The following is a 114,943-nucleotide window of genomic DNA, read 5'->3' on the forward strand; positions in this document are numbered from 1 at the left end:
TATATATATATATATATATATATATATATATATATACAGTAAAGTCTCGTTATATCGATATCGGATATATCGATAGTCCCGGTTATATCGATACTATTTCTATGCGCGCACTGAGAAAATTACATGCAAACAGGGTCGGATATATCGATAGTCCCGGTTATATCGATATTTTTTCGGACTCCCTTGAATATCGATATAACGAGACTTTACTGTATATATATATATATATATATATATATATATATATATATATATATATATCCCTAATGTCCAGACATGGCGGCGCCAGACACAGCTATGATGGGTCCCTACTCTCAGATTGGGGGAGCAGAGGACCACTCCCTGCAGCCCCACTGATTGTTCCTACATTCCTGACTAATGACTGGCCTGTTTGCCCCACTCCCTCCGGTATCACCTCATCAGCATGACTAATGTTGCCTAACCTGTGTTGCCTAAGCAGGCTATTTTATGAACGATCCAAATTGAACCACACCCCACCAGACCGGTTTAATGAAGGATTTAGTTGTTTTATGAGAATCGCTTCTTTTACTCCCCTTTCAAACCATCTATGTTCTTTCGTTAAGATTTTAACCTCATTGTTGTCAAATGAGTGGTTGCTAGCTTTTAGGTGATTATGTACTGCCGATTGAGGCCCACTAGTATTATCCTGCGATGTTGATAAAGTCTTTTTTTGAGAAATTGTAAAGAGCAGTGCATTGGGGAGACTCAACAAATTCGATTATATGGAATGTATGTTTAAAGGACAACCGACGTCACGTTTTATAGCATCTTAAATACCCAAAACACGCAGTATGAGATTTTTATTCAAATGCAGATCTCTTTTCATCAATGTATTCTACAGCTTCGTGTTTGCTTTTAACATTTAGCTTGTAGCACTTTAGTTTTGTTGTTCTTTGACTTCAAGATGGAGTGACAATGACAAAAACCCTGGCACTGGAGTGGATATATATTTTTGCACATCATCTGCCATTCATCAAGTGCAATGCTATTTAATATTTGCTTTCAACATTTAGCTTGTAGTAGACGTGCACACTCCACCATGACGTCCCCGATCCACTGCTGAAAAGGATGCTTTGATCCTCTCCTCTTTCATCTAGAACTGCTTCATGTCACAGAGGGTACAGCAAGTGCTGAAGAATGAATGACTGTCTTTGTGTTGTCATGTTATTTGCTATGTATTTATTTATTTACGTTTCTTTTTGTCACATGATTAAGTTATGAGCTTTCACAATAAAAGCATATCCCAGAGGGCATGCTGACTTGACAAAGCGCACTAAACGTACTCAAACCTGGCTGGCTATCTATTTGCTATCCATTTGCTGTCTATTAGCTATTGGGCTAGCTAGCCAACTATGTCGCTAGCTATTTATTAGTTATATGGCTATCTAACTAGTTAGCTAGCTGTCTATCTATTAGCTATTTGTTAGCTAGCTAGCTAGCTTTCTATCTATTTGAGTAACTTCTGGGTTGAGTGAACGCGTGCGCATGTGTCTGCCACTGCTCACCTGCAGAAAAACTGATCATGTGACTGCTTCATGTCATCACAGAGGGTACAGCAAGTCCTAAAGAATTAATGACTCTGTGTCTATGTGTTGTCATATTTGTTATTTTTGTTTTTTCCCAAGATGGCGGCGCGTGAACATGCAGCGGCTCCCATCTCCCGGCAAATTGGCATTTTCATGTTTATTATGTTTGTTAAAGTCATTTTAAGTGCCTTGCATGCTGGGTCCGAGAGGACCGTCATTTCATCTGTGCTGTATGTCATGCATATTAGCATATTTGACAAGAAAGCTGACTTTGACTTTATAAAATGAACTTGAGAGTTTTGAAAGGCGCTTAGAGATGGAATGTATTATTATTATTTTGTTTGTTTTTTGGTAACTTCAAGATGGCGGCGCGAGCGTGGCTGCCTTTCCAGGAGCTCCTGTATTTTGTTTTTCTACTTCCTTTCCTCTTCCTTTCATAATTTTGCTGCGGTGAAATGTTAATTTCTCCACTGCGAGACGAATAAAGGTACATCCAATCCAATTCAACCCCAAACCTGTGCAGTGTGGACAAGTCCAGAATGTTCATGATAGTAAGACAGTAAGTACCTGCAGGACTCTGGTCCACGAGAAGTACTGTAGCTGCCAGGTAAAACATTCCCATTTTTCCGTAATCTCCAACAGACATGATTGCAACTCCTGACTGAAAGACGGAAACAACCGGTAATTTGCAAATGAAACAGAGTACAGTGATACCTTGTCTTAGGAAATTAATTGGTTCCCAGACGGAGTGTGTAAGGCCAAACGTGTGTATTCCAAAAAATAATTTCCCATAGGAAACCATTCAAAGGAGAATAATCCGTTCCCAGGTCCCCATAAAACATCATTTTCATCTTTCTAATTTTCTAAGCCTTAAAACGACACAAAATAGACCTTATTTTATGTAAAATAAATGTGCTATGGTATTATAATTAAAGAAATAAACTGTACTGGATAATAATGTTGTTTTATTGACCTTTGTGATGGTCGTTGATGGCTTGATAGAACGGAGTGGCCGCTTGCCTCAGCATTAAACACTTGATGAGGACCGTAACCTTCTTTCGCCATCTTGAGGAATGATCCCTTGTAGGTGCTTTCTCTGCCATCATTTAATCTAGTCCCTCATCAATTGCGTTCTGTTTAGCTGGGTTCATAGCTTTTTGCATCAAGTGTACAGATGGCTTGTGCGGGTTGTTTGTGGAGCCTGATTGATGGGATATTTTAACCCTGCTAGTTGAAACTCTCCCTGTCGTCTGCCTGTCTCTTTAATGTTTAAACCACCACCCCTCACTGCTGCGTTCTTGACCAATCACGTGGCTTTAACCGAAGACTGAGAATCTAGGACAAAACAAGTTGGCAGCCATTTTGTTGTTAAAAGGTTGGGCTCGTTCATGAACGACACATCACTCATTGAGGCAGCTCCGTGTGTGTCCCGAAAACAGTTCGTATGCCAAGGTAAAATGTTCATCAATTTAACATTCGTAAACCGAAAAGTAATCCGAGGTATCACTGTATCCAAAATAAAATAGAAAATGCTCACTTGTGAAACATACTCACCTCGTGAAATTTGGCAGGGATAGATGTAGACGTCATTATTCTGCGGTGAAGGGAAAGAAAAGCTACTCAACTGCTTGAAGAGCAAATCAAAGTTTCCCGACAATGGAAGAGTAGGGGCAGGAAAATAAAATCCATCAACACCTGAGGAACGTCATCATTGATTAGAACGTTGACCAACTTGGAAAATAATAGAGAATAGACAGAAAAGAAGTTATCATATTTCAAAGTTTCATGCTTAGATGGCCCACAATGGAAGCACAGAAAATCTGGGGTCAATCTGAGGTGAACAGCCACAGCCTGTTAAAGTGTCATCTTCATGTAGGAGACCTGGCCTTGGACTAATTTAGGACTTGGTAAACTCCTTCACAGGAAGAGCTTATTAGCCAGGTTACAAATCCATCAGTTCATGGAAATGACAACCAATTAAAATGTCCAAGGACTGTTGTTTTATTTTTTATATATATATATATATATATATATATATATATATATATATATATATATAGTTGGTGTTTGCCCCCCATGAGTCGTCACCTTACCGTGGTGGAGGGGTTTGTGTGTCCCAATGATCCTAGGAGCTAGGTTGTCTGGGGCTTCATGCCCCTGGTAGGGTCACCCATGGCAAACAGGTCCTGGGTGAGGGACCAGACAAAGTACGACTCAGAAGACCCCATATGATGAAAAAGAGAAATGGATTCAGTTTTCCCTTGCCCGGACGCGGGTCACCGGGGCCTCTCTCTGGAGCCAGGCCTGGAGATGGGGCTCGTTGGCGAGCGCCTGGTGGCCGGGCCTACACCCATGGGGCCCGGTCGGGCTCAGCCCGAAGATGAAACGTGGGTCCCCCTTCTCAAGGGCTCACCACCCATGGGAGGGGCCAGAGGGGTCGGGTGCAATGTGAGCTGGGCAGCAGCCAAAGGCGGGGACCCTGGCGGTCCGACCCTCGACTGCAGAAGCTAGCTCTGGGGACGTGGAATGTCACCTCTCTTACAGGGAAGGAGCCTGAGCTGGTGCACAAGGTTGAAAAGTTCCGACTAGACATAGTTGGGCTTGCCTCCACACACAGCCTGGGTTCCGGTACCAGCCCTCTCGAGAGGGGTTGGACTCTCTTCCACTCTGGAGTTGCCCACGGTGAGAGGCGTAGAGCAGGTGTCTGCATACTTATTGCCCCCCGACTCGCCGCCTGTACATTGGGATTCACCCCAGTAGACGAAAGGGTTGCTTCCCTCCGCCTTCAGGTGGGGGGTCGGGTTCTGACTGTTGTCTGTGCATATGCACCAAACAGCAGTTCAGTGTACCCATCCTTTTTGGAGACCTTAGGGGGTGTGCTGGAGAGCGCTCCCCCTGGGGACTCCCTTGTTCTGCTGGGCGATTTCAATGCTCATGTGGGCAATGACAGTGGGACCTGGAAGGGCGTGATTGGGAGGAATGCCCCCCCCCCCCCCCCCCCCCCGATCAGAACAGGAGTGGTGTCTTGTTATTAGACTTCTGTGCTCAACACGGATTGTCTATAACAAACACTTTATTCAAACATAAGGGTATCCGTATGTGCACGTGGCATCAGGACACCCTTGGTCGCAGTTCGATGATTGACTTTATAGTTGTATCATCGGATTTGCGGCCTCATGTTTTGGACACTCGAGTGAAGAGAGGGGCGGAGCTGTCAACTGATCACCACCTGGTGGTGAGTAGGCTCCGTTGGTGGGGGAAGATGCCAGTCCGACCTAGAAGACCCAAACGTGTTGTGAGGGTTTGTTGGGAACGTCTGGCAGAATCCCCTGTCAGAAGGAGTTTCAACTCCCACCTCCGGCAGAACTATACACATGTCCCGGGGGAGGTGGGGGACATTGAGTCCGAATGGACCATGTTCCGTACCTCCCTTGCTGAGGCGGCAAACCAGAGTTGCGGCCGTAAGGTGGTTGGTGCCTGTCGTGGAGGCAATCCCCGTACTCGCTGGTGGACACCAGTAGTAAGGGATGCCGTAAAGCTGAAGAAGGAGTCCTACCAGGCTTATATAGCCTGTGGGACTCCTGAGACAGCTGACACGTATCGACTAGCCAAGCGGAATGCAGCCTCGGTGGTCGCCGAGGCAAAAACACGGGCATGGGAAGAGTTTGGTGAGGCCATGGAAGCCGACTTCCGGACCGCTTCGAGGAAATTCTGGTCCACCATCCGGCGTCTCAGGAGGGGAAAGCAGTGCACCACTAACACTGTGTACAGTGAGAGTGGGGCGCTGCTGACTTCGACTCGAGACGTCGTGAACCAGTGGGCAGAGTACTTCGAAGACCTCCTCAACTCCACCAACACGCCTTCCTTGGAGGAAGCAATGTCTGGGGACTCCGAGGTGGGCCCTCAGATCCTTGTGACTGAAGTCACCGAGGTGGTTAAAAAGCTCCTCGGTGGCAAGGCCCCGGGGGTGGATGAGATCCGACCGGAGTTCCTAAAGGCTCTGGATGTTGTGGGGCTGTCCTGGCTGACACGCCTCTGCAACATTGCGTGGTCATCGGGGAGAGTGCCTCTGGATTGGCAGACCGGGGTGGTGGTCCCCCTTTTTAAAAAGGGGGACCGGAGGGTGTGTTCCAACTACAGAGGGATCACACTCCTCAGCCTCCCTGGAAAGGTCTATTCAGGGGTCCTAGAGGGGCGGGTCCGTCGGAAAGTCGAGCCTCAGATTGAGGAGGAACAGTGTGGTTTTCGTCCCAGCCGCGGAACAGTGGACCAGCTCTACACCCTTAGCAGGGTCCTCGAGGGCGCATGGGAATTCGCCCAACCACTCTACATGTGTTTTGTGGACTTGGAGAAAGCGTTTGACCGTGTCCCTCGTGGAGTTCTGTGGAGGGTACTTCGGGAGTATGGGGTACAGGAGCGGCTGATATGGGCCGTTCGGTCCCTATAGGACCGATGTCAGAGTCTGGTTCGCATTGCCGGCAGTAAGTCGGAATCGTTTCCAGTGAGGGTTGGGCTCCGCCAAGGCTGCCCTTTGTCACCGATTCTGTTCATAACCTTTATGGACAGAATTTCTAGGCGCAGCCGAAGCGTTGAAGGTTTCCGTTTTGGTAGCCTCAGTATAGCATCGCTGCTTTTTGCAGATGATGTTGTACTGTTGGGGCCTTCAAGTGGAGCTCTCCAACTCTCGCTGGAGCGTTTCGCAGCCGAATGTGAAGCGGCTGGGATGAGAATCAGCACCTCCAAATCTGAGACAATGGTTCTCAGTCGGAAAAGGGTGGAGTGCCCTCTCCGGGTCGGGGAGGAGATTTTGCCTCAAGTGGAGGAGTTTAAGTATCTGGGTGTCTTGTTCACGAGTGAGGGTGAAAGGGATCGAGAGGTCGACAGGCGGATCGGTGCGGCGTCTGCCGTGATGCGGACTTTGTACCGATCTGTCGTGGTGAAGAAGGAGCTGAGCCAAAAAGCAAAGCTCTCAATCTACCGGTCGATCTACGTCCCAACCCTCATCTATGGTCACGAGCTATGGGTTGTGTCCGAAAGAACGAGATCCCGGAAGCAAGCGGCCGAAATGAGCTTTCTCCGTCGGGTGTCCGGAAGCTCGGTCATCCGGGAGGGGCTCAAAAGTCGAGCCGCTTCTCCTCCACATCGAGAGGAGCCAGATGAGGTGGCTCGGGCATCTGATTAGGATGCCCCCGGGACGTCTCCCTCGTGAGGTGTTCCGGGCATGCCCCACTGGCAGGAGACCCCGGGGACGACCCAGAACATGCTGGAGAGACTATGTCTCCCAGCTGGCATGGGAACGCCTCGGGATCCGCCAGGACGAGCTGGAAGAAGTGGCTGGGGAGAGGGAAGTCTGGGCTTCCCTACTGAAGCTGCTGCCCCCGCGACCCGACCCCGGATAAGCGGCAGAAGATGGATGGATGCATGGATGTTGGTGTTTGGGATATCCAGGGGTGTGGTATTCAAATCTAGAAGACCATGTTTTACGAATGTATCTCATAAATTTGCATCTACTCTCAATAAATAGCTTGGCAAAGGGCTGCAGAGGTTGGGCGTCGGTCATGAATGTCTACGTCGCGTCGGCAGTAAAAGACAATCTTCCTGTATTCGAGCTTTTGTTCATAGTGTTCCAACAAACATCTCCAACAGAAATGAAGCAAATTCCATAAAGTACATACACCCCCTACCACACGTGCACACACACACACATTCCTGTTTCAATATCTTTGTGAGGTCTGGGTAAGTCCAGATAAGGAGTGAGAAGCCTTCAGAATGAAAAACTTGTGAGGACCAACCAAAAAGTCCTCACTTGTCAAAAATGTCCTCACTACGTACGGTATAAAATCATAGTGGTCCTCACAAAAATACCCATACAAACTCACTCACTAACACTCTCTCTCACACACACACACACACAAACACACACACACACGGTTTCAACAAAATGTCAGAATACATTATTTAAAATAACTTTGTGATAATATTCACCATTAATATGAATAGTTTTCCATTCTTCGTGATTGGTAAAAAAAAATCCAGCCAAACGATCGGAATGAAAGTCAACTTGCCGGGTCCATAGGCAAAGCTACTGCTAGCTAGCCTGCACACTTCTCATTAGCCTGCACACGTGCTTTCTGCTGTGTCTCACAGAAGTGATGCTAACGTTAGCATGGGGCTTGTCAAAGTGCCACTGATATTCAACCTTTTCATTCATGGTATTGTTTCATTGCAAATTAGAATCACGGCAGAACTTTTTCTCTCCACAAATATATACAGTAAAGTCTCGTTATATCGATATTCTCGGGAGTCGGAAAAAATATCGATATAACCGGACTATCGATATATACGATCCTGCGGGCATTTAATTTTCTCCTTGAGATCATAGAAATAGTATCGTAATAAGCAGTACTATCAATATAACCAATATCGATATAACGAGACTTTACTGTATATATATATATATATATATATATATATACAGTAAAGTCTCGTTATATCGATATATCGATAGTCCCGGTTATATCGATACTATTTCTATGCACGCACGGAGAAAATTACATGCAAACAGGGTCGGATATATCGATAGTCCCGGTTATATTGATATTTTTTCCGACTCCCGAGAATATCGATATAACGAGACTTTCCTGTGTGTATATATATATATATATATATATATATATATATATATATATATATATATATATATATATATATCTTCTTTCTTTTCCTTTCGGCTTTTCCCTTCAAGGGGTCGCCACAGCAAATCATATATCAGAATCAGAAAACCTTTATTCGTCCCACAATGGGGAAATTTGCAGTCCACAGCATATATATACACTGAGACCTCAATTTACGAACACCTTATCTTACGAACTTTTCGTCTTACAAACGTCAAATTTATGAAAATTAAGCCTTATATTAAGCACTACTTTCATAATGCACACTCACCACGGCTGGCGGAGTGATCTTCGGTGGAAGCACACGACCGAACGACGCTCCAGCCGGCGCTACTTTCCACACCCCCTCTCATTGAATGTACACGTCGATCGCCTACTTGGAGCTTTTTGCTGATATATTTACTACGATGGGAATGAAAAAAAACCACCACAGGCTCGTGTTCAGCCCAAGAAGACACAAAATAAAATCACAGTCGCTGAGAAGAAGGAGATAATTGAAAAACACGAACAAGGTGTGCGTTTGTGTGATTTAGTGGCCGAGCACGGCTATGCTAAGTCAACCATTGCTATCATTCTCCGGAACAGAGAAGCCATTAAAGGTGCGTCTGTTGCAAAAGGTGTTTCCGTGCTCTCAAAGCGATGGTCTCGGGCAATCGAAGAAGTTGAAAAACTTCTGTTAATCAAAATTAACGAAAAGCAGCTACCCGGCGACAGCGTGAGTAAAGCTATTTCATGCGAGAAAGCACGGCTAATTCACGCCAATATCGCCATGTGCCAACCTGGATTTTTGGCGCTTATTGAGGATTTTAAAGCCAGTAACGGATGGTTCGAGAAAATCTGAGGGCAAGGAGGAGATGGCTGCAGCATCAAGTGAGCTCATAAAGGCAATGTTAAAGGCAAAGTGGAATGATGTGGAGGTTTTTACCGAACAGTTCCATCCAGAAAAGACTGTGGCCATGACAATCATCAACATGACGAAAGACAATGTGATGCCTCAGCTTCGTAAGACCTTACAAGTCAGAAAGCAACAGGTGTCAATTAAGAGGTTTTTAATCAGCAAAAATGATGAGGAGTCTCCAAAGAAAAAAGAATCGATGAGAAGGTTTCTTCAGCCGTCATCTGTACAAATTTGAAGGTTTCGGACGTTTCGCCTCCTATCCCAGAGGCTTCGTCAGCGAACTAAAGTCTGACTGGTCGTGTCGGCCCTATTTATATATCCCTAATATCCAGACATGGTGGCGCCGGACACAGCTATGATAGGTCCCTACTCTCAGGTTGAGGGGGGCAGAGGACCCCTCCCTGTGGCCCCACTGATTGTTCCTACATGGAGGGTCCTCTGCCCCCCTCAACCTGAGAGTAGGGACCTATCATAGCTGTGTCCGGCGCCACCATGTCTGGACATTAGGGATATATAAGGAATTCTACCGGAAACAAATTTCTTGTGTGTTCTACATACTTGGCAATAAAGATGATTCTGATTCTGATAAATAGGGCCGACACGACCAGTCAGACTTTAGTTCGCTGACGAAGCCTCTTGGATAGGAGGCGAAACGTCCGAAACCTTCAAATTTGTACAGATGACGGCTGAAGAAACCTTCTCATCGATGGACCACTCCTGTACGACTGAGAGCTTACACAGACGTAAAGAAAAAAGAAGAAAAGGCCACACCAGGGGTTAAGTTACCAACAGTCCTTATGGAAGGTGACTCTCCTTCCATAAGCCATAACGACCATCAAAAAGGTAAATAAAACTTTATTTTACAGCACAGTTTATTTCTTTAATTACAGTCCCCTCATATCGCCGGAGAAGGTGGGTAGTCGCGCCCTTTCAAGGCTGATTTGAGGCTTGAAATCAAATGCTCCTTGCTGCACAGTTCTGGGGCTGATTTGTGGTGAGAAAGACTGGGTGGTTGTGTTGGAAATTCCCAGTCCAAAGTTGGAGGTCAGCACTTGCTTGCTGTTAGGTTCAGGCTTTGGTTCCACAGGCTCATTTGGGAAAGAAGGGGTGTTTGTGCTGGACATTCCCGCTCCGATGCTGGAGGCCAGTGTTGCACCACTTGGATCCTCCTTTTCCTCTTCTTCTAGCTTGTCTGACAAAGCCAGAAGCCTCTACTCAGTGTTGGGAAGCATATTCTTCGATCCACTACCTTAGAGGCAGGAATCAACTCCTTCCATTCCACCAGCATGTCACTGAGTTCGGCGAACTCTCTGTCTAGGCCTTTATTCCGCAGCTTGCAGTCCTTGATTGGTTGCTTTTGATTTTAGACTGGGCAGAGAACATGTCATTGCCATAGCCATTACAAAAGGCTTCTTGGGTGGCTCATTTCACCTCAAGGAACTTTGCCTCGCACTCAGCGGTCAGCCTGTCGACTTACACTGCAGACACTCTGACCGTTTCATCATCTGATTCTATTAGGGCGTTGGCATACTCAAGCACGGCATCAACAACTTTAGAGAAGTCCATCTTGAAGCTCTGCCATTCATTAGGAGCATCACTTGGATCCAGGAATCCAGCCGCCACATAAGTAGTCAGGGCATTTCCTTTTCTGGTGAATGAGGCCTGTGCTTTTGACCGTGCACTCTTGAGTTTTTTTCAAGTCATCCATCTCAATTCCGTTTCTGTTGACTGGAGAGCCGACTGTTTGACCAGTGGGGTCCTTGTTGAGGGGCTTTGTTCCACTTTATTGTTGCAATTGGCTCCTTTGCCCTTGATCAACGGGAATTTCAGAAGATGAACAATTGATTGGATTTGGCTTTGGGGTACATATATATATAGACACACACACACACACATATATATATATATATATATATATATATATATATATATACATATATATACACACACATATATATACATATACATACACACACACACACACACACACACACACACACATACATACATACATACATACATACATACATACATACATACATATATATATATATATATATATATATATATATATATATATATATATATATATATATATATATATATATACAGTAAAGTCTCGTTATATCGATATCGGATATATCGATGTGGAGTTTGCCTTATAACTTCATGTATTTGTAGTGTATACACTCATATCATGTTTCAGTCTAATGTTCCACGCCTTAAGTCACAGCCGATTGGCTCCCTTGGAAATGAGGTTGTTAGATTCTAATTCTTGGATCTCTTCCTGGTTCTGGTTTGACGAAGCTTTCCGATGAAATACCAGCGGGGACCATAAATGGTGAACAGAAAAACTACTTTATTCTCGTAAACAATAGATGAACATGTCTCGTCGGAGCGGGGAGCCAAGAGTGCAAAGCCCGCCCCTTTTACCTAGTTTTATCACACAGCAGCGATGAGATTGTCCTATCAACGGGAAAGGGGGTTGGGAGAACATTAGACGGGAAATTAATACTTGTTGCATCTTACTGAGTTATCTAATAAGCTACATACATCCATATAGACTAAACTAAACATGAAATATCATGGGATGTTTACGGATGTGTATAAAAACACTCTCTCATTCCCCCCTGTTGCACATTTAAACATCAGTACATACATTTCCAAAACGGTTTTCATGTATGAACGTCATAAATAACGGCACAGGGAACCATTCCATACCATGGAGAAGGCGAAAAACCTCTGTCATAACTTTACTGCTGTGATATGCAACCTCTCCATTTGCGAGAGTTTTAAAGGTAAATCCAATTCAATCAAATATTGACGAGGAAAATTCCTTCTCGGCCCTCTGTTTTGGCGGGAGCAACCACACTCTGGCCATGGTTTACAATTCCAAGCTACAACACAGGGTCCCCTTCACACATTTGTTGATACAAAACCTTTGCGTAATTCATCTGAGAATTAGTTATCATAGAATTTAACATTGCTCATAAGCATGGAATGATGCAACCAATGACAAAGAAAATAAGTACAATCATGATCGCGATAGGCACAAACAGTCTAAGCAAAGTCGTATACCAAGGGCCCCCGAAAAGCATGGCAAAGCTCCACGGGTGATCAGGCCTTCGATCTTTGGCCATAGCATCTCTGAGATCCCTGATAACAGACAAAGCATTAGTCATGTTTATGGAATTCACTTCTTCGGGTATGTACGTACAAGTGTCACCCACCATAGCACAGACACCCCCTTGTGGGGCTGTCAAAAGGTCCAAAACCATTCTATTTTGCAGCACCATTTGTCCAATTGCTGCAATTTCGGTGTTCATCCACTTTCAAACAGGCATTTACAAACACTTGAAATCTGTAATCAATTGTTTCAATTCGTAGCATGTTTTTTGCCACTCCAATTTCACCAGGTTAAATCATAATTCAATAAGTCTTCAGTTATTCTTGCCATCTGTCCCTTCCAGTTGTGGACCAGTCTTTTGTCCGAGGAACGTCGATGACATATGTGCTGAAAATGAAACAGATTGTAGCTACATGTATGTGCAACAATGATGGGAATGTCGCATTTTACCTCTTCGCTTGCAGATCTACCCTCTCTTGTTAGCACAGTTATCGTTAGTCCAGTAGCCGTTCTTAGTCGCGATGGAAAGACAGTTGTCTTGGTTGTAGCCATTGGGGTTCCTTGTCAGGAAAAAAAAGATCTTTAAGCACTGCATTTCGTAACATTGTCACCTAAAAATATGACAGCACGTTGAAATGCACCTGCACTCCAGTGTTCGTATCCGAAAGGGGAGCCGTCAGTCCACGCCCAGTCATCTTCACGGCGGCCAACCGTCCACAGGGAGATCCTGGTTGGGCTCGACTTAATCACATCTAACAGGGGAATGTCATTTAGGATTCCGCCGGGATACAAAAACATGCAAACTGGGCACCAGAAAGCAAGAGAATTGAGAATTGAACCCAGAACTTTCTAGCGGAGACACCACGCTTGTTGTACCTTGAATGAAAGCCTGAGCGTAGGGGTCGGTGATGCAAACGCACACAACGGATGTTTCTCTGCATGAAAGAACCAAACTTAAACCGGATCACATCTGCCAATTATTAGAAATCTGCCTTAATACTACGTATTTTCAATTTCGGGAAAAATTTTATAAACAAATTCATGGTTGTGCTATGGGCTCACCAGTTTCACCCATAGTGGCTAATCTTTACATGGAAGAGATGGAGAAACAGGCCCTCACATCCTTCCCAGGGATAAAACCTAGACACTGGTTTAGATATGTGGACGATACTTTTGTCATAATTAAGAAACAAGAAATTCAATCCTTCACAGATCACCTCAACTCTGTAGACTTCAACATTAAATTTACTCGTGAGGACATTCAAGAGAACCAACTCGCCTTCTTGGATTGTAAAGTAATTATAAAAGAGGAGAGAGCGCTAAAAACAGAAGTCTTTAGGAAGGCTACGCACACTGACCAATACTTACTTTTTGACTCTAACCACCCTTTACAACATAAACTAGGAGTTATCAGAACCCTCCAGCATAGGGCTAAACTAATACCAACTAGCACTGAAGGTAGAGAAAAGGAGTCAAAACATATCAGGAGAGCACTCACTAACTATGGGTACCCTCAGTGGTCATTCAACAAATGTCAGAAAGAAAGAATAGGGGATGAAACCAATAATTCTCAAGATACAAAAAGGAGAGGAGTAGCAGTACCGTACATTGCAGGAGTTTCTGAAAAATTACAAAGAGTCCTTTGGCAACATAAAATTCCTACTTATTTCAAACCGATAAACACGTTAAGGCAAAAATTAGTGCATCCAAAAGATAGGCTACCAAATGAAAAACAAAGTAATGTAGTTTATTCCATACATTGTAAGAATGAAAATTGTAAAGAGCAGTACATTGGGGAGACTCAACAAATTCTCAAAAAAAGACTTTATCAACATCGCAGGGATAATACTAGTGGGCCTCAATCGGCAGTACATTTGCACCTAAAAGCTAGCAACCACTCATTTGATGACAATGAGGTTAAAATCTTAGCGAAAGAACATAGATGGTTTGAAAGGGGGGTAAAAGAAGCGATTCTTATAAAACAACAAAATCCTTCATTAAACCGGTCTGGTGGGGTGAGGGGCAATTTGGATCGTTCATACAATAGCCTGCTTAGGCAAAACAGGTTAGGCAACTTTCGTAATGCTGATGAGGGTCGTTATGCTGATGAGGTGATACCGGTGGGAGTGGGGGTAATAGGCCAGTCGTTAGTCAGGAATGTAGGAACAATCAGTGGGGCCACAGGGAGGGGTCCTCTGCCCCCCCAACCTGAGAGTAGGGACCTATCATAGCGGTGTCCGGCGCCACCATGTCTGGACATTAGGGATATATAAATGGGGCCGATACGACCAGTCAGACTTTAGTTCGCTGACGAAGCCTCTTGGATAGGAGGCGAAACGTCCGAAACCTTTACTTTTGTACAGATGACGGCTGCCGCACCCTGATGGCCGACATCGTCCAATTCGCCTGGCGACTCTGCAACTAGCTGCATCGTATATGTCCACGATCGGACATCGTTGGACATCGCTTATGTCCACGATCGGACTTCGGGAAGACGCTTCATGGCCAACTCGGCCGCCGACGTCAGCGTGCTTCCTCAGCGTCCTGCAGAGCGCCAGGGCAGCGCGATCAACGTCACCGTCGCTGATGAACGGCCTGTCCGTGCCCGGCAGCATGACAAACCCCACGCTCCTTCATCCTCACAATCCCTCATCGATTCTCCGACTTGACCGATCTCAGCCGAACAACTCACGGTGAGAAGACCTTCCGGCATCGACTCGATGGCCGCGAGGAAAGTTTCCATCGATCGACTCAAACTGGCAGTCATAGAGCACTCTTTGCCGTGCTCCCGTACAACGACTTCAGGCACCACGAAACTTCCTCGGCAACCACCCCACCGAAGCCTGCCATGCCCGGTGACCGTCATCTTGCCTGGCCTCACCATGTCGCAGAATGACTTTTGTTTTTATTTCTTTTTCCTTCATCGCTTTCACCGACTTCGGTTCCAGGAGGCGAGCCCTGTGGCGTCACACGTGTGTATGATTTTGAAGTGCGCCTTTCAACCCTTTCATGTCTTTCAATTCCTTGATCTCCTTGATGTGCTTCTCACCGTGACGCATGGCACACGCTTGAAAATGGTATAAAAGGAGCTGTCGCGGGACAGGGAGATTGGGCGAACCACGGGGCAGAATCATCTCAGACTCATCTCGGACTCACAGACTCAAAGAGACACAGCTCACAGAGACCTGCTCAGCATCGCACGGAGTCTCACAGCACGACTTGCTCGACTCCACGCCGCAATCAAGCTCTGCGCATCACCTGCCTGGGAGATCTGACAACGAACCTACTTACAAATAAAGAGAACCATCAAACTCTTTAGATACACACTTTTTGCCTTACACACTCTGTCTGGGAACCAATTAAGTTCGTAAGCCAAGAAAAAAACAAGCTTATGAAGAAACACAAGTATTTTTTAGTTCCTGTTTTCCAAATAGGAGGCACAGTAATAATAATAAAACATTTCATTTCAAAGCCCCTTTGAAAATTCTCAAGGACGGGATGTTGCTTGTTTGAAGCTGTTTGTCACTCCCAATTGAGGTTTAGCGTAATTAGCTGCAAAAATGAAGAAAAAAAAAAACAACCTTAAAACTAAATAGTCAATCAAATTTCGGTCAATTTGTGATTCGTCAATGTTACACTGCCCTGATTTGAAGGCCACGCAATCAATATGTATTGTATTGATGAGAAGGTTTCTTCAGCCGTCATCTGTACAAATGTGAAGGTTTCGGACGTTTCGCAACCTATCCAAGAGGCTTCGTCAGCGACCAGCGACCACTCCCACCGGTATCACCTCATCAGCATTACGAATGTTGCCTAACCTGTTTTGCCTAAGCAGGCTATTGTATGAACGAGTGGGGCAAATAGGCCAGTTGTTAGTCGGGAATGTAGGAAATACTAGTGGGGCCACAGGGAGTGGTCCTCTGCTCCCCCCCAACCTGAGAGCAGGGACCTATCATAGCTGTGTCCGGCGCCGCCATGTCTGGACATTAGGGATATATAAATAGGGCCGATACGACCAGTCAGACTTTAGTTCGCTGACGAAGCCTCTTGGATAGGAGGCGAAACGTCCGAAACCTTCAAATTTGTAGATGACGGCTGAAGAAACCTTCTCATCGATGGACCACTCCTGTACGACTGAGAGCTTACACAGACGTATGTATTGTATTGTATTGTATTGTATTGTATTGTATTGTATGATTGGTCCAAATTTGAACAGCCACACCAGTGCAAAAGCCCCATTTACAGCCACTTCTTACCCGTGTAAATTGGAGAAAAATAGCAAATAAATCAGGTTCACCAAAGAACACAAACTCAGTTTTGCAACCAACATCCAACCCTTTCATCACTTTGCTGCTGTGAAATGTAAATTTCTCCACTGCGAGACTAATAAAGGTAAATCCATCCATCCATCCATCACCAATGGGGCCTGAAATCTGCCATCTGGTTGCAAAAGAATACATTGCAATTTGACATTGTGCCACTATATTGAGTATTAAAATACAATACAATACATCTTGATTCATATAGCGCTTTCACAACAGCTGCAACAATAAATAAGTCAATAAAATATAAATAAATAAATACATATGTAACTAAATAATATGGGAATGAATAAATACATAAACAAATGTAGACTGTATGTAAATATGTGAATAAATAAATAGGCGAATAAATAATATGGGAATAAACAAATATTAAATAAATATTACATGAATACTACATAAATATAAGACAAATATTCAATAAATATAAAATAAATTATAAATAAATAAATACAATATAAATACACAATAAATCCATCTGTAAATATCTGAATACATAAATAGGCAAATAAATAAATATGTAAATATGTGGATAAATAGAATAATATGTGAATAAATAAATACATAATAAACAAATATGGACTGTATGCAAATATGTGAATAAATAAATAGGCGAATAAATAATATGGGAATAAATGAATGTTAAATAAATCTTACATGAATATTACATAAATATAAGATAAATATTCAATAAATATAAAATAAATTATAAATAAAATAAAATATAAATACATAATAAATCCATCTGTAAATATCTGAATACATAAATAGGCAAATAAATGAATATGTAAATATGGGGATAAATAGAATAATGCGAATAAATAAATACACAATAAACAAATATGGACTGTATATAAATGTGTGAATAAATAAATAGGCGAATAAATAATATGTGAATAAATAAATAGGACATAAATAAATAATAGATGCCGCAGGAGGTACAGACTAACAAGAGCTTACACAATCAAGAGCTTCTCCTCTCATTCGTCCGACACAACAAGACCTCCTCCTTCAAACTAACTAAGTGCAAAGCGCCGACAAAAGTCAAGAACGAACGTGGAATATTCATTTGTAAAAACAACAAGACAAAATGCACCATTGTAGACGAAAACGCGACTTGGGAGCGCGAAACATGCCAAACAAATCAAAGTAGTCACCGTCACGGCACGCAACGTTCCTTCGAACGGGAGTAAAAGTGCAAAAGTGTCATTCTCCGAAAGCGAGATCAAAGCGTCCGTCGGTGGGCGGAACAATTGCAAGTTGACCTACTTGAAAGCTCAGGGCGCTTGTTGCAAGTTTGCCCTCATTTTGGGCGTCGTTTGATTGTCTTTACCGGTCTTGCAGATTTCGCTTCGGAGAGCCAACTCGTTTAAATTGGCGCTCTTTCAAAATAAGGACGCGTCATTTCCGCTTCCGCAGAATCGCCTTGTGGGCGGTGTTTCTAGTCCTGCGCTAGCGCCACCTCTCCCTGATAAATATATTGACCGTATTCCATTAAAGGTACTTGACAAATAATCTCTTCATCCGGCCGCCGCCCACCAGGGTTGACGCCACATTTTGTCCTGCGTGTTTGACTTGTTTTATTGTGAAACGAATAAAATAGGAAATACATTTCAACTTCCTCTCTGAGGAAAATGAACCATAACAAATAATTTAACGGCTTATAGTACGTAACTTGGCAATATTTGCAGGACAGCAAAAAACATTTTTGAACTTTCCGATGGTATATAATTTAAATGGTCGTAAATGATCTGAAAACGAGTACTTGTGTCGCGAAAGTTCTCCTCGGACACCACAGGATGACGCCATAGCGTCTCAAATAAAAGTCGTCGTGCGCGCAATGACGTCACAGTTTACTTTGTTTTCAGTGACATCAAAGCCTTTTGTTGGGAGCGGTTTCTATTTGTTGGGGTCAAAAGTAGTCCAAAAACAAGCAATCTCGAGCTGTATACCGAGACGTTGTGTTCTGGGTTTCTGTACACTTGATATACTCGAACACCTGCAATAATACCTGCAATACTTCAGTTCACAAAAATAAAGAAAACTGGAGTCAGACATTGTAAATAGCACAGTCACCTTATTATTATCGTAATAATAGTGATACATTGAATTTATAAGCGCCTTTCAAAACTGTCAAGGTCACTTTACAGTCACAGGATATTTTTTTTTTTTTTTGTGGGTGAGCAGCGGCCCCCACACGCACCAGCGTTACTGTCGCGGCATGCCCACAACATGGCCGCTCGAAGACAATGGCGTGTGTGGGGTGCTGGCACAAAATGGCACCCCGACGTAATAATAACAATCATCATCATCATAATAATTGTTGGATTATTTTAATCGTTCGTCCCTGAGTCATTGCTTCGACGGGTGTTGATGGAAGAGGATGGTTAAATCATCAGGAAGCCAGATGTAGAACAGAAAGTTGGTTTAATCTTGAAGAGAGGAAGGCATCGTGGTGTCGGCTTAAGGAGGAAGCATGGCAAGAGAGCGAGACTGCGGGAGTATTTATGTGGCGCACAGTGTGTGACGCGATATGATGTGACGTAATGTAAATGCGACATCATGTAAAGGAAGGCATGATATGACGCATAAGGAAGTCCAAAATGTAAACAAAGATTACAGAGCGATGTTTAGAGATGTTTGTATGGCGAATTACCCCAACAATAATAAAAGCAAACACTTAAAAATTTGGTCTGGCCCTCGACAATGTTTTTATTTTTTTTTAATTTGGGCCCTCTGTGATTTTGAGGTTGATACCCCTGATGTATAGTAAAGCGTTTTTAGCCTGAGAAAAAATAACCATACATAGCAGGGGTCGGGAACCTTTTTGACTAAGAGAGCCATAAGAGTTTTCCGTTCCTCATGATTGGTAAAAATCCAGCCAAATGATCGGAATGAAACCATCGATGAGAAGGTTTCTTCAGCCGTCATCTGTACTTTTTGAAATTGTCGGATGTTTCGCCTCCTATCCAAGAGCGAACTAAAGTCTGACTGGTCGTATCGGCCCTATTTATATATGTGATCCGGTTTAAGTTTGGTTCTTTCATGCAGAGAAACGTCCGCCAGCAGTCTCGTCCTCACCACTGAGACTGCTGCTGGGGTTGGGACAGATGTAAAGAGAGAAGTCACATCGTAAGATGCCAAAGTTTCCTCAGGTTCCAATATGAGGTCTTTGATCCTCTCTACAAACCCTGTGGTGTTCTCTATGTGATATTCTGCGTTACCAACCAACAGAGCTAAGATAGTTTTTAAATATTTGGCTACATTGTATGTAGAGGAGTCAATGCTACAAACAATGGGTCTGAGGGCGAACCTTTCTTTATGTTTTTTTGGCAGGCCATAGATACATGGCGTGGCCTCTCCCTGGTATAATCTAAAATATATCTATTTGTCTATATGTTTTCCTTTCTCTAACTTTTAGAGACAGTCTATCATTTCATTCTTGTATCTTTTGGAAGGGTCCCTTTTTAGCTGCTCATAAGTGGAAGAATCACTGATTAACTGTACACCTAGCCTTGTCTGCTGGCAAAATAGTAATATTTTTATCTTTTTGTAGAGTAGTTAACGCCTTTCTCTCTTCTAATGTTATGTTGGACGGAGGTGGTTTGGCACTTCTAAGAAGGGCCGATATTTTAATGCGCAGATCATCTGCCTCTGCATAGGAAAGTTTGTTATTTTTAATAGCCGATTCAGTAGCTGTGATGTAGTCTATTGTAGGTATTGTTTTAGGAGTTACTGAGAAATTTAAACATACCGCCTTCTCTGTCTCTGAAAGATCTCTGTCTGACAAATTTTTGATCCATATCTCCCTTTAAATCTGCTCATACCGAACTTTTCCCGTGTTTACCAGTAGCTGTGATTGTTTCTGTCAAAATAATTTTTGAAATTTACCCTGTTGTCTCTCTTTGGTTTTGCTGTGGTGCCTCATGTATCCGGATTTGGTAAATTTGCACACTTCCTGATAGATTTTGTGGGTAAGTTCACTTTGTAATCGTTGATAATAAGTTTCTATTTCTGACTGTTTGTTTTTTATCTCTATGTTAAGTCTCCTAATTCGCAAATTGAGTATTTTCCCAGTATAATTTTGTTGCATTTTATCGGCTAAATATCCGGGTTCCAGGGGTGCTTGCTTCAAGCATTTACGAATTAACTGGCTCTGTCTACATCTAAGATTGAATCTGAGGTGGATCTTTATGTCAGCGAATTTAAAAGTGACCTTTTGTAAGTTATGTACTAGCAGAAGGATGTCTCTCCTAAAGTTGGCAGCAATACGTCTGTGTAAGCTCTCAGTCGTACAGGAGTGGTCTATCGATGAAAAGGTTTCTTCAGCCATCATTTGTACTTCTTTGAAGCTTCTTTCGCTTTCGCTTCTTATCCAAGAAACTTCGTCAGGAAACTAAAGTCTTACTGGTAGTTTAGGCCCTATATACACACACACACATATATATATATATATATATATATATATTCCTTTCAACAACCTCTGCACTGTGAAGCCGACAACTACAGACAACTATATATATATATATACAGTAAAGTCTCGTTATATCGATATTCAAGGGAGTCCGAAAAAATATCGATATAACCGGGACTATCGATATATCCGACCCTGTTTGCATGTAATTTTCTCCGTGCGTGCATAGAAAAAGTATCGATATAACCGGGACTATCGATATATCCGATATCGATATAACGAGACTTTACTGTATATATATATATGATTGATTTTTCCAAGATGGCGGCGCGTGCACACGCAGCGGCTCCTCTCTCTCCCGGAAAATTGTTTTTTTTCGTGTTTATTATGTTTGTCTCACTCGTGGAAATGTCCGTCTCCGTTTGCCTCGCTACACCCGAGGCGTACCTACTCCTGTGAGGTTCTGCTCGACATCGGCAGTTCATTTTTAAAACCAAAACCAGCTGAAGCAGAAGTGCTACGCAACCATGGATTGCTCAGAGAGTCGGCTCGTCCACTAACCCCCACTCTTCCACCGACCCCCACTGCTGCACCCAACCCAGAGTGGAGGCGCCACAAGCGCTCCATGAGGAAACAGAAGAGGGGGAAGTGTGGAGGTATCCGCATTAGGCTCGTGGCTAGCCCTCACCGGCCGTCCATCCCTACCATTACGCTGGCTAACGTGCGCTCGCTGGACAATAAAATGCACTACATCAGACTTCTCCGCTCAACTTCCAAGACCGTGGGTGAGTTTGTGCCCTTGTGTTTGTGGAAACATGGCTGACCGACAGCATACTGGACAGTGCCATCCAGCTAGCCCAGCTAACTAGCTTCCGGGAAGACAGAGCGCTCATCGAGTGGGCGAAGACTCGCGGCGGGGGACTCTGTGTCTACATCAGTGATGCCTGGTGCCGCAACGCTGTTGTGGTATGCAAACACTGTTCACCACTGATGGAGCTTATGGTCATAAAATGTCGGCCATTCTACCTGCCGAGGGAATTTAGTGCCATACTGCTGGTAGCAGTTTACATCCCCCAAGCTCAATTAACAACAGGAGCGCGGCATTGAATGAACTCTACCAGAACATCAGCGAGCAACAGACAGCCCACCCAGATGCTTTCCTTATCTTGGCTGGCGATTTCAACCATGCCAACCCGAAAAGCGTTTTTCCACAACTCCATGGACACATTAACTTTCCGACTAGAGGTAACAACATTCTGGACAATGTCTTCACCACACACAAAGGAGCCTACAAAGCCTACCCCCTCCCCCACCTAGGAGCTTCGGACCACTGCACTATTGTATGCCCGCATACAGGCCACTTGTCAAAGTCGTCAAACCAGTCAAGAAGCAGATAAGGGTGTGGCCTGATGGGTCGTCAGAGGCACTCAAAGACTGCTTCTCCAACACTGACTGGAACATGTTCAGACAAGCGGCCACCTACAACAACCACACCGACCTCCAAGAGTACACAGACTCTGTTACCTCCTACATGAGGAAGTGCATGGATGACGTGACTGTTACCAGATCTGTCACCATCCTGGCCAACCAGAAGCCATGGCTGACGGGTGAAGTCCACAGGCTCCTTAGGGCTCGGAATGCTGCCTACAAAGCTGGCGATGAGCTGGGCCTGAGAACAGCCAGGGCCAACCTGTCACGTGGCATCAGGATGGCCAAGAGACAGCACTCCAGGAGGATCGCCAACCACTTCAGAGACAGCAGAGACACCAGGAACCTGTGGCGTGGGATACAGACCATCACAAACTACAAGCCCTCTCCACAGACCTGTGAGAACTCCACCACTCTGCTGAATCAGCTGAACGACTTCTTCGCCCGCTTCGAGGCAGACAACAGCACTCCAGCACAGAAGACCCCACCACCTCCCGGCGAACAGGTGCTGACACTGTCCCAGGACAGCGTGAGGTGATCCCTCAGAGGGACCAACCCACGAAAAGTCCCGGGTCCCGACGGCATTCCCGGCTGTGTTCTGAGAGACTGCGCTGTGGAGCTCACAGATGTCTTCACGGACATCTTCAACACATCTCTGAGCCAGGCTGTTGTGCCCACGTGCCTCAAAGCCACCACCATCATCCCGGTCCGTAAGAAGTCGTCCCCCACCTGCCACAATGACTACCGCCCGGTCACACTCACTCCCATCCTCATGAAGTGCTTCGAGCGGCTAGTTATGAACCACATCAAGGCTGCCCTCCCCCCCAACCATGATCCCTTCCAGTTTGCATATCGGCCCAACCGCTCTACCGATGATGCCATCGCCACTGCTCTCCACACAGCGCTCACCCACCTGGAGACCAGAGACTCCTACGTCAGAATGCTGTTCATCGACTTCAGCTCAGCATTCAACACAATCATCCCCCAGCATTCAACAGCTCACCGATAAACTGAGCAAACTGGAGATCAGCACCTCCCTGTGCAACTGGCTGCTGAACTTCCTGACGGGGAGACCACAGGCAGTCAGAGTTGGCGACAACACTTCCAGCACCATTACGCTGAACACAGGGGCCCCTCAGGGGTGTGTGCTGAGCCCCCTCCTCTTCACTCTGCTCACGCACGACTGCTCACCATCATCACCCACCTCCAATCTCTTCATAAAGTTTGCGGATGACATGACTGTGGTGGGCCTCATCAACAACGACGAGGAGACAGCCTACAGGGACGAGGTCAGCCGCCTGGCCACGTGGTGCAAGGACTCCGTCTGAATGTGGAGAAGACGAAGGAGATTGTTGTGGACTTCAGGAGAGTGCGCCCCCAGCATGCTCCACTAACCATCGACGGTGCTGCAGTGGAGAGAGTGAGCAGCACCAAGTTCCTGGGAGTGCACATATCCGAAGACCTGTCCTGGAGCCACAACACGTCATCACTGGCCAAGAGATCCCACCAGCGCATGTACTTCCTCCGCAAGCTTAAAAGAGTTGGAGCCCCGACCCCCATCACGACCTCCTTCTACCGCGGTACCATTGAGAGCATCCTGACCAGCTGTATCACCGTGTGGTACGGCGCCTGCACCGTGTCCTGCCGTAAGACTGCAGCGCATCGTGAGGACAGCTGAGAAGATCATCGGTGTCTCTCTCCCCCCCCTTAGGGACATCTACAACACCCGCCTCACCCGCAGAGCCATCAGGATCGCTGGCGATCCCACACACCCCTCCCACAGCCTCTTCAGCCTGCTGCCATCGGGTAGGAGACTGCAGAGTCTCCAAGCCAAGACCAGCAGGCTCAAGGACAGTTTCTGCCACCAGGCAGTCCGGAGACTCAACTCCCTCCCAGCCCTGCCCAGCCTCCCCCTTCCCACTGCCACACTCGCCGAACTCTGAGTACACCCTACTTGCTGTACGATCATCCTGAACTCTATTTTTTTGTTCTTTCTCATTTTTTTCTGCAAGACCTCACTTCAACCCTTTCTTCTTGTTTGTTTTTGCAATTACGACATTACGTCACTTTATGTACGTCACTTCCTCACTTTACATATGTCACTGCCTCACTTTCCAGACGACACTACCTCACTTTACATACAGAAATGACAAGTATTGTCTGTTGTCAATTGTATGTCTTTTAGCCACGTTATAAGTGCCTTGCATGTCTTGCACGCTGGGTCCGAGAGGACATTAATTTCATTTGTGCTGTATGTCATGCATATTAGCACGTTTGACAATAAAGCTGACTTTGACTTTGATATATCAGAATCAGAATCCTTCCTTCCTTGTGTGTTCTACATACTTGGCAATAAAGATGATTCTGATATATATATATATATATATATATATATATATATATATATATATATATATATATATATATATATATATATATATATATATATATATATATATATATCCCTACTGTCCAGACATCCGGTATCACCTCCCGGAGGGTGTGGGACAATCAGGCCAGTCGTTAGTCAGGAATGTAGGAACAATCGGTGGGGCCTCAGGAAGTGGTCCTCTGCTCCCCCCAACCTGAGAGTAGGGACTTATCATAGCAGTGTCCGGCGCCACCATGTCTGGACATTAGGGATATATACATAGGGCCGATACTACCAGTAAGACTTTAGTTCGCTGAAGAAGCATCTTGGATAAGAAGTGAAACGTCCGACACCTTCAAAAAAGTACAGATGACGGCTGAAGAAACCTTTTCATCGATGGACCACTCCTGTACGACTGAGAGCTTACACAGAAATAATAATAATACTAATAATAATACTACTACTAATAATAATAATAACAATCATCATCATCATCATCATCATAATCTTCTTCTTTTCCTTTAGGCTTTTCCCTTCAGGGGTCGCCACAGTGAATCAATGTCCTCCATCGAACCCGGTTTTGTGTATCCTCTTCTCTCACACCAGCTACCTTCATGTCCTCTTTGACCACATCCATAAACCTCCTCTTCAGTCTTCCTCTAGGTCTCCTGCCTGGCAGTTCAAGGATCAGCATCCTTCTCCCGATATAGTCACTCTCCCTCCTCTGGACATGTCCAAACCATCTCAGTCTGACTTTCTCTCCAAAGCCTCTAATATGAGTTGTCCCTCTAATACGTCTGTGTAAGCTCTCAGTCGTACAGGAGTGGTCCATCGATGAGAAGGTTTCTTCAGCCGTCATCTGTACAAAAGTGAATCACTTTTGTACAGATGACGGCTGAAGAAACCTTCTCATCGTTGTCCCTCTAATGTACTCATTCCTGATCTGATCCAACCTGGTCACTTCCAAAGAACCTCAACATCTTCAGCTCTGCTACCTCCATCTCTGCTTCCTGTCTTTTCTTCAGTGGCACTGTCTCAAGTCCAAACATCATGGCTGGTGTCACCACTGTTTTATATACTTTTCCTTTCATCCTAGCTGAAAGCCTTCTATCACACATCACACCTGACATTTTTCTCCATGCGTTCCAGCCTGCCTGGACACGCTTCTTCACCTCTTTTCCACACTTTCCGTTGCTCTGGACAGTTGACCCCAAGTACTTAAAATCCTCCACCTTCTTTATCTCTTCTCCCTGTAGCATCACTCTTGCACTTAGATTCCTCTCATTCACACATATATATTCCGTCTTGCTGCGACGGATCTTCATCAATGAATCTGTTCACCATCTAAGATCTTGTGGAATAACCCAGTCAGCAACACCACCACCACCTCTCCAAGACACTTCCATACCTCGATTGGTAAATCATAAGGTCCGAGTGCCTTTCCCCCTTCATCCTCTTCAGCGCCCTCCTCACTTCAATCTTACTAATGTTTGCTGCATCGTGGTCCACAACAGTCACATCTTCTAATCTTTGTTCCTTCTCAAGTACTCTTTCTATCTTGCCATCACACTACTGGCACCTGTTAATACATTGCCATCTCTATCCTTAATCACCCTAACCTGCTGCAAGTCCTTACCATCTTTGTCTCTCTGTCTCGCCAGCCTGTAAAGATCAGTCTTGCCTTCCTTGCTCTCCAGCCGAGCATACAAGTCATCATAGGCCTCTTGTTTGGCCTTTGCCACCTTTACTTTAACCGTGCGCTGCATCTCCTTGTACTGCTGTCTACTCTCGTCCGTCCTCGCAGTGTCTCACTTCTTCTTTGCTAACCTCTTTCTCTGTATACACTCCTGCACCTCCCCATTCCACCACCAAGTCTCCTATATCTACCTTTCTTCCACTCGATATACCAAGTACTTTCCGACCTGTGTCTCTGATTATGTTCGCTGTAGTTTGCCAGTCATCTGGAAGGACCTCTTGCCCACCCAGTGCTTGTCTTACCTCCATCCTAAATGTCATACAACACTCTTCCTTTTTCAACTTCCACCATTTTGTCCTCACTTCAGCCTTTGGTTTCTTTATCTTCCTCACTGCCAGCGTCATCCTACACACCATCAACCTATGCTAACTAGCCAGCTAGCTGATGGATAGATAATAAATAGCGAATAGATAGCAAGATAGCCAACAGCTAGCTAGCTAGACAGCTTACAGCCAGCCAGGTAGACAGTTAATAGCTAGCTGTATTTACAACAGACATCTTAGAGTTTTATGACATAGGTTCGTCATGCTGAGGCGATGCCAGTGTGCATGGGGCAATCAGAGCCAGTCATAGAACATCATGAGAAATAATTTTCCATTCGGCCATACTTACCGTATTTGTCCATTGTTTATCGTAGTTGCGTCTTATTGATTTGGATGTACCTTTATTCGTCTCGCAGTGGAGGAATTGACACAGTTATGAAAGGAAAAGGAAAGAAAGAAATAGAAAAACAAAGTACAAGGCGGCGCCATCTTGAAGTAAAAAATAAAATAAAATAACATAACAACACAAAGACACAGAGAGTCGTTCATTCTTCAGCACTTGCTGTACCCTCTTTGTGACATGAAGCAGATGAGACTGGGGAGGAAAAATCTTTAGATGTTCTATACACTGCCAATCAAGATGAGTCTGATTTATTTTAACTCATCAGACGTGCAAAAAAATGTGTCCACTCTAGTACCAAGGTTTTTTGTCATTATCACTCCAATTCCAGGACCCACAGAAGACTTTTAGGATGACATCAACATTCGATACAGCATTTGAAAGACCACTCAATCTTCTGTCATCACATCATATAAAAGTTCATTCCTAAATGATAGGGGTCTGGAGTTATATGAGCATGAAATGAGGGCAGGTGTCCAAAATACAATGCAATACATGACATATGAATTGATATAGCACTTTAACAACAGCTGAAGCTGGAACGAAGTGCTAACATGGAGGGAAAAAGGAAATGCTGTCCCCTTGTGGAAGGGGAAAACATGGCCAGAGGTCTGGCCAGCGTTTTATCTGCACCTAAGAAAGAAAAAAACAAAACCCGAAGACCAACATGGACTGTAAGTCATCTTTAATATATATATATATATATATATATAAAAAATTGCCTCGTCTCACCCCCCACGGGTGGTGTCTGTCCCCCATTTATATATACAGTGGGACCTTGGCTTACAAACTTAATTGGTTGCCAGAGTGTGTAAGGTGAAGTGTGTATCCCAAAAAGTAATTTCCCATAGTAAACCATTAAAATGAGAATAATCCGTTCCCAGGTCCCCATAAAACATAATTTTCTACTTTCTAATTTTCTAAGCCTTAAAACTACACAAAATACACCTTGTTTTATGTCTAATAAATGTGCTATAGTATTATGATTAAAGAAATAAACTGTACAGTACAATAAAGTCATTTTATATACCTTTGTGATGGTCGTGAATGGCTTGATGGAATTGAGTGTCCGGTTTCCTCAGCATTAAACACTTGATGAGGAACGTAACCTTCTTTCACCGTCTTGAGGAATGATCCCTTGTAGGTGCTTTCTCTGTGATAATTGTATCTAGTTCATCAATTGTGATCTGTTTAGCTGGGTTGATAGCTTTTTGCATCAAGTGTACAGATGATTTGTGCGGGGTATTTGTGGAGCCTGATTGATGGGATATTTAACCTTCCAGTCTACGCTCTTTTGTGTGTGTGTGTGTGTGTGTGTGTGTGTGTGTGTGTGTGTGTGTGTGTGTGTGTGTGTGTGTATCGTGTGTCATGTGTGTGTGTGTGTGTCGTGCCTTGCTCGTTGCTTGTTGAATCTTGTCATTTTAATGTCCTTTGACCGCTGTTGATTCGACGGTGTGCATTGGCACAACATTCAAAGAGAAACCAAACATGCATCCCAACATCTGTAATCCCATTCAAATTTACAAACAAGGACCGCATTTTTTTATTGATTTGGATGATTTTATTTTGCAATCCAACATCGGATCATAACGACAGTCCCATTGTTCGATAGCTGAGGTGGTTTTGTGTGTCTTCGACCTGGTCTGGTTGCGGGAGGGGGGAGTTTTTTTTAATGATGTAAAATTGTCATTTTTGATTGAGCGTTTATGATGACGTTTTTCTGTGTCTTCTCCTTTGTGCAATTCTGAGACCGTTTTCATTCTGTCTGGTTGAACGCGTCGTTGCCCGAATAATTTGTAAACATTATTTTAAATCCAAACCGCTGACGGTTTACAATGCTTTTATTTCGAAGGCGTTCACCGTGGACAGATTTCCGGAATGCAGAGTAGTCACAATTGCTGACTTGACACAAACTCTGACTGCAGCCCAAAACGCAGTCGACCCCGTTGACCAAATTCTCCCGAATTTGTCGGCGACCTGCTCAAAACGCCTACGCGCAGCGCCCACCACTATCTTGCTGAGTTAAAACGTCTTTCGTTGACGCTTGTGTCCGATTAAAGTCGTCTCGATGTACGTTGGACTTTCTAGGCCTCGTCTAGTTTAGCAGAGTTTGCTAGCCGCTAACAAAGAGGCCCTCGTGCTCAACGCATCGCTCCGCAGAGATCGTAACCGAAACATTTTGGAACTGTCGTGTGAATAATGTACGCAAGAAAGACACCAGAAGACGAGAAGGACCTTTGTGAGGAAAAAGAGGACCACAAGGGACAACGTCAACTGCAGGACGCCATTTTGAGGATGCAGTCAAGAATTGTTCTTCACAGATTAGGTTGGCTCTTACTGCTCGTCTCGCTTGTTTTCAAGACTTTTTGAACAGGCTTCATGGGTTGTTTTTGTACACACGCGCTCAAATAAGTAACATACAATGCCTGTAGGAAATCACAAGTGCAAAGGCTCAAAGCTCTCATCATACGTTTATTATAATAGTAATAATAGTATCGATGAAAAAGGTTTCTTCAGCCGTCACTGTACTTCTTTGAAGGTGTCGGACGTTTCGCTTCTTATCCAAGAAATTTCGTCAGCAAACTGACCGGAATAATTCAAATTAAAAAAAAAAACTAGCTAGCTAACACATAGCCAACCAGACAGCTAGCTAATAGCCAATAGATAGCCAGCTAATAGATAGCCAGCCAACTATAGAATCAAACCTCGAAACTTGTGCGCCATCAGGACTTTTGTTTCTGCCGAAACCGATTCTGATATCAAGTGGCTCTTGTAATGATATGAGGAACTCGTATTTGCTTGTTCGACGAGTGCTGCCTGACTAGAGACCAAACGAGCATTTGCTGTGAGTCAGTCGCTCTCCCTCCCTGTTTGTGTGTGTGTGTGTATGTGCGGGAAGGGCGGGGGGCATAGACAGAGATGCACACATGAAAGGCAGAGATTCTCCCGCAAGATCAACCTGATGAAGCACAAGTGAAGGCACACAGTAGAGAATAAGAATAAGAATACATTTAATTTCCAAGCGCCCTTCAGAATCCCTTTGACTGCACCATGTGCACCAAGAAATTCTCCCAAAAGACTCAGAACTCACACATGCAAAAACAAAATTGCATGCTCACCGTTGGCTGCTCCGTGTTTTGCAAAATGTTCTAATTCAAGAAGTTCTTGCACACTAGACGCATATGGGTCTGAATCCCTTTGAGAACGCACGCAATTGCTAAAAGCTGTGTATGTGAATGTGTGTGTGGCTGGCTGGGGGAAGGAAGTGTGGACGCTGAGGCAGACAAAGAGATTGTGTTTGCACGAAAAAAGCAGCACTTGTCTCAGTCCCTCCTTTCTGCTCTAAACATATACACATTGGCTGCGAGAGGTGGAAGCACCTGGCTAGCAAGTCATTGCAGGCAAGGCAATGTTTGTATGCCGCCGTCAGTCTTTTGAAATCCACCACGAATGTGATGCTGTTCATGTCACATTTTAAGTGGTAATCTGAACTAATTGCAACTCTGAGTAACTTTCACCATAATTGGATGTGTGTCTGTCTTTTTGTGTCATGCAGTCATCAGCGAAGATGCTTGTCCTGCACGGCTGAAGAAGGAAGAAGAGGAAGCCCGCAACATTAAAAGAGAGGAGGAGCCAGAGCACCCTTGCACCAAAAATGATGACAACAGATCATCAAATGGCGATGGTCAAAATGAAGAGTCTGACGGTGATCTGATATGTCCCACTGACAACAAACCCTGCAAATCTTCTCTGTGTGGCAAAACATTTACTGATCAGAGTCATTTGAAAAAGCATGCGAGAACCCACACTGCTGAGAAACATTTTAGCTGCTCGGTTTGTGGCAAAGGATTCTCTCAGAAGGGCACTTTAATTCGCCACACAAGAACCCACACTGGTGAGAAACCGTTTATTTGCTCAGTTTGTGGCAAAGGATTCTCTCAGAAGTACGATTTAATTAGCCACACAAGAACTCACACTGGTGAGAAACCTTTTTCTTGTTCAGTTTGTGGCAAAGGATTCCCTCATAAACGCAATTTAATTCTCCACACAAGAACCCACACTGGTGAGAAGCCTTTTTCCTGTTCAGATTGCGGCCAAAGATTCTCTCAGAAGGGCCATTTAATTAGCCACACACGAATCCACACTGGTGAGAAGCCTTTTTCTTGTACAGACTGTGGCCAAAGATTCTCTCAGAAGGCTCATTTAATTAGCCACACAAGAATCCACACTGATGAGAAATCTTTTTCCTGTTCAGTTTGTGGCAAAGGATTCTATAACAAGGGCACTTTAATTCGCCACACAAGAATCCACACTGGTGAGAAACATTTTTCCTGTTTAGATTGCGGCCAAAGATTTTCTGAGAAGGGCATTTTAATTCGCCACACAAGAATCCACACTGGTGAGAAAGCGTTTTCGTGTTCAGTTTGTGGCAAAGGATTCTCTCAGAAGTGCGATTTAATTGGCCACACAAGAACTCACACTGGTGAGAAACCTTTTTCCTGTTCAGTTTGTGACAAAGAATTCTCTCAGAAGTACCATTTAATTAGCCACACAAGAACTCACACTGGTGAGAAACATTTTTCCTGTTCAGTTTGTGGCAAAGGATTCTATCACAAGAGCACTTTAATTCACCACGCAATAATCCACACTGGTGAGAAACCTTTTCCCTGTTTAGATTGCGGCCAAAGATTTGCTAAGAAGGCCAATTTAATTCGCCACACAAGAATCCACACTGGTGAGAAATCGTTTTCGTGTTCAGTGTGTGGCAAAGGATTCTCTCAGAAGTGCGAGTTAATTGGCCACACAAGAACTCACACTGGTGAAAAACCTTTTTCCTGTTCAGTTTGTGGCCAAGGATTCTCTCAGAAATACTATTTAATTAGCCACACAAGAACTCACACTGGTGAGAAACCTTTTTCCTGTTCAGTTTGTGGCAAAGGATTGTCTCGGAAGGGCCTTTTGATTCTCCACACAAGAATCCACACCGGTGAGAAACCTTTTTCCTGTTCAGTTTGTGGCAAAGGATTCTCTCGGAAGGACTCTTTAATTAGCCACACAAAAATCCATGCTGCTAATAAACCTTTTTCCTGTTAAGAATGTGGTCAAAGATGATTAAGGACGCATCACTTAAAAGTGCAAGTGAGAATCCACACCGGTGAGAAAGCTTTTGCCTGCCCAGTTTGTGGCAAAGGATTCTCGAAGAAGGGCAATTTAATTAGCCACAAAATAATCCGCACTGCTGAGAAACCTTTTGCCTGAAAAAAAAATTTAGCTGAAAAAAGCAACCATGTACAGTAAGGCGATTTTAGCCCCAAAAAAAACAACCATTTATAAATGGGTGGAAAATTTGACTATAACCTGTATAGTAAGGCATTTTTAGCCTGACAAAAACCCACCATGTATAGTATGCCGTTTCTATCCCGAAAAAAAAAATACCATGTATTGTAAGGCAAGGCGTTTTTGCCGCGAAATAAACTACAGTGAAACCACAGGCTATGAACTTAATTGGTTCCCAGAAAGTGTGTGTGTGTCTAATGCAAAAAGTTGGTCTGCCAAACATTTATTTCCCATAATAAACCATTAAAAATGAGAATAATGCATTCCTAGGTCCCCATAAAACATAATTTACTACTAAGTAAGCCTTAAAGGACAACCAACACCTTCCGACAAGTTGCGTCCATGATTTTTCAAATGACTCCTACTGACGGCATTTTAGAAAGATTCCATCGCATATAGCTTCACGTCTGTGTAAGCTCTCAGTCGTACAGGAGTGGTCCATCGATGAGAAGGTTTCTTCAGCCGTCATCTGTACAATTTTGAAGGTTTCGGACGTTTTGCCTCCTATCCAAGAGGCTTCGTCAGCGAACTAAAGTCTGACTGGTCGTATCGGCTCTATTTATATATCCCTAATGTCCAGGCATGGCGGACACAGCTATGATAGGTCCCTACTCTCAGGTTGGGGGGAGCATAGGACCCCTCCCTGTGGCCCCACTGATTGTTCCTACATTCCTCACTAACAACTGGCCTACTTCCCCCACTCCCACCGGTATCACCTCATCAGCATTACAAATGTTGCCTAACCTGTTTTGCCTAAGCAGGCTATTGTATGAACGATCCAAATTGAACATCACCCCACCAGACCGGTTTAAAGAAGGATTTTGATGTCTTATAAGAATCGCTTCTTTTACCCCGCTTTCAAACCATCTATGTCCTTTCGCTAAGATTTTAACCTCATTGTCGTCAAATGAGTGGTTGCTAGCTTTTAGGTGCAAATGCACTGCCGATTGAGGCCCACTTGTATTATCCCTGCGATGTTGATAGTCTTTTTTGAGAATTTGTTGAGTCTCCCCAATGTACTGCTCTTTACAATTTTCATTCTTACAATGTATGGAATAAACTACATTACTTTGTTTTTCATTTGGTAGCCTATATTTTGGATGCACTAATTTTTGCCTTAACGTGTTTATCGGTTTGAAATAAGTTGGAATTTTATGTTGCCAAAGGACTCTTTGTAATTTTTCAGAAACTCCTGCAATGTAAGGTACTGCTACTCCTCTCCTTTTTGTATCTTGAGAATTATTGGTTTCATTCCCTATTCTTTATTTCTGACATTTGTTAAATGACCACTGAGGTTACCCACAGTTAGTGAGTGCTCTCCTGATATGTTTTGACTCCTTTTCTCTACCTTCAATGCTAGTTGGTATTAGTTTAGCCCTATGCTGGAGGGTTCTGATAACTCCTAGTTTATGTTGTAAAGGGTGGTTAGAGTCAAAAAGTAAGTATTGGTCAGTGTGCGTAGCCTTCCTAAAGACTTCTGTTTTTAGCGCCCTGTTCTCTTTTATAATTACTTTACAATCCAAGAAGGCGAGTTGGTTCTCTTTAATGTCCTCACGAGTAAATTTAATGTTGATGTCTACAGAGTTGAGGTGATCTGTGAAGGATTGAATTTCTTGTTTTTTTAATTATGACAAAAGTATCGTCCACATATCTAAACCAGTATCTAGGTTTTGTCCCCGGGAAGGATGTGAGGGCCTGTTTCTCCATCTCTTCCATGTACAGATTAGCCACTATGGGTGAAACTGGTGAGCCCATAGCACAACCATGAATTTGTTTATAAAATTTCTCCCGAAATTGAAAATACGTAGTATTAAGGCAGATTTCCAATAATTGGCAGATGTGATCCGGTTTAAGTTTGGTTCTTTCATGCAGAGAACCATCCGCCGGCAGTCTCGTCCTCACCACTGAGACTGCTGCTGGGCTTGGGACAGATGTAAAGAGAGAAGTCACGTCGTATGATGCCAAAGTTTCCTCAGGTTCCAATATGAGGTCTTTGATCCTCTCTACAAACCCTGTGGTGTTCTCTACATGATATTCTGCGTTAGTAACCAACGGAGCTAAGATAGTTTTTAAATATTTGCCTACATTGTATGTAGAGGAGTCAATGCTACAAACAATGGGTCTGATGGGGAACCCTTCTTTATGTATTTTTGGCAGGCCATAGATACATGGCGTGGCCTCTCCTGGGTATAATCTAAAATACGTCTGTTTGTCTATATGTTTTCCTTTCTCTAACTTTTGGAGACAGTCAATCATTTCTTTCTTGTATCTATTGGAAGGGTCCCTTTTTAGTTGGTCATAAGTGTTAGAATCACTGATTAACCTATTTATTTTGTCTTCATAATCCAATGTGTTGAGAAACACTGTGCATCTGCCCTTGTCTGCTGGTAAAATAGTAATATTTTTGTCTTTTTGTAGAGTAGTTAACACCTTTCTCTCTTCTAATGTTATGTTGGACGGAGGAAGTTTGGCACTATTGAGAAGGGCTGATATTTTAATGCGCAGATCATCTGCCTCTGCATATGAAAGTTTGTTATTTTTAATAGCCGATTCAGTAGCTGTTATCTATTGTAGGTATAGTTTTAGGCGTCACTGAGAAATTTAAACCTTTGGTTAGTACCGCCTTTTCTGTCTCTGAGAGATCTCTGTCTGACAAATTTTTGATCCAATTCTCCCTTGAAATCTGTTAATTCCTAATTTTTCGCGTGTTTACCAGTAGTTGAGATTGTTTCAGTAAAAGTATTTTTTGAAATTTACCCTTTTGTCTCTTTGGTTTTGCTGTGGTGCCTCATATAACCGGATTTAGTAAATTCACACACTTCCTGATAGATTTTGTGGGTAAGTTATATTTTACAGTTTAAAATTTGCGCTGAATATTCACGAGGTCTTGTTTTTGAGTTGATGCCGGAAATTGCGTCACATTGTTGACTCCCCTGACCGAGAAAGCGATACACAGTGAATTTTGGGTACTTTGTTTCGTCTGAAGACACCGCGTTGATCGCTAAATTAGAAGGAAAATTACGTAAGTAACGTTAGGGTGAATCGTTGTGTGTCAGCCAATTGCAGTAACACGCAGAAAGAAGGCCTAAGTTGACACAAATTCCTAGCGGACAAACCAGCCATTTCCAACGGACCAGAGCAGTAGAGCACCAGCCGAAGGAGAACGAGGAGCTAACCGCAGTTAGCGATTCACCGCTTGGATGACCCCTGTCATCCTCTGCGCCTGACAATGGGCAGAAAGTGGCTTCCAGCGGTGAAAGAGAGCAATCGCCATATTAGTGGATTAATCCGATCGGACAAACATCCAGCTGCTGTTAGCTCGTAGCCGTAGAGCACCAGCCGGTGGAGAACGAGGAGCTAACCAGAGTTAGTGATTCACCGCTGTCATCCTCTCGTGTTGTTTCTGCTCCTCTCGTGGCTGATCAGCTCGTAAATGATTTGAACGTATATAAGTAAAATGGAGCTCTTCCAAGCTAAAATGGAGCTCTTCCAAGCCAAAGATGATGATATTCTTCAGAACGGGGACCGAGCTCTTTGGTGTAGCCCAAAGGACGCTTGGATGACAGTCAAACCTGGTAGCTATCATTCCGACAGTCTTTTCTTTGAATCCAACACGAATGCTTTGCTTGACCCCGTGATTAAATTCTTGATTTGATGCGAATTGTGATTCACTCCAATTTTCTTCTTATGAAGTCCATTGAATAGAAAGCCATTCAGACGTCAGTTTGTAATTTTTCATCTTGAAAGACGAAAGGACTTTTTGCATGCACAACCATTAAACAATCTACATCCATGTTGACATCTTGTAGCTCATTATTTGTCCTGATATGCCTCATATCACCCAAGTTGATGCTATATTGCTAATTCACGGAGCTTCATATATGCTTCATATGTCGTGTCCTTCACCAGTTTCGTCGCTTATGGCTCGAATTGATACGGAAGGACTTTAATTGATCGCAAACTACTTATGCTTTCCTCTCCAGAACAATTTGTATCATATTCATAACTGGATAACCGGAGAGTTGTCCCTCTAATGTACTCATTTCCTGACAAGATGTGTGTGATCTGCTAGTAACAAGAAAGCATCTTCTCCAAATCGGAACTTTCTGAAGCCATTGTTTTGATTCTGGAGCAAGGCAGTTTGGGTGGGCCAGGATCGCCGGATTTCCCTGGTTTCCGATGTGACGTCACGAACTAGGGGGCGGGACTTTCTAAATCTCTCCAGTTTCGAGCTCATTAGTGGCAGTTTTGGGACACTTGAAGTCATTTTTAGTGTTTTGCCTTTGACTAAAAATATCAGCCTGCGTGTTTTGGCTATTTTAGATGCTATACAACGTTGTTCTGATGGCAGTTAGGAAACAAAAAAAATGGTGTCGGTTGTTCTTTAAATGACATGCCATGGGCCCTGTTTTTTCAATAGAGTGCGATGGCGCGTCGTGTCCACTGGGGAGTGACACATACAGGACATTGGTCGGCTCCATCCATTTCCTGACAAGATGTGTGTGATCTGCTATTTTGTCACATTGTCAAGGTCCTCCCCCATCTCAGACTTATCAACGTGGTCATCTGAGTTTCCGTAACTTCTCTCTGCCACATCGTTACGATATGCCGATCTCAAGTCATCTTCAGGTTGCGTGGAAGCATCTGTCTGGAGCAGGAAAGGCCCGCCCGGCCTCTCGCCTCTGCGCCACTTGAGCGTTCCTGTCGATCCTTCTTCTTTTCCTTTCGGCTTTTCCCCTCAGGGGTCGCCACAGCGAATCAATGTCATCCATCTATCCCGGTTTTGTGCATCCTCTTCTCACACACCAGCTACCTTCATGTCCTCTTTGACCACATCCATAAACCTCCTCTTCGGTCTTCCTCTCGGTCTCCTGCCTGGCAGTTCAAGACTCAGCATCCTTCTCCCGATATAGTCACTCTCTCACCTCTGGACATGTCCAAACCATCTCAGTCTGGCCTCTCTGACTTTCTCTCCAAAGCCTCTAACATGAGTTGTCCCTCTAATGTACTCATTCCTGATGCTATCCAACCTGGTTACTCCCAAAGAAAACCTAATCTTCAGCGGTATCGGTATCACCTCATCAGCATTACGAATGATGTGATACCGGTGAGAGTGGGGCAAATAGGCCAGTCGTTAGTCAGGAATGTAGGAGAATGTGCTTCCATCCAGAACAAAGCTGCCGCGAATGGCCATTTGCATCCACCCATTCTGTGATTTTCTCGGCGCAGACGCTGCTGAATCACAATTGTAGCATCCGAACTGCATTTTGATTCTTTATGTCTTTGGAAACAAAATCTAATCCCTGTTTCAATTGTCATAGGAGATCCGACATGAGAAGCTGCAATGGCTGGTGTAATGCACCTGCACATCCAGCGTTTGGCACACCACACTGATGATTTGGGATCGATGACAAAGCCCCTATTGATAATAGTTTAGATTTCCAAAAGTGTAGTTTTTGCCGTATCCTCAAATGGATTGGATTGGATTTGCCTTTATCAGTCTCACAGTGCACGACAATTTCTATTTTGCACATATTTGTTCAGGCGGACTTTTTCAGACACATTTTTTTTATGCTAGACATTCAGAATGCTGTAGGAATATTTCTCATCTGACCATCTCGGTGATAAATTGCACAGAGTATTTGATTTTGTCTTTTGGAATTTTTCGACAACACAGGAGCTAGCGACGAATTGTGACAATTAGGCTTGATCGAACGAAAAATATTCAACGTTGGAGATGCGATGGCGGAAAGCCAATGTTAAGACAGCCGCAAATGCTAAATTATCTTCTGGCTGCCTTTGCGTACAGTGATGACATTTGTCAGTTCAAAAGTAGTTTATAGTTATGACTAAAAAGGCAGGGTAACCTGTTGAGATTGATTTGATTACGAATTGTTATTATTGTGAATGGAATGCAGTGCACATTAAAGTAATTGACTGCATCTGTGTAAGCTCTCAGTCGTACAGGAGTAGTCCATCGATGAAAAGGTTTCTTCAGCCGTCATCTGTACTTCTTTGAAGGTGTCGGACGTTTCGGCTTATCCAAGAAACTTTGTCAGCAAACTAAAGTCTTACTGGTAGTGTAGGCCCTATATATATATATATATATATATATATATATATATATATATATATATATATATATATATATATATATATATATATATATATACACACACACACACACACAAGTAAAGTCTCGTTATATCGATATATCGATAGTCCCGGTTATATCGATACTATTTCTATGCACGCACGGAGAAAATTACATGCAAACAGGGTCGGATATATCGATAGTCCCGGTTATATCGATATTTTTTCGGACGCCCTTGAATATCGATATAACGAGACTTTACTGTATATATATATATATATATATATACCGCCTTGTCTGGACAGTAGGAATATATATATATATATATATATATATATATATCAGTCTACTGCCTTGTCTGGACAGTAGGAATATATATATATATATTCCTACTGTCCAGACAAGGCGGTGCCGTACTCTGCGATGGTAGGTCCCTGCTCTCAGGTTGGGGGGAGCAGAGGACTACTCCCTGCGGCTCCACTGATTGTTCCTATTGTCCTGACTAACGACTGGCCTGATAGCCCTATTTGATCTGGTATCACCTCATCAGTATTGCTAATCCTATGTTGCCTAAGCAGGCTATTGTATGAACGATCCAAATTGAACCTCACCCCACCACATAGGTTTAATGAAGGATCTAGTTGTTTTATGAAGAAAAGTAAAAGAAGCGATTTTTATATGTACAGTGAGACCTCAACTTACGAACACTTTATCTTACGAACTTTTCAAATTTATGAAAATGAAACCTTATAATAAGCACTATTTTCATAATACACACCCACCACGGCTAGCGTGTGGATATTTTAGCTCGTCGCGTTGGTTTACTTGTTCCGCTAGCGTTTGTATCAATGTGTCAGCATTATCTTGTGGAGCAATGTGGACGGCAATGAGAACAAAGGAGGTGAACTAACGTGGCGAGTAGAATGGCTTGCAGTGACTCAAAAGTCCAGGCTGCACGATGCATCAAGATTCATATCAGTGCACCATTCTTTGTTATTGGTAAATGGTTTTTTAATTTTGCTTTAGTAACCTGAAGTACTGCAGTAACCCAAAGACTGTCATCTCAAGTTCTTTAATGCAAGGTACAGGATACAATATGTTAAAAGAAATACTGCCTTTTATGCTAATTCTTGCAGCCTGCATTTCATGGTACAGTCCATCCTTGATCAGAAATCAGCACACATCTCAAACAGCACAAGACAGTCGTAACTAAATGAAAGCAATGAATGAATTTGTCCTTCAAGTAAACTATAATTAACTCGACTTTTGCTACGGTAGGTTTTCATCGACACCGAAGTAAACACAAAACATACAGGGCTATAAGGATTTGGATTCCACTTCAGCATCTATTTTCCTTCATCGCACAGGTCATATCTCTTTTGCAAAAAGGTGAAATCTGAGCTTGCCAAATTTAAACTCAATACAATTGTTGTTTGGAAAAGAAAGAATGGTTATCTTTTGAATATCGCATTTGCCATTTTTGTTTTGTTGTAATTCCAATTTAATTATTTTGCCCAAATAGAGATGGGAAACTCAAGGGATGTGTTGACACCTGTGATCTGCCAAGCGAAACACACAATCAAAACAGACGCGATGGACTGAATTAAGTCAATTGGAGTGTCCTTTTTAGACGAGCAACAAAGTCACTCGATAGCAGTTTCCAAAACTAGTAGTTTTCTTGTCTCCAAGTATTTCTGAAAAAGAAAGAACAATACAATTTAATTAGTCATCACGGATTTATAACATATCCAAAGTTTAAGTTAATTGAGTATTGGCACATTCCAATTATTGCATTTCTTTGTTGTGAATCAAGTCCCCAGTGAACGCTACAAACTATCAATGTTGATGCCTACATCTACCTGTGGTTGAACTGAGATGGGTGGGTTGGGTGTCTCTATTATTATTATTATTATTATATTTTTTTTGGGGTAGGTGGTTGATTGTGTGGGTGGTTGTCTGGGTGGGGATGGGTCGGGTAGGTGGATCGGTGGGTCGGGTGGATGGATAGATGGATGTGTAGGTAGATAGGTTGGGTCGATGGAGGCAGGGGGGGGCGGACGGACAGATGACGGACAGACAGACAGGCAGGCAGTGAATAAACAGGCTGTTGGGAAAGTCTACACTCAGTGGCTTGCATCCGGATGCAAGCACCCGAAACGAGCTTTCTCCGGAGGGTGTCCGGGCTCTCCCTTAGATATAAGGTGAAAAGCTCGGTCATCCGGGAGGGGCTGAGAGTCGAGCCGCATTTCCTCCACATAGAGAGAAGCCAGATAAGTTGCCTTGGGCATCTGATTGGGATGCCTCCTGGTCGCCTCCCTAGTGGGGTGTTCCAGGCATGCCCCACTGACAACCGACCCAGTACACGCTGGAGAGACTATGTCTCCCAGCTGGCCTGGGAACGCCTCGGAATCCGCCACGACGAGCTGGAAGACGTGGCTGGGGAGAGGGAAATCTGCGCTTCTCTACTGAAGCTTCTACCCCCGCGACCCGACCCGGATAAGCGACAGAAGATGGATGGGTGAACTATTAAAGACTTTCAGATTCTGATTACATTGTCAAATAAGATGTATCATACCTGCAGATTCTCAAAGTGCTTGAGACCTTTGCAGTGGGTGATCTGAGTCTCTTTGCTTCCACTGAAAAAACGATGGCATACTTTGCAGAAGAAGCCTGTTTTTGGAACCAAGAATTCCATACCTAATGCATACAAAGATGGAAAGGGGTCAATATTTGCGAAAGAGTTTTGAATGAAATCCATTTGAGTCCACTAACCTGTTCATGTGAATGATAGACAAGTTGAAATGAATGTTGGAAATAGAGGAATTAGTTCTCGTTGTACTAAGTTCATCCTTTCTACTTGATATCTAATTTAAAGCAGATTCTTTACTTACAGACAGTGTAGGTGTTCAAATACCCGACACTCTGACGAAGGCGGAAGCAGACGCCGAAACATGTCAGGTATTTGAACACCTATACTGTCTGTAAGTAAAGAATCTGCTTTAAATTAGAGGAATTAGTGTTTTTTGTTTCAGATATTTGCTTTTCTCAGATATGAATAAATGTCTTTGTTTGGTCCGATTCCTATACTCTTCAATCTTGAAATTAAGCCATAATTGTTGGGTAAAGGAAATAAATCAATGACAAATTATCTCAAATTACATTCTTTAAAAAATCAATCAAATCACAAATCAAATCAGTTGAACATTACTTAACAATGGAAAGATCATTATAATAATCCCTCATAGTTGTTATACATATTAGTTTAGCTTATCTTTGTGGAAATCTATACAATTTGAGTCAATTACTGAAAGTTCAGCGTACAGGCAGACCTCGCTTTTTGAACTTCTTTTCTCGACCAGATAATTTGAGATATTTATGCCTCGCATTACCACTGAAAATCATTTTTTGACCAATCTAAGCAAAATTTACACAAAGAAGTCATGCTTACCCGAGTTACATTCAATCAAAGCACATGTGCTTGTTGTGACTTACACAAATCTGACTGCTTTTTTATTACCACATTATGTATTAACGCCTAATCATGGGCGACTAAAATAGTGACAAATTTTGAACATCCGAGCAGTCTTCTGGAACGATTATGGTTGAAAACCGAGATGACTGTAAGTTCCAACATTCCAGAGGAGTCTTACCAACTGGTATGCTTGGGTCAAAATGGAGGCCTGTGGTCATGGGAGTTTCTGTTAATGGCTTCTCCTGACTCTTGTTATCTGTGATTATTGGAATGTCAGAAATATTGCCTCTTCCTATGTGAACATGAGGAGAACAAAACAATCATTATAATTAAAACGTTTTCATCAAAATCACAGAATCTTCAACCAAATGAATTCCAAATGACAAAACCTTTCATACATTGTTACACACTAAATTATAATCATCTTGACCATCACCATTAATGACAATCATGACTTATCATCAGCATCTCTGAATCTTTAGGATTCTGATTTAGGCGTGAGCACAAAGCAATTATTTCCCATTTTCAAACACCTATATTTTTCATCTGCTTGTACAGCCAATGAAATTTCGGAAAAGAGATTGTCAAAATATCAGTGGATATTTACAGAATGACAGAACTCATTGAAATGTGTCACGATCCCATGTTATAAAAGTTCACCAATATGGTTCAAAGATGTACATTTAAGGCTTTCAGCCAAAAGAGCCCCAATGATTTATTCTGATTGGTGGGTCTGTGTAAGCTCGCAGTCGTAGAGGAGAGGTCCATCGAAAAGGTTTCTTCAGCTGTCATCTGTACTTCTGTGAAGGTGTCGGACGTTTCACTTCATATCCAAGATGCTTCTTCAGCGAACTAAAGTCTTACTGGTAGTTCCGGCCCTATATATATATATATATATATATATATATATATATATATATATATATATATATATATATATATATATATATATATATATATATATACAGTAAAGTCTCGTTATATCGATATTCAAGGGAGTCCGAAAAAATATCCGGGACTATCGATATATCCGACCCTGTTTGCATGTAATTTTCTCCGTGCGTGCATAGAAATAGTATCGATATAACCGGGACTATCGATATATCCGATATCAATATAACGAGACTTTACTGTATATATATATATATATATATATATATATATATATCCCTACTGTCCAGACGTGGCGGTGCCGGACTCTGCTATGATAGGTCCCTGCTCTCAGGTTGGGGGGAGCAGAGGACTACTCTCTGTGGTTCCACTGATTGCTCTGGTATCACCTCATCAGCATAACTAATCCTATGTTGCCTAAGCAATCTGTTGTACGAACGATCTAAATTGAACCTCACACCACCATATCGGTTTAGTGAAGGATTTAACTGTTTTATGAAAATAGCTTCTTTTGCTCCCCTTTGAACCATCTATGTTCTTTCGCAAAGATTTTAACCTCATTGTCGTCAAATGAGTGGTTGCTAGCTTTTAGGTACATATGTACTGCCGATTGAGGCCCACTAGTATTATCCCTGCGATGTTGATAAAGTATTTTTGAGAATTTGTTTAGTCTCCCCAAGGTATTGCTCTTTACAATTTTTGAGAATTTGTTTAGTCTCCCCAAGGTATTGCTCTTTACAATTTTCATTCTTACAATCTATTGAATAAACTACATTACTTTGTTTTTCATTTGGCATCCTATCTTTTGGATGCACTAATTTTTGCCTTAAAGGTTTATCGGTTTGAAATAAGTAGGAATTTTGTGTTGCCAAAGGACTCTGTAGTTTTTCAGAAACTCCTGCAATGTAATCAGAATCAGAATCATCTTTATTGCCAAGTATGTAGAACACACAGGGGATTTGTTTCCGGTAGAACACGCTGCACTAGTATCGTCGTAAAAAAAAAAAAAATGCTAAGTGGCACTATACAGTTCCATTTTGGCTACTGTTGAAAGAGTTCTCCTTTTTGTATCTTTAGAATTGTTGGCTTCGTTCCCTGTTCTTTCCTTTTGACATTTGATAAAAGACCACTACGGGTACCCAGAGTTTGTGAGTGCTCTCCTGATATGTTTTGGCTCTTTCTAAATAATACCGGTACCAGTCCAGTAACGGGATGGTTAAACATGTGACAAGTCTGTGTCAAAAGGGGCTGCACCAATGTTCACTCTGATTTTCAATGAGTTTGAGCATTCACACAAGCTTCCTGAGCCTTCGTTGGACCACGGTGACAAACATAAGACAATCCACTTCACCAGTTTATCACCTTTCAAAAACATGCTATCACAAAAAAAACATACTCAAACTAGATTTGTTCCAAAAAGTTTCAAACTACTTGTAGATCATGATAAAGGATATGTGTTAAGTTTCAATTAGTTTGATAGAGATTAGACAGAACACAAATTCTCATATTTAAAAGTTTCATGCTAATATATGCTTCGTGAACATGTGTGTGGCTGGAATGCTTAGGACCGGCACAAGAAGACTTATGTCCCTTTGTGGCCACAGAACAAGCAACACACTCAGTAAAAGGCTCCCAAACACAAAATGGTCATGAGCACAGCAATAATCAAAAAAGCAAAACTATACTCACCATTTCAGGAGATCAAAATGAGGTTCTTATGGCTGAGGTGACTACAGGTGAATTACAGAAGGCTATTTCCCGACTAAAGCTAAATAAATGCCCGGGCACTGACGGCTTCCCCACTGAATGGTATAAGACCTATTGCGACATTTCATCTCCAATATTAGATGAGAACATTCATTTGGGTCCGAGCGAATGCAACCATTCCCCCTTGGAGAGAGGCGAACATCGCTTTGATACCAAAAGATGGCAAGGACAAAACCAAATGTACAAATTACCACCCTATTAGTATATTCAACCAAGACTACAAACTTTTTACATCAATTCTAGCAAGGCGTCTCAAATCAATACTTACAGAAATCATACATTTAGACCAAACCGGCTTTATTAGACAGACAGACAATGGATAATATCTGAAGAACTACACATAATTGCTCATATAAAGGCACACGATTTAGAAGCAGTTTTGCTGGGATTAGATGCAGAAAAGGCTTTCGACTCTGTCAACTGGACATACTTATACAAGATACCACGGATATTTAAATTCAATAACATCATAAGAACTATACGGGCTTTACATGCGGAGATTTAAATTCAATAACACCATAAGAACTATACGGGCTTTACATGATAGGCCAACAGCAAAAGTTATGTAAATGGAGGATCAACTGACTTTTTCAGGTTAGAAAGGGGATGCCGACAAGGCTGTCCCATTTCCCCACTATTATTTGCCATTTTCATAGAACCTCTAAGTCAATGGATAAGACAAAAAGAAGAGACCGAGGTTATAACCATTGGACAAGACACCCACAAAGTAGCGGGGGGCCTGGCTTGCCCGTCAGATCTGAGAGGTAGGTCACGCCCTCATAGCAACACCAGCTGAAAAAGGCGCGTCACAACAACATCCGTGACACTCTGAGGTATTTGAAAACCTACAATACACTGTCTGTAAGTAAAGAATCTGCTTTAAATTAGATATCAAGTAGACAGGATGAACTTAATAAAACGATTACGCGAAGGTTTTGGAGAGACATGCGTCAAGGAGTTTCACCTCCGAGAAAAGCTGTCAAGGAAACGGGCTCGCTATCGAAACCACCTGAGATTCAACCTGCACTGCCGGGACGAAGAAGTCGTTCCGGTCAGTCTGAGGATTAAAAACCCGATCCCAACCAGGAACGCGGAAAGGATCATCAAAAAGGTGCGGACGACTCTGATAAAAGAATGAATACGATGCACAGCAAACAAACTCATCAACATTAGCAGTGATCTGCAGCGGCAAACGGAGCAATTCGAACTCCGGTTCCCCCTGGACAAGGACACAAAAACAACGATACACGGACATCTGGACAACATACACGAACATGAATTCACCGCAACCAAAAGCCGACACATACGGAAATTAGACAAACTCATCACGCAAAAGAAAAAGGCAGAATCCAACACATTTCAGACAAACGATAAATGTCACGCCACAACCTCACACAAGCAGAACAAGCAGCATATTATCAAAAGGTCTCAATAACGCAGTAACCCTTAAGAAAATACAATACGACAAATTCATTCTCGCTACGGAATTAGCGTGTGAAAAAATACAGAACCCAGGACAAAAAGCAGCACTACGCAATGAATTAGCAGACATCTTAAAAACAGCCAAACCACCACCCAGTAATATTACTCAAGAGGAAGCAAGAGCCATGATAACACTATCAAAAAACAAAGACATCACAATACTCCCCGCAGACAAACGCAGAACAGTTATGGACACGGAAAAATACGAAAAACAGATGCAGCAGTTATTACAGGACGACACCTATGAAATATTAAATAAAGACCCAACAGAAGAAAAGAAAAACAAACTTAAAGCACTACTCAAACCCCTATTAAACGAACATACGATAAACAAACAGTCGTACAACCACGTGGTACCCACAGCAAACATCATCCCCAGGATTTACGGCACGCCAAAATTACACAAACCAGATAGACCTCTACGCCCCATAGTAGACAGCAAAGGATCAGTCACGTACAACCTCTCAAAAGCACTATCAGAAAAAATAAAACCGTTACTGGGACACATGGACCAACACTGCGAGAACTCAAAGCTACAAAAAGTACAGAAAGGTGAAATGTTCATATCACATGACGTCATCTCACATTTCACCAAAACACCCACCAAAGCCACCATTCAGTTAGTACAGGACAGACTAAAAGCAGACAGGACACTCAAAAAACGCACAAATTTAACAGCACATGACATAACCCAGCTACTTCACTTCATTGCCACATCCACATATTTCCAATTCAGAAACACCATATACAGACAAAAAGAAGGGTTCGCCATGGGGGACCCACTCTCTGCCTTCTTGTGCGGCTTCTTCATGGAGGACCTGGAACAGAAAGCTCTTTCAACAGCTCCGGAAACATACAAACCAACACTATGGAAACGATATGTGGACGACATTCTGGAAAAAAATCAAAACAGGACATACACACAGCTTACGGAACACCTCAACTCCATAGACACGACAGGCAGCATCAAGTTCACCCATGAAGACGAAATAAACAAACATACACCACACGGACAACGGAGACATCAAAGTAAGAGTACACAGGAAACCCACACATACTGACCAATATCTCCTTTGGACATCTGAACACTCCACTATTCATAAATTGTCAGTCATCATAACATTACATGAACGCACCACAAAGATCACAGACCCGTAGGACAGAACACAGGAGGAAAAACATATACAACACGCAATACAAAAATGCCAATATCCTCAGTGGGCAATAACTAAAGGTGCAGAGCAGGTCAAAAACAAAAACAACACAAGACAAGGGAGAAAGAAAAAGCAACAAACAAACAAACAAACAAGAGCACAGAGGAATGGTAAGATTGCCATACATGAGAGGGATCACAGAACGCATACAAAGAGCATTGAGGAAACACAACATAAACACACCGGTCAAACCACACACAACTCTACGACAGATCTTGGTCCACCCAAAGGACAAAATACACCCGGCAAATAAATGCAACTCAATATATGAAATCCCATGCAAGTCATGTAATAAATCATACATCGGGGAGACAGGAAGGAGTTTTAATACAAGAAAAAAAGAGCACAAGAAGGAGTGTGAGAAGGAGACAGCAACAATACAAACAAGAGCAATAAAAGAACAAGCACAACAGGAGCACCATAAATCAGCCATCACGGAACACTGCAAAAGAGAAAATCACATCATGCACTGCGAGAAGGCCAGTCATCCGCACGGGAGAAAACAAACATCAGCGCTGGATCAGGGAGGCCATTGAAATCCGGAAGCGAGAACCAAGGACCATCAACAGGGATGAGGGAGCTTCCATGCTCTCTACTACCTGGAGTAGTATCCTGGAGGGACGAGCGGGGGGCGTGGCTTGCCTGTCAGATCTGACAGGTAGGTCACGCCCTCATAGCAACACGAGCTGAAAAAGGCGCGTCACAACAACATCCGTGACACTCTGACGAAGGCGGAAGTATACGCCGAAACATGTCAGGTATTTGAACACCTACAATACACTGTCTGTAAGTAAAGAACCTGCTTTAAATTAGATATCAAGTAGACAAGATGAACTTAATACAACGATATATTAATATACAGTAAAGTCTCGTTATATCGATATCGGATATATCGATAGTCCCGGTTATATCGATACTATTTCTATGCACGCACGGAGAAAATTACATGCAAACAGGGTCGGATATATCGATAGTCCCGGTTATATCGATATTTTTTCGGACTCCCTTGAATATCGATATAACGAGACTTTACTGTATTTGGGAAAACCAGCTACCTCTCTACCGGAACTGTTCTCGACCATCAGGGAATACGGAGGATTCTCGGGATACAAACTTAACATCCATAAAACTCAAATATTGTCATTTATTTTTTCTTCGAGCAAGGTGAGCAGAGATGAAGTCAACCTGAAATGGGACTCGGAGAGGATCAGATATTAGGGCGTGAATAGTCCAAAAGACTTAGATAAAATTTTGCTTGAAAATCACTACCTTCTACTTGCCCAAATTAAAGCAGATTTGATCAGATGGAATCTGGTTCCATTCCTTGGAATATTACAAAGAATGGAAGCAATCAAAATGAACGTGTTGCCCAGACTACTTTATCTATTTCAAACTTTAGCAAATGACATACCCAAGGATATATTTCAAGAGTTGGACAAAGTAATATCACGATTCAGTTGGAAGGGGAAGAGACCTAGAATTCGATACAAGACTCTACAACTGATGAAAAGCAAGGGAGGCCTCTCCCTACCAAATATAATGAATTACTATAAGGCAACCCAGATAAATATTTTGGTCAATATGTGTAACCCATCATATAGGGCGAAGTGGAAAGACATAGAATGCCAGATATCAAGTGATATTCCATTGCAAGCAATTATTGGAGACCTCGGATTAACCAATTATCTTAAAAGTGTAAACCCTTGGATCAAAACTTTAATCAAGGTGTGGCATGGAATATTAAAACAAGACAAAGACAATAGCCCATATTTACTTTTAAAATGGATTGGATTTGACTCCAATTTTTTTACCATACAGAACGGATGCAGGCTTTCAAAAATGGGTTGGAAAATGGTTAAAGATTTACAGAGACCTCCTTGAGGAAGGAGGCATACGACAATTCCAAGACCTGAGAAACAACTATGGACTGAGTAATCATGACTTCTATAGATACCTTCAACTAAGACACTATTTAGAGAGAAGACTACATAAAGGATGGGTCCAACAAAGTGGTTTCGGCTTAATTAAGATATTCCTATTAACATATACAAAGTCTTGTTGTATCAATATCGGTTATATCAACAGTACTGCTTATTACGATACTATTTTCATTTCCTGGCAAATTTCTAGTCTTTTATATATAATTAGTTCAGGTTAGTACGATACCTGGTTATTACGATAATCCGGTTACTACGGTGCCCTTTTCATCTGCCGCCAGCCAATTTCGTCTGCTTATATCGATACAAAAGCAGCTTAAGATGAATTTATATTTGCTTAAGGATTTCAATACAGTACCACCATTAGCGAAATCTGTATCGGTCACACCTTTGGTCACGTGACCAGCTTTTGTGTCTTGCACTGTGTAGCAGAGCTGCAATAGCATCTGAAGCATACTGCAGTCTTCTTAGTGGCTGCCTTTCCTGTATTTTGCTTTTCTACTTTCATTTCTTTCATAACTTTGCTGCTGTGAAATGTAAATTTCTCCACTGCGAGACTAATAAAGGCAAATCCAATTCAATCCAATCCAATTTCAACCATGGGGAAACGCAAGAATTGTGACCTTGGAACGAAGTACAAAGCAATACTGGCTGTGGAGGAGAATCCAACAAGGAGCAAATCTTCCATTGCGAAAGAAAGAAAGAGTTCGACATGCCGCAGAATACTTTAACAACGTAACAACAGTTTTTGTTTTGCATACATGTATTTAATTTTGTTGTATTCAGCTATATTTATCGCTTGCAATAATCACTGTTTTTCATACAGTATGTACATCCTGGCATTCCTGGTTTCTCTCGTGTGTAAAGAACAGTGTCGAATGCAACTCAGAGTCACGATTGCAAGAGTGCGTTATGAAAATAATAAGTGACGTTTTTATTTAATGCATAAGTTTATTTTTCACTGAGCCAGGCTGTTGTGGCCAAGTGCCTCAAAGCCACCGCCATCATCCCTGTCCCAAAGAAGTCGCCCCCCCCCCCACCTGCCACAACGACTACAGCCCGGTCGCACTCACTCCCGTCCTCATGAAGTGCTTATGAACCACATCAAGGGTGCTCTCCCCCCTAACCACGACCCTTTCCAGTTTTCATATCGGCCCAACCGCTCGACCGATGATGCCATCTCCACTGCTCTCCACACAGCGTTCACCCACCTGGAGACCAGAGACTCCTACGGCAGAATGCTGTTCATCGACTTCAGCTCAGCGTTCAACACCATCATCCCCCAACACCTCACCGACAAACTGAGCAAATTGGGGATCAGAACCTCCCTGTGCAACTGGCTGCTGGACTTCCTGACGGGGAGACCACAGGCAGTCAGAGTTGGAAACAACACCTCCAGCACCATCACGCTGAACACAGGGGGCCCGAGGGGTGTGTGCTGAACCCCCTCCTCTTCACTCTGCGCACACATGACTGCTCACCATCAACACCCAGCTCCACCCTCTTCATAAAGTTTGCGGATGACACAACTGTGGTGGGCCTCATCAACAACGATGAGGAGACAGCCTACAGGGACGAGGTCAGCCGCCTGGCCACGTGGTGCAAGGACAACAATGTCCATATGAATGTGGAGAAGCCGAAGGAGGAAAAAGGACAGCTGAGAAGAACACCGGTGTCTCTCACCCCCACCTTCAGGACATTTACAACACCCGCCTTAGCCGCAGAGCCATCAGGATCGCTGGCGATCCCACCCACCCCTCCCACAGCCTCTTCAGCCTGCTGCCATCGGGTAGGAGGCTGCGTAGTCTCCGAGCCAAGACCAGCAGGCTCAAGGACAGTTTCTGCCACCGGGCAGTCAGGAGACTCAACTCCCTCCCAGCCCTGCCCCCCATGCCCCTTCCCACTGTCACACTCACCGAACTCTGAGTACACGCTACACGCTGTACTATCATCCTGAACTATTTTTTTTCCCTTTCTCGTTTTTTTTCTGCAAGACCTCACTTCAACCCGTTTTTGTTGTTTGTTTTTGCATTACTACATTATGTCACTTTACATACGTCACTAGCTCACTTTACATACGTCACCACCTCACTTTACATTCAGAAATTACATGTATTGTCTGTTGTCAATTGTATGTCTTTTTCAGCCACATTATAAGTGCCCCACACGCTGGGTCGGAGAGGACATTCATTTCCTCTGTGCTGTATGTCATGCATATTAGCATATTTGACAATAAAGCTTTGACTTGATCTTCTGCATTTTCTGGGACGCTACATTGGAGTCCTGACGGTTCCAATTGATACGGAACTTTAATCGATTGCAAACATTTATGCTTTCCTCTTCAGAACTATTTGAATCATATACATAAGTGGATGAGTAACAAGAAAGCATCTTCTCCGAATCTGAAGCCATTGTTTTGATTGTAGAGCAAGGCAAGACGTCCTGGCGTGATGTCACGAACAAGGGGCCCGGACCTTCTGAAACTCGCCATCTCCGAGGTCATTTTGAAGTAGTTTTGGGACACTAACTCATTTTTATTGGTGTTTTGCATTTGACTAAAAATATCAGCCTGCGTGTTTTGGGTATTCTAGATGCTATAAAACGTTTGTCTGATGTCAGTTAGGAAACAAAAAAATGGTGTCGGTTGTCCTTTAAGTTAACCTATGAACCCCAATCCACTCAATACCCATCCATCCATTTTCCGTACCGCTTATTCCCCATTAGGGTCGCGGGGGGTGCTGGAGCCTATCTCAGCTGTCTTCAGGCACGAGGCGGGGGACACCCTGAATTGTTTGCCAGCCAATCGCAGGGCACACAAAGACGTACAACAGTCACTCTCACACTCACACCTAGGGACAATTTGGAGTGGTCAATCTGACTGCCATGCATGTTTTGGGAGTGTGGGAGAAAACCCACGCGGGCCCGGGGAGAACATGCAAACTCCACACAGGGAGGCCGGACCGGGACGTGAACCGGCAACCTCTGCACTGTGAAGCCGGTGTGCTAACTACTCGATTACCGGGCCGCCCCACTCAAGATCAAAATGGTTAATTATTTCTCTTATAATTACTATTATTTTTATTTGTATTATTGCTTGTGGTATACCGAGGTACTTGTAGCTGTTTTCAATGTCTGCTGTTGTTCCTTCAGAGAGGGAGAGCCCTTCAGTGTGGAATACCTTGCCCCTCTTAGTCACCATCTGACTACATTTCTTAAGCCCAAATGACATTGTGGCGTCACCGGTGCACACCGCAGCGTTAATGTCTTTCAATTCCTTGATCTCCTTGATGTGCGTCTCACCCTGACGCATATGACACACTGGAAAATTGTATAAAAGGAGCTGTCGCGGGACAGAGACAATCAGACTCATCTCGGACTCACAGACTCAAAGAGACTTGCAAGACCCGCACAGGCACGCCCGGCTCATGCCGGGCGTCGGACGGACATCACAGCACGACTTGCTCGACTCCACGCCACGATCAAGCTCTGCGCGTCACCTGCCTGGGAGATCTGACAACGTACCTACTTACAAATAAAGAGAACCATCAAACTCTTTATTGGCGAGCCAGCCAGGAGGATTTTTTTCCCTCCTCCTCAGCCCAATCAACTCTCCAAATGGAAAGAACCAGATTTCCCAGCCGCCCGTGAACCCGGCATCTTCACAGCAAGACCCCTCGAGCCGAGCTCCCGATGGGCCGCCACCACCTGTGGCCGCCCCGACCCCACCCTGAAACCTGCCGCAGCCTGATGGCCAACACCGTCCAATTCGCCTGGTGACTCTGCAACTAGCTGCATCGTTTATGTCCACGATAGGACATCGTATATGTCCACGGTCGGACATCGCTTATGTCCACGATCGGACTTCGGGAAGATGCTTCATGGCCGACTCGGCCGCCGACGTCAGCGTGCTTCCTCAGCGTCCTGCAGAGCACCATGGCAGCGCGATCAACGCCACCGTCGCCGATGACCGGCCTGACCGTGCCCGGCAGCATGACCAACCCCACGCTCCTTCGTCCTCACAGTCCCTCATCGATTCCCCGACTCGACCGACCCCAGGTGAACGACTCAGCGGTGAGAAGACCTTCCGGAATCGACTCAACGGCCGCGAGGAAAGTTTCCATTGATCGACTCCAACTGGCAGTCGTAGAGCACACGATGCGCGTGCTCCCGTACAACGACTTCAGGCACCACCGAAACTTCCTCGGCAACCTCCCCACCGACGCCTGCCATGATTGACCGTCATCGTGCCTGGCCTCTCCGTGTCGCAGAATGACTTTTCTTTTTATTTCTTTTTCCTTCATCGCTTTCACCGACTTCGGATCCAGGAGGGGAGCCCTGTGGCCTCACCGGTGCACACCGCAGCTTTAATGTCTTTCAATTTCTTGATCTCCTTGATGTGCGTCTCACCTTGACACATATCACACACTCGAAAATGGTATAAAAGGAGCTGTCGCGGGACAGAGAGAATCAGACTCATCTCGGACTCACAGACTCAAAGAGACTTGCAAGACCCGCACAGGCACGCCCGGCGTCGGACGGACATCACAGCATGACTTGCTCGACTCCACGCCACGATCAAGCTCTGCGCGTCACCTGCCTGGGAGATCTGACAACGAACTTACTTACAAATAAAGAGAACCATCAAACTCTTTAACATCACAATGTTACTGCTGTAGATCCCAGTTGTGTGGACCACTGGAAATAACATTTGTTTCTTTTAATTATACATTTTATTTATAAGTGCCTTTTACAACACATGGAGACTCTACAATCAAAAGCAAAACAATAATACCACAGATAAAATGGTAAATGAAAAAAGAGAGGGATTTAAATTGAATACGCAAGTTTGAATAGGTAGATTTTGAGATGGGGTTTTAACATGGGAAGAGAATCAATCATGCGGACTGGGTGGAAGTGAGTTTTAGAGTTAGAGGCAGAGCGAGCGCCTAAATCAAAGACACTTTACCTGGCTCATCAGATGGAAGAAATGTCCCGGTGTCCTTTTTCATTTGAATTTGTTCAATTTCCTGTGATCTTTCAATTAAGGTCTGCCCATCATTCACGGGGCTGTTACCCATGGTTGTTGATTTTTGCTTTTCTTCATCAGCATCATCGATGGTGATTCTTCCAGGCTTCATTTTCACTTCAACAGCATGTGAATCTGATTTTAAATCATCAATGACAGCTGTGTGTATTGAAATAGATGCTGGAAGAGTCTCAACCATGACCATACATTCAGTGGGACGAGAGGCCTCTATAAATTGGCAAAGACAGAAAAAAGCAGCAACATTGATACGATGATTCGATGGTTGAGAAACATGCATTAGGGTACATTTTCTTGAAATAAATATATAATACCTGTCTCATTTTTTTCTGGTTGAAAAGTTGGCACCGCTTTTTGGTTAACCGGAGAAAATTCTTGCTGAGTTTGTGAGAATGGGTTGACAATGTCACAGTTCTGCGTGCTGATCACATCTGATGATACACTGTCAGAGGTCCCAGTTGCAGTTGGAGGCTGATATCCACCATCTTCAAGTGTCACGGGCTGAAACTGGCAATTTGAATAACCAGACCTCATAGATTGAACAGTAACTACTTTATCTTCGTCCACAGGTGTGACCTTGAAATGGCAAAAAGTCAAAGACAGATGAAAGCAATCTCAAATACCTCAACAAGATTTGAAAAACAGATGAATCTTTCACCTCATGAGTGCCCAGTTGGACAAAGGTTAATGACTGCTCTTGTTTTGTAGTTTTCTCTGCAGCAGCAGTGGAAGGTGTATGTTGAAAGTCATTCAAGGCAGTCACATCCCCAACTTCATCCACAGTCACAAAGTCACGCATGCTCAACGGAAATGATGCAAAATCTTCACCCTCATCCTAAACGTATGAAAAAAATACAATTGAAAACAACAGTGACAATTACTGTTAGATCTAAATGTTTTTATATAAATGCAGCTACCAATTCTGGGAGTTCAGCATCCGATTTGTTTGTGATTACTTGTTCATCCACAGTCGAGTTCCTCTCACATGTCTCAATCCCACAAAATATTGAGGATTGAAGAGGTCCTTTACTCTCCATTCCTCTTCCCTCTGTTTTGGTTCTTTCCTCCTGCTCACAATCCTTCTTGGCCCTTTGTAATTTCTCCTGCAACCTTGGCTCTCTAATTTTTTGCTCGCTCTCCTTTTGTTCCTTTGCCAATTTTGCTTCTTTTGCTATTGTCTCCCTTTCATTGATTAGTTTTTCTTGAGCTGTCTCTCTTATTTGACATTGTGTGATTTCACCCACTATCTCTGGGACATCATCTTTTGCAGAACCTGCCATTTTATTTGAATGTTGGTTGAATCTTCCTTCATTTTGCGTCTCTGGTATTTCCTTGAGAAAAAAAATGATGGCATGATCAGAAACTCAGAAAAATAATAAGTGTAGACTATTCATGAAACATCTTTAAACATGTTTATCTTTTACCTGGGAAAGCTCTGGATTGGAAACATCTGTAGAAGTCCTGAGATCAACATGGGTCGTATTTTTTTCTAAATTAGTTGTCAGCAAAATAGTCTCATTAGCTGATGCATCCTTCTCGTCTGACCCGAAGACTGCTTGACTACTTGATAGATTCTTTTTGTCAGTCTTTGTTTCTGCTGGAAGAGCAGATTGAGACTGCACTTTCCCAGGCTCATGAATAACAAGGCTTCTGTTTTCTTCCAATGACTCGTCTGCAGTCGCATCCTTTCGAGGGCCCATTAATCCATCTGTCCCGATTTCCATATCAACAGAAACATTGTCTTCAAATGCCCTCTCGTCTTGGTCAGCTGCGTCTGTAATGCTGTCTTCGGTAATTGCAGGAATAGCCTAAAGTATAAAAAAAGGTACTGTATGGAAGTGTTTTTTAACCCCGATAGTTGAAAGCCTGAATTTGGTTAAAAACTAAGAATCAAGCATACCTCAGGTGAGTGTAGGTTTGAAGATAATACTTGAGTCGGCGTGTTAGCTTTGAGGTCAGGCTCGTGTGAAAAGAAAAGTGGGTTGTTTTGCATAATGCATGGCAACTTCTGGAAGCGCTTGTAGATGGAGAGGGCCATGGCTGAAGTTGCCATTTCACAAATTACCTTCGCAAGAAGAAAATAAAGGTTTATGTGCCTGCATTGTTTTGAGGATACCCCAAAAGTCAAACTAAAATCTGTTATACAGTAAAGTCTCGTTATATCGATATTCAAGGGAGTCCGAAAAAATATCGATATAACCGGGACTATCGATATATCCGACCCCGTTTGCATGTAATTTTCTCTGTGCGTGCATAGAAATAGTATCGATATAACCGGGACTATCGATATATCCGATATCGATATAACGAGACTTTACTGTATTTACAGACAGTAACATTTATTTAAAAAGTAAAGTTGTTATTTTGCAATCGATGCCAGGAGCCTGACTGTCTGTTTCGAACGCATACACCCACACACACACGCAAGCTAAAATATCATGTTTGCTACTATTTTAAGAAAACAAAACAGCCCAGTGTAATCATTTACAAACGAGGTACAAATGATTGTTAAAATAAATGACTCACAGTTAATATTCATAACAAATCACATCTTTGACCATTATAAATTGTTGTTGATATCTGCTAAGATCCACAAAATGAAATCATCTAATGATACCAAAGACAAATGACAAGTACTGATAAGCTCAAATATAATGGATATATTTAAGGAATGGATTTGATAACATTTTCTGCAGGATATACTGGAACTGAGTCCTTATTAAACCACATTTGCTCATTAAATAAAATACCTCACTGGTCTGTCATGTCGCTGATTCCTTCATGTCCGATAGGAAAATCTTCTCGACACAGACTGCAGTTTGAGTAATTTTCACCTTTTCTTGACCGAAGTATAACTCTTGGAAATGCTTGGAAATTTTCTTTTAGATTCCACATTTTTTGTTGCTTTTTCTCCAGCAGATGACATTACATGACAAATATAAAATCAACACTAACTCTTGACCCTCGATTCCAGGAACAATGCATTTAAAGGAAGCTAGCTGACAATGTGCCGCTTGCCTGATCTGAATTTCGATACTATCCTTGGTGATCTCGTGTTTTGAATGAACGTTGGGTATTTACAATTTTGGCGATTGTGTTTATTGGAAACCGTCATTTTCATTAATAAACTGTAACACTAAATAGGATAATGACAACCGGACTCATTACGCAATTGCTGGCAGGTATGCAAGCGCACACGCACACGCACACACACACACACACACGCACACACAAACTTGGTGACTTAATGAGGAGCATCTGAAAGTCTTGATGCATGACTGGCTGATTTTTAACACTGGATGACAACTTAATGACCGAAGAGTGCATTTGATGGTTTTGTATAGGCGTGTTTGAATTCCTTACCAACTTGTTAAGTTCCAGAGTTTTGACAACAGTCCCAAAGCGCTGAACCAGTTGTTTGACTTCCCAGGCTCCAGTGGGGGTGTCAGGAACATTATTTATCACCAAGAGGTTGCTCCAATTAACTGGAGATGAACTCCCCTGAATGAGACAGAAAAATGTTTGCTTTCTAAGATCATGCATTCATTCATTCCTCTTCCGAACTGCTTACTCCTCAGGCCGGGGACATCCGGAATAGGTTGCCAGCCAATCGCAGGCTTACTAAATATGATGCAGTTTTCATCCAACCATCCACATTTTGCAGCTACTCCCCTCAGGCAGGCGCTACCGATCCATGCGCACCAAATCCAGCAGACATTTAAACAGCTTCTTCCCCCAAGCCATTAACTCTTTGAACTCTTTCAACAGTAGCCAAAATGGAACTGTATAGTGCCACTTAGCAGTTTTTTTTTACGACGATACTAGTGCAGCGTGTTCTACCGGAAACAAATTCCTTGTGTGTTCTACATACTTGGCAATAAAGATGATTCTGATTCTGATCTATTTTCTGAACTGCATATTCTCAGAAGGATGGTAGGGCATGCTGGACCTATCCCAGCTGTCTGGGCAGTAGGCCTTGAACTGGTTGCCTGGCAATTACAGGGCACACACACACACGAATAAACACCCACACTCACACCGAGGGACAATTTCGTGTTCCATTCACCTGTCTTGGATATTCATGAAATGTGTGTGTGTGGGGGGTATCCAGAGAAAACCCATGCAGGCATAGGGAGAACAGGGATAAATAATAATAATAATAATAATAATAATAATAATAGGGACATTATTACAGGCACATTAGGGATATATAAATAGGGCCGATACGACCAGTCAGACTTTAGTTCGCTGACGAAGCCTTTTGGATAGGAGGCGAAACGTCCGAAACCTTCAAATTTGTACAGATGACGGCTGAAGAAACCTTCTCATCGATGGACCACTCCTGTACCACCGAGAGCTTACACAGACAAATAATAATAATAATAATAATAATAATAATAACAATAACAATAATAATAATAACAATACATTTAATTTCAAGCGCCTTTCAAAACACCCAAAGACACTTCACAATAAAAACAGAGCACATAACAATAAAACCAGAAGTAAAATGATAAATAATAAAATAGCAGATTGAACTAGACATTGAAAGCAATTTTAAACAGATGGGTTTTGAGGTGGGACTTGAAAATAGGGAGGGAGTCAATATTACGGATGTTGGGTGGAAGTGAATTCCAGAGTTTGGGAGGAGAGCGGCTGATCCCATCGTGGTGAGACAGGCAGAGGGCACATAGAGGTGAAGGTAGGATGAGGATCTGAGGGACCGAGAAGGAACGGAGATTTGAAGCAGGTCAGACAGATAGGGAGGGGCAAGGTTATGGATGGCTTTGAATGTAAACAGAAGTATTTTGATTTCAATCCGATGTTTAACAGGGAGCCAGTGGAGCTGCTGGAGGACAGGGGTGATGAGGTGAAAGGAGGGGGTTCTAGTGATGATCCGGGCTGAAGAATTTTGGAGTAGTTGGAGTTTATGGAGAAATTTCTGATTGACACCGAAGAAAAGTGAGTTACAATAATCGATGCGGGAGGTAACGAAACTGTGGATAAGCATAGCAGCGGAGTGAGGGGTGAGCGAGGGACGGAGACGATTGATATTACGGAGGTGGAAATATGCAGACCGAGTAATGTTATTTATTTGGGAGTGAAAAGATAGTGAGCTATCGAGGATGACACCCAGGCTCTTGACCTGAAGGGCCCGCGGGGGAAACGGTTGAACTGTCAATGGTGAGAGAGAAACTTTGCTTTGTGAAGGGTGGATTTGGTACTGACAAGGAGAAGTTCCGTTTTTTCCACCGTTAAGCTTGAGAAAGTTATGGGAAAGCCAGGATTTAAATTCTGAGAGGCAAAGTGAGAGGGATGAAGGTGGAAGAGAGGGGTCGGGTTTGCTGGAGAGGTAGAGTTGGGTGTCATCCGCGAAGCAGTGAAAGTGAATGCCAAACTTGCGGAAAATATTGCCAAGAGGAAGAAGCAAAACAAACAAACAAACAAATACATAAATAACCAAATAAATAAATAAATGAATAAATAAATAAATGCAAAAATCTGTTTTACTCAGCTAATGGACTAATGGTGACCCAAATACTGTACCTGCAACATGTGATACAATGGTAAATACAGTCTCATATGTTATTAATGGTAAGTAAAAACAACATACATGCAATACAGGACCTAGATTAAGGGCTGGGCGATATGGCCTAACAATAAATCTGTATATAATATCACTGAAAACAAAAAGCAATGAACAACCGAGAAAAAGTGAAACTTCAAACCCAACACTTCATTTTGAGAAAAAAAAACATGAAATGTTTCAAAATAATGCATGGGTTTTCTCTGAGTACAGTGATGCTTCACCTTACGAACGCTTTCGGTAACGAACTTTTCACCTTACGAACATTAAATTCACAAGAATATAATCTTGGCATACAAACTAGTTTTCGGCGGACGAACTAAACCACACAGCGCCACGGTGGCTGGCGGACTAGTTTTCGGCAGATGAACACCAAACCACACGGTCGAACAGCGCCACGGTGGCTGGCGGACTAGTTTCCGTCACCACTTTTTAGTGCAGACGTGGTTTGTTATCGAGTGGAATGCTTTTGCTATTATGGGACCGAAAAAGACCCCACCACAGGCTAGTGTTAAGCCGAAGAAGACACAAAAGAAAATTACGGTAGAGCAGAAGAAGGAGATCATCGAAAAACACGAATGGGATGTGTGTTTGTGTGACTTAGTGTCCCAATATCAGAACGTTAAGTCCACCATTGCTACGTGTGGCTGAGGGTGTTTCTGTGTTGTCTAAGCCTTACACACACTTTCTGGGAACCAATTATGTTCGTAATCTGAGGTATCAGTGTACTCCAGTTTCCTCACACATTCCAAAAACATGGCAGGCTGATTGAACACTCAAAATTGTTCTTCGGGGTGAGTGTGAGCACGGTTTTTCATCTCTGTGTGCCCTGCGATTGGCTGGCAACCGGTTGTCCCCCCCTCTTGCTACCCAAAGATGGCAGGGATAGGCTCCAGCACTCCTGTCACGGCCCCAGCACGACCGGGAATGCTGGCTAAGGACAAACGGATCAAAAAATGAATGAATTCAGGCTGACAGACGATGTTAGACAGGAATCTCCTTCGCTGATGATGCTTGCAGATGACATTGTGATCTGTCGCAAGAGCAGGGAACAGATGGAGCCGAAACAAGAGAGGTAGAGGTTTGCCCTGGGAAGGAGAGACATGAAGGTCAGTCGCAACAAGACGGAATATATATATGTGTGAATGAGAGGGACCCAAGTACAAGAGTGACGTTACAAGGAGAAGAGATAAAGAAGGTAGTTGATTTTAAGTACTTGGGTCCACTGTCCAGAGAAATGGAGAATGTAGAAAAGAGGAGAAGAAGCATGTACAGGCAAGCTGGAACGGCTGGAGAAAAAAATGTCAGATCTGATTTTCTTTGGGAGTGACCATGTTGGATCGGATCAGGGATGAGTATATCAGAGGGACAACTCATATTAGAAGTTTTGGAGAGAAGGTCAGATGGGCCAGACTGAGGTGGTTTGGACATGTCCAGAGGAGAGAGAGAGTGACTATATCGGCAGAAGGATGCCGAGCCTTGAACTGCCAGGCAGGAGACCAAAAGGAAAGCTTAACAGGAGGTTTATGGATGTTGTCAAATAGAACATGAAGGTAGCTGGGGTGAGAGAAGAGGATGCACAAAACCGGGTTAGATGGAGGACACGAATTCACTGTGGCGACCCGTGAAGGGAAAAGCCAAAAGGAAAAGAAGATGTTTAGCAACAAAACTGTCACCGAATGTACAAACAATTCGAATGAAGTTGGGACATTATGCTTGAACTAAATTTAGAATACAATTATTCAATTGTTAAAAATAATGTTCAGTCTATATTAAATTTAAACCCTGAAAGTCAGTATTGTGTTATTGGAGAACAATGTTTTGTGAAAACTAAGTTGTTTTTGTGATGCTTAAGGTGCAGTGTAAACTAACATAAAAATATAGACTTTAATCTTTATATTTTTAACAAGCATTTTGCCCTCATTAATCGACTTTGGGACCAGCTGGCGACATACCGGTCGATCGTGATCGACATATTGTGCAAACCCTGTGCAATGTAAATAAACTTGCCTTGTCGAGATTGTAGTACATCAAAATAAACCATAGAGGACGTTGGAGATTTTGAAGACATAGTAATGTGTCATTCGTGTGGAAAGATGTTTCAGCCTTTGCCAATATTGAGTGAGTCTTTACAAGGGAATTAAGAGAGGCCTGCCTGTACTTGATGTTGATCAGTGGAAACAGGATGAACCAGGTCTCATTTTTGAGCTTCATAGCAAAGGTTCTGAATACTTATGCACAGGTGATTTTTTTGTTTTTATTTTTAATGCATTTACAAAAATCTTACCAAAACCTCTTTCATGTTGCAATCATTTTGTGCAGAATTCGGAGAAAGAAAAATTATTTATTCTTCCTTTCAATCGGGCCGCAACATAAGAAAATGCGGGAAAAGTGACATGTTTTCTTTATCAGTTTTTTTTAACATTACATTTGCTTTGTAATGTATTTAATGGAACACACCAAAATAAGGAACAAAATTGAGTTTTAACGTATCATTTATCTATGGATCCATCCAAAATCCAAAACATCCTGGAGCCTATCCCATTTGTCTTTGGGAAGTAGACAGTGTAAATTCTGAACAGGTTCCTTGGCAAGCATAACAAAACATAAACAAAAAAAATGAAAACAGGAGGACCGCCAACTCGGAACTCGTGCCGAAGAGACATTCACTTCTGTGAACTTGTGCCGAAGACTGTATAGTGCAATTTTCATTTTTGTATAACACAGTAAATTCTGCTGTGAAATGTCATGGCGGCAATAACTTACCAATGGGTCCAAAGACTGCATGAGTAGATTGTAGAGGGCCACCTATGCAAAAATATTACTTCAGTCACAATATTAATAATCATCTTGCGAACATAAAATATAGCATTACAATATATCTCATGTCTAACAGTTGATAGGGAACTCAAGTAAGGACCAGGGCTTTTTCCTGCGGGGGGTTGGGGTAGAGTGAAAATAAAGCGCTGGTCAGACCTCTGACAATGCAGCATTTGCCTTTTTATACAGATGCCCTCACTTGCACGCCATATTACTCCAGACCCATATAACTTTGGAATTAAATCTTTTTTTCTGATGAAAGAAGAGAATTGACAGTTTCTTACACTACACTGATTTTTTTTGTAGTCCGAAAACTCAATATTCTGTGGGTCCTGGATTTTGAATTAGAATGACAAATACCATGGCACTGGAGTGGGCATATTTTTGCACGTCTGAGAGTGAATGAGTTAATTGGACGTGAAATACCGATTTTTCAATAGATTATTCACTGAATCCTGATTTTTCAATGAATTATTTGTTGATCTCAGATCAGAATTATTGTTCTTGGCCATGTATGAAAAAAAAAAAAAAAATCGCAAGCGGTACTAACAGTTCTATGACAGTTATGCCGTTGGTGCAGATAATCGTTGCACTGTTTTAAAGTGACCAGTAGCAGTAATTCTAGTACAACTTTTTATGTGCAATAGTACAGGAAGTCATTGAGTGCTTGAAAGAATCTAGTGCAAGGAGCCATAATTTGCAATTTATTGTGGTGGCACCAAGCCGGACTGTGATGGAGAAAAACAGTAATATTTTGATGACTACTATGTGGAACTATCTTCGCAGGTGTACTGTGGTAGCTGTGCTCCCTCAGCAGCCTAAGGAAGTACATTCTCCGCTGGGCCTATTTTGGTTTGAGTTGATGTTGGCCTCTTACATCAGGTTGTGGGAAACTGGGATTCCTGGATTCTTGAAGGTCTTCACATTTGGCGCAGAGCAGTTGGACATATTGAAGTACAGCTGTTATGAGAGCTGTTTCCCATCCACAAGCATCTCCACAAGTAGCGAACATGTTCAGCTGCAGGTTTTGTTAGCTGTGCCGGAGTGTTCACGTGTTCCACTGGTTTGTATGCAGAATATTTGATGAGGCTTTGGTGTCATCTGCGAACTTTTATGAATTTGGCAGAGCGATGCGTTGAGATGCAGTATTTTGAGCAGAGGGAGAAGAGCAACAGGAAGAGGACACCTCCTTGGGGGACCGCAGTAGCAGTGCGTGTTGATGTCCTCCCAAGCATCACCTGTAGTGTTCTGTCTATCAAAAAGTTGAAGATACACTGGCAGATAGTAGATGACACACTGATATAGAGAAGGCTGCAGGAGGAGTTATGGGATAATGAGTGATAATTGAGGGAAAATGACAAAAACCCTGGCACTGGAGTGGACACATTTTTGCACATTCTCTGGCAGTGAATGGGTTAATTGTGCTCTCAAATGAGGGTAAAAATGTGCTTCTTATATCTAGGAAGGTCATGGTTAATTTGTGCTCCATTAAAATCCCCCAAAGATGATGACCTTGCTGTGGCATGCAAGTATGAATGAAGAAGATGAAAGGTGGAAACTCACATGGTGAGTAGAATATGTAACATCTCCGAAATAGCTATGTGACATCAGTGCACCATTTCTAGTTTATATAGAAGCACATTCCACCACATTTTGATTTCCCTGATAGATTCATGTCGCTGTCCACTCCGTGGAGATGTAAACTGGTCGGCCGAGCTAGGTTTTGGTGAAGTAGGGAGGAACATGCAAAGGTTTTGTTGGTTCTTCATCCATTTTGTTTGTCACAGAATGTCGATGAACAAGTCAGATCGATGCGGGATCGAATGAAAAGATAGCACGGGGGTCATCGGAAGAGATGTCCAAGACTACGGACGGGCTTTTGAGCGGCTTGTCGAGATGCAGGGATTGAAGAGCACTTTTTCAGAAGTCTGAATTGGTAACATGGAGGTTCCGGCTGTTGTTGACGATGGTTTTGAGTTATCTGCTGTCAAAGCCATTATTCCTTTTGGCAAGGGTCTTGTTTAATGGACAGATTATGCACCATAGAGGATGATGGAAAGAACCGCAGAGTGATAGATGTGTATCTCACTATTTTGGGACACTGAGTGGTGGCGCTCATGGGGCCAACATAGGGATGCCATAGCTGCGGCCGTGAGGACGTGTTCACAGTCAACCTTTAATTAGAGATTTCCGCTGCTTGTTATGGCGGAGTCCAGGTAGAGACAGAATTGTTGAATTGCACTTTGTCTGTGCCAAAAATGAGGGGAAGGTTGCGATCACTCACTAATATACGTAGGTTCTGTTTTCAGCCAGCTTACTAAAGAGCACTGCTGAGGTGTTGGCGGGAGTTGGTGAACACGGTGGTGTCATCAGTGTATTCAAGGTTGGTCAGTTGGACGTTGCCAAATGACACACCTGACACTTGCTCCCGAACTCTGGGCATTGTCTCCCATATACAGTAAAGTCTCGTTATATTGATATCGTTTATATTGATAATACTGCTTATTACAACACTATTTTCATTTCCCGTGCACATTTCTCGTCTTTTTATGTAGAATTAGTTCTGTTTACTGTTTAATCTGGTTACTACGGTGCTATTTTTCATCTCCCGCCGGCCATTTTGCTATGTTTATATCGATACACGCCATCGGTCGCGCCATTGGTCGACCTGGTCACGTGAGTTTAAGTGACCAGCTCCCGTGTAGCAGAGCCATTTCCATTTTTAGACGCTAGCTCGTGTGTAGCAGACGAGATTGAAATGTTTGTGTTGAAAGGTAAAAATGGGAAGCAGAAGATTGATGACTTTTTTAAATTGCATACATAATACAGTAAGATGTAAGCGTTGCAGTTTCCCTGTTGTGTTATGTACATGCCCACTGTACTGTATATGAATGCAATCGTTTTTTGCAACAATGTTTCTTGTTTTGACTGCTGAAGCGTGATTTTGAAAATTACCATACATTCCATACTGTGTATTAAAGGACAACCAATGTCACTTTTTATTCAAATGCAAAACACCAATAAAAATGACTTCACGCCAAGACGTCTTGCATTGCTTTCGCATTCGGGGAACATCTCTCACCCCCCCAAAAAAAAGAGGCACAAAATAGTGAGCTCATGGCCAGCTCTGTTTCTTATATGGCGCTTGGATGCCCTCTTTTGGCGGCTTTTGTTAATGCAGTTCAGCGCAGGACGGATATATCGACAGTACGGTTATATCGACATTTTTTTAACTCCCGAGAATATCGATATAACGAGACTTTACTGTAGTTATATAAGACAGTCACTGTTGTGACACCCGTCACACACACATATATATATATATATATATATATATATATATATATATATGGATTTGCCTTTATTGGTCCCACTGTGGAGAAATTTTACATTTCACAGCAGCAAAGTTCTGAAAGAAATGAAAGTAGAAAAGCAAAATACAGGAGCTACTGGAAATATATATATATATATATATATATATATATATATATATATATATATATATATATATATATATAGCATATACAGCAGCTCCTGTATTTTGTTTTTCTTCCATTCCTTTCATCACTTTGCTGCTGTGAAATGTAAATTTCTCCACTGAAAGACTAATAAAGGCAAAGCCAAAATCCAAATCCAATATCTCTCAACAGGTTTTGAAAAACACTGGTTTATGGAAATAAAGATAAGTTGCTTCCCCCCAGAAAAGGTCACGAAAAAACACAACAATTGCAACTACAAAAGAAAAAAATGCAAATACAGTCAAGTCTCGTTATATCGATATCGGTTATATACATCTTCTCCATAATCGCTCTACATTTGTTGTGACCCATAAGGAGTATCTTATGGGTCACAATGGAAAAATAAGACATTAAACTTTGCACGAGAGTGCGAACATTCATCAACCATATATTTTGTGAATAAAGATGATTCTTCACCTTCTGATTGGAGCAATTAGAAGAATGATAAAAGTCTTACCGGGGTATCAATCCCAACACGGTCTTTGATATCAACTATATTCAGGTCACAGTCTTTAATTTTTGCAGGAATGGAGATGTGAGCTTTGACAACCTCTTGAGCAGTCTTCAAATCCGGCACCGACACAAGCGCCTGACATAAAAGAGACATTTTAGTCATGTTGCATCTGACAATCCAACACCAATTTATTTTTTATCAGAGATGGACGAACTGTTCGGACATTTGTGAATCCTGACTGTTATGTGCTAATGAGCAAAGTTGCTTGCTCATGAGCTAGCTATACTTTTGTTGTCTTGGTTTCCCTGTACAAGCAGCATTCAATCTGTGAAGCTTGGGATCTAAGGTTCCTCGGTTTGTCCCTGACGGATATCCGTTTTCCTGGCGAATGATGCCAACCTTCAAAGAAACTGACTGGGCACAGACAGTAGCAAATTTTCATCAGTCACTAGGTCAAACCAGGTCAGTCCAGGCTGACCTGATTAGCCCGTCCGTCTTCGCTAAGAGCTGAGACAAACACTGTGTGTGTGTTGTTGGTGTGAACAGACTTGACTTTTTGCAGTGGAAGGGATTCTCCTCCTCCGTTGGTGTTCTTTTTTTAAAACTTTATTTATTATTGCAGATTTTATCAAACTCAGGTATCGAACAGCACCACCAATTTAGGAATGCAGGGCGCTGGCTGACCAGTACAACGTACAAAGTTGACCGAACCCCTCCACCCAGAACCCCTCCAATAAATAAATAAAGAAATGACCCTTTTGCAGACATAAAACTGGTAATGTGTGGAAGCTGTCATATGCATTCGGAAAATATACCAATGCATACACACGTTAACAAAACCTTCTTGTCTCTCTCTACACCTCCTGAGGATGAATTTGGGACCAGTCTGTAGTAAACAGCAATCGACTGACTAAAACTATTTCTTAATTTTTTTACAATAGGATTCCATGCAAATATCTCAGTATGCCCAGTGATCCAGTGGTTTGCCCGTCAAGCTGACAGTGTAGAGATATTGGGTTCAAATCCAACTCCGGAATACCTCTGTGCAGTACTGTATGTATTTTCTCCCTAATTATCCTTTTTATTTTTTTTTTTTTCAATTTAAAGTTTATTATGATTTCACAGGTCCATACAGTCAATGAAAAGAAAAAAAGCATACAACTCACTTCTAAGTCCATTAATACTCTGGAGTAGTTCCATTTTACAATAACCAAAACTAGGTGAGTATTACAAAACATGTAAGGACTAGTAATGTACTCATTAATACAACCGTGTAACCATTTTTATAATATAATGAAATGAAAATAAAATACTGTATTTGACTCATAACGCTTTCTGTTATGGGGGGTTTAAAAGCAGGCTCAAAAAAAAGGATAGGGTCAAGAGAGTGGCTTTAAACAGATGATGTTCGGATTGGTGTGATATACTTCATCCATCTTTCCAAAAAATGTCTTGTTGCGATCTATATTTATATATGTCATAGATGATGTCAAACCATTCTTCGGTGGTAGGTGTTTCACGTTTTAGCCACTTTCTTGTAATCGCCTTTCTGCTAGCCACACTTAGAATCTGGAATACATATTTGGTATTATTGGAAACATTTACTGATGTAATGGCACCAAGGTATAAGGACTCAAATGTAAATTGGATGTCCATCTGAAAAACATTGTGTAAAATTTCATTTACCTCCCTCCAAAATGGTACCACGAATGTACAGTCCCAGAATATGTGGAAATGGCTTGCCTCAAGGCACCCACATTGCCGCCAGCATGCTGAAAACTTTGTGTAATGTTTCTTTTGGGCTAGGGTAGTGAAAAATCTTATCAGGGTTTTCCAACAAAAGTCCCACCAGACCCGTGAGCTTGAAATTTTCCATTGTATCCCATAGAGCAGGGGTCGGGAACCTATGGCTCGCGAGCCATATATGGCTCTTTTGATGATTGCAGATGGCTCACCGATAAATATTACATATTATAATACATATTGTGGTTTTTTTCGTCGTTCATTTCCCGTTGGGGCTGCAGTTGGCGGAAAGCGCAATTTTGATCGGATGATAGTGGCCGTCATGTTGAAATAGGTAAACGCCCCTTTAAATGAGCCCAACTTGTGCACTTCAGCGTGAATGTACCGGAGCATTACAGGAGAGAAAATGTTCTGATTCTAATTTGCAATGAAACAATACGATCGATGAAACAGTCGAATGTCAGTGACATTTTAACAAGCCCCATGTTAACGTTAGCATCGACATACTTCTGCGAGAAGTCGATTGCAGATAGCAAGTGTGGAAGCTTATGAGCCGTGTGCAGGCTAGCTAGCAGTAACTTCGCCTCTGGACCGGCAAATTGAATTTAATTCCGATCGTTTTCCTGGATTTTTACCAAACACGAGGAACGGAAAACCATCCATGTTAACGGTGAGTACTATCACAAAGTTAGTTTAAATCATACATTCTGATATTTTGTTGAAAAGTGGCCGCACGTGTGTGTGTGTGTGCGCGCGCACACGCGAGCGTTTGTATGTGCGCGCGCACACGAGCGTTTGTATGTGCGCGCGCGCGTGCGTGTGGCTCTCGCTGAAAAACATTTCTAAATATTTTACTTTTATGGCTCTCTTAGTCAAAAAGATTCCCGACCCCTGCCATAGAGATTCTCCCAAACTTCTTCATTAAAGACTCAATTGCCTCCCGTTGCCATTTTTGTTTTATATACAGTGAATTCTGTTTTATTTGTTGCAAACCCTTGTAAAAAAAAGTTTCTGGCTAGAGACGTTCCTATAAGCATACATAAATACTTTTACCAGAGTATTTTTCAGATGTTTGAAGATGACATTGTGATCTGTAGCGAGAACTGGGAACAGGTGGCGGAGAAACTAGAGATGTGGGGATATGCCCTGGAAAGGAGAGGAATGAAGAGCAGTCGCAGCAAGACGGAATATATGTGTGTGAATGAGAGGCATCCATGTGCAAGAGTGATGCTACAGGGAGAAGAGATAAAGAAGGTGGAGGATTTTAAGTACTTGGGGTCAACTGTCCAGAGCAATGGAGAGTGTGGAAGAGAGGTGAAGAAGTGTGTCCAGGCAGGCTGGAGCGGCTGGAGAAAAATGTGTAATGTGTGATAGAAGGGTTTCAGCTAGGATGAAAAGGAAAGTGTATAAAACCGTGGTCAGACCAGCCCTGATGTTTGGACTGGAGACAGTGCCACTGAAGAAAAAAAGAAACCACTCGCACTCTGAATCCCATTGTTTACAGTCGAGAACAGCTGCTAGCATGGCGAGCTAATAGCGGACTATCGGTCGCCGCACCGGACATCCCCGTCGAGCTGAAGAGGAGAAAACGAGGATGTCGGACGGGAAAGATCGCCGCAAAAGAAAGAGAAAATACAGACACCTTCTGCCGTCCGTCATCATGGGGAATGTGAGATCGCTCCCGAATAAAATGGACGAGCTGGTGACGCTAACTCAACACCAGAAGGAGTAGCGGGAAGCCAGCTTGCTACTCGTCAACGGAGACATGGCTATCGTCAACCACTCCGGACACTCGCGCTGAGTTGGAGGGCTTCCAACTCGTATGAGCGGACAGAAAGGCAGCGGTAAGCAGAAAGGAGGGGGGATTGCTGTGTTTGTGAATGATGAATGGTGCAACACTGGGCCCATCACGGTCACAGAAACCTCTGCACTCACGACATTGAGCTGCTAGCCGTTAGCCTCCGGCCGCATTACCTGCCGCGGGAATTCTCACACGTCATTGCCGTGACGGCGTACATTCCCCTTACGGCAAATGCCGGCGCTGCCTCCGATGCCCTCGTGAGTGTTTTAAACAAGCTACAAACCGAGTCCCTGTGGCGTCACACGTGTGTATGATTTTGAAGTGCGCCTTTCAACCCTTTCATGTCTTTCAATTCCTTGATCTCCTTGATGCAAATTTCCCCATTGTGGGACGAATAAAGGTATTCTGATTCTGATGTGCGTCTCACCCTGACGCATAGCACACGCTTGAAAATTGTATAAAAGGAGCTGTCGCGGGACAGAGAGATTGGGTGAACCACGGGGCAGAATCATCTCAGACTCATCTCGGACTCACAGACTCAAAGAGACTGGCAAAGACTCGCTCAGGCGCCCGGCTCGTGTACAACGACTTCAGGCACCATGAAACTTCCTCGGCAACCACCCCACCGACGCCTGCCATGCCTGGTGACCGTCATCTTGCCTGGCCTCACCATTCGCAGAATGACTTTTGTTTTTATTTCTTTTTCCTTCATCGCTTTCACCGACTTCGGATCCAGGAGGCGAGCCCTGTGGCGTCACACGTGTGTATGATTTTGAAGTGCGCCTTTCAACCCTTTCATGTCTTTCAATTCCTTGATCTCCTTGATGTGCGTCTCACCCTGACGCATAGCACACGCTTGAAAATTGTATAAAAGGAGCTGTCGCGGGACAGAGAGATTGGGCGAACCACGGGGCAGAATCATCTCAGACTCATCTCAGACTCACAGACTCAAAGAGACACAGCTCGCAGAGACCTGCACAGGCGGGTCTTTGCAAGTCGGACATCACGGCACGACTTGCTCAACTCCACGCCATCAAGCTCTGCGCGTCACCTGCCTGGGAGATCTGACAACGAACCTACTTACCAATAAAGAGAACCATCAAACTCTTTATCCCCCAACAACAATTCATCATCTCAGTGGACTTCCCTGAAATCCTCCCTCCCAACATTCACACAATATCAAAGTCAAAAGTCAAAGAAAGCTTTATTGTCAAATATGCTAATATGCATGACATACAGCACAGATGAAATTACTGTCCTCTCGGACCTCGCATGCAAGGCACTTATAATGACTTTAACGAACATAATAAACATGAAAACGCCAATTTGCCGGGAGAGGGGAGCCGCTGCGTGTTCACGCGCCGCCATCTTGGGAAAAACAAAAATAACAAATATGACAACACAAAGACACAGAGAGTCATTCATTCTTCAGGACTTGCTGTCCCCTCTTTGTGATGACATGAAGCAGTTCTAGATGAAAGAGGAGAGGATCAAAGCATCCATGTCAGCAGTGGATCAGGGACGTCATGGTGGAATTTGTACGTCTACTACAAGCTAAATGCTGAAAGCAAACACGAAGCTGTAGCATCCATTGACGAAAAGACATTGTCTCACATCTCCTGTCCCACATAAATCCGCTTCAATTACAAGCCGCGACAGTTCCAAACACGCATCGACGCGCTGCGCTGACGCTCCTTTCTTCTTATCGCAGGCTCCTCAAGCCATGCATCCATCCAACCGCACTGACCAACAGCACCGACCTTTCCGATATATATATATATATATATATATATATATATATATATATATATATATATATATATATATATATATATATATATATATATATATATAACTTGTGCCACTAGACACAATAACACCTTGGACCTTTTCTACTCAAATGCCAAGGATGCGTACAAGACTCCTCAAGACCTGCTCCGACCTTCTGTGTGTCATTGTCCAGCACATGTTCAACCTGAGCCTGAAGCTGGGCAGAGTTCCACAGCTGTGGAAAATGTCATGTCTGGTCCCAGTGCCCAAGATTTCCAACCCAAAGGAGCCCAACAGCTACAGACCGGTGGCGCTGACGTCTCAACGGATGAAGACGCAGGAGAGACTGGTCCTCACCCACCTGCGACCACAGGCGAGAATATCACAGGAACCACTACAGTTTGTCTACCAAGCCCAGCATCGGTGTGTAGGACGCCATCATCTCCCTCCTCCACTCGGCGCTACTGCACCTAGAGAATGCTGGGAGCACGGTGAGGATCACGTTCTTCGATTTGTCCAGTGCCTTCAACACCATCCAGCCCAAACTACTGGGGGACAAGCTGTGGCATGCTGGAGTGGACCACCACCTCACTCTCTAGATTCCAGACTACCTCACAAATCGGCCACAGTACGGGAGGGTAAAGAACTGTGAGTCGGACAGGCTTCTCTGCAGCACCAGAGCGCCGCAGGGGACAGTCCTGGCTCCATTCCTGTTCACCCTCTACACGTCGGACTTCCAACTACAACACCCCAACCTGCCACCTTCAGAAGTTCTCTGACGACTCAGCTATTGTCGGCCTCATTACAGAGGGAGACAATAAGGAGTACAGGGGACTGACAAAGGACTTGGTGGACTGGTGGACTGGTGCCAGCAGAATCACCTCCAGATCAACACAGGGAAAACCAAGGAGCTGGTCGTGGATTTCTGCAAGAAACAATCCTCACCGGCACCGTTGAGCATCCAGGGTTCGGACATTGAGAGGTTGACCTCCTACAAGTACCTGGGTGTTACTCTCAACAATAAACGAGACTGGACTACAAACACGGATGCCCTAATAAAAAAGGGACAGAGTCGCCTCTTCCTACTTAGGAAACGGAGGTCTTTTGAGGTTCAGGGGTCACTCCTAAAGACTTTCTGTGACTCTGTGGTGGCTTCATTCATCCACTATGGAATTGTCTGCTGGTCAGGCAGCATCACCACCCAGGACCAGAAAAGACTGGAGCGCCTTGTCAAAAGGGCCAGTTCTGTCCTGGGCTGCTCGCTGGACTCTCTGGAGGAGGTGGGCAACAGATGGATGCAAGCTATGATGGACAGCCCCTCCCACCCCCTCCTGGCCCCACCCTGACTGCACTGGGTAGCTCCTTCAGCCAGAGACTGTTACACCCACGCTGCAAGGAGAGGTACCGCCGTTCGTTCCTACCGACTGCTGTCAGGCTTCACAATTCTCAATAATCACGTGTGAAAACAAACAAACAAAACAAAAAATGGACACTTGACACTTGTACTGTAAATATGGGTTGATGCAATACAGCTACATATATTAATATGACGTTCTTGATACTTGCACTATGTAGTTTTTTTTTATGAAACAGTTGTGCACATTTACAGTATACAGTTGACATTTTTATTTTACTATGCTTAGAATATCTTGTTTTCTATCATTTAACCCCCCAACCCCATCCCCCTTTCAAATTGCTGCTGTGGACTGCCAATTTTCCCCATTGTGGGACAAATAAAGGTTTTCTGATTCTGACATTCCCTTCTGTATGTGTTTAATGTACTGTCTGAGCTGAAGGTATCTGTAAAAATCATCTATGTCCCAGCCAAACTGCTTCTTCAGATTTTGAAAACTATTTATTGCCCCTTTATGTAAAAATGTGCAGTCTGCTGTTAAGCCTTGAGTTGCCCATCTTTCAAATCTTGTGTCCTAGTCTTTTGGTATGAAATCTGGGGCAAAAGTGACCCATCAAGATATTTACCCCTCTTTCAAATGATTTTGAGCAACTATCCTGTCCCATGTCTCGAGTGACAAGGAAATCCAGGGGTTGCCTGACGCTTTCACTTTATTTGTCCCCAATTGCAGATTGTATTGGAAATTCGGATGAGAGTGTATTTTCAATGTCCTTCCACCTGGCGTCGTATTTTGGATTGCACAGGCAAATTAATGGTTTTAACTGAGCCGCAATATAATAATCTTTTAAACATGGGAGGGCTATTCCTCCTTTGTTTTTTGCCAAATGTAAACTCTGATTTGTAATTCTTGGTTTCCGTCCCTGCCAAATGAATCTGGAAATTATCCTGTCCCACTCCTGCAATTGTTGGTTTGATATATCTAATGGAAGATTTTGGAATAGATACAATAGCTTTGGAAGAATAGCTATTTTGACAGAGTGCACACACGACCCAAAATCAAGACAAGGTATAGATCCCATCTTCTTATGTCTTCCTTAATCTTTTTGTTTAGAGGTAGATAGTTAAGCGGAAACAATTTTGTAAAATCTAATGAAATATTGACCCCTAGGTAGCCAATTGATTCCGAATCCCATTTCAATGGATATTTATTTCTCAGAAGTGCGGAGGGGCTGTATTTGAAGCAGAGAATTTGTGTATTGGGAACATTAAGCCTATATCCCCAGAATGATCCACAGTGTTCCAAAAGACCAAATAGCCAGTTCACAGACTGTTCGGGGTTGGATAAATATACCAATATGTCATCTGCAAATAATGAGGTAACTTGTTCTCCCCCATTCATCAGTATTCGTTTAATCTTGTCGTCCTGCATGATCCATTGGCTCAGTGGATCGATAAAGATTGCAAATAGGACAGGGCTGAGTGGACTACCCAGTCTTGTTCCTCGTTCCAGTAGACAGGGGTTGGATACAGCTCCATTAATTTTTATTCTTGTCATTGGATTGTTATAAAGGGCTTGTATTATTTTGATGAAATTGTTGTCAAATCCGAATCTATCTAAAACGTTATATAAAAAGGACCAATTCACACAGTCAAATGCTTTTTCTGCGACTAGCCCCATGGTTTATTACATGTAATGTCCTTCTGATACTGTCTTGAGTTTGTCTTGGTCGTATAAAACCCGTCTGATCCAGGCTAATTATTTGCGGAAGCAGTCCTTCTAGGCCAGTGGTGTCAAACATAAGGCCCGCGTGCCGGAACCGGCCTCCAAGGAGGTTTAATCAGGCCCGCAGGATTTTAAGTGGAAAAAAATGCACAAACGACATGGAATTTTTAATTAGGTTCAATTCAAGGATTGTCCACTAAGGGGCAGAGTGGTGCTGTTTCAATCAACGTAGAAAGAAAACAGCTGTTTTTTTTTTAACTGCGGTCATTTTTTTCAACCATGTTTTAACACGCAACTGGCAAGTGGCAACCTGCTCATGTCCCCTGTCTGAGAGATGTGCGTGTGACCACACCTGATGCGGACGTGAGGCAGTACAAAGACAAGATTGCAGGATTACTGTGGGAGTTTGATAAACGTTTTCAGGTATTTGGTGAACTTGAGACAGAATTTTCAGTTTTTCGCTCACATTTCACAGTTAAAGCGTCTGATCTACCGGTCGAATTCCAGCTCGAAATAATTGATTTGCAATGTGATGCAGATTTGAAGGGCAAATTTGCATGTTTGGAACAACCGACCTTCGTGAACAAATTGTCTCAGTAATGAATATCAATAAAACAAAAATGTGTTCAAAGCTCACGAACAAGCACTTAAATGACATTCTGAAAGTGTCAGCGAGTCAGGACATGACACCTGGTATTGATGCACTTGTACAGGCCAAAAGATGCCAAATATCAGGAACAAAAACAATGGTTTAAAAATTCCTTTCTTTATAAAAATCATCTAATCTTAAAGTCCATTTTAATATTTTTAGATACCAATTTATTGTTAAAGTTTTGTGCCGTTGTAGAATCATTTGGATCAGTTGCAATGCATATGTGTGAATGATAAAAGTAAATTGCACATTTGGTCATGAAACGAAATGTGTAAAAGAAATGGTCATTAAATGTCATTGTTTTCCTAATGTTCTTGTGCTTCTTTACAACAAAACTAATGAAAGACATGATATTTTGGTTATTTATAGCTGTCATGATCTGGTTGGCGACCGACGGGGGGCGCTGTCGGCCCCGCCTGCACCTGCACAGGTGCTGGTCGTCCCGATCAGATTGGCGACCAACGGGTAGCGACGTCAGCCCTGCCTGCAGCCTCGCAGGTGCTGGTCGTTACAATCACTGACACTTAAAAGGACACCCGGCACGACCATCTGGTGTCGGTTCATTGTTTGCTGCTTGTTTGCTGCATGCATTGTGTGTTTGTTTAACCTTGCGGACTTCTACTTTTGGTCTTTTGATACTTTGTATTTTTTCTGTTCAGATGATTTTGATGTTTTACATTTTGTTCCTGCTGACCTTTATTTTAATACAATTTGTCAAACAACCTCCTGCTCCCTCCTGCCTGCTTTTTGGCATCCGCACCCGCCATCACCACCTTGCAAAACGTGACAGAATGAACCGACCAACCATCGGATCCCGCAGGTACATCGGACCCGTCTCATTTCCACCCTGTGCCTGGCAATGCTACGTCCACGTTAGCCCAAGCCTCGTTGAGTTTGAATTGCGTCACTGGACGAGCCGTAACGTCCACGTAAACGTCCGGCCGAGACCTCCTTCCAGGTGGCCGTCCAAGGTGACACTGGGTGTCTAGCAGTGCACGCCCACGTCCAGCCACGCTGTCGTCGCGCATGACGAATTGAGTCTCATCCACGACGAGCCGTGCAACGTCCCCGTCAACGTCAGTCCGAGACCCCACTCATCGCTGGATCCCGGAGCGGCTCAGGACTGGTCTCGTTTCCCCGGTGCCTGGTCGTATACGGCCGTACGGGGTGCCATTCTGCGCCTGGCAGTTCGACGTCCACGTTGAGCCATGAGCCGTCGCGTGAACGTAACAACAAAACTAATGAAAGACATGATATTTTGGTTATTTATAGCTGTCATGATCTGGTTGGCGACTGACGGGGGGGGCGCTGTCAGCCCCGCCTGCACCTGCACAGGTGCTGGTCGTCCCGATCAGATTGGCGACCAACGGGTAGCGAAGTCAGCCCTGCCTGCTTTTTGGGATCCGTACCCGCCATCACCACCTTGCAAACCGTGACAATAGCATGTATGGTATAATTTTAATGGTCCGGCCCACTTGACATCTACCGAGGCCATATGTGGCCCACGATGTGAAATGAGTTTGAAACCCGTGTTCTAGCCGTTTACAGAGTATGTATGTAAAGATTTTATAGTCCTGGTTCAACACACTTACTGGTCTAAAATTGCTACAGTATTTATTTTTCCCCTCCTTTGGGATTAGTGATATCGCTGCTTCCCTCCATGAGGGGGGTATATTTTTCTCTTTAAGAACCCAGTTGAAAGTGGACTGCAACATAGGTACCACAGTGTCTACCGTTGTACCACTCAGAGGAGAATCTGTCTGGGCCTGGCGCCTTATTTGGTTTAAGATGTAATATGGCTCTGTTATTTCAGATACCAAATTCCTACTTTGTTCACTGTTCAGTTTGGGCAGATTAATGTTCTTGAAGAAAAATGTGATTTTGTATCCATCAATGTGAGGTTGGGAATATATATATTTTTTTAAATTTTCAAAACAATCTTGGATTTTGTTTTGTTTATAATGCATGCGTCTGTGTAAGCTCTCAGTCGTACAGGAGTGGTCCATCGATGAAAAGGTTTTTTCAGACTGTATTTCTGTACTTCTTTGAAGGTGTCGGACGTTTCACTTCTTATCCAAGAAACTTCGTCAGCAAACTAAAGTCTTACTGGTAGTTAGTTCATAATGCATAGTATTAGTATCATGATTCATTATTTTATTAATGGAACTCTCTGCTTGTTGTTTTTTCAATCTATAAAATAGTAATTTACTGGCTTTTCCTCCTCCTTCATAATATTTCTCTTTAGTAAAAATTAACTTTTTCAGTATTTCTGTATTTTTAATTTTCCAAGATGGCGGCGCGTGAACACGCAGCGGCTCCTCTCTCTCCCGGCAAATTGGTCTTTGTGTTTATTATGTTTGTCTCACTCATGTAAATGTTCGTCTCAGCCTGCCTTGCTACACCCGAGGCGTACCTACTCCCATGAGGTTCTGCTCGACATCGGCTGTTCCTTTTTAAAACCAAAACCAGCTGAAGCAGAAGTGCTGCGCGTGTGGATTGCTCAGGGAGTCGGCTCGTCCACCGACCCCCGCTCCTCCACCAACCCCCACTCCCGCAACCGTAAAAGGAAACAGAAGAGAGGGAAGCGTGGAGGTATCCGCACTAGGCTTGCGGCTAACCCCACGGGCCGACCATTCCTACTATCACGCTAGCTAACATACGCTCGCTGGACAATAAAATGGACCACATAAGACTTCTCCGCTCAACTTCCAAGACCGTGGGTAACGACCTCTGTTATTGTATGTTAGTCGATTAGACTACCAAGTCAGGAGAGGGCGCTACGCGCCTGTGAATGGAACAGAGGAAGGCGATGTAGGCTCAGCTCACGCATGCGCAGTTGTCATAAATGCCGTTGTGTGAAGCTGATTAACACGGTTGTCTCGTGTTGTGCCCTTGTGTTTGTGGAAACATGGATGAACGACAGCATACCGGACAGTGCCATCCAGCTCGCCCAGCTAACTAGCTTCCGGGCAGACAGCGCGCTCGTTGAGAGGGGGGGGGACTCGCGGCGGGGACTCTGTTTACACACTGATGCCTGGTGCCGCAACGCTGTTGTGGTTTGGAAACACTGCTCACCACTGATGGGAGCTTATGGTCGTAAAATGTCGGCCATTCTACCTGCCGAGGGGAATTTAGTGCCATACTGCTGGTATCAGTTTACATTCCCCTGAGCTCAATTAACAACAGGAGCGCGGCATTGAATGAACTCTACCAGCACATCAGTGAGCAACAGACAGCCCACCCAGATGCTTTCTTTATCCTGGCTGGCGATTTCAATCATGCCAATCCGAAAAGTGTGTTTCCACAACTCCATGGACACATTCACTTTCCGACTAGAGGTAACAACATTCTGGACAATGTCTTCACCACACACAAAGGAGCCTACAAAGCCTACCCCTCCCCCAACTCGGAGCTTCGGACGACTCCACTATCATGTTAATGCCCACATACAGGCCACTTGTCAAAGTCGTCAAACCAGTAAAGAAGCAGATAAGGGTGTGGCCTGACGGGTCGTCAGAGGCACTCAAAGACTGCTTCTCCAACACAGATCGGAATGTTCACACAACCGGCCACCTATGACAACACCACAGACCTCCAAGAGTACACAGACTCTGTTACCTCCGACATGAGGAAGTGCATGGGTGATGTGACTGTTACCAGATCTGTCAACATCCGGGCCAACCAGGAGCCATGGCTGACGGGTGAAGTCCACAGGCTCCTTAGGGAGCGGAACGCTGCCTACAAAGCTGGCCTGAGGACAGCCAGTGCAACCAGGATGGCCAACAGACAGCACTCCAGGAGGATTGCCAACCGTTTCAGAGACAGCAGAGAAACAAGGAACCTGTGACGTGAGATACAGACCATCACAGACTACAAGCCCTCTCCACAGACCTGCGAGAACTCCACCCCTCTGCTGAACCAGCAGAATGACTTCTTCACCCACTTCGAGGCAGACAATAGCACTCCAGCACGGAAGACCCCACCACCTGCCGGCGACCAGGTGCTGACACTGTCCCAGGACAGCGTGAGGCGATCCCTCGGAGCAATGGTGTCAAACATACGGCCCCCCGCGGGCCGGAACCGGCCCCCAAGGAGGTTAATTTGAAAGTGGAACAATGCATAAAAGACATAGAATTAATATTTATAAATCGCTGAAATTCATGGATTATCCGCTAAGGGGCGCACTCTTTCCATCAGAGTAGAAGACACGCCGCATCACTGAGACAGACTGAAAACAGCAGACGGTGTCAATGCGCCATCTGCTGCTTGTTACAACGTTGTTAATACCTTGGTCTCTACCTCTCCACTACACCCTCAGCCAAAATGCCATTATCCAAACGGAGAAAAGTAGATAAGGAGTGTAGAATTTTGAAAGAAAAATGGACCACGTCCTATTTATTTACATAGATGCATGGAAAACCTTTGTGCTTGGTGTGTTTGCAACAAGTTTCGGTATTGAAGGAATATAATATTCGGCGCCACTACGAGACTCATCACGGTGAAAAATATGACAGGTTGCAAGGACAACTGAGAAGAGAAAAGATTAACGAATTGCTGGCGGGTCTGAGGAAACAGCAGTCAACTTTCATCCGGAGCCGAGAAGTCAATGAAGCAGCGGTAAAAGCCAGCGACCTAATTGCTAGCGAAATAGCATTAGCATCAAAGCTGTATTTCGACGGTGACTTTGATAAACGATGCATGATGAAGGCGGCTGAACTTGTATGTTCCGAGAAGCGACAAGCTTTTGCAAATATTAGCCTGACGAGGAATACTATAGCAGAGAGGATTTATTGCATTTTCCGTGGCAATTGACGAGAGCACTGACATCACAGACGTGGCCCAACTGGCCTTATTTATTCGAGGAGTTGATGAGAAATTGACTGTTACTGAAGAGTTTCTTAAGTTGGTGCCAATGATGGACACCACAACAGCCAAGGACATTTTCGGCTCTTTTTATATGCGTATGTGTAAGTGGTTTAAAAATTCACTTTCTTTAAAAGTCTCATTTAATCTTAAAGTGCATTACTATATTTTTCAGTACCAATTAAAGTTTTGTGCCTTTGTACAATCAGTGGGATCAGCTGCAATGCATATTTGTGAATGATAAAAGTAAATTGCACATTTGTCTAAGGAAATATGAGGTGTTTCATGAAATGTTTTGGAAAAGGATAGTTCATTAAATGTCAATATTTTCCTAATGTTCTTCTTTACACCAAGACAAAGGAAATACATGATATTTTTGCTATTTTTAGCAGAGTATGGCATAATTTTAATGGTCTGGCCCACTTGACATCTCCCTAGGCCATATGTGGCCCGCGATGCGAAATGAGTTTGACACCCCTGCCTCAGAGGGCCCAACGCAAGCAAAGACCCGGGTCCCGACGGCATTCCTGGCCGTGTCCTGAGGAGCTCACAGATATTTTCATGGACATCTTCAACACCTCACTGAGCCAGGCTGTGTGCCCACGTGCCTCAAAGGCACCACCATCATCCCGGTCTCAAAGAAGTCGTCCTCCACCTGCCACAACGACTACCGCCCGGTCGCACTCACTCCCATCCTCATGAAGTGCTTCGAGCGGCTAGTTATGAACCACATCAAAGCTGCCCTCCCCCCCAACCATGACCCTTTCCAGTTTGCATATCGGCCCAACCGCTCAACCGATGATGCCATCTCCACTGCTCTCCACACAGCGCTCACCCACCTGGAGACCAGAGACTCCTACGTCAGAATGCTGTTCATCGACTTCAGCTCAGCATTCAACACCATCATCCCCCAACAGCTCACCGACAAACTGAGCAAACTGGGGATCAGCACCTCCCTGTGCAACTAGCTTCTGGACTTCCTGACGGAGAGACCACAGGGAGTCAGAGTTGGAAACAACACCTCCAGCACCATCACGCTGAACACAGGGGCCCCCCAGGGGTGTGTGCTGAGCCCCCTCCTCTTCACTCTGCTCGCACATGACTGCTCACCATCATCACCCAGCTCCACCCTCTTCATAAAGTTTGCAGATGACAAATCGGTGGTGGGCCTCAGCAACAATGATGAAAAGTGCAAGGACAACAATCTCCGTCTGAATGTGGAGAAGACGAAGGGGACTGTTGTGTACTTCAGGTGAGTGCACCCCCAGCATGCTCCACTAACCATCGACGGTGCTGCAGTGGAGAGAGTGAGCAGCACCAAGTTCCTGGGAGTGCACATATCCGAAGTCCTGTCCTGGAGCCACAACACGGCATCACTGGCCAAGAGATCCCACCAGCGCCTGTACTTCCTCCGCAAGCTCAAAAGAGTTGGAGCCCCGACCCCCATCACGACCTCCCTCTACCGCGGTACCATCGAGAGCATCCTGGCCAGCTGTATCACCGTGAGGTACGGCACCTACATCGTGTCCTGCTGTAAGACTCTGCAGCACATCGTGAGGACAGCTGAGAAGATCATCTGTGTCTCCCCCGCCCCCCTTCAGGACATTTACAACACCCGCCTGACCCGCAGAGCCATCAGGATCTGCTGGCGATCCCACCCAGCCCTCCCACAGCCTCTTCAGCCTGCTGCCATCGGGTAGGAGACTACGGAGTCTCCGAGCCAAGACCAGCCGGCTCAAGGACAGTTTCTGCCACCAGGCAGTCAGGAGACACAACTCCCTTGCAGCCCTGCCCCACTCACCGAACTCTGAGTACACGCTACACGCTGTACTATCATCCTGAACTCTATTTTTTCTCTCGTTTTTTTCCTGTAAGACCTCACTTCTACCCTTTTTTTGTTTGTTTATGCATTACTACATTACGTCACTTTATATACGACACTACCTCACTTTGCATTCAGAAATTACATGTATTGTCAGTTGTCATTTGTATGTCTTTTTAGCTACATTACAAGTGCCTTGCACACTGGGTCCGAGAGGACATTGATTTCATCTGTGCTGTATGCCATGCATATTAGCATATTTGACAATAAAGCTGACTTTGACTTTGATCTTTGGTATAGATCTCATTTATTTTATTCCTTGTTTTGTTAAGTTGCTCTGTAATTTTGGGGTCAACTGTGTCCTTGTGATTTTGTTCCAATTGTTTTAATTCCCTTTACAATTGCTCGAGTTGTTTTTGCCTTTCTCTCTTTAGGTGAGCACTGTAACCAATTATTTTACCTCAAAGTACTGCTTTACATGCATTCCATAATATTGGAGGGGAAACGTCACCGTTGTCATTCTGTTCCAGGTACTCTGTAATACCTTTTCCCATTTGTTCCTTCATCTGATTCAAAGGAGAAGTATTTAATTTCTACATGGTGTTTCTCCGATGTTGTTCCAGATTTAGTTCTAAGTGGATAGGGCTGTGGTCTGAAAGGTGCATGTTCCTCATGTCACAGCGACCCACTCAATGTAAATCTTTTGTAAAAGTAAAAAAATAGTTAATCTTTGAATATGTCGAATGAGGATGGGAAAAGAAAGTGTAGTTTTTTAAAGGGTTTAATTCTCTCCAGATATCTATTAGTAACCAATTTCTTTCATGTCAATGTTTATTTTTTTATTAATCACATTGGGCAGGGATAGATGTCGATTTGAGGTGTCTAATTTTGGATTCAGTCTAATGTTAAAATCCCCCCACAGATTAGAACCCCCGGAGTTTCTGTTGTTATCAAATCGAGTATTTGTTTAAAAAAAATCTAATTGAGTTAGGGAGAGCATAAATATTAAATAAAGTGACCAGTGAGCCTCCTAAATTTCCCCTCACCAAAAAAACAAATCTTCCTTCTATGTCTTTCTTTTCCAAGATGGGTTCAAAATTGGAATTATTGGATATTAATATTGCCACCCCCCTCCTATGCCCATTCTGATAGGAGGATGAATATTGATGTATGAATCTCATTCGTGTTAATTTAGCATGTTCGGTACTAGAAAGGTGTGTTTCCTGTAGGAAAGCCACTTCAACTCTGTCCTTTTTTTAATTTCGTCAGAATATTGCTCCTCTTAATGGTGTTGACAAGGCCATTCACGTTGTAAGTGGTTATTTTAATTGCCTGCATTTAAGGGCTTAATATGTGCGAAAAAAAATAGTGATGGAAACCAAAAGCATGCCATCGTAATGTCCAAGAACAATAATATGAGTCATAAGTTATCCCCCGGTAACTATAATGAACAACAGTAAACAACAATGAAAATTTGCACAACACATATAGCACAATAAGAACAAAAGAAATATGAAAAAATACTTTGAAAAGTGGGATCTTAATATTGACCGTGGTGGAGCCCTGGTTGTGAAAGGGCTTTGAGGTAAAGCCTCCCCACGTGTCAGGTGGAAGAGCGCCTTTGTGCATGGAATTGTCTATTAGCCGCAAATGGGCAGCCAAAAAAAAAAAAAAAAAACACATTTGTATTATGATCTTAATTTTAAAGCCTATACAGTGTTTTTTTTTTTTTTGCAGAGCGTGGTAAGGAATTAATTTCTCCCTCCTCCAGGATTCCCCGGAGAGAAGGAGACAGAAAATGAAATGTGAGGAAAATAAGAGTTTCATCAAGCTTGTCTGCTAAGCTCGATGCCGTGGATTTCGAGTAACTTCCAGTCAGTCACCTTGGGACCTGACGTTTGAAAGCCTGAAGTTTTTCCTGAAAGACTGGAGGTTTCTCTGCTCTGTCCCGGTGCCCGGGCCCCTTGACAGTGCGCCACGAGAAGCGTTGGATCCGCTCCAAGAGCGAGTCCGGTTGTTTGATTATCGACACCGGGAATCCCCTCCTCGCCTCTCCCGCAGATTTTTTATAGCACAGTTCCCTCCTGGTAGAAGACTCTGAGCCTGGCGGGGAACGGCGTCTGGAACCGGATTTTCTTCTCCTTTAGAATCGTTTTGCCTCGGTATATTCTCTCTGTTTTTTTAGGACGTCAGGTGCATAATCGTGATATAAATTGACATTTCCCGAGGTATTCGAATCCTCTCTTTTGCCAGGCTGATCGCAGCAGTTCTTCATTCATTCTGTAGCTGGACAACTTGACGACGATGGGCCTCGGCGGTGCCTCTCTCGGCGGTTTTGGCATTAGGGCGCGATGGGCTCTTTCAACGCGTAGTTAAAATGTGGCCGGGAGATCCAAGCCCTCCCGGAGTAGGTGCTCCACATACGTGGCCATTGATGAGGGATGTTCTGCACCTTCATTAACGCCATGGATCCTGATGTTTTCCCGTCAAGAGCGGCTTTCTAAGTCTGTTAACTTTGCATCCAGGTGTATCTGAAGGTGCAGCAGCTCCCGTATCGTGTCCTCTGCCACCTGTAGCCGTGTTTCAGTCTCGTTGATTCGTTTCTCCGCCTCCTCGATCCTTGCGCTCGACTTGTTAATTTCCTCCCGAATCCTGTTTAGCTGTTGGCTGTTGTCTTCTCTGAACTCTCTCAGTTCGTTCAAAATTACACTCAAATCCGCGCGATCTCGTTGACCCACTGTGGTGTGTGGTTCCGTGTCGGCATCTTCCTCCATTGCGCTGTTAGCCGGGGAGGTTTGGCCAGCCCCATCTCCGTCGAAAAACTCCGGTTGCATTGTCTTCTTACATTTTTTCATAGGCATTCTCAAGACCCACGAGGTTGAACCAAATTATTGATTATATGTATTTTTGGATATACTTTGGCTTTGGATATACTTCACTTGACTTTGCATATACAGTAAAGTCTCGTTATATCGATATTCAAGGGAGTCCGAAAAATATCGATATAACCGGGACTATCGATATATCCGACCCTGTTTGCATGTAATTTTCTCCGTGCGTGCATAGAAATAGTATCGATATAACCGGGACTATCGATATATCCGATATCGATATAACGAGACTTTACTGTACTTAAGCTTAAGCTCGTGCTCTATGCTGCCATTGTACGGTGTACTATCACAAAAGTCACATGTTCACTACTAAGCGAGCCACACTTCCCACACCACTAGATAGACAAGCAAGGTCATGTGATCATCAGCCAGTGATGGCCAAGCGGGTGTGTCGTAAAAAAAAATGACATGTTGAGTCGGGTGTGCTTCATGGCAGAGGCTCTGTTAAACCCCTGAAACCGACTCGTTGAACCCGGATGGTTCAATCAACCCAAGTTAAGAACCACTGTACAAGAGAAAAGAAACCAAACTACTCAAGTAAGTGTTACCTTTCCAAGTGAGGAAGCCAATATGATGTCAGTGGGGTTTCCAAAAGGCTGGATGAGCTCCATGACTTCACTCTCTGAACAGCCACCATCAGGAATTCCGGTGATCAACACCAAGCCCTAATAGAAATAGCAAAAATGAAATTAGTCAGCAAACAAATGTTTTCACATAAAATTAGACTAACAAATATCCCATTCCTCATTTAGTAGACAAATGCTTTCCACACAAAATATGACGACCAAATATCCAATTAACCATAGTTAATTGGATGTTTGTTCCATCTAATTTCTCATAAGCAATGAGGAATAGAATTTTAAAAAATTACTCATTTCATGAAGCTAGTTTGATGATAAAGTACGAGTGATATACATAGGGCTAGTGTAATGTGGACAGCATTAATGTATTATTTCAAACTCTCCAGATGACTTCTCTCTTTGTGAAAATGACGAGCAAATGGTTGGCCAATTCACAATTGTATACGCATTTACCTTTGCTGAAGTGTTCATGTCAGCCTCACTCACTTCAGTCGAGAAGACCCAAGGAAACAAGAAAGTCAAAGTCAGCTTTATTGTCAAATATGCCAATATGCATGACATACAGCACAGATGAAATTACTGTCCTCTCTGACCATTATTATGTTGTTAAAGAACAAAATGAGGATATAATGAATATTGTACAGATTTTTGTAAATAACTTCAGTGCATGTGCGATTGTTAACCAATTTGCCAAAACACATGCCACACGTGATTAAAGGGGTGTTCACACGGCAATTTTTACTCCAGTTTAGCACTGAGGCTGCCCCCCATAGAGCGTTCAAGTCATGCAAAGTTGCACTAGTGTAGCCTCTGAAAACAGCGTACACTGGAACCAAATGAACCCTGCTTAAAAGGTGGCTTAAAAATATGCTCTGGAATAAATGATAGTTAGCGGAATTGCGCCGATATAAAACGGGTCGTCTGAACGGAACAGGGGCTGACTCAACAGGTGTCTTGACGGATGAGAAGATCTGATTACATACCGGTAGAATGTGTTGCTTTCGTGCTCTGTTGTATTTCAGTTTTCTTTCTGCACTGGACCGTCTTAAAGTTGTTTGTGTAGTTTGTTCCTTTGTTGAGTGTTCACAACCCCCCATAGCATTCCCCATAGAATTTATTTTGGAATTTTCTCTTATTTTCTGTTTGCCGCAATGTTTGTTTTTTTGAGAGTCATTGAAGTCATCGTTGATTTACGTTTTCAGGGGAGGTCATTGAACTCAATTCAGGCAGAAGGCACAGAGGCAAGGATGTGTCACGTGCGAGTTGACAGCTGGGGCGGGGCCTCCGCTCCCGACCACCGCCAACTGCTGTCAATTCCCTCATCTCAGACATTGGGACATTTAAACCAGTCGCTGGCACTTACCCAGTGTCGGATGATTACGACGCCTCGCCCGTGACTTGAACTTCTATCAGTACGAGTATTTGCTTCGCCCGAGGTGTTTATTGGCCGCGATCGCGCAAGTCTACTTTTCGGGATTGCGCGCTGTTTGCACCCTGTGTGCCATTTTATTTTTCCCGAGCTTGTGAGGCTGGACGGATCGCCCCTGCTCTCCTACTTTCTGTGCTCTGTTTTGTGATTTCCTGTTCATCACGTTTATCTGGGTCCGCGTTATCTCGGACCCGCGCCTTTTGTTAATAAATCCTCTGCCAGCACCAGCGTCTCTGCCGCCTGCTTAGGGATCCTTCCCATCCATTTAACGTTCCGACGAGTCAGCTGCCCCTGTCACATTCGGAACGTGACAGGATGTGCCTGTGGTTGCTTGAGTTAAGCAAATTAATAAAGTGTAATTTTTTAAAAAGACCCAACACGACAGCTGTTTTTGTTTCAGAACTGCAACACATTTCCCAGACAGTCCAGCCTCCTACATTGGACTTCCACATATTTCTCATTTTACAGTGTCTGAGCATTGATTTGTCTGGAGAAGTATACACCTCGGTTTTTCAAAACGTCACGAACAAGGCAGGGAAAATATTTTAAAATAAATATACAACTTTTTACTTTTGTGTATGTTGTATTTCCGTATGATTACTCTCGTATTGCACGTCACAGAAACTACCACATGAATCCGAGTGGGGCTGCACTGGGGTTAACACGCTTCTCTTTAAGAATGAGATCCCGGATACAAGCGGCCGAAATGAGCTTTCTCCGTAGCGTGTCCGAGCTCTCCCCCTTGAGATAAGGTGAGAAGCTCGTTCCTCTGGGAGGGGCTCAGTCGAGCTGGTTCTCCTAAACATTGAGAGGAGCCAGATGAGGTGGCTCGGGCATCTGATTAGGATGCCTCCTGCCTTCCTAGTGACGTGTTCCAGGCATGCCCCACTGACGGAAGACCCTGGGGACAACCCAGGACACGCTGGAATGACTATGTCACCCAGCTGGCCTGGGAACACCTCGGGATCCCCCAGGAAGAGCTGGAAGAAGTGGCTGGGGAGAGGAAAGTCTGGACTTCTCGATTGAAACTGCTGCCCCCGCGACCTGACCTCAGATGAGCGGCAGATAATGGATGGATGGAGGAATGGATGGATTACCAAAGGGGCATACCAATTTGACGGTTGACAACTATCAACCTGCCTCACAAGTCCCAGAGGTGAAAAAAACATGGTTGAAACTCCAACAGACGCAAACACATACACTGACAGCCAGTCCTAAATACGTGTACCCGCGCTGACGGAAGACCCTGTGTGTGTTTGCGCGCACACACACACACACACACACACACACACACACACACACGCACACGCACACACACACACACACACACACACACACACATCTGGTTTCTTACCAGAGCATTTCTTTTCAGAACTCTGGTTTGGATTTATAGGACATTCACTGTAAACAGAAAAAAAGAGAAACCAGAGTAAATTTTTAATTTGTTAATGAGGAAGATAATACGGCGTTTAAAAAAAACTAACCTGTTAGTGCAGACCGAAGAATTCTGTGGCTTTGGTTTCTAAAAAGGAATTAATCATTTTTTAGTGCAATGCACATTGTCACACACACAAATATAACATAACACACAAATATAATAGTGTTTCTAAAATGCAATTTCCAACAATTAACTATAAATAAATTCAGAAATAAATGAATAACAAAAAATACATACTTAAATAATTAACTGGATTCAACATGATTTTAGCACAGAGCCGAAACAGAATAATTTCTGTGATTGCATCAATTACCATTTTATATAATAGACATTAGTAGAATAAATCTCTTGACTAAGGGCAATTATAGAGTATATGGTTTTCGATAGATACGTGTGATGAGAAATTATTTAGGACAAGTTGATTTGAAAGTGAAGCGATTTAATGTGGATCTACTCAGCGGGATTAAAATTCCAGACGGCACAACTCAGGTTCAAAGGATATGATGTAATTACTTTTTAGTTGTCACTTGACAGACATTGAATGAACTCGTCAGCGCTGTAATGGTGCCATTTCCTTCAAATATATAATGCATGTCTCACTATATTTCAAAGTAGAACCATTTGTTTCATTTGGATTGAATGCATCTGTTAGAACTAGTTTATATACACATCCTAAAAACATCCAGTGTTATTTCATTTCGACTTATTTTTATCAGTTAGTCTATATATGCATGTTGTTTAGTTATTTGTATGTTAGTTTAGTATACATGTACGCAGCTCAGTTAAAGCCTTAAGCTATCTTGTTTCAGTCTAATATAATATTCATCATGGTATTTCGTAGCTGATAGGTCCTTTTTTGAAATGACATCACTCCTGTGGTCTATATCTGCTGGAGAAAAAGTATGCTCTCTCTCTCTTGGCTTCCTTTCCCCTGCCGTGAAGAGCATTCTCTAGCTGCCCGAGAAATAAATAATCCTTTTTGTATATCACCTTGCTTCCTGCTGATTGAATATTTAGACCAAAACAAGTGAAGAACAGAACCAGGAGAAGAACATTATTATTCACCAAACATCTGGCGTCGTAAAAACCGGCTGGCAAGAAGCAGAGTCTGGAAGAAGAAGGGGGGATTTTTTTTCCCGCCTGTATTTTGAAAGACGAGACAAAGACCTCTTCTGATTCTTGACTGTAGAAGACTGTTGCGAGACCAGTCGTTCTTCATTTGTGAAGTAAGTGATATACCAGCATACAAAAGATTGATAGCAGGCTCAGGAATGAGTATATCAGAGGGACAACGCATATTCGAGGCTTTGGAGAGAAAGTCAGAGAGGCCAGACTGAGAGGGTTTGGACATGTCCAGAGGAGAGAGAGTGACTATATCGGGAGAAGGATGCTGAGTCTTGAACTGCCAGGCAGGAGACCGAGAGGAAGACTGAAGAGGAGGTTTATGGATGTGGTCAAAGAGGACATGAAGGTAGCTGGTGTGAGAGAAGAGGATGCACAAAACCGAGTTAGATGGAGGACACTGATTCGCTGATTAAGCTGACAGGAAAAGAAGATATAACTCTATCTATATGTATCTATAGATATCACTCTCTCTCTGTGTGTGTGTGTGTGTATATATATATATATATATATATATATATATATATATATATATATATATATATATATATATATATATATATATATATATATATATATATATATATATATATATATATATATCTTTTCTTCAGACAAGATGCTAATGGACAACCAACTACATATCATGGTCATAGATGAAGGGCGAAGGAAAGCCGTTGTCGTGGATGTAGCCGCCCCGAGTGATGGAAACATCAGAAAGAAGGAACATGAGAAAATGGAGAAATACCAAGGGCTCAGAGAGGCGCTAGAGAGAGCCTGGAAGGTAAAGGTGACAGCCGTGCCTGTGGTGGTCGGAGCACTCTGGGCAGTGACTCCCAAACTAGGCGAGTGGTTGCAACAGATCCCGGGAACAACATCGGATATCTCGGTCCAGAAAAGCGCAGTGCTGGGAACAGCACGCACACTGCGCAGAACCTTCAAGCTTCCTGGCCTCTGGTAGAGGACCCGAGCTGAAATGAGGGACGCACAACACCACGCACAGGAGGGTGAGACGATGATTTTTTTTTTTTAATGTAGTGATACCTTGGCTTACGAACTTAACTGGTTCCCAGACGGAGTGTGTAAGGTGAAAAGTGTATATCCCAAAAATTAATTTCCCATAGGAAACCATTAAAATGAGAATAATCCGTTCCCACGTCCCCATAAAACAAATTTTTCTACGTTTTAATTTTCTAAGACTTAAAACTACACAAAATATACCTTATTTATGTATAATAAATGTGCTATGGTATTATAATTAAAGAAATAAACTACGGTATAATAAAGTCATTTTATTTACCTTTGTGATGGTCGTTGATGGCTTGATGGAATGGAGTGGCCGGTTTCATTAGCATTAAACACTTGATGAGGAACGTAACCTTCTTTCACCGTCTTGAGGAATGCTCCCTTGGAGATGCTTTCTCTGCGATCATTTTATCTTTTTCCTCATCAATTGTGTTCTGTTTTGCTGGGTTGATAGCTTTTTGCATCAAGTGTACAGATGGCTTGTGCGGGTTATTTGTGGAGCCTGATTGATGGGATATTGTAACCTTCCAATCTACACTCTGCTTTTGAACTATCAAAGTAGAAACGAGTCCAAATTTCAGTTTTTCATCCACTTTCTCACCATTTCATTTTTGTTTTTTTTTTCACTTTTTTTGTTTCCGGCTCTGTCGTCTCCCTTTCGTGTGTGTGTTTTCTCACTGTCTCTCTGTCGTCTGCCTGTCTCTTTAACGTTGAACCCCCTCCTCTCCCACTGCTGCGTTCTTGACCAATCACCTGGCTTTAACCGAAGACGCCATTTTGTTTTGGGGAGAACGGCCTCACTCTCTCTCTGTCTGTCTGTAACCCCCACCCCTCACTGCTGCGTTCTTGAGCAATAACGTGGCTTTAACCGAAGACTGGGGACAGGGAATAGAGGACAAAACAGTCGGCCACCACTTTCTTGTTAGGATAACGGGCTCGTTCGTGAACGACACATCACTCATTTTGGCAGCTCCGTGTGTATCCCGAAAAATAGTTTGTATGCCAAGGTAAAATTTTCATAAATGTAACGTTCGTAAACCAAAAAGTTCGTAAGCCAAGGGGTTCGTAAACCGAGGTATCACTGTATATGTCTGATTATCTCTAAAGTTCTATGCCTTACTCTGATTGCCACATTAGATTAGGGACCAATTAGAGGTCTGGCACCACCACTTCTGTCCATTACGGATATATATATATAGGGCCAGAGTTACCAGCACAACTTTAGATCGCTGACATGGCTGCTCGGAGGAGGAGAGAAATGTCCAACGCCTTCAAAGACGTACAGATGACGGCTGAAGAAACCCTTTCATTGAAAAACATGCTGAACTTGTAAACAAGAATGTAATTAATTTGCATAGTATTGAGAAGAAATTCCATGGCCATTTAACAGCCAGTATGCTGATACACTACCGCTTTGTAAATGTGTAACGTTGTAATGTGTAATGTGTAATAAAGTGTAACGTTATGCAAAACAGCGTAAATGAGTAAGTGCTGTTGATTTAGAAAATACAATTCAAAGACACCTTTTGTCCATCACCCTTTATGTTCTCTTCCTCAGAGTTTGGCACGAAGTTCACACTGTTGATCTCCACATAAGATGCTTCAATTTTATTAACTTCTTGCTCTGTTTTTTTGTTTGAAATCAGAGTCGGATCATCTTGATGGCCCGCGATGGATGCATCTTGGGATGATGGTGCCACCGCCTCTCTCTTCTTTTTGGCAGGTGGTGCATTGGATGACTAATAAAAACAACAAAGGTTTGAGGTTTGTTTCAGCATTCCAATTATTAAAATTGTACATACGCCATGTTTTTTTTTTAACTCAGTACACCTCGAGATTGAATGGTTGAAATATCTGAATCGGATAAAAATAAACTCCTAATACAGAATTTAAACAGTGTATCTCAAAAGGCAAATAATCCCTGAAAACGCATGTAGAGTGGGCAGTAGTAATGTCCACCTCTCACATAGACTCTGGAAATTCAACATAACTACAGTGCCTTGCAAAAGTATTTGCCCCCCTTGAATCCTGCAACCTTTCGCCACATTTCAGGCTTCAAACAGATATGAAATTATTTTTTGGGGGCAATAATCAACAAGTGGGACACAATCGTGATGTGGAACAACATTTATTGGATAATTTAAACTTTTTGAACAAATAAAAAATTGAAAAGTGGCGCGTGCAATATTATTTGGCCCCCTTGCGTTAATACTTTGTACCGCCACCTTTTGCTCCAATTACAGCTGCAAGTCGATTGGGGTATATTTCTATCAGTTTTGCACACCGAGAGATTAACATTCTTGTCCATTCTTCCTTGGAAAACAGCTCGAGCTCACTGAGGTTGGATGGCGAGTGTTTGTGAACCAAGGACAACCAATGCCTCCGGACAAGTTGTGTCTATAACTTGTAAAATCACTTCAAATGACTTCTGAGCGTATTTTACAAAGATTCCACCGCATATAGCTATATTTTACGTTTTAAGACTCGCGCTGAATATTCCGGAAGTCTTGTTTTTGAGTTGGTGACGAGTCGTCACGTCACTGAAGGAACGCCCCTGACCGAGAAAGGACACATTCATCACGCCAATGCATTTTGCAGTAATTCATTTGGTCTGAAAACTTCCTGTTGATCCGTGTTGATGGCGAACTTCGAAGGAAAACACATAAATAGCGCGATGGTGAATCCTGGTGTGTTGCACCGAGCATCTATTTGATATTCGCTGACAAAAATTCTAAGGAAATAATCAGCCCGTTTCCACTGACTTTGTCGCCATCTTCTGCCTCTTTTGGGTGCTAGATTCCCCCCGCAGATACCTCAAAATGACATGGAATAAATTCTTTAATCGATTGCAAACATGTATGCTTTCCGCTTCAGAACTATTTGAATCATATTCATAACTGGATGAGTAACAAGAAAGCATATTCTCCGAATCTGAAGCCATTGTTTTGATTCTCGAGCAAAGCAAGACGTCTTGGCGTGACACCACGAACAAGGGGGCGGGACCTTCTGAAACTGGCCACTTCCGGTTTCAAATTTAAGTACTTTTTAGACACTAAGTCATTCTTATTGGTGTTTTGCATTTGACTAAAAATATCATACTGCGTCTTTTGGGTATTTTAGATGCTATAAAACGTTTTTCTGACGTTAGGAAACAAAAAAGTGATGTCAGTTGTCAGTTTCCACATATTCTCAATTGGATTCAGGTTTGGACTTTGACTTGGCCATTCTAACACCTGGATACGTTTATTTTTCAACCATTCCATTGTAGATGAGGCTTTGTGTTTTGGATCATTGTCTTGTTGGAAGATAAATCTCCGTCCCAGTCTCAGGTCATGTGCAGATACCAACAGGTTTTCTTCCAGAATGTTCCTGTATTTGGCTCCATCCATCTTCCTGTCAATTTTAACCATCTTCCCTGTCCCTGCTGAAGAAAAGCAGGCCCAAATCATGATGCTGCCACTACCATGTTTGACAGTGGGGATTCTGTGTTCAGGGTGAAGAGCTGCGTTGCTTCTACGCCAAACATATCGTTTTGTCTTTCAGGTGGCTTGTGGCATACTTTAAACGAGACCTTTTATGGATATCTTTGATAAATGGCTTTCTTCTTGCCACTCTTCCATAAAGGCCTGATTTGTACAGTGCACGACTGATTGTTGTCCAATGGACAGACTCTCCAACCTCAGCTGTAGATCTCTGCAGTTCATCCAGAGTGATCATGGGCCTCTTGGCTGCATCTCTGATCAGAAGAAAGTTTGGGGGGACGGACGGGTAGATTTGCTGTGCTCTGATGCTCCATCCATTTCAATATTTTGGCTTGCACAGTGCTCCTTGAGATGTTTAAAGGTTGGGAAATCTTTTTGTATACAAATCCGGCTTTAAACCTCTCCACAACAGTATCTTGGACTTGCCTGGTGTGTTCCTTGGTTTTCATGATGCTCTCTGCATTTCAAACAGAACCCTGAGACTATCACAGCAGGTGCATTTAAACGGAGACTTGGTTACACATAGGTGGATCCTATTCATCATCATCAGTCAGTTAGAACAACATTGGATCATTCAGAAATCCTCACTGAACTTCTGGAGTGAGTTTGCTGCACTGAAAGTAAAGGGGCCGAATAATATTGCACGCCCCACTTTTCAGTTTTTTGTTAAATAAGTTTAAATTATCCAATAAATGTTGTTCCACTTTCACGATTGTGTCCCACAAAAAAAAAATCATATTTTTATGTTTGAAGCCTGAAATGTAGTGAAAGGTTGGAAAATTCAAGGTTGGGGCTGAATACTTTTGCAAGGCACTGTACATAGTCAATTTCCAACTATGTCTCTATGGCCCCCTTGAGGGATGTGAGAGGTAATTGGGTCAGTGTTAACTCTCTATAAAGTGAAAGAAAATGTCCCTGGTCATTTGACACAAGAGTGTAATTATACATGCGTGCGTGCACACACACACACACACACACACACACACACACACACACACACACACACACACACACACACACACACACACACACATATACAGTAAAGTCTTGTTATATCGCTATTCTCGGGAGTTGGCAAAACTATCGATATAACCGGACTATCGATATATCCGATCCTGCGGCATGTAAATTCTCCTTGCGTTCATAGAAATAGTGCGCAGAACCCTCAAGCTTCCTGGCCTCTGGTAGAGGACCCAAGCTAAAAAAATGGGGCACAGACACCACCCATGGTGGGTGAGACGAGGATTCACCCCGGCCAACATGGCTTTCACAGCGGTGTGCTTTTTACCATGCTGTAGTCTACGATACATCAATGATGAGTGAGTAGAGATGAGAATGGCACTTAAAAAAGTTGCACTGTGGAGAATTTGGACCAATTCTGGAACTATCAGATTTTGTATAGTGTAGACTTTTGAATTGACTGAACATGATTCTGGCTGCTGAATCCGGGATCTGCTGGTTAATGCTATGTTAAGTTGAGGTTACACTGTATTTCGACTATCACTATTTAGTACTATTAAATCAAATACACCTACTTGGTCAGCAGCCCTGGCAGAAGGAATCTTGTTGGTTTCGGTCCCAGGCTTTGATGATTTTTTGACAGTTTTAGTGGAGGAATGTGATTTTCCATACTTAGACCTCTGATCAGCCTTGGAGACGAATGCATCGCAGCTGTTGTCAGAAGAGTGCTTATTCAGATCATTAGAAGGGCGTTTTAAACCACTATGATCTGATGAATCCCCTAAAGATGTAGGAGGAAAAAAGATGTCTATTAATTATTCCTGCAATATTCACTGCAATATAAACCCCAAAAATAAGAGGATGGCAAACTACTGATAAACCATGGTATGAGAATAATGTGCTTTTTCATGTGATGACAATGAAAACACCGTCAGAAGAAAATAATGTAAGTACTTCTGCAATATGTCAACGGCTAACAGATATAGAGTTTAAGAAAAAGACCCAATATTGAGCCCAGCGGTCAACCTTTACAGTGATGTTGGTGCTGGTCCAGGGGAGAATGAGGTCGAGTGTGCAGCCTGTGTGCTTCCACTCTGCTTTTGCTGTGGAGTGGAATTCAAAAGTGAAGGATTAATGAACAAGAGACAGGGTATTGACATAATGTACATTTTTTTGACAATGGTGAATCAAAGCGTCAATTACACACAGTCAGTACGACACCTGACTCATTGTGACGGAATTTAATTTAGGGATGTACAATATTTATTGGACCGAGTATTATTGGCAGTATATTGGAACTAGATGGTCAAATACTGTGAAATTAGGCCATTAGGCCAATAAGGAAAGCCGCATTAATATAACTAACATAGAACCAGATGAAGTCTCCTCAACACTCACATCAATATTTAGGATAAATAGTGCAACTTGAGGTAAACATTTTAACAAGTGCACGGTCCAATTCACTTCAAACAATGAGAGCCACAGCCGAGGATTCCTTTGGCCTCATGCAGCCGGAAGGCCTGCCTCAGGGGTGGGGGCTCAACTTCCTTCTCTCCCACATCGAGACGCATGATTAAAACGTTTTCTTAATAATTATGTTTGTTGCGTGGAAATACAAATGATACGTTTATCGGTCGATATCAGCCATACGAATAAGGAAATTATCAATTATCTGTATTGGTTTGAATTTTCATGTTCTGCATCACCAAAGAAATTGTTGTTGGGGTTTTTTTTCACGCAATGAGGAATCAAAAATCAGGACAAATGTGTTTCGTTGTTGGTTAATACAGAGATGAAAGTAGACTCCTGCTGTAGACTCCTGCCTGTTTCAAAGTCACTTCAATGTGTGACGTTGATTGTCTCGGAGTCTGATTGATGAGAATCATAAGGCACGCACGTGTGTACAAGTTCGCGTTGAGACAAGCACAGCACAGACCGGCAGACTTTCAAGTGCTGAAGCATGGTGAAGCGTGCTTCGCGCCAGTGGTGTCAAAACAAGCAAACACAACAAACTCAAACGGGAACTGGCGTTCGTTCAATGTTGTCAATTATTTTTCCTCAAATTTCTTGAGTAACTTTTATGAAAATTTGAAAAATACTGAATTCTGGGAAAATCTGGAGCACTTTCATCTTTGTTAATCCTGGGAAACAATTGAGGTTACAATGACAATAAAAACTAACCTTTTCCGATCTGGTTTCCAATCGGGATACCTTCATGAAAACAGAAAATACATTTTCACTTAACATTCAGTAAACATGCTAAAGGGTTCAAGCAAAGCAACTCCATCCTCACTTGTTGCGCAGGTCCCTGCAGGCCGCTGTGTGGTTAACAGTATTGATGTGGTCAACCCAGTCCTATAGAAAACCATAAAAGATGCCATGACAATCACAGTCATTGGCATCATTCAAAAGACAAATGCCAATTTCACAAGCATACCTAAAAATAGTTTTTTTAAATCACTTCAGACAATTTATTGCCTTTCTGATGCCCACTTTAAACGATGAAGAGTGGACTTGAATAGCACTTATCAGCCTTCAATGCTCAAATCGTTTCACACTGTCACCTCATTTACCTAGTTATGACATTGCATTAGGAGCAACTGGGTTTCATCATCCTGTCGCTCAAGAACATTTCGACAGGGTTGCAATGGCAGGGGATTGAACCCCAACCTATGTGTTGGTAAATAACTACTCGATCACGGAGCCATGCACCCCGCTACCCCATAAAATATATCATAGAATATCTACAAAAGTACACATATTTATAAATATTTCAAAGTAAAATTTTCACTCAGTGCACGATTAGATCACTACAAATCAAGGGTCATCTTGGCCTTCAGTTCTACAAGGTACGAACAAGGTTTTAAAAACGTGCAATGAGATCATAGAATGAAAAGTACAGTGTAGCATCTTCTTTTCCTTTCGGGTTTTCCCTTCAGGGGTCGCCACAGCGAATGAGTGTCCTCCACCTAACCCGGTTTTGTGCATCCTCTTCTCTCACACCAGCTACCTTCATGTTCTCTTTGACTCATCCATAAAACTTCCTCTCGGTCTTCTGCCTGGAAGTTCAAGGCTCTGCATCCTTCTGCCGATATCGTCACTCTCTCCCCTCTGAACATGTCCAAACCATCTCAGTCTGGCCTCTCTGACTTTCTCTGCAAAGACTCTAATGTGAGTTGTCCCTCTGGTATCCTCATTTCTGATCCTATCCAACCTGGTCGCTCCCAAAGAAAACCTCCACATCTTCATCTCTCCTCCCTCCAGCTCTGCTTCCAGTTGTTTCTTCAGTGGCACTGTCTCCATTCAAAACATCATGGTTGGTCTCACCACAGTATAGCATGAGTATTTTCAAACAACCCACAACGTTAACGAAATATAGAAGTTTGAAAATGATTAAATATCCATGACAACTAAATGTTTTTCCAGGAAGACATTTAATTTACTTTTCAATGTGGGCTATGATTTTTTTTTAAGAATTGTAATGTTCACTTGAGTACCGAGTAAAAAAATAATAAATGATTTAGCCCCCCCACTTGTCCTTTTCCTGCAGTGAGCTTTTCATCCCCATGGGGTTCGGTAGCTTTCACTCTCCCATGGCATTCACTAACTTCCATCATGGTATTGGATCCGCTTCATCAAACAGCAGAACTGGTTGTGATTTTGGGAGCAACTTTGACTGATTTATATAAACTTGGAGATGAAGGTGGACTTTCCTACAATTTCATGAAAATGTGAATGCGAGCACTGTATTATTTTTTTAATATATTATATACAACCATTTTGTTACCTCTGTGTCCCATGTCACAGACGCATAATTGTCCCGCCAGACGCACAGTTCCAAATATGTAATTTCGTCTGACGAGATTTCCGTTCTCACGAGACAAGATTGGTGCGATCAGCCTTCAACTTTTGGAAAGCAGACGATTGCCAGGTTATGTTGTTAATGTTCAAACAAGTAATAATAATAATACATTTAATTTCAAGCGCCTTTCAAAACACTCAAGGAAGCAAGTTTCTGGTCCAACTTCCACGATTCTCACCACTATTTACCGCCCCCCGAAACCTCACTGTGACTTTTTAAACGAATTTTCTACAATTGTCACCCACCTCTCCTCTCTCTCACCGAATATAATTATCATGAGAGACTTAAACATACACAAAGATAACTTCTCTTAACAAATATTCCACTAACAATTGACTTCACTTCTTCCCTTGATCGCCTTGGCTTCAGCCAACTTGTGCACGTTCCTATGCACATAAAAGGTCACATACTTGACCTCATATGCTACTCTGGATTGTCTCCCTCCAACTGCACAGCTGTTGAACTTCCAATAACAGACCATTACCTCGTTACATGTAACGTTTCCATCACACGCTCAACTTTCTCTCCACAAGAACAGTCTCTCAAGCAAAATCGCAATAATACTCTGGACTCATTGACTCAAATACTGGAAATACTCGGACTCTTTATAACAGAATAATTCAACCCCCTGTTTCTCTCCCACCTCACTTTTATTCCTCTGACATTTGAAATTCTTTCCTAATCTTTTCTGAAAAAGTCAAAAAAATCCACCAGCATCTTGGCTCCTCTGTACCGCTCCCCTCACCCAACCTTCCAACCCACTTTCATCTCTTATCTTCTTTTGATCTCCCTCATCCCTCTACAATCTCGAAGCTCATAACAAAATCCAAGAATTCTTCCCGTGAATCAGATTCCCTCCCAACAGTTCTGGTCAAATCCTGCTTGCCATCTCTCCTTCCATTCATTTCAGACATTATTCACTCCTCGCTGTGCTCACGCATCGTCCCCCTTAAAACGGCGGCTCTGACGGCAATTCTTAAAAAGCCTGGATCTGATCCCCAATGACTTCAAGAACCGTTGGCCCATTTCTCACCTTCCTTTTATTTCCAAAATCCTAGAAAAAGTTGTGTACTCCCAGCTACAGTCTCACCTCTCCCAGAATCAATTCTATGAAACATTCCAATCTGGTTTCTGCCCCTCCACAGTACAGAATCAGCTCTCTTAAAAGTCATGAAGCTCTTTTTGGCGGCTGATGCCGGTTTACTCTCCATCCTCGTCCTTCTTCACCTCACTGCAGCTTTTGACACCATTTCTCATCCCATCCTCCTTGACAGACTTTCCCCCATAGGGATAACCAACACGCCCCTACGCTTGTTCCACGCGTCCTACGCCCTGGCCGCTCTCAGTTCATCCAAATTAACTCCTTCACTTCACAGTCCTCTCCTGTATCTTCTGGTGTGCCCCAAGGCTCTGTCCTGGGACCGCTCCTCGTTATCACCTACCTATTTCCCCTTGGCAATATTCTCTGTAAATTTGGTATACACTTTCATTGCTTTGCGGATGACACCCAGCTCTATCTCTCCAGCAAAGCCGACGCCTCTCTTCCTCCTTCTTCCCTTTCACTCTGCCTCTGTGAAATGATTGTTTTACCCATAACTTCTTAAAACTTAACAGTGAAAAAACTGAAATTCTCCTCGTTGGTACCAAATCCACCTAACAGTTTCTCTCTCACTATTGACAATTGGACCGTTTCTCCCTCCCATCAGGTCAAAAGCCTAGGTGTCATCCTTGACAGCACACTCTTTCCACTCCCATATTAATAACTTAACCCGATCTGCATACTTCCACCTACACAATATCAATCGTATTCGCCCGTCTCACCCCTCACACCACTGCTATCCTCGTTCATAGTCTTGTCACCTCCCGGATATACTATTGCAATTAACTTCCCCTTGGTGTCCCTCAGAAACTTCTCCACAAACTTCAACTCATTCAGAATTTTTCAGCCCGGATCATCACAAGAACATCATCCTTTCACCACATCACCCCTGTCCTACAAGAGCTCCACTGGCTCCCGGTCAAATATAGAATCAACTTTAAAATTCTTCTTTATACTTTGGGGGAACAGGGCTTTCAGCTGCTCTGCCCCTAAACTCTGGAATTCACTTCCTCCCAACATTTGTAACATCGATTCTCTTCGATGTTAAACATGCATTGTGATTTCTGAATTTTTCTTTTCAATTTAATTCTCTCACAGTGGACATGCATCTTCGATGAAAAGTTCAGACCCCTCCCTGATTTCTAAGTGGGAAAAATAGCAAAATAGCAGGGTGTTCAAATACTTATATATATATATATATATATATATATATATACGTGTATATTTTTTTCACTGTTCGTGATTTTGTGACTTAGGCCTTTTTGATACAAAAAATAAATAAAATCTGCAATGCAAAATAAACCGGTCCGTCAATCTGCCAGGGTTGATGATCCTAGTCCAGGTGAAATCCAGCAAATAAATGTCAGGTAAATCACAATAAAGCAAGAGGATTTTTCTGTCGAAACCCGCACAATGTCCTCAAAATGGTCGTAGTCAGGACCACCAACATGGCCACAATGCATGTTCACAGCTAAAGAAGAGACGTCTAATTCCAATTCAACCTCCAACACTGTGCCTGTCATACCCACAAGAGGTCACCTTCTTGACACTGGTCATTCCTTCTGCCAAATTTAACATTGCACTCAACCAAAATAGAAGTGAAAGTGAACGCTGATCATAAATTTCACATTTTCTTTCACTTGTTTTTTCTTTCTACGCTTATTATATGAAGTGTCAGATAAGTGTATGGTCATACTTGTGCACTATTGGAAGAAAAGAGTAGACTTATAAGTATTTTGTGTGTGTTTGTGTTGAAGCCTATGATAAAATTTTCAAGAGTGAAAAGCACCCTGTTGTGAAAAAAAATTCTGGGCGCAAACATGATTTCGTTGTCAATGAGTTCTATTGTAATTAAATACACAATGCCCATAGTATAATTCAAGAACATATTCCTTGGGCATCATTACACTTACCTTATTATGATCACACTGAATGTGGCACAGGGAGCAGGAATGAGGGAACACTTTTGGACTAGTCCCAGCGAAATCACGTACAATGGTAGAGTCAGGGAACTTCTTGCTGATTCCGTATCCACTTGTGCCGGGGGAAGACGAACGAGACTGTCTGGAGTATGGCTCTCTCCTTGTTTCAGATGATGACCTCTGCTTTACTCCGCTCTTCCTGTAGTCTTTGTCAACAATATAAGATTTATATGGTGGTCCTTCACGACTCGATGAAAGAATGCTCTTGTGACGGTCGCCACTTGTCATACGATAGTCCCGGTCTCCATGCATGCTTGAGTCGATGTGCACCGAATGCATATGATGTTTTCCGGACTTTTTTATTTTGGGAGGTGATGCGGATGAGTACATTTGACCAAGTCTTTCATTTGAAAGTTTCTCTCTTTTGAATGTCTGTTTAGTTGTATTTTCCTTGGCCCGGCTGGCATGGCCATAGTCAATTACTTTTCCTGCAGTGTTTGTAACTGTCAGAAGACTGGGCACTTCAGGCGGGCAGGTATCGATCAGCTGGGATGTGTTTGAAGTAGGAAGTATCTTGCCATGAGTGCTGCATGCCACCATGTTTTGGTTGTCCGATTTGTTGATTTGTATGTCCCGAAGAATGAAAGGTAAAGTATCCGGGGTCAGCTGATCATCTGGATAATGACTCAGGACTTCAAGGTCAGCATTTGATAGTCCAAAGCTCGCCAAGATACTTCCTGCACTTTCAGGTGTATATAAACCCTGTCCATCCCCACCAATACAACGAAGTTGCTTGGCTTCGGATGAGACGGGGACGCTTGTAACCCAGCTTGAAGCACCTTGTCCACTTCGGTTGGTCTGAGACTGCTGCTGAAGCCTTTGGAGTTGCTGAGAGTGACAAGTACTATCAGAGGCAGCGTTGGCAAACAATTTCGTTGAGGATTGGGAATTTGACCAATATGCATTATGATGGAGGGTAGTTTGATTATCAGAGGTCAGTGTTGGGCCAGAACAGTAGCCTCCATGTTGACCGACGACAGACACAGTGCGTCGGTCCTGATTTTTATTGGGCTGGCTTGTGTGATCAGTGAGACGATTGTCAGTGTCTCTGGCTCCACGAATAGCCAGAGCTGATTCCAGCTCTTCAGGAAGTTGGGTGGGGCGAGGAAATGAGAAGGCCGACAGAATGTTTGAAACACGGGTATTTCGTTGAATTGGAGGTTGCTGATGGTGCTGATTATGATCAGGCCTTGACATGTTGGCAAGAGACTGTGGGCCTTGTGACTGGGGCTTGTGGTGATACATTGCAGCAGGCAGATATTGCTGATATTGCTAGATCAGACAAGGGGTAAGTTCGTAGTCAACCTGTTGTCGCTCTTCCAGCTACAATCCAACCATCGTCATCACAAGGAAAAAAATGTTCCCATGAATGCTAATCTAATCTCAGTATTTATCTCAGGAATGGGATCAACAGCAGGTCCATTGTGAAAAGGATCCCTCCGGTAACTTGGTGCTGGAGAAGGTTGAAATGGACTCCAAAGAAGGGACACGTGCAAGATGCTAATTATTCTGTATGCACAGCGTGGCTGTGAGGTGAAAAGCAGAAAAACGATTAAGATGGATAGCATTAGTTCTTATCAAAGAAACTGAGATGACTTCTCTTTTTAATTGTTTTTTTTTCTTTCAAAAAGCTGTGTGTTCTTGAAACATTTGTGATACAGAGACGGACGGAATAACTATGCCATATTTTACTTTGACAGTAGATAAACATGACGGAGGAATATTCATGAAATTAATAAAAACCCTTGAGGAAAACAAATTGTCTGCAAGCATCCAAGACAACCATTCTTGAAATAAACTGTGACGGACCCATGAGACCCATGTTGTCAAAATAAACGTCTGACTATGATGATACAAAAGCTGCATAAAATATCTCAGGACTGAGACAGAGACAATACCATGGCAAAATCCTTTACCAGAAGGAAAAGCAGATAAATCAACATATTTTGTTATTTTGTGTCTTTTTATTGACTTAACAAAATACTAAAGCAGGACAAACATAAATGGAACCAAGTTTCCCTTGCCCCGGACGCGGGTCACAGGGCCCCTCTCTGGAGCCAGGCCTGGGGCAACGTGGGTCCCCCTTCTGAAGGGCTTACCACCCATGGCCAGAGGGGTCAGGTGCAATGTGGGCTGGGTGGCTACCAATGGCTGGGGCCCTGGCAGTTCGATCCTCGGCTATACTCACAAGCTATACTCTTGGGTGTGGAATGTCATCTCTCTTACAGGAAGGAGCACGAGCTGGTGTGCGAGGTAGAAAAGTTCCGACTATATATATATATAGTTCTGGTACCAGCCCTCTCGAGAGGGATTGGGGTCTCTTCTACTCTGGCCCACGGTGAGGCATAGAGCAGGTGTGGGCATACTCATTGCCTGACTGTTTGTGCAGATGCACCAAACAGCAGTTTAGTGAACCCATCTTTTTTGGAGTTCTTAGAGGGTGTGCTGGAGAGTATTTCCCTTATTCTGCTGGGTTATTTCAATGCTCATGTGGGAATTGAGAGCGAGACCCGGAGGGGCGGGATTGGGAGGAACAGCCCCCCTGATCAACCAGGGTGGTGTTTTGTTATTGGACTTCTGTGCTTCACACTGATTATCTATAACGAACATCTTTTTCAAACATAAGGGTCGAAGGCAGGGGTCGGGAACCTATGGCTCGCGAGCCATATATGGCTTTTTTGATGATTGCATATGGCTCGCCGATAAAACTAAATACATATTGTCGTTTTTTTCGTCGTTCATTTCCCGTTGGGGCTGCAGTTGGTGGAAAGCGCAATTTTGATTGGATGACACTGACCTAGAATGGCCGAAAGCGCCATTTTGATTGGATGATAGTGGCCGTCATGTTAAAACAGGTAAACGCCCCTTTAAATGAGCCCAACTAGTGCACTTCAGCGTGAATGCACCGGAGCATTAGAGAGAAAATGTTCTCATTGTAATTTGCAATGAAACAATACCATCGATGGATGAAACAGTCGAATGTCAGTGACATTTTAACAAGCCCCATATTAACGTTAGCATCAACATACTTCTGCGAGAAGTAGATTGCAGATAGCAAGTGTGGAAGCTTATGAGCCGTGTGCAGGCTAGCTAGCAGTAACTTCGCCTCTGGACCGGCAAATTGAATTTCATTCCGATCGTTTGTCTGGATTTTTACCAATCACGAGGAACGGAAAACCATTCATGTTAACGGTGAGTACTATCACAAAGTTAGTTTAAATCATACATTCTGATATTTTGTTGAAAAGTGGCCGCGCGTGTGTGTGCGCACGCGAGCGTTTGTATGTGCGCGCGCGCGTGGCTCTCACTGAAAAACATTTAGAAATATTTTACTTTTATGGCTCTCTTAGTCAAAAAGGTTCCCGACCCCTGGTCTAAGGGTATGAGCACTTGGCACCAGGACACTCTTGGCCGCAGTTTGATGATTGACTTATAAAATCAGCTTTATTGTCAAATATGCTAATATGCATGACATACAGCACAGATGAAATTACTGTCCTCTCGGACCCAGCATGCAAGGCACTTACAATGACTTTAACAAACATAATAAACATGAAAACGCCAATTTGCCGGGAGAGGGGAGCCTCTGCGTGTTCACGCGCCGCCATCTTGGAATAATAATTATAAGTTCTATCATCGGATTTGCGGCCGCATGCTTTGGACATTCAGGTGAAGAGAAGGGCGGAGCTGTCAACTAATCACCACCTGGTGGTGAGTAGGCCCTGATGGTGGGGGAAGATGCCAGCCTGACCCGGCAGACCCAAATGTATTGTGAGGGTTTGTTGAGCGTGTCTAGCGCAGGGGTCGGGAACCAATGGCTCATATGGCTCTTTTGATGATTGCATCTGGCTTGCCAATAAAACTAAATACATATTCTCTTTTTCGCTGTTCATTTCCTGTTTGGGGTGCAGTTGGCGGAAAGCGCAATTTTGATAGGATGATACTGACCTATGTTGGCGGAGAGCGCAAATTTGATTGAATGATACTGGCCGTTCATGTTGAAACAGGTAAACGCCCCTTTAAAATCAGCACGACGAGTAAAAAAAAGAAGACGAGTATCATACACTTCAGGTTGAATGGAACGAAGCCTTTGTGGAGAGGAAAGGTCCTGATTCTAATTTGCAAAGAAACTTCGATGAAACAGTCGAATGTCAATGGCACTTCGACAAGCCCCATGCTAACGTTAGCATCAATACACTTCTGCGAGAAACAGCAAAAAGCAAATGTGGAAGCTAATGAGCCATGTGCAGGCGAGCTAGCAGTAACTTCGGGTATGGACAATGTTCCCTCTAAGCTGCGCGCGTGCGCAATCGTGCACAGCTTGCACATACTCAGCGCACAAGAACATCTATGCAGCGCACATTTTGCAATGTAACTCAATGAGTGACAGGTGTCCAGCCAATAATGCCGAACAATTCACGTACGTGACGCAGCCAATCGGAGCAGAACGGTGCGAATGTGCCCTGCCCATATGCGCCGTGATACTGGCGTGAAACTGTTGTGTAGCCACACCGTACTCATTAGTGATGGGAATTCCGGCTCTTTTCAGAGAGCTGGTTCTTTTGGCTTGGCTCACGAAAAAGATCCGGCTCTTTTGGCTCCCAAATGGCTCCTCAGTTAGGAACCGGCTCTTTGTTCACTTCAGAGATCCGGCTCTAAGAACCGGCTCGCTCGCGTACGACACATCACTAGTACACATCTGATGTTGCTCACCGTGGTCCTCAGTGTGCTCAGGGAGCTTGCGTGACACATGAAAAATTAGAGGGAACATTGGGTATGGGCCCGGCAAGTTGACTTCTATTCCGATCGTTTGGCTGGATTTTTAATGTTTATGTGCGTGTGTGTGTGTGTGTGTGTGTGGCTCTCACTGAATAACATTTCTAAATACAGGTGACATCTGAGTTACGACTGGGTTCCGTTCCGACAAAATGATTGTAAGTCAAGCGGTCGTAAATCGAAAAGCATTCAAAATGGCCGACGCGAGGTTTATACGACAGAAGAGTATACTTACAACTTACAAACACCTTAACTTACAAAATTTTCGTCTTACAAACGTCAAATTTATGAAAATTAAACCTTATAATAAGCACTATTTTCATAATACACACCCACCACGGCTGGCGGCGTGATCTTCGGCGGAAGCACACGACCGAACAGCACCAGAGGTTCAGTTACCAACAGTCCTTATGGAAGGTGACTCTCCTTCCATAAGCCATCAACGACCATCAAAAAGGTCAATAAAACTTTATTTTACAGCACAGTTTATTTCTTTAATTACAGTCGTCATGTAATGCGCCTCTCTTTCCAAACAGCAATTCCCTTTGACCTTCGACCTCCAACGCCATTCCATCAAACCATAAATGACCATCACAAAATATAAATAAATAAAGTGACTTTATGACACAATGAATTGTATTTCTTTCATCACAATATAATAGCACATTTATTATACATAGAATAAGATAGGTTGTGTGTAGTTTTAAGGCTTATTTAGTTGAAAAGTATATTTTATGGAAACCCGGGAACGGATTATTCCCATTTTAATGGTTTCCTATGGGAATTGTTTTTTGAGATACACACTTTTCGCCTTACACACTCTGTCTGGGAACGAATTAAGTTCGTAAGTTGAGGTCTCACTGTATAAGGAATCCCATCTCATTCAGAGAGGCCAGACTGATGGTTTGGACATGTCCAGAGGACAGAGAGTGACTATATCGGCAGAAGGATGCTGAGCCTTGAACTGCCAGGCAGGAGACCGAGAGGAAGACCAAACGGGAGGTTTATGGATGTGGTCAAAGAGGACATGAAAGTAGCTGGTGTGAGAGAAGCGGGTGCACAAAAACGGGTGAGATTCAAGATGGCGCCCCCCTGTGTGGCTGCCTCCACAGGAGCTCTTTCCTTTTCTTGTCTACTTTTTTTTACTTTTCCGTTTTTGCTTTGTCTAATTTCGTTCCGTAAACTTACGGAGAGGAGATGGGCATCTTCTCTTTTGCTCATCGCAGTTATTTTTTTACTTTTTCACTGCTCCTGCTAACGGGGAAACCACTCGCACTCGGAATCCCGTTGTTTACAGTCGAGACCAGCTACTAGCATGGTGGGCTAATAGCGGATTAGCGGCCGCCGCGCCGGACATCCCCGACGAACTGAAGAGGAGGAAACGAGGATGTCGGGCCGGGAAAGATCGTCGCAAAAGAACGAGGAAATACCGACACGTTCTCCCGTCCGTCATCATGGGGAATGTGAGATCGCTCCCGAATAAAATGGACGAGCTGGCGGCGCTAACGCGGCACCAGAGGGAGTACTGGGAAGCCAGCTTGCTACTCGTCACGGAGACATGGCTATCGGCAATCACTCCGGACGCCCACGCAGAGTTGGAGGGCTTCCAACTCGTATGAGCGGACAGAAATGAAGGCAGCGGTAAGCAGAAAGGAGGAGGGATTGCTGTATTTGTGAATGACAAATGGTGCAACCCTGGGCATATCACGGTAAAGGAAAAACTCTGCACTCGCGACATCGAGCTGCTAGCCGTGAGCCTCCGGCCGCATTACCTGCCACGGGAATTCTCACACGTCATAGCCGTGACGACGTACATTCCCCCTACGGCAAATGGCGGCGCTGGCTCAGATGCCCTCATGACTGTTGTAAACAAGCTGCAAACCCAGTCCCCCAACGCCTTGTTCATCATCTCAGGGGACTTCAATCACGTTTCCCTGAAATCCTCCCTCCCTCCCACAGTATGTAACTTGTGCCACCAGAGACAACAACATATTGGACCTATTTTATTCAAACGCCAAGAACGCATACAATCCCTCACCCCTCCCGCCTCTCGGAAGAGCAGACCACAATATGGTTCATCTCCAGCCTGTGTACAAACCCCTTGTCCAGAGGCAACCAGCTGTGACCAGCACGATCAGAAGATGGTCCACAGAAGCTGAAGAAGCTCTGCGGGACTGTTTTGACTCAACCAGATGGGAGCTCTTTACTGAGATTCATGGGGAGGACATTGACTCACTCACCAACACCATCACAGACTACATTAACTTTTGTGAACAAAACACCGTACCCACCAGGACTGTGCGGTGTTTTGCCAACAACAAACCATGGATTAATCCCGACATAAAAGTCCTCCTAAAGGAAAAGAAAAGGGCTTTTGTGTCGGGCAACAGAGAGGAACTGAAGGCCGTGCAGATCCGACTGAGGAGGAGGTTCAGAGAGGGGAAGAAGGTCTACAGGATGAAAATGGAGGAGCAGCTGCAAGCCAGCAATGTCGCTGGTGTCTGGAAGGGCATGAAAAACATCTCAGGCCACAAAAGCCCAGTGACATTAAACGAAAAAGACAAGGACTGGGCAGATGAACTTTGACAAGACGCCAGCCGCCCCCGGCCCACCGTCAACTTCACCTGTAGCTGCACCTGCACCAACTCTCACTGTGGCCTTACCCTCCCTGCCCCCTCTCACGACCAGCTTTCCGCAACCAACAACTGCCCTCCCAACCGTTGCCACACCCTCAGCCGCCACTCTGCCTCCTGGTTCCTTCCTGTCTGTCACAACTGCGCAGGTGAGGAACCAACTGAGGAGGATGCAGGTGAGGAAGGCAGCAGGTCCGGATGACATCAGTTCCCGACTCCTCAAGACCTGCTCCGACCAGCTGTGTGACATTGTCCAGCACTTGTTCAACCTGAGCATGAAGCTGGGCAGAGTTCCACAGCTGTGGAAAACGCCATGCCTGGTCCCAGTGCCCAAGATCGCCAACCCAAAGGAGTTCAACAGCTACAGACCGGTGGCGCTGACGTCTCACCTGATGAAGACGCTGGAGAGACTCATCCTCGCCCACCTGCGACCGCTGGCAAGCTCATTACTGGACCCGCTACAGTTTGCCTACCAGCCCAGCATCGGTGTGGAAGATGCCATCATCAACCTCCTCCATACGGCGTTGCTGCACCTGGAGAATGCTGGGAGCACGGTGAGGATCACGTTCTTCGATTTCTCCAGTGCCTTCAACACCATCCAGCCAAATCTACTGGGGGACAAACTGCGGCATGCCGGAGTCGACCATCACCTCACATCCTGGATTACAGATTACCTCACAAACAGGCCACAGTACGTGAGGGTAAAGAACTGTGAGTCGGACAGGCTTCTCTGCAGCACCGGAGCGCCGCAGGGAACAGTCCTGGCTCCATTCCTCTTCACCCTCTACACCTCGGACTTCAACTACAACACCCCAACCTGCCACCTTCAGAAGTTCTCTGACGACTCAGCTATTGTCGGCCTCATTACAGAGGGAGACAATAAGGAGTACAGGGGACTGACAAAGGACTTGGTGGACTGGTGGACTGGTGCCAGCAGAATCACCTCCAGATCAACACAGGGAAAACCAAGGAGCTGGTCGTGGATTTCTGCAAGAAACAATCCTCACCGGCACCGTTGAGCATCCAGGGTTCGGACATTGAGAATGTGACCTCCTACAAGTACCTGGGTGTTACTCTCAACAATAAACTGGACTGGACAACAAACACGGATGCCCTAATCAAAAAGGGACAGAGTCGCCTCTTCCTACTCAGGAAACTGAGGTCTTTTGGAGTTCAGGGGTCAGTCCTAAAGACTTTCTATGACTATGTGGTGGCATCAGCCATCCACTATGGCATTGTCTGCTGGTCAGGCAGCATCACCACCCGGGACAGAAAAAGACTGGAGCGCCTTGTCAAGCGGGCCAGTTCTGTCGTGGGCTGCTCGCTGGACTCTCTGGAGGAGGTGGGCAACAGACGGACGCGAGCTAAACTAAAAGCTATGATGGACAGCCCCTCCCACCCCCTCCTGCCCACCCTGACAGCACTGGGTAACTCCTTTAGCCAGAGACTATTACACCCGTGCTGCAAGAAGAAGAGGTACCGCCGCTCGTTCCTACCGACTGCTGTCAGGCTTCACAATTCTCAATGATCACATGTGAAGAAAAGAAAAAGGGAAAAAAAAAAACTGGACACTTGTAAATATGGGTTGTTGCAATATATCAAAATGCATTTCTTGATTCTGCACTATGTACAGTTTGTTTTCTCTTATGGAACGGTTTTGCACATTTACATTTGCACAGTATACAGTTGACATTTTTATTTTGTTATGCTTAGAATATCTTGTTTTCTATCCTTTCACCCCACCCCAACCCCATCCCTTTTCAATTGCTGCTGTGGACTGCAAATTTCCCTATTGTGGGACGAATAAAGGTATTCTGATTCTGACACTGATTCGCTGTGGCAACCCTGAAGGGAAAAGCCCAAAGGAAAAGAAGAAGAAGATAAGGAATCCCACTTAAAATACGGAATTATATGCCAAGCCCACTCTGCATAGCATCTGATTGTCGTTTTCATGAACTTTGTCTTTGCGGCATATCTTATTTTGAAGGCACATTTGAACATCACCGTAACAATGCCATGATTTGTGTTTATTGTTGTTTTGATAATACCACCGTTTTCACGCACATATATTTCATGCCACATATTCGACCCGTGTCGAATGTGTGGCAGAAAATAATTACACCTGCTGTAAAATACCGATTGTGCTGCAACAATGGATTGGTAAACATAAGAATATTGGACAGTATTTGGCTAAAGTGATGCTAAATTTACACGAGCCTTAGGCACGCGAGCTTTGCTTGCTCCACCCGCTTCGTTCACACAAGAATGGAATCAATGCACACATAAAACCGATACGTTATTAAGTGTGGGTAAAAAAAGCGGCATCAAAAAGCGGCCATTTTAAATCGCGAACTTAGTGGGGAAAGCTTGAAATCAAGATACACAATCACCTCGGCAGTATTTTAAACATACTTTGCACATTTTCAGTATCCACAAGTTCACTTTTTCACGTTGAATGATGTCATAGACGGGAGACATTACCGATTGGGAAATAGTCGTGGATATAACTGCATCTTCTTTCGCGTTCACTGCACCTCCTCTTCCCTGTCCTTCTCCTTGTTTCTCTTCTTTCTCCCCGTTTTCTTCTTCGTCGTCGTCGTCGTCGTCTTCTTCTTCTTCTTCTTCTTCTTCTCCTTCTTCTTCTTCTTCTTCTTCTTCTTCTTCTTCTTCTTCTTCTTCTTCTTCTTCTTCTTCTTCTTCTTCTTCTTCTTCTTCTTCTTCTTCTTCTTCTTCTTCTTCTTCTTCTTCTTCTTCCTCTTCTTCTTCTCCCTCTTCTTCGTTGTCAGTTTAAAGGTAGTTTCCCAGTAACGGTATACCCATTACCGTATATCTTTTGTGACTGTTCCCGACATTGTTAATCGCTGTAGATTAGAATGTATGTCCCAAAATCCCACGGGAAAAGTTTTGCACCCTCCCATACAAAATTTTCGTCACAAACAAAAAAAGAGAAATAACCTACAAACTTTTGCACCGTTGCAACCCTGTTAAACATAAGATACGGACGGTCCTTACAGTATATCTCTTGTACATTTTGTGAAGCTTAGCCTGAAACTGCTACTCACCTCTTCTGGGCTTGTTCCGAAACTACTCGCTTCTGAAAACACTTTGTCAAATACGTTCAATGTAAAATCACTTCTCCGTTCATATTTCACTACAAAGACATGCTGTTTGGATATTACAACAAGACCAACGATAAATATGTTATGATTAATTTATTAGTCTTTCTTGCAAAACATATTTATAAACCCAAATTTTGTGGGAGAAAACCCCTATTTGTAATATTTCAAAATGAAATGAAACTATATCATAAAACAATGCAGCCATCTGCCGAACCAAACGCTATCAAAACACATGATTTGATGAGATATGGCATAGGATGATGTGCTTGCCGAATCATCTGGTGTCTCCCTCCGCCCCCTCTCTCCTTTTTTGTCAATTTCACTGTTTTGCACTCGATGAAATGTTAAAACCCCTGGCATCTTCTTTCTATCTTCTTTCAGCTATTTACTTTTCTCCTGTTTTTCTTTGTATAATGATATATATATATATATATATATATATATATATATATATATATATATATATATATATATATATTGTCGTGCGGCGATACAGCAAGCAGGTGGAAAGAGGATAAAAGTTCACTCAGCTAGATGCAGGAAGGGTATCGTGAGTTTTCTTTATTTGAAGTTGATATCAGCTTTCAACAGACCACAGGTAACACCGCTCTCCAGCTTGTCCTTTGTCCCTCTTCTTCCTCCTCCAAGAGACTGGCTCAGGCTGGCTTTAAAGGTGCTTCACCTGAGCTTCTGGCCAATCAGGTCCCAGCGGCAATTGGCCATTCCCAGGTGGTTGCAATCACCTTCTCAATCAGTCTAAATCAATTAGTGGTCGCCCAACTCTGCTGTTTTGGATGGGGAGAAATGTGCACCTTTCTCCCATCCAAAATCCAGAACACACAAAATTATTTAACATTTCTTTTAGCATCATGACATATATATATATATATATATATATATATATATATATATATATATATATATATATATATATATATATATATATATATATATATATATATATATATATATATATATATATATGTGTATGAGGGGTGTCACAACTGCGACAGTAATACGTCTGTGTAAGCCACAGGTGTCAAAGTCAAGGCCCGCGGGCCAAATCCGGCCCACCACATCATTTTTTTCGGCCCGCGAAGGCAAATCAAACTTATTAAATTCCATGATGATTGCTAAAATCTGAGCCAAAATTTCATATTTTTGGATGTCAACCACAAATAAGTCATTATTCTTGATTTGAGTTATTCATTGATTTGCTGTGTGCGCTATATGTAAAATTTGAAGGGATTTAAACATTTTAATGGGTTCCCCAAATTTATAACGGCCCTCGAGAGGAAACCATAACTACAATGTGGCCCGCGGCAAAAAATGACTTTGACACCCCTGGTGTAAGCTCTCAGTCGTACAGGAGTGGTCCATCGATGAGAAGGTTTCTTCAGCCATCATCTGTACAAATTTGAAGGTTTCGGACGTTTCGCCTCCTATCCAACAGTGACGTGCAGTCAGGGGAGGCAGGTGAGGCTGTGCCTCACCTGTCATCATGGCAATATCAAATGAAAAATAAATTAAAGTTATATTTATTGAGTGATTTCGACTCACCATTTAACTTCACCGTTTTTGGATTTTTTTTCAAAATGGCCGAATCTTCACATTTATCATTCAAATACTAAGTGGAGACGAGCGGTGAGGTCGCAGCCGGCTGAGCCTCACCATGGATTGCGCAATGACTATGCTAACATTGCTGGCTTGCTCTGCAGTGAGACCACATTGCTGTCCCTCTGCATATCACTATTGAAGTGTACAAACACTTTTAGTATATGAACTAAATTTCTACACTTTAGCCGGTGTATATAATGTAGAGTCACTTTACATTATAAACACTGTACTACAGTGTTTATTTTATTTTATTTTCATCAAAATTGTGTGCATCGGTGAGGCACACAGTTCACCTGCCTCATGAAGGGGGCGCTGGTGATTACAGATTTTTCTTGTGCCTCCTTGGTTGCAGAATAATAGAATTAGTGAGAGCAAACTACA

General features: G+C 43.3%; 2 protein-coding genes and 2 long non-coding RNA genes across 5 annotated transcripts; 2 read left to right on the forward strand and 2 right to left on the reverse strand.

The window, feature by feature from the left end:
* Positions 1 to 11,466: 11,466 nt before the first annotated feature.
* Positions 11,467 to 13,672, reverse strand: LOC148891995 (uncharacterized). Of its 2 annotated transcripts, XR_016116271.1 has the most exons (4): positions 12,888 to 13,672; positions 12,697 to 12,806; positions 12,350 to 12,633; positions 11,467 to 12,275 (listed from the first exon to the last, which is right to left on the reverse strand). It is a non-coding gene; the product is annotated as an uncharacterized LOC148891995 (long non-coding RNA). The 2 variants fall into 2 exon arrangements; XR_016116270.1 differs by having other exon boundaries at positions 11,467 to 12,633.
* Positions 13,673 to 29,094: 15,422 nt separating this feature from the next.
* On the forward strand, positions 29,095 to 31,820 carry LOC148891996 (uncharacterized). Its single transcript, XM_089006457.1, is given in 3 exon segments — positions 29,095 to 29,526; positions 30,757 to 31,628; positions 31,631 to 31,820. Coding segments are annotated over 3 exon segments (1,056 nt in total). The 5' UTR covers positions 29,095 to 29,399; the 3' UTR covers positions 31,688 to 31,820.
* Positions 31,821 to 39,687: 7,867 nt separating this feature from the next.
* On the reverse strand, positions 39,688 to 112,646 carry LOC148891997 (uncharacterized). The gene is made up of 23 exons (XM_089006409.1): positions 112,643 to 112,646; positions 112,308 to 112,600; positions 97,768 to 97,829; positions 97,656 to 97,685; positions 96,501 to 96,577; positions 96,050 to 96,255; positions 92,556 to 92,771; positions 88,931 to 88,968; positions 88,801 to 88,847; positions 86,471 to 86,502; positions 85,985 to 86,101; positions 66,821 to 66,952; positions 62,792 to 62,833; positions 57,802 to 57,939; positions 56,339 to 56,503; positions 55,863 to 56,246; positions 55,356 to 55,769; positions 55,097 to 55,273; positions 54,753 to 55,014; positions 54,361 to 54,648; positions 42,282 to 42,395; positions 41,207 to 41,328; positions 39,688 to 40,325 (listed from the first exon to the last, which is right to left on the reverse strand). Exons 1-23 carry the CDS (start codon positions 112,644 to 112,646, stop codon positions 40,275 to 40,277), a joined length of 3,411 nt encoding a protein of 1,136 aa, XP_088862535.1. The 3' UTR covers positions 39,688 to 40,274.
* On the forward strand, positions 43,046 to 44,138 carry LOC148891998 (uncharacterized). Its single transcript, XR_016116262.1, has 2 exons — positions 43,046 to 43,674; positions 43,720 to 44,138. It is a non-coding gene; the product is annotated as an uncharacterized LOC148891998 (long non-coding RNA).
* Positions 112,647 to 114,943: the final 2,297 nt, after the last annotated feature.

This window comes from Hippocampus bargibanti, linkage group LG10 (genome assembly GCF_051943395.1).
Source record: "Hippocampus bargibanti isolate YZ-2025 linkage group LG10, ASM5194339v1, whole genome shotgun sequence".
Taxonomy (NCBI): Eukaryota; Metazoa; Chordata; class Actinopteri; order Syngnathiformes; family Syngnathidae; genus Hippocampus; species Hippocampus bargibanti.

Coding starts and splice junctions, on each gene's coding strand:
- LOC148891997 (XM_089006409.1), bottom strand. Junction 66,953..85,984: donor TGGCTTCCTCACTTGGAAAG/GTAACACTTACT, acceptor CTTTTATGTCAG/GCGCTTGTGTCGGTGCCGGA. Junction 57,940..62,791: donor TGCAGTCTTTGGACCCATTG/GTAAGTTATTGC, acceptor TGTCTCATTCAG/GGGAGTTCATCTCCAGTTAA.